The sequence below is a fragment of the Protomyctophum parallelum genome (assembly GCF_964188405.1).
Source record: "Protomyctophum parallelum genome assembly, chromosome: 15".
NCBI lineage: Eukaryota > Metazoa > Chordata > Actinopteri > Myctophiformes > Myctophidae > Protomyctophum > Protomyctophum parallelum.
In genome coordinates, this window is record NC_139710.1 from 19,568,156 (window position 1) to 19,681,097 (window position 112,942).

A 112,942-nucleotide genomic window follows, 5' to 3' on the forward strand; every position below is an offset into this window, starting at 1 on the left:
GTTTACTATTAATTTCACTGTTCTCCAACAGAGGACCCGCAAATTGATGCTGACAAATGTATTCTGCTGCCAAATGTATTTGGCAGCAGACCCTTATCTGAAAAGATATTGTGCCATGGACCGACATAAGAGATTTGTTAAAGATGGAGTGCCGTGATTTTTTTCCACCCTAAAACATGAACATCAGGTCTTATTGTTATATAAGGAGGTATAATGTTTTCAAAATGTTGTTTTTATGTGGGCACGCCCACCAGTTCATTAAGTATGCCTGGTTTGCCTGGTGGGTGGTGATGGGTGGTGATCCACCTGAACTGAAGCTGCACCCACAGCTGTAGTTGTATGATAAAGGGGGAGGGGCTGATAATGTGATGTCACTATAGTATTACTGTTTATTTCATTGGCCTGTTTGACTGTCAAGGGTTCATCCTCCAGGAAGAAACCCTAAATACAAAGTTAATACACCATTGCACATAAAAACAACTCCAGGGTGTCTAAGGAAGTACTGTCACCTCATTGACTCATGCATGAAAAAAATTGTGGCACACCATCTTTAAGATATTTTTTCAAAATGTTTCAAAAGAAATTGCAGATCTACAGGCTCACAAGGCGTCACATCAAAACGCGTTGTCAGCTTGTAAATTTGTACAATTGAAATAATGAAATTATAAAATAGGGTTAAACCATTCTTCTTTTAGCTGAAACCCCCTCAAGGACCTGCGGTGGTCCCTGGACCGTACTTTGAGAACTACTGCTTTAGTTCACATAGAAGTTTGCCTCAAATGGCTGTTTCTATGAAATCCAAAGTAGCTGCACATTCTGCATTTGACCTTATGCTCCTCCAATCTTCTTTCCTTTGGCTCCACCCTTCCTCTTTCTTTTTGCTTACACTTTATTAATGTGCACTGTCAGGAATCTAGAAGAGGTTATTTGGTGTCCTGAAATACACTTAACTTTCCAATTTACACTTCAGTGTGCATTTTGTTGTCTCATATTTGGTTGTGTTAATCATCTGATGAGTGTGTATTGTGTTGGCTTTGAGGCACCTGGCTTAACCCTCAGGGCCAAATCCATCTCATCATCGCTCGTTGAAATACCACGAGCAGGTGACCACGGCTGTTGCCAGGGATACTGCCACTCAAATCTCACATCTGTGTCTTATGACTTACACAAAGACAAACACAGAGGTTGTAATCGCACTATGGCCATCTTTCTGTTTTCATTACAGTGGTAAATTATTAGAATCATCTTGTTTCTGTAACCAATATACAGCAATGCGTGCACACACACGCACACACACACACACACACACACACAGTTTCTTTGACACTAGTCTGAGGGCCTTGGCTGAAGCCCTAGTGTGACGAGGGAACAAACACTGTCCTATTTACTGTCTGTTCCAAACAGGCAGGATTCAGCCTTGACAGGGTTCCCACGCGTCCTGGAAAACCTGGACAAATTCTTATGTGGTTTTCCAGTCATTGAAATTATAGACATTTTTTAAATAACCCAAAGGTCCTAGAAAACAACTAATTACATGTTGTGTTCAACAAACTAAAGGGATTTTCTATTACTGGTCAGAGGAAATGGTGTCCTTTCAACTGATAGGTTTAGCAATTAGCACTCATCCAAAATATTATGCAGCATTTTATTTTTTATTATTATTTAATATTATGTAATGTATAATAATTATATACTGGTAGGTCACATAAAATGACCTGGAAACATGATTTATTGGAAACAGTCAGTCGAGACGGAAGGTAACCCAATATCAGTCACATACACAGTGCCTGTTTGTAGACGGATAAATAAAACGGTTATTGCACAAAGGCACCACGTGGCATGGTGGCGGGTTCTTGTTAATGACAACAGTGACTGTGTCACACCGTCATTTAGCAGTATCACCATGGCAACGCAGTGCGCAATGAGAGCCAGGGCAGAAAAGGGAGATTGATGGATAAAAAAAATAATAAAGCAGACAGGACGGAAAGAAATATATAACACCTGTTGCCATCTCCCAGATGAAAATAAGTAGTGGTGGGGACGGAACTATCATTCACTAGTGATGAGTCAGAGTCATGTGGATGAACAGAACAGATCCATGTGTCGTGTGTGTGTGTGTGTGTGTGTGTGTGTGTGTGTGCGCGTGTGTGTCTGTCGATATCTTCTTAGCGACGATTATTATTATATCGATTTGATCCTTTTAGAGTTTAATTTTGGAGACGATCGTTTCGTTTTTAATATCAACAAATCGACGTGAAGAAATTCAAATTGATAAAAAAAAATTTAAACTGATTTGTTTAACCACTTACACCCTTTATTTATTTTTTTAATTGCTGAAATAGACAATATACAAGCTTCCAACACGATGAATCGTGATGTGACGCATCGTCCGCTTGTTGTTCGGCTTTTTCCGAAAAATTGCAAACAAATAATCTTTGTAATCGCTATAAATCGATTAGTTCGGTTATAACTGTTGCACCCTTATAACGTATGGGGCTACAACAGTTAAACCAACTAATCGATTTACTTATAGGCTATAAATAAGCAATGACTGGAGTTCAAAGGTCTTTAGAAGCGAGGGCTGATGTAAAGAGTGAGGGCAAACGTGCTGCTTGTGTGTTCTTCTGATTCTGATGAGTCATGACACACACACACATCCATTGTGTTCCAGGACAGGAACGTGTATGTGCAAAATGTGTGCACAGGTGGCACAGCACTCCACTTGTCTTCTACACTAATATTTTCATCTACCGGTAGTTTAATTGTCAATATTTTTGCCATAGTTTTAGTCATTATTGCTTAGTTTTTATTTTGTTTTCATCTGTGAAAATAGTTCCTGTTCCTGTTTTGTTTTCTCAGTTCATACCAACTCGTGACTTTCCATTACAATTTCCACTGCTTGGCCACACCATGTTTCATTATTACGTTCCTCTTGTTTTTCCATTCATACTTACCAATTCAAACAAACTTTCTTTGATGTTAGCTCTATATATCTGGTTGTGTTTTTAAAATGCACTGTGAATGGTATTCAAATGGGCGGGGGACTGATGCTAAGCAGCATACACTCATATTTATGCCCCACAAGTGCTGACACCTAGTGGTTTTAAAGCAGTATGTCTCCATCCTACAGCTTTTCTCAGACTAGGCCACGTGTCTATAGTATTCATGTGATTATGAGGGCTGGTAATGTGTTATTTCTCATAAAGCGTTTTCTTTGCTGGTTTCCAGGTTGCCGCTCTTCCAGGCCAGTGCTTTTGCTTTTCTGGCCCCAGCCAGGGCCATTCTGTCTCTAGACAAATGGAAGTGTAATGATACAGGTAAATAATTATTCTCTTGCTGTCTCTGTCTCTGTCTCACTTTCACACAAACTGTCTCACACCAACATAGTTCCTACTCGTCTCACACAGCTGAACAGAGATCTTCGCCTACTGAAACATAATGTTATTTATATATTAAATATTACAGCGATGAGAACAGCCGCTGACAAACTTACGACCACTGCTACCGCCCTAAAGGCTTTTACAATGATTCTGCAATGCAGTCATTTTGTTTTTTTATCTCCAAATTGTTTATACCCATTTAATATGCAAAAAATCCCCAGAGGTTTAGGCAGGTTTAGTCTCGTTACTCAAAGCTAACTTACGGTAAGTAGCCATCATGTCAGCCAGTTCATTAAGAGTTACATACAGTATCTGTAACTCTTAAGTAAACATTGTAATACATGAATCACATTTTTGTGCTCATCGTCTTTTTTCTCTCCTTATCTTGAAAATTTCTCCTGCGACCAGCGGTTCCGCTATTTAACAGCACAGAACTCATGAATACAGAGCACATCTGGCACCCCAGGATACGAGAGGTAAGGAAAGGAATCACTGAGAGAAGAGAATGTTTAATGCCGAATTCAGCAATCAGCAATAAAGTTCTTTCTACTAAATGTGTGTGTACAAAACATCCGAAACATCCATTTCACCTTTGTGTGTTACACTGTACACCTAGTTCAGAACACACCAAGCCTCATGGTTAGTTGCCACTTTGTCTCGCTACAAAGTAACATCTGAAAATAAAACATAAACCTTTTTTTCATGAGTTCACCAGACAAATCTGCTATCTTGCACCACACAATTGTGATTGGTTTTCACTTCAATCAGGGCCCAGAGGCATGTTTTTTTTCATTTTTTTTACACAGACTAATCTTCCGCTTTCTCAGAATGTGGATAATAGAATACCGATGTTGGTATTGTTGACTTTGACTTAATAATCACAACGTTTATTCCCTTTAACTCACTTTTATTCAAAGTGAACGGACAGTAGCAAAACAACACCAGTTCCCTCCATATTCACATCTGAACACAGGAGATTGATTGAGTTTTTAATTAGCCTGGCACGCTGAGAGACAGAGACCCTTAGTGTCTAGGAGGCGAGTCCATTTTGAGGAACAAACAACAAACCACCCGACAACAAATCTGCTGAAGGCAATCGTAAAGGAAAGCAGAGCTGAATGAGTCACAGGGCATGTGCACGGTTAGGTCACAGGGCATGCGTGCACAGCAACCTCACATGACTGGCTTCTGTCGTCTGGTACCGCTGCAGGCGTGTGTGCAAAGTGTGACAAGAGACGTTAACTCACATTAACCTTTTCTTGTGGCCGTGTGTCAGCCAGTCGGGTAACTGTTCTGACGCATGTGCGAGACCGTAACCGAATCAGACCAAATCGAATTGAGGGACAGAACACTAATGGATAGAGGGCTGGAGGGTTAAGATGTACAGAGAGGTTAAAAATACAGAGCATTTAAAGAGTGGAAAAGAGCCATGCTTATCTTGAATTTAATTGTGCTTGACAGATTTCCAATCAAGTGTAACTGAAAGATTTGCTCTGGTAACTATTTAGGCCAATCTCCTCCTTAAATGAAATCAAATATATAATCAACAATTTGGTTACAGTCATGGGTGTAAAGAGATGACAACTGTGTATGCATCCTTGTGTCTTTCTGTTTTCATGTGGTTGAAGAGTGCGGGGGGCCGGGGGGCTCTTAAAACCCATAGCACGTCATCGTCAAGCGACCGCAAGTGTGTGTTTGCAGTTCATTCTTGTTTTTTGCTGAATCAATTGAGCAATATATGATCCTTATGTGCCTTCTCTCCGTGGCTCTGTTCTATCGCTACAGATCCAGGGGGCTATCATTGTGTCGTCTACGATTGAGGTGTGCATCGGACTGCTGGGCCTGCCGGGGCTCCTGCTGAAGTACATTGGACCCCTGACCATCACCCCCACTGTGGCCCTCATCGGCCTGTCCGGCTTCCAGGCTGCAGGCGAGAGGGCCGGAAAACACTGGGGCATCGCTATGCTGTGAGTATGTCATCATGAGGCACAACCAAACACTTTTGTTGTTTTGTGTCGCATGAAAAGCTGTGAAATCCATGAGGTAGAGCCTCAACCTGTTATACTTTGATTGTAGTCATTTTTCCACGCTGAAAATAGCCGATCTACAAGCTCACAGTCACAACGCATCATATCATGATTTGACGCGTTCTGAGCGGACTGCTCGTGCGACCAAGTACAAATCATGCAGTGTTCTTCTCCACCATGCTCCCTCTGGGGGAGCAGCGTAATAGCCTCTGATTTTCTCCCTCCCCGGCAGTAAAACTAAACTGATTGGCTGAGGTACCTCTTGGGCTCTTTGTCAGATCTATGGATGAATTAACTGAAATCCCCCCCAGTAATAGTAGGGAATTATTGCAAAGCCATGAGTATTACAGACACAGTTATAACCAAGTTTTGACTGGCAGGAAAATGTGTTTAGATTTAGATTAGATTACAAAGGTGTTTCATTATTTGTTTCCTCATCCTCATTTCTGAGTGATTGTTTCTGCTCTTTCACTACACACCTTACCTGAACCTCGGTTTAAAATACTCATTTATTACCTGCTTTTTATTATTATTTTAAATGTCAGTTAAAGGCAGTGGCTAACAGAAAGGTGTTTTACTGTAGCTTTGGTTTAAAATAATTGAGTTGTAGCAGACCTTTTATTCCAGATATGTGCTCTTCACAACCATAGACTGTAAAAAAAAATATGGACAAAGCGTTCTCCGGGTCTGAGATGGACGTAAAATGAAGCCTGTCAGTCCTTGAATTGTAAATCGCCATCTTTCTAGATCCGTTTGGGCCCAGCTGAGCCATTGGCTGGCCCAGACAACGAGGCGGGACCACCTTCTTCTTCTTTGTTGGTTTTTATTTTGACTCGAGTGGGTGGGGGATCCCGTTCATAGACTGTAACGGCAGCCACGCCCCTCAGATGCGACTTTATGGTCATTTCTTTAATAAATTGGACCATAATTTTCCAAAAAGAATATTATGACATTAGAAATGAGACTTTAAACTAGTGACTGGAAGCAGAAAGTATTCATGACCATGTTTATTAAGGTAATACAGTCTAGGTGAAGTTGGGCCCAAATACATGGATCTCTATGGAGCTATGGGGTTTTTTGAGCCCAATGACAGCGCCACAACAGGCCATTATATGAATTTTCAGGAAATCCCGATTTTCTTAGTGGCTTCACAAAATATCTGTCTGACTGCCCCCCTGTTCACAACGCAGATCTGTCCCCGGTGAGCGATGGTTCATGATATAGAAAGATAATGTCTCACCAAATGTACTTTGGCCCTAAACCAGTCAGTGCTTAACCAACAGTGGTATTTTGAAATAAATGTTTTGATTGACCGGGAGCCAGTGTAAAGTCTAAGAACAATGAGACCTGAGAAATGTTTGCATTGAGTGATTCCTTTTTAGCCACTGACTGAATGTCTCTCTTCTCTGTAGGACTATCTTTTTGGTGCTGCTATTTTCCCAGTATGCCAGAGACGTCCAGTTGCCCCTTCCAGTCTATAAGGCCAAAAAGGATGGAAAAAAAGGATGGACCTCTTATAGGCTACAGCTGTTCAAGATGTTTCCTGTAAGTGCACAAGTTCAGCCTTCAGTCAGATCAGATGTATAGTATATCTTGCTCCCTCCCTTCCTCTTCACAAACTATTCTTTTTTGTTTCTGAGCACTGCTTGTTTTCTCATCTAATTTTTTAATAATTCAACTTCTGGTGCTATTATAATTATGTCTTTCATTCCCCCCATGAGCTTAGATTTACCCCCTGCCCGATTATTTGCTACCTGCCGGATTGTATAAATCTTTAAGTCTTTTTTCTGCCCCCTGCTGGTGATATACTAAATAACAGGCACTACATTTACACAAAAGGTTAAGTCACATTGCCAGGTTATGCCCATGTGTTCTGAAAAGGTATCCTGTTGAAAAAACACTATCAGCGATGGCCCCTACAACTGGTGTTACACCCCTTGTCTGCAATTAAAGCAGTGGCTCTCAATCTCAACGAGAACACAACAAACCTAGCGTAGCGACAATGAAAACGGTACAAATATTCATTTTTAGCCACATGTGCAAACAACCATGTCTTATTTCTCTCTTCCAGATCATCATGGCTATCCTGGTTTCATGGGGTTTGTGTTTCATTTTCACTGTGACCAACATCTTCCCACCAGAGAAGGATAAATACGGTTACTATGCCCGCACGGACGCACGCCCGGGCATCTTAGCAGCTGCACCATGGTTCAAGGTCCCTTATCCCTGTAAGTCTGTCGGGGTGTTATGTCTCCTCTCCATCCTCTTATGTCTACGCATCTGACTATTTTGGTTTGTGTCAAGTCATGAGCCTGCAAGCAAAATAATGTCAGTGTTTGACATTGCATGTATCTCATGTCCCTCAATTTAGCTTTGGAACTAGGGTCAGGGCTGACATGGAACAAACATTTGGCCCTGGCATTTAATGCCTTGATTTGCCACTACAGATGTGTAAAGAAAGTGGCACACTTAACATTATTTATTCTTATTTATAAATCTTTCAGCATACTTGTATTCATTGATGTACAAGATTGCATGTAGGTTAAACTCCATCTGCTTCCTTGTCAGGCCAGAGATAATATTTCATGCATGTGATGGAGCACATTTCTTGCCAAATGTCTTGTACACCTGCCATGTTTTACTAAAAAAATAATATACATTATATATACAGTGTGTGTGTGTGTGTGTATATATACAGTATATATACACACACACACACACACACACACAACAACAACACATCACATAGAAACCACAGAGTGGCCGTGCTGGTGTGGTCAGAATCACACCTCCTGTGGCTCAACCTGTGGGTCGGGACCCCTGAGTTAGGTTTTTTTTCTTCTTTTTTTTTAAGCAGATTCTGTCTCTTTATCTGTACAGTTCAGTGGGGTGTCCCAACGGTTACAGCTGCAGGGGTGATTGGCATGATGAGTGCGGTGGTTGCGAGCATCATTGAGTCTATTGGAGATTATTATGCCTGTGCACGTCTCTCCTGTGCCCCTCCACCCCCGGTCCATGCAATCAACAGGTAAGTGACAAGTGTACATTTGATCTCTCCTTTGTCCTTGCCGTATTCCTTAACTTGAGTTTTAAGCAGTGTTGTCCCTGAACGCGTTCAACAAACCTGTTTGTATTTTGGGTGAACTGAACGTACTGTATTTCTGCCTGATGAATGTTATTGAGAACTCGTTCATTTCTGGCGTCTGTGAACGTCGCTCTATCACAGTTCACTTCATTCAAGAGTGTAAGATTTCCATATAGCATTCCAGGCGAAAACGCAACGTAAACAGGCCTTAATATGTAGTAGAAAACCCACCAAGTCCGCCTAAAATGAATGAATCTCTGCCGTGCACTTCTCTGGAGCGCGCTTACTGTCTATGGGAGCGCGCAACTCACAACTGGAAGATGATTCTAATGCTGCCGCTGATGCATGCAGATACAGAACATGTCCCTACCCCAAAAACACAGAGGTGAACTTGTTGTTGTTTGATTAAACATAATGTGCCATGGTGCCACCGCTTGTTATTTTTGCATCGAGGACCGCTGTCTGTACATAAATCGCCTCGGGCCAAACAAAACACATTTCCCTCCCACACCACAGTGAAGCCTGATTTATTCTTCAAATCATCGTACAATGTGTTGCATGCTGAAAATAGCTGATCCACAAGCTCACAATGCGTCACGTCCTTGACTAGTTGTGAGCTTGTGGATCAGCTATTTTCAGCATGTGGAAATATGCAGGCTGTGAGTGAGAGTCAGTGATACGTTCAGAAATCTTTGCCACAATAAAAGCATACGAGTTTCACAAGTTGGGGCTTCGTTTTCACATTTTTCCATATAAAGACAGAAGCAAAGTGGAAAAGGATTACGCATTCGGTGGCATTTCACATTGCAAAACGGTGCAGAAACAAAATGTAAAAGAAAAATGTATTAATTAATTTGGATAATGCCTGGACATATTGTAAAAGATGTAACTTTATAAATATTATTTGGATAATGGTAATGGACATTATTGAATGAATGAATGAATGAAACTTTGACAGCCGTAGCCAGTAGATGACAAACAACAATTAAAAACATACAAAACGGTTACAAAAAAAATACATTGGTTCATAAAACTCTAAAACTCTCGTAAAAAAACAAACAAACAAAAGATCTATAGGAGGCACTCATACCAATGTTTCCACATCAAAGAGCGGTATCTAACAGTGCTAAACCTAGGATTAGTCAACACCTTAATCACGTTATGCGATTATTGGACGGACAATAGGAATAATATGTAATAATCATTTAGACATTAGCTTGCAGCAACGAATCGGTACAAAAAATAAAAGAATACAAATAAACTAGTTAATTTTTAGAACCATGAACTTTAGTTCCAAATTTTTAATGAACTATGACGACTGTGAATGATCATAACATGCCGACGGACTATTTTTCTGATTTTTGTCATTGAAAGCTGCAAATACTTCAGCGTATGCGCTAAAATAAAACAATCTCGGCAGTGTAGAATATTTGATTAAATAGCGGGTAACGCGTGTTTCGCAGTAGAACTGTTAAAGATCTTTATTTATTTATCTTTATATTGGCACCCTTTTTGTGGTCTATTTTGCTTGTGTCCCTAGGGGCATATTTGTGGAGGGCATCTCCTGTGTGCTGGACGGCCTGTTTGGGACAGGAAACGGTTCCACCTCTTCCAGTCCTAATATCGGCGTGCTGGGAATCACAAAGGTAATGCATCGTACGACACATTTACAACACACCTCAACTCGCCTCATAATTATCACTGCCTCCACCATTCCCCCGTTTCCTTGACAACCTCCTGTTGGTCTCTGATTGGCTTTTCCAGGTGGGCAGCAGACGCGTGATCCAGTATGGGGCGGCCATGATGCTGCTGCTTGGGCTTGTGGGGAAATTCAGCGCACTGTTTGCCTCTCTGCCCGACCCCGTCCTAGGTGCACTGTTCTGTACCTTGTTCGGCATGATCACGGCCGTGGGGCTGTCCAACCTGCAGTTCGTGGACCTCAACTCATCTCGGAATCTCTTCGTCCTTGGCTTCTCCATCTTCTTTGGCCTTGTGCTGCCAAGCTACCTCAAAGAGAATCCGCTGGTCACCGGTGAGCGGAGGCGAGCACGTCGATCTGAATAAAAATGTCTGCTCTTAACCACATGAACCCTAACATTCCTTTTCTGGTCATGTCGTAATAGGCGAACATTTGTCGAAAATGGCAGATCTACAACTTAAGCTCACCACACATAGTGAGCATGTATCGTATAGAGCCCTGGCGGGTCAACAATAGGGATGCACCGATCCGATACTCGTATCGGAGATCGGCGCCGATCCAGGCTAAAATTCTAGATCGGGTATCGGATCGGTGGCCGATCCATTATCCGATCCGATCCGATAATTATGTGTAATTACAGTATGAAAACAACTCTACCTCCTCTGTGACACAGTAGTGTAGTATTGACAGTATAACATGTGGAATGCAGCCAGGCTAGCCTGCGCACACATTAACCTGGTCTAATTGTTGCAGTTATTTAATAAATAATTCAGTGCATTTATATCTGTGTTTGTTACATTTTGTTTTACAAAGTTGGGAAAGTAATGTTTAAGTCAAGCCTTGATGTTGCCTTACACAAAATAATGATTCCAGACTCCACACAGTGAGGCATACAGCTTAATAGGTTATTACGTTTCTTTGTGGGGGGTATCGGATCGGTACTCTGTATCGGCAGATACTGGACCCCCATGTATCGAAATCGGTATCGAATGCCAAAAAGCCGGATCGGTGCATCCCTAGTCAACAACATACAGTATGGATGAAGTAGTTAACGGTACACAAGAGCTTTCAATCTACTGCTAATGGCTAACTCCTTCGTCCAATCGCTCAGGTATCGTTGAGATAGACCAGGTGCTGAACGTGCTGATGACCACTGCCATGTTCGTTGGTGGATCTGTTGCATTCATTCTGGACAACACCATCCCGGGTAAGTCTTTCAGTCTGCTCTTCACCGCCATGAAGAGCAGCCATGCAATTATTAAGATGTGCATGGGGGCCTTAACTCACCACTGATACAATCGGCACCAACTTTCTTGTGCACACTACCAATATGCCAAGGAAGTAAATTCTCAAATCTTTCAGATTTTGTGAATATTTATTTTTCTTCTGTGATATTTCACATTTTGTGAATTCATAATCTCAGACTGTTCGTCATCATTGTACACAGGGAAGTCATTCTGTTATTTCTTTATTTTAGTTGAAGGGTGACAATCATTACAGAGCAACTGAAATATATGAATACACTGTTATTAACAAACATTATTATAATGATAAAGGTTAAATTCATGAAGAACGTTGTTGGAAATGCATCTTTAACAATTTAATTCATTAACTAACTTTTAATCTGGATTTTCTGAAACATCCAAGTAAATTAATGGGAAATTCACTTGCAGAAACGGAGCTGTTCTAAAAGTGGGCATTAACTTTTTAGCTCTATTGCTCTGGGAACTCAACCCAAGTACCCAACTACCCAAAAATTTGAGTGCGACTGTTCTTGCCAAACCTGCCCACAGCAGGATGTTTGGTCAATGCATTTGCAATGAGAGAAACGTATTTTTCTGCCCGAGCGGAAATATAATCTTTATATGCGCGATTGGAGCGTCTGTGCAGGGCAGTGAGAACAGCTGCATTCATTTATAACATGGAGCGCAAGAAAACCAGTGTTCGTGCATGGACTCTTTGCGCTTATGCTTGCGTGCCTGGTGGCTTTCAAGCTTTACAGCTCAAACCGCCGTGCCATCATAGCTAATGTTCCCCTTGGCCCTCAACCCGCCCTTCACAGGTACTCCAGAAGAGCGTGGCATCAAGAAGCTGAAGCTCGGTATCGGGGGGCCCAGTGCTGCCGAGCTGGAGGGGATGAGATCCTACGACTTGCCGTTCGGCATGGACTTTATCCGTAGACACAGAGTCTTCCAGTACCTCCCCATCAGCCCCACCTTCACAGGCTACCAGTGGGGGGCATTACGGGGGGCCTGTGCCAGACGGATGGCACATGCGGAAACGGGGAAAGAGGGCGGTGGAACAGGAGCGGAGGGAGAGAGCGGGGTATAATAGACAGTCAGGAGGCTGGGGAGCAAACAGAGTAGTACAGAAGAGAAGTAGGGCGGAGTTTGGAAGGAGTGTAGTAATGAAGGTTTTTTGTGGATTCTATGGAAGCAATATGATGTGCCAACCCCCCGATCATGTGTTTGTCAAGATTTAGCCTCCGTTCGGTCTGCCTTTGTCATTTCTATCCATGCTGTCATGAGCATGCTATGGCAATCCACAGCATGCTTTTAATTATGCCATCATTAACTCACAAGGTCAGATCTTGGTCAGGTGTGTGTTTGCGCGCGTGTGTGTGTGTGTGCAAGAATTCATAGAGCTCTCCATGTCTGGGTTGTGCATATATTTGCTTGCACATTGTCCCTTAATACACATGAGCAGATGATGCTAAAAGGCTCAATGCGATGACTGTAACATTTTGTAGAATCAGTTATAATCGTACAGCCAGTGACTAAGCCCTTTACAAAGAACCCATACTGCCCAAGGCGGTTGTTAGGAAGTATAATCTCCTGTAAAAAGGAGATTTGACAATGCAAGTTTGGGATTATGCTAAATTGAATTGCTCACTGTTTTTATAACCACATCAGAATTGTGCTCACACATGCAGACAATAATAGTCCCTACACTTGCAGCTAAACTTTTTGACAGATTTCTTTTTTTATATATTAAACTTCAATGCATAGCTGAATTAATAGAGAGGCCGTCTAGGAATGCCTAGTCAATGTGTCTCTGAGCAAGACACTTGACCCCTAACTACTCCCCTTGCACTGTATTAGTAGCGCCAACTGCTCCTAAGTCCTAGTTAGGACGGGTAAAGGCAGAGCACAAATTCTACGGTATGTACACTGCAAGTACAGTGACAAACGAAATACCCCAAAGGAGTGGGGAGTCCTGGGGACCAAATAAATATACGAAAAGATTAAAATAACGTTTAACTTTAAATCTACCAAGCAAGTAAATGACCAAGCAAGTAAATATTAACAAACGCATGAACTGAACTTAATTTTATATTTTAAGCCCTGTCAAAAACGAAGCCAATCTGTAAGCTCACAACGCAGCATGTCACATTGTGAACTTGTACTGTAGATAAGCAATTTATTTTAAATGGTTGAATTTTTGCCCCAAAATAGCCAGGTTGAAAGTGACAGACACATCGGCCACGTACTATTATTGGTTATTGCCAATACCGATGTTGTCAAAAGGTAAAATGTCTGATATATGAGCCAAACCGATATCGGTTAGGCTCTAGCCATAATGCACGTAAACTGGCTTGGTCATGCTAATGCAATGCAAAATGATTGTTATTCCTGCCAGGAGGCCAGAGTGGCCCAAGGCGAGGGTTTATATTTTTGCTCCTGTGAGTTTGTCCGTCTGTCTGGCTGTCTCTGAACAGCTAATCTCCGGCACTGTTGGACTGATCAGCATGAAGCTTTGCACGCACACTCCCAGGAGACTATGGAAGAACCTCTGACCCACATTTTTGAAATTGGTGGTGCTATAACAGGGCCATTCACGTTTTGGCCTATAACTCTTGAACCGTTACAAACATTTACAATGATGCATACCTTATAGTATTCTAAGTGCTGGTCATAATGCATTATATGCTCGATGGAACAGAACAAACTACCATACAGTACTTAGTTGGTTATAAAGCGTCTTATACAGTAATATATAACTCACTAAGTATGGTACTGTACTTACAATGTGCTGGTCATCTTATAATGCCTTATAATGCGTGATGACCAGCACTTATAATACTTCATAAAACTTGTGTTATGTAACGAGTGTTATGAAGCCTTACAACGCTCATGCATTTTAATGTGTGTTCTTCTTCAAATCACATATTTTGCTACAACTTCAACAATCGGTACACATTATCTCTGAAGTCAGATTCTTCATATTCCATTAAGATTGACTATAATTGTCTTTTAAAGTTTGCGGAAGGGGCCCATTGGTCCCAGTAGCTGGCACCCCAGATGTTTCAAATACACCTCATGGTGGCGCTATAACAGCTAGCCCTGGGTAGGCAACACACTCAGAGGTGTCCACTTTTCTAGTTGTAATTTATTGTCATTGTCATTATGTGGCACAAGTTAACTTGAAAATGTCACTCCACTGCTCACTCCATTTGGCCTTTGGCAAAATTCGCAGACGTGTTGAAATACAAAATGACCATTATGTTCTTTCTCTAGGAGAGGAAATACCTGCAAGCAGAGCAAAGGACAAGGGACTGATCCGCTCCAGTCCCTTGTTTTCTAAACGAGGAAGAGTGTTTGAGGAAGGCTCATACATAGTCTGTATTTACGGTGGTGGGGTGACCACCGAACTACAACATGACGTCACGAGCCGCGGTGAAGAGCAAACCACCGCCACCGCTCCAGCCCTTCTCTCTGTTTTTACTCACCACCGCTCAATGTTATTTCAGCTCCGGTGGTCAGCTCACCACCGGAGCGGTGGTCACCTCATCACCGAAAATCCAGACTATGAATAGGCCTTTAGTAATGGTTACAATATCCCATTTGAAAATGGACTTTCATTCATTTTTCTGGCCACAGTCCCTTGCATTATCTTATGCATGATCCACTAATGCCACCAAACCCCTCTCATGGACACATTCCCTCACATTCAATGCTTAAATGGGCATTAGAAGTATCTAGTCGCTTCAGCATGGATCAAAATGCCCTTGTTTTGCAACCCTAAATGTGCAATTACTGCAAACCTTTTGTAGAGTTTAGGTAACCTTTGTATTTCACTGATAACCTTAACCTTTTTGTCTGTATGCTTTATTTGTGTAGGCAAGGACCTCTATAATATTATGTAGGCACATGCATAATGTTAGTTTTAACAGGTTTAGAATGGCCAGTGCAATGCCTTAGGCGTGTTAAGATATCATTATTACTGCTTGGAATGGGAGATTGGTACCCACTATCCAGTGCACAAACAAGTGACCCTGCAAAAGCATTTTTTTGCTTTTTGACCGTTGCCACCTCAGACAGGTTAGACAATATCTATCATCCTGTCTACATGTGACTGCCCCACGGTTCTGTAGTCCATAATGTCAGCCCCGCTCTCTGAATTAACGGATCTGTAGTCCTGTCCATAACGTCCGCTCCGCTCTCTGAATTAACGGTTCTGTAGTCCATAACGTCCGCTCCGCTCTCTGAATTAACGGTTCTGTAGTCCATAATGTCCGCTCCGCTCTCTGAATTAACGGTTCTGTAGTCCATAACGTCCGCTCCGCTCTCTGAATTAACGGTTCTGTAATCCATAACGTCCACTCCGCTCTCTGAATTAACGATTACGAGTTCACTTCTGCTCCGCTCTACAGGACATGCAACATGATTGATTGCACTGTAATCCTTAAGGCTCTTTAATAATATCTGAGAGAAAGTGCTCCTCATGAACACTAAATTCTATGGCTGCATGGATGTGGTGTAAGACAGTGGTGTAAGTTTAAATAAATCGACATTCTATCTTGGGTTGGATTAGGAGGGGGTATTTAAACCTGTAAAAGTAGTGATGGAAGATATTTGTGTGTGTGTGTGTGTGTGTATATATATATACACACACACACACACACACACACATATACACACACACACACACACTGACACACATACACACATGGCTCACAGACTGTACAATGTATTGTCTTGCATCTCCTGATTATAACTATAGATTATCAGTATGATGATTGTCTCTGATGTCATAGTAATGTTTAAGTGTTGACAATCCCTCCCATCCATTTCTCCTGTTCTCTGGCATCTTAATCCTCACCACTTGGCCTTGTGCCCCTCAAATCTGCAGTTCATCTATGTGGCGCTTTTACTATTAATAATTGTTACTACTATCCATGCCTCCTGCCATCTTGGGCCTGGTCTAGCGTCATTTGGCAGGTTAGAAAGCCTTGGGTCTCTGGCTGTGAGTGTCGGCATGACCTTACCCCAGACCCTGGGTTGAGATTAACCCAGGATTTGTCCCAAATTGTGTTGAGAAGTGGAACATTTCAAATTATAGCCTTTAGTTTAAAAAGAAACATTAGGTCAACAACTGCTAAAGAATTTAGAATATAATCCGTCAAACTGAGATCTTTGCAAAACCAAAATGCTAAAGGCTGTTTTCTTTCTCTTCTGTTATTGTGCTGTTTTTTGTGCTTAATTTGTGTTTGCTCTTGATCACTGTTACACCAAAAAGAAAAAACTAATAGGTTGACGGCAAATGTCATGACATTGCCCAGGTTCATTTGAAATCTTCAAGACTTTTATCTTTTTGGTAGAATTATTTATTTATTTATGAGAACGTTTTTGCTGAATGAAGATTATTTGAAGCACATTAATGTGCCTCTTGTACAACAATACAGTGGATATTTATCATATGTTTAGAGTTAACTTGTGCTGCCCTGTAAAAGATGCCATGAGAGTTCTGCCCTGCATTTGAGCTACATAACCTGGCTAAGAGATGAGTGGCTAGCAAGTAGGCTACTGTAACTTGACCTCAGTCTGCAGGGGGGCATACACATTCTTCTGAAGATAGCATCTAACAGTGTTTGATGCTTACAGTTCATTCCATATCATATCGGCAGATTTTTTTATTTTATTTTTATGAAACACTTTTGAACTGGGCCGTTTTAGTAAGATTCCAGTGTCAAGACATTTATACAGGTATCCTAAGTACTGTTTTTATATTTGTGGTAAATAGTATGCCAGAGCGTATCAAGGACAGTAGTTACCATATTTCCATATGTAATGTTACGGTTTAGTGAACGTCATCAGCCTTTCATGCCAGAATCAGAACCTATGATCAAACGTAAAATTAAATTAAAAAAAATAGGAAACTCAATCAAATCAATTTGTCGTTTGATACAATTTCTTGGGTCTTAATGATTCTGAGAAAAAAACAGCAACTACATAATCTACAATGCTCATCGTTCTGTAGAGATGATATTACAATCCCAACATTAACTGTCATCAGGATTCCTGACCGGGTGCATATTATACCGTAGAAGCAGTGTTAATGAGGAGTGATTGGTACAGCGGGGGTGTTAATTGCCACACTGTAAGTGATGAGGAAGTGTTCCTGTGTGTTCATAGCCCATGCTGTCTCCTCTTGGGTCGGGACAACATGGAACAGGGCCAGAGGGCTTTTAAGCCTAGTTTACACTATAGCCACGTCACTCACCAAAAATAACTGATTTTCAACTGCAAAACTTGACAACTTTCTGATTTCTGACGAATGAGGTGGCTGTACATAGTGTACAATGGACTATAAATTTGCTACCGTGCTTGGTAGGAGTGCTTTGCCGATTCTGGCAGCTTTCGGTGAAGTATTTGTCTACATGCACATATGAAACACACAGATGCACATTCCTTCATCCATTTCTGTGACATCATCTAACAAACGGATATTATTAGTTTTTGGCCCCAATACATGCTTCCTCACTAGTAACCTCCATCTCTACCCGCCTCCCCATCCCACTGCTTCAGTGCAGACATTGCTGTAATCTTACCTTGTTTATTGTATGTGTTTTATTTTTTTATTCGTTTCGTTTCTGCTATTGAAAATCTTGATGTTGAGGTTTCTGTAGGCGCTGTAAGTGTTAATTTATACTGGTTTGTGCGCCAAAAATAGCAGATCTACAAGCCTACCATGCGTCACATCGTGATGTGTTGTGATCTTGTATATCATTATTTTCAGTGTGCAACTAAGTATAAATCAAGCTTATATCACTGGTTGGCCTTCTTTTTGAGAGCCTCTTGGTTTTGCTGGCAGGCTGAATGAAATTGAGTTACTGAAGACTGATGTTCTATATCAGTGGCTCAACAGAGTTTTACTTTAAATTTTAAGCTTTACTACCTCAACTGACGGAGAGAAGCAATGATCTCCAAACTACAATGAAGATGGCGCCCATCTAGTGTCCAATCCTGTGCGCCTTCTGCTTGAAATAATTGTATAGACATCAGTCAACCAATAGGTGTCCTACCTGACACTATGGTCTACAAGACTACATTTATCAATGGAAGAGTAGGGAGACCACCTCCCACTACCAATGTGCTGCAGTTACTGTATATTGAACTTTACTATACAGATTTATTAAAATGTTTTAATCATTAAAATAAGTTCCAGATTGTAGCTTTAACTCTACACCTTCAATTTGTGGCACCTTGTGGCACATTATCTTTCAGGAGATGCAGACAGTAGTTGACATTATGTCCCTTAATCCATTAAGACCTGAGGCTGATATCTACAAATGCCTTCTAAATCAGTAGTTGTCACACTTAAAAGATTTTTCTAAAATGTTCAAAAATAGCAGATGTACAAGGTTATATATTTGCTATTTTTGAATAGCCAACGCTAAAATCTAAAATGACACCGACGCTTTACTGGTTTTAATGGGTTAAATAATTGAAACTACATAACATTGCTTTGATAGTGACAGATTCTCCTCTTCAGCCTGTGCTGTGCAAAGCTATAAAGATGGGAATTAAGAAGGTGGCCAAAAAGTGTATTACACAAAGAAATAAATCCCTTTCTGTTATTTTGAAGGGGACACTACCTGAAGAATAATACTTTTATCTATTAAAGTGTTTTAAAATTTCAATGTTTTTTTTTGTTTGTTTTTTATACATCATTTTCATGTTTTACAGACAAATGTTTGTAAGAAATCATAAATTTTAATCTGAAATCATGCTGCAAGGCACACCATTTTGTTACACTTATTTTAAAAGAAACGGTAAATGCATTTTGTTTCTACTTCCAATCTGTAGTTGGTGGAGCACCTTAGTTTGCTAGAATGTTTCATATTGTATTTTTCTAACATTGCTTTCTGTTCATGTTAACACAGTATCAAAACAAAATAAAATAAAAATGTGGAGAAACTTTTAACAGATGTAAAAACTACATAAATGTATAATGAATTGAGTACAGTGTGCAAATAATTCTGGACCAGGCATTGTGTATACTTATAGTAGCAACAAAATGTTATATTGTTCCTAAAACTATTTAATAAGATGTTACAGAATGAATACAGTCTTTTGTCTTTATTGATTGTCGTCAATGTCTCATCCCGGGTACGTGCACTGGCATATTAGTCGAAGTGGGAACATAAGAACAAGGAGAAATAGTCCGATTTGAAAAACTAACTATGCATTTCTTGCACTATAGCCCTGTTTCATTATTTATTTTTAAGCTCTGTCACTTTCTGTCTGTTCATCCTTTCCTATTTCACTTTCTTTTTTACTTTCTTTCAATCTGTTCTTGGAAAAGAGATTAGATCTCTGGTAACACAGACTGATACACACACACACCCCTTCCCTTCCATTATCACTACTGTAAGTAATGTAGTTAAACCAGGCTATTATCCTACTTTCCTTCACTATAGCACAACCACGGGTGCACAATTGTTTTTGGTATTTGTCATAATAAACAAATGTAATAATATGCTTTATACCTGCCATGTATGTATGTATTTTGTTATAGTTCTTCTATTTATAGTGACTCATGGGAATAGACTAAGTGACAACCAGGAATAGTTTGGTGACCACCGGAGAGACGGGTGGCAGCCGGAAATTAGACGGCACCCGGGAGCAGTATGGGTTAGCGCCCCAGCCTGTGTCTTCCGTGAGGAAGAAGCCCAACAAACCCACGGTGAGGCCTTTAGGAGGGCCATGCAAGCCTCAAGCGGAGCCTGCGGCACCACCAAGGGCAAGGTGGAGCCTGCGGAACCGTTGCGGCTTGAGAATCCACCATTCCTGAATGAAGTGCCTGGTGCTGGGAGTCTGGTGCAACGCACAGGGCCTGACCTGGTGAGAGCAGGAGTGGACCTGGTGGTGAGACGTAGGAGGGGCCCGGACAGGTGTCAACCCACAGAGCCTAGTCCTTCCATGTGCCAGAATGGTACCTCCCAGTCCCGGCAGAGTAGTTCAGGAGGAACGGATTGTGTGGCCCTGGTTTTTCCCTAATGGGACTTATCGAGGGTAGCTACTGGGACGTAAGTCGGGACTTGATCACTCCCGGCTGGGTCACCTGAGTGATGGGTATGATGTTGCGAGACCCGAAACCCTGATGACCTTGGGATACATCACTGAGGATACGTCCCAGGTGCATCCATTTATGTATGTATTTTGTTATACCATCATCTTTCTGTTCCCACATTATGGTAGTGAAAATTTGCATTTTTTGGGGGCATATTTACGTATGGTGACTAACTAATTAATTATTTATTTAAAAAAATAACTTCATATATAGGCCTACTGTGTACACACACACACAGAGAGAGGGAGACAGACGCGTTGTCACAATTCATTGGTCCGAGACCTTCTCAGTCGAGTGCTCAGCGGCTGGGGTGAGTATCAGCATCTCCAAATCTGAGGCCATGGTTTACAGCAGGAAACCGATGGATTTGCATGAGATCTCTGGGTCTTGACTCTTCTTTTTTTTTTTAAATAACTTTTTATTGAGTTTTTACGTTTTCACATAGATGAATCATGAAAGGTATAAATTATAAGCACAATACTATAAAACAGACAAGAAAAACAAAAAGCACAGAAACAAGACAAACAAACAAAAAAAAGAAAATGGCGAGCAGCACATACCGTACACAATAGTCAGTATAGGCCTATTCATTTAGGAAAGAAAAAAAATAATATATATAAATACAAATATATATACACACATATATATATATATACATACACAAGATAACACAACACACATGGGCTTATCAAAAGGCAAATTGCAAGAGTACAGCTGGGGCTCTCCAATCCAATGAATCACTTCCTTTATAAATCACAGTAGATAGATCCCTGGGCAAGTAATCTACAGCGGCTGCCATATATTCATAAAGTTATTTTCTCTCTCTTTTAATTTGGCACTGAGCCTTTCCATTGGAAGTACTCTGTAGATTTCTCTATACCACTGAGTCACTGATGGAGGTTTTTCGTGAATCCAATTAAACAAAATGCATTTTCTAGCTACACAGAGAAGCTATATCAAGTAGCTTAGCCCTTTTAGGATCTAGCACCCCAAATTCGGATGGCAGCCCTAATAAAAATTGCCCAGGATCTTTACAGATCGTAGACTTCATTATTGAACTCAATTATTTTGTCACACAAGACCAGAACCTGGCTATCTTGGGACATTCCCAGAAACAGTGTATATATGTACCAACCGCTTTTTTGCATTTAATGCACAATGGGGACCTGCTACTGGGATCGATTTTATTCAAAATTTCAGGTGTTCTGTGTTGTCTATGGAGTATCCGATACTGCATCTCTTTGAACCTGTTACTTAAAAAGTAGACTGAGAAGATTTAATGCATTCCGACCAACAATCTTCATCATAGCCTACTCAGTTTGAAAGTCCCTTTCCCATTTTCTAGCCACATTATCGATATTGTGTTTGTCATAACTCAGAAAAGTATCATAAAAATATGATATCAACCCTTTCTTTTTAGTATAATGCATAATAGAGTCCTCCATGGGTCCGAGACTAGGCAAGTCTACTACTAACTAGTCTACTGACTCAAAGTAACATAACAGTGCTGAAAATGATGGTTCTACACGGCCAAAGGCCTTCCACAAGGGGCCAGTAGAGCTGCATGTAGGAACTAATGAGGATCAGATTCAGAGCCATTGACTTATACAAAGTTGCGCCATTGAGGGGGCAGAAAACTGCGCTCGAGGGCGGATTCATGCAGCCTGGACTGGAGAGGGACAAGCTGGAGTTTGACATATATTGTTTTCAACGAGGGCGGCGCAATTATCAGCAATTTTAGGAACGCATGCGTGCAACATTGATTGATTGATTGAAATATTTATTAACAGTTTGTAGAATTACAGTACATTTCATTCAAGCACAAACTCAATACAAAGACTGTTAACTGTGAGTGGACGACCCAATTAAGCATTACACTTGTTTACATTTACAACAGGGTCCACATTGTTCAATTCATCAAAACATTTAGAGACATACAAATAGACACTTCTATGTAGTTAAAGAACAGAACAGGAATTCATCATATAGGAAGCAAAAAGGGAAAAGATACATATATATACAGTGAGGGGAAAAGGGGGGTGGGGGTGGGGGGATTCAGATTTTACAGAGGCCAGTTTCAAATTGCAGCCATCCGTAGGTGCCCTTTGAGAGCGGTTTTGAAGGAGTCAAGGGATTCACATGTCTTAATGACTGTTGGTAGGGCGTTCCACATTTTGGTGGCATAGGAGCGAAAAGAATGTAGTCCCTTGTTTGTGCCGAATCTGGGTTGTACATGGTTTGTTGCACTCCCTCTGGTGTTGTGGGTGTGGACTTCGTTTACATTAAGGAAGTATTTAGACAGGTACTGTACATGGGTATCTTAATGGTGTATCGAATCTTGTGGACCAGACCCATTGCAAGATGCTGTACTCCCAGCCTGTCAAAGTGGGCAGGGGTGAGGTGGGTTCGGGGGGGTGAGGCCAAGTAGGAGCCTGACCAGTTTGTTTTGGGAGGTCTGGAGCCTTGTTTTAAGGGCCTTTGAGGTGCTGTGGTACCAAGAGGTGGATGCATAGTCAAAGAAACCTTGTACGAGGGCTCCTGTTAAGGTCTTCAAGGTGTTTTTGTTGACCAGTGAGGAGATCCTGTAAAGGAATCTTGTTATTTGACAAGCTGTTTTAAAGTATTTGCAACTGAATGGCTGGAAATGGAAATTTAGAGTTTACATAGCCTGCATAGTGCATGCATAAACTTCCCTAATGATTATATCTGGTTTCAGTATTTATTTATGATGCATTTTCTCTATTATTAATAAGCCGGTTATTGTAGCGGTCAATTTGTATTGGTGGTGGGGAGGGGGGCGGGGAGGGGGTCACAAGACGCGAAACATAATTTATGATGGCCAAAGCATTTTCTTGGGTACCGACCTTAGAGTATATATACTCTAGTATTCCATTACCATTACCCATTTAGTTGGCCAGTGTAGTGTTCTATTATGTATATGTGTGTGCAACTGTGCATGACCGGGGGTCTCATTGTTTTCGGGTCTCCCAGTTATTCATCTTCAGCACCCAGTCAGCACGAACAAAGGCGCGTCAGGTCGTGAGCTGATTGGTTGCCGTTGGGCCAGACGCCAACGAGGTCCGCTAGAACAGATGGGGTCCTCCTCCGACGGTAATGTTGTACATCCCACAGTGTGCGCACCACTGATTGTCTTCGACTCCGACAACAGCAGAAGTAGCCAGTTGACCGTAGTGTACGTTGTACAGTCAACACGCGTGCTCCACAAACGAGCCTGATCAGACAACATCATTAAACTCGACAAGAATCGCCGACTCCCAAGACAGAAGCGGCGGCTTCGTAAGTAGTCTGTTATTCCAGATCTCAATTCGATATAAACAGGCTAAATCTCTGAAATAATTAATCACTGCCATTATGTTCAGTTTCGATTCACTAATATAATAGATTGTATCGGGGTAGTTATCGTGGTTGATTGCGCGATAAACTGATATCATCAAGATCCTTGCGTTGCACAAATGGAATTTAATGGCACAAATGAATAAAAAGCATGATCCACATGCTCACGTACGTTTACACGAAGGAATTCAGGGTTTGTCTAAAATAAACTAGCCTACTCTCTGTGAAAGCGTGTGGGCTGCAGTTGTCTATGTAATGTGAGTGACTGTATAAAGAAGAGTCTGAACAGATTGCATAACAGTAGGATTCTTCTTGTCTACTCAGACACACAAGGGAGTACTTTATGGTCATAACCTTCTGTTAAACTTAAAGGCGGTAAACTGCCAAGCAGAAGGGACACATTTTCCACTCCAAAGTCAGGAGAGAATTCATAATGTAGTGGTCTTAATTTTAATCATTAATATGAGGTACAGTTTCAGCCTGATGTAGAGAAGCTGGGAGACAGATTTAGACTGGAGATCAAGGCACATGCAGTTTTAATAACAACAAAACGGCCTAGGGGATAAAGTGAAAGCATGCACACTATTTGGCACAATTATTCCTAACGGAGTTGCTCGATCTCAGATGTTTTGTGGGGTTGCTATGACAATGATAACAATAGTGAGGCAGGCATAGAGGCTGAACAGAACATTGAAGCTGAAGAAAGGTGGGGGTGGAAAGCAGGCAGTGAAGGTTTGGACTTTATATTCCCCCCCCCACCCCAACCAAAGCAGTTCACAGAGGTTCAGAGGCAGAGAAGGCAAGGCAGAGAAATAAGTGTGCATGTGTGTGTCTAGGTCGACCAGATCAAAACTGTTCATTTGAGGGACAGAAGTATGTTGCTATTTATTGCCTTGATGTCATATTCAACCATAGGTCTATAATATTGCCTATCATTTTGTTTTTAAACCACTCTGGTGTCTCACATTTTGTTTTAAAATGCGAATTTTGGTCATGGGTGGTATGGCCAACTTGGTACTGTAACCTAAGGGATATGTCTCATGTTATTTTAACAGGCTTAAAAATACATCTAGCAGGAAAAGAGACAACGAGAGCTTTACAAGAGAAAGCCAACTATTAGGGGACTAGGCATTTGAACACTGATGCCTGCCTGTCACAAGGGTGATGCCTGAAAAGTCTTGGAAATGAGGGACTGTCCCACGCAAAGGGGGACATCTGGTCCACACAGTGTGTCTGAAAAAGACAGGGTGATGTGGGGGGAGGAAGTCGGGAAATTGTGGTCATGAGTTTTAATAGTGTGGTGCTCCAGTCTCTCACAAGTGAAGGAGAGAAAGGCCAACTGCAGACTGCAGAGAGAGATCACAGTCAATACGGGACATAAAAAGCAGCAGACAAAGGAGGAAATACAACTCCACAAAGAGGGGAGAAAAGAAGCAATTGGATACTAGGGAAGGAATAGTCTCGCATGAAACAAACAAGCAAAAGAGAGAGTGAACCCAAGAGAGAGTTTGTGGACTGGCTGCTGTAATGAGCTGCTGCAGGGGAATACAGGATAAATAATATTAGATCTATATTTGGACTCACTCCAGTCTAGAACATAGAACAGAGTCCTGGTCTCTCATGTTCTGGTGTACCGTTAGATCAACCCTGGCTCAGAATGTCCGCTAGTATAGGATGTTTTGATTTGGTTAAAATGTATCTACAGTACATGTCTGCTTGAAACTATAAACACTGTGACTGTGTCTACTAGAGGCAGCATGTCACTTCCACTGCACAGGATTTTAAAAGGTACTTTTGTTTAAGTGCCACAAACATTTTAAAGTGCTGATTTGAAACTATTTGCCTTGGTCCCTGAATAATTATTCCATGTTATGTGGTTCATGACCATTCCAGTCCTTATCAGATTATAGCATTTTATCAGGGATATAATGGAATTTTGGAGAGGATTAGAATTTTGTTGTCAAATGACACCTTATTTGACCCTTGCAACCCAGCTGTTCTGAATCTTGTGACCCGTTGCAACAAGACAGATACAACATTGTTTACATATGACAGGACTGTATTGGTCTCAGACCACAAGCACAACTCATTATCGAGTCTGCACCACTGACCTTGACCAAGACCATGGTATTAAAGACTAATGCATCTCATTGTCTCGGTCAATGATGCGTGTTTGTGGGCTTGACAGGCCCTAATATGGGCGCTGAAATATTGATAGAGCACAACACTGGGTGAGGCTGATTGGCGTTTAATATTTCATCTGGCCACAATTACAAAACTCATTAGTGTCGGAGATGAACGACCTGTGTTTATCAGCACTGTACGTTTAAGCCTGTCACAGCTTTCAGCGCGTCAGTGGGTTTTTGAATGTCTTTGTTTACAGCTGTACTGTGGAGAATAGAGCATGCATTGTTGAGGATGTTGTATGTAGGCGCTCTTAGGCGTTTATACTGTTGGAGGAAGTCACAGAGAGGGACCACATGGGGTTGCATCTGCGTCTTTGCCCGGGTCTGTTGGGGTTTGCTTGCATGTGCATTTGTAAAGTGTTGTTCCAATTGAGGAAGTCAGTCAGTTTCCTGTGTGAAACTGTGAATGACTCAGTAAAGGAGGAAGTGATTAACGGAAGGGGAGCTCTTCCTTTAAACACAGCGGCTCATTAAGTCTGCTAGTTGTATGGAAAAGCCCTTGAATCTGTTAAGAGTCAAACTGTGGATGATACTGTATACTGCAGCTGCATTTATACTGGCGGATACTAACGTCTGGCTCTCAACATCTCTCATCTCTTTATTCTTTCTTTACCTCTCTACACATCTGGTTCTCCTCTCACCAGTGGCCGACCAAGACCAACCACACAGTCTTCATTACGGTAAGCTTTTAAAGATTCTTGAAACAAGGCCACACACATACTGTACATATTTACAGTATGCAGATTCAGTTCATTTCCCTCATTCCTTCAGCTGCGGTCTCATTGAGGCATTGTGAAAGTGGGTGCAAAGTGAAGTGTAATGGTGTTTTGAATAGGTGTACATAGGCTAGCCCAAAGATTGAAGTTTTATAAGTGTATGTGTGGCCTGGTGTTTGACATTTCTTAACTACTGTATGGTTAACTCAGATAAATGTTTGAGCAACTGAAAGGCTTTGGCCCATGTGCTTTGCACCTGTTCCTTCCCTTCCGGAAGATCTCTCTCTCTCTCACAAACACAGACAGACACACACACACTAAGGTTGGGCGATATGCCAATTTTTTTCAACCGCCAATCGTCTGACCAATATTCGCCGATTGACGATGTATTCGTGTCATAAAAGTAGAGTGAGAACAGCTCACTGCAGGTCGCAAAAAAGCCAGATCTACAAGCTCTCAAGGCGCCGCGTCCTGCCTGTTTTCGCAGCTCCGTTCGCTAGGCGTTGAGAGCTTGTAGATCAGTCTGTTTCTGCAGACTGCAGCGCAGCCAGGGTAACTTGCTCCCTTCCCTCCCCGGTCCGGTCGTCGGAGGCTCGGAGCGGAGCACTGAGCAGCGGAGCCGACAAGCTGCTGCAGCCGGGCTGATCCACGCAGGCTCTCAAGGCGTCGCGTCCTGCCTGTTTTTGCAGTGCCGTTCGCTACGCGTTGAGAGCTTGTAGATCTGTCTATTTTTGCAGCGCTGGTGTCGGGGTCCGTTCACGTTGTCAATAAAAATAACTTAGATTACAGGCGGAGATGAAGTTCAATCAGTGGGTTGCACCAGTATTGGCTACACGCTAAGCTAAGCGCTAAGCTAATGAATGATCCCCGTGCCTATACACTAACACTAGTAGACAGTTTTTTTTATTTTCCCCCCCGCCACTCACGGGTGGCGCATTGGGATTGTGATGAGACACGAGACAGCAGTGTGCATTCTGTTGTGACTGTATATTATTAAACTGCATGGGTCTGGACTCCGGAGCTTAAACAACATGTAGGCTACAGCCTCCCTCAGCTCCCAGCCAGGCTGCCGTAAGTGCCGTGCGGCGGTGCCCGAGGCTGGCTGCTGACAGTGCTGAGTGCGGGGAGTCGGGACTGTGGGAGCATACCATTATAACGGGAGGAGGTGATTTCCACCCGGCCGCTGTTACTACTTTGCTGGGCCAAATTGATCCACATGTTGCTCACACTTTACAGGTTATCTAGGCTAAATCGTCCCGAGAAATCGCCTAATAAAAATATTCGGCGATTGGATTCGTATATTCGCGATTGACGATGTATTCGTATCGTCACCCAACCCTAACACACACACACACATACACACATTCTCCATGGATACACAAGTGTGACTGTGTGTGTGTGGAGACAAGGAGAGGGTTCAAGAAAAAAGGAAGTAAGTGTAAGAAGAGGAAGAGAGTGCCATGGAGAGCAGCTGTCTTGTTCCATCACAACCGAAATGACTCTGACTGAGACTTTTGCAAGCAATGATTATCCACCTCCTTCCTCGGGTTGGATAAGCATTTCTAACCACTGTGTTCTATCTACTCTACCAGGCAGTGAATTGCGTTCCCCTGGTGTCTCGTCTAAAATAGTCCCAGATTAGAGGAGTGATAATGAGAATGGAGAGATGTGGGTTGGTTAAGTGTGTGTGTGAAGTAATAGTAGAGTGGTGGTTGTCTTCAGTGTGACAGAGCAAGATGTGTAGACGACAGAAGCAGTATACTATATACAATATGATCTCTTATCCTCTGATAACGTAACTTTCCACTTCTCTGGAAGCCCACTGGTCTCGGGCTCCCTCTCAGTGTACTGTACACGGCAAAATCCGAATTGTTAATTGAGGTTGGAGCACACACTCAGAGTTCTGAGGATCAACACATTTTACTGTGGTGATGCCCTCGGACGCATACTCACCGGTCATGAGGAGTCATGGGACTCCAACTCACCACCACTCTCTCTCTCTCTGTTGTCCCTTTGTCTCTCAGCCGCTTCTCTCTCATGCTGTCTGAAAATGGATGACGTGCAGGATGGGGTTCAGATCGGAGAGAACAAGTTCATCAGCAAGTAAGGAGAAGGCCTACGCACAGAACTGGCACACACACAGACCCACGAGACCTACTGTACATGTACAAAATGCAGACAAAAATTGTACTATACTGTAATATATGCCTAGCTCTGCACAAAATATGTCTTGTGTGTTGTGCTGTCCATGTATGTTAGTGCTGCATACACAGTCAAATTCTTCAGTGTTAATTAATTCATCTGTAACTGAATTGGTTACATGTGTACACTCTCTGAGTTAAAGGTTGTATTATTATTTTTTTTCCAACCAAAGTTCATGTCTTTAGTTTGTTATTAGAGAAAGTAGTGTTAATTTCTTTCTTCCATTTGCTGCTTTCTTTCATTTTAGCTATTTTTGCCGCAGGGGGCATTCGAACAAGTGGCTAAGTATGTATTTTCTTTGCAAAGGTTTACAGTGGTTTCTTTATTATTTACTATAGTCCTACTAGGCCCCAGGAAATTTCATCTGGCCACAAAAGATCACGGGAATATAATAATAAATAAATCGCCGTAAAACTTTGTAAAAAATACAAGCCACTTGTTCGAATGCCCCCGCCCCCCTATCAAAAATAGCTAAAATCGCTAAAACGAAAGAAAGGAGCAATCAAAACAAAATAATTACACATTTACTTTCTCTAATATCAACCTAAAATATGAACCTAGATTGAAAACAAACAAACAAAGTTGTCCTTTAAAGTAACACTCTTTTGAGACATGAATTGTTGCACACATGCTCAACTCAATGTGATTAATGTGTTTTATAGTTTATAATGTGTATCCCATGCACTCCACCACACACTATCAGAGGGATTCAGACTTCTCCCCAGTATACATCTTACACAATTAAATAACCATAGACCTTTAACAGTTTGACTGTTTTTTACGATTAACCCGCATTTTAATCAACCCCCCTTCACTGCCGAGATTGTTGTATTACCTTTAGAGCATACGCTGAATTATTTGGGCTTTTAATCCGCGAAAATCCATCAAAAAAAGCTCCCGTGGTTTGTTATGATCTGTGTGTAGCATCCACCATCTTGGTGCACGCGGAAGACGCACACAAGATTGGTTTCAATGAGGCGTTGCACCCAATGCATTTCCATTGGCCTCAATTTCCCAGAAGCCCTAGCAGCCCACAGCATGTGACGATTTCCGGTTTCGTCATCACAGCGAAGGCATCCGGTCTCATACTCCGCGACGAAGACGGATTTTCTTTTGATTCATTACATTACGGCGGATTAAACACATAAAACAAAAGGCGGGTATGTCCGATCCGGCAGCGACATTAACCTGGAGTAATCCATTCAAGGCACGGAAACTGTTAAGGGCCCATTTCACTGTGCTTACTAATAAGCACAGAAATTCTGATGTCTGATCCCGACCAGTGGTTCTCAAGCTGATTGATTGGAACTGTTATTAACAGACATTTGTAGAATGGGTACAGTTCAAAGTCACCAAGATGACCTGCCCAGAAAGGTTGAAAGTAGTAAAAATAAATCGTGTCACCTCGGATGCATAACTGCCGATTCAGATGTCTGAAAAAAAAATCAAATAATGTCTGATGTATCGGTCAGATCAATATATGGGTTGGGCATTACTAATAAAGCTGTTTCAGTGTGAGCACTGGGTACTAGTGTGAGGTAGAGAAAGGACTATTCCTTCACCCTTAAAATCTTCACATTAACAAATCTCTGTCTCCAGGTCAACTGTCCTTACACACCTGAAGACATACAACCTCTACTATGACGGACAGAACCTGCAGCTGAGGCACAGAGAAGTGGGTATAAAGGGTGATTTATACTTCATGAAAATAGTTTTTTTCGGTTAAATTAGGTTTAATACATTTGTGTGGGTTTTGGGTGGCCAGCATGTGTTTGGATGATGGAAGGGTGAATATACAGTGTGCGCGTGTGCGTGTGTTACTATGAAAAGTCGGAAAGCTTTATCCTCATGTCCATTTTGGCCATCTTTCATTCACCCTCATCCTTCATAACATGCCCCAACAGCACTGTCTCTTTAGCAATTCAACCATCCCCATTGGGGGTAATAACTGTGTGTGTGCACTGTGCACGCACATAAATGCATAGCTGAGCCTCTTTCTATACATATGCCCACTCACAATACGTGCATGTATGTACGCACGTGTGTCTGTGTGTATTGATCAAAGCTCTGTTCCATAACAGGAAGAGGGGGAGTTGATTGTTGAGGGCTTGCTCAACATCTCCTGGGGCCTACGTCGGCCAATAAGGCTTCAGATGCAGGATGACCATGAACGAATCCGTCCGCCTCCATCCTCCACCTCCTGGCACTCTGGCTGTGCTCTGGACTGTCAGGGGTAAGGAGCTGTCTCCAGTTACACCCCACTTACCGGAAATACTTTAGAGAAGCGTAGTGGGTCAATGAGCGCAGCAATAGATCAAGTGGGGACTGACAAGAACTTATTATAAAGCCAAATATCTTTTGTTGTAATCTTGACATTATATCATTGTGTAGCGGTTTTAACACCAAAAAGAGAATTTAAGTAACCGAAGCACTGCAGATGTCCAAAGTGTTTACTTTACTGAACTACTGATGATAATCCATGTCAGGTCTCAGTTTGTGTTTTGTCCTGAGGGTAGCACTATCCATATCTGTTTCAACGGGCTCAAGTCTAGTCTCCCTAGACTAATAGGCAGGGGCGTCATTTAACCACAAATTCAGTTATTTTATGCATACTTAGTTTCTCCACGTCTGAGAATGTTTTGCACACACTAATCTAATTCTTTATCAGTATGTCTCTAACACATGTCTATAACATGTGTGTATGTAACACACATGTTATAGACATGATTTCTTGTCTGCAGCCGTACATTCATTAGCCACTTTCAACCTGGTGTACCTATGTTGGGCATGTCATAATAGGAGACAAAGATGTGCCTTTTTTTTAATAGCCAAAATAGTGTGATGCGTTGTGAGCTTGTACGTCTTCTATTTTCACTATTCTATTTAAATAGGGCTTAAATGGTACCTCAGTTCTTCCCCCTAAAATTAAGCCTAGTAGGCCTAATGGGTATGCAGTTTGACTGGTTGAAAGCCGATATGTCATTCTCTTTGAGAGAATAGGCACATTCTGTCATTTCTGTGTTGGAATGACCTAAATCCAAGGTTACCATTGGGGGTTTGAGATGTTTTTTTTTGTTTTTCATTTTTTTTAGTACTTGTTTACATGTGCTCAGCTTTGTCAGTTTAGGTTTTGTTCTCCTTGCTTTTGCTTTTCCAAGTTCACCCAATAACACAGAGGGGCAACAGCAGACACAGCAAAACATTCCCACGGTGGAAGTGACAGCAGAGGACAATGCAGTGGAGGAAGATGAGACAGAAGGTGGGTTTGTAGGCTGGGCTATATGAACAAAATAAAACAATTCTAAACATTCTATCGATATCGTAATAATAAGAAACAGGACAACCAGGTGCTCACAGGAGATAAGTTTCAATGGTGTTCACAGGATCAAACAGGGTCAAAATCCAAAGTAAAAAAGAAGGAAAAGCCTTTATATTATTACAAGGCAACTAACTGCCTTGTATTAATCAGGGCAGAATAAATATGACAGACAGACAAACTCTTTACATTTTGCTAAAATATGTGAGAACACCTAAGTAATTAGACAATTAGCTAAAATATGTGAGAACACCTAAGTAATTAGACAATTAGCAAGTGTCCAAATACACGTGGCGGCACTTTAGATGGTACTGTAATTACATAAGCACAATCAATCATTCAGCAAGACTAAGCTGCAGTCTTTCTTGCCTTTCCTCCATTTTTACTCCTGAGTGCCCGGATCGTTAGTTTTTTTTCTCATAATATCCCAAAACCCTGATGATATCTAGTCTCATGTCACAATATCTATACATAATCCTATCCTTATATATTCAAATTGGTTAATGGGAGGACCACAAAGGTTTTATCTAAACAGATTTTATGTGTGACCATATTTAACATGACTGATTTTATTGTATTTGTTTCTGTTGTACAGAGGACTATGAGAGCTCTGCCCAACTCCTGAGGACAAAGAGTGATGCTGGGGTTCTGAGGCGGGGCCAGCGGCGATCACCTAGCGACCAGAGGAGGATACGGCGACATCGATTCTCCATCAATGGACACTTCTATAACCATAAGGTGATACAACCACACACATACACAGAACGACATATAACCATAAGGTGATACAACCACACACATACACAGAACGACAAAACATATGTGTTACTGTATGTCTATGACATAATATCTACTACTGTACACAATACATCCTTTTCTCCCCAGCATTTCACTGAAGTTGTACATAACACTAACAATGTCCCGCTCCCTCAGACAGCAGTGTTCACTCCTGCCTACGGCTCTGTGACTAACGTTCGGATAAACAGCGACATGACCACGCCTCAGGTGCTACGAGTCCTCCTCAACAAGTTCAAGATAGAGAACAGCCCGGATGACTTCGCCCTCTACCTTGTTCATACGAGTGGAGGTGAGTGTTTATTTTAGGTAGCGTTTGTCAGAGCACTCGGACAAACGTCTACCGGTAATCTTCGTCTATAGCAGGGGTCTTCAAAGTTTTTCAGGCCAAGGACCCCTTATTTGAGAGATTGATGAAGCATGGACCCCGACTACACCACTACCCCCCTCCCCCACTACCTATACAATTGTGTTGCAGAAGAGTACAGAGACCTTTGTCTCTGTACTTGGTCTGCTCTTTTTTCCTTCTACATCAAATGTATTGGACAAAAATAGCTGATCTACAAGCACACAAAGAGAGTGCAGAGTGACACGTTGTGTGCTTGTAGAGTATGTGTACAAGCATCAAAACCAGTGTACAGAAACAAGGACTGGTGTAATATGGTCTCTCTGAACTGGTTAACTATACTCCACCTAGGAGCCTACAGGAATAAGTCAAGTAAGTCTAGAACTGCTTAACAGTCCCACAGTTGCTATAGAAGGACACAGCTTTTTTTAACTGGGTTACTGTAATGTTATAGTGACTAAATAACAACATTCATGGCCTTTTTACAAAGGTCTGCAGATGATGTTAACTTGTTTGTTATGTTGTGTTCATGTCTGTCCATATTTTAGAGCGTGTGAAACTGAAGCGTAGTGACTATCCTCTGGTACTGAGGGTGATGCATGGTCCGTGTGAGCAGGTCTGCAGGGTCTTTCTCATGGAACCGGACCTGGGAGAAGAAGTCACATATGATGTAGGTTTTTCCATGAAGTGCCAGCGACTTGACCCCGATTGCACAGATTATATGAAACAAAATAGTTTGAGAGTTGTCATGACATGTCCCCTTAACTTCCACCAGGTGGCACAATACATCAAATTTGAGATGCCTGTCCTGCAGAGTTTCATTACCAAGTTGAAGGAGGAGGAGGACCGGGAGGTGCAGAAACTCAAGAGAAGGTACAACTGCTGCAGAGTGCACTCCCTTGGCTGTGCAGTGGTGGAAGAAGTTGTCAGATTGATTTGTACTACTTGAAATAACAGTCACAAGAACAAATCCTGTATTCAAATTTGTTCTTGAGTAAAAGTACAAAAGTATGGCCATCAAAATATATTAGAGTACCAAAGTAGAAATACGGCCCATTTCACGATCATATTGTAATAATACATTCATGTGAAAATCACTTAAATATTGCAGCTGGTAAAATGTATTACTTTATGTGCTGCTGGGTAGCTTAAAGTGCCACTTCAAATCCCCTTTTTGTGATGTTGATGACATAATGCAAAATTATGTGGCATTGTTTTGTTTTTTTTATTTTGTCTTTAACTTGATTTTAAATCCTGTGATATCACAGGATTAAATTTAAATGTCAGTTCTTCAGCTCCAGTCAGACCAGCTCCATGCCCAGCCCAGAGAGTGTCTCCAAGTCAAACTACACACAATTTAGTTCAGCCCCTAGTACCAGCACCTCCTCGGTGAAGGGCACAGACACTCCCACAATAACTTGAGAAGATATGTAAACCAACTTGCATCGTTCCAAGTAGGCCAGTGCCCAACAGGCACCACTTCATAATTAATCGGTTAAAGGACCACTTCACCACTTTTCAACCTACCTGTATCTTCATATAATAGGTCCTCGCTAATAATCATGATAAAATGGCACAATCTTTTTCTACTCAATCTGTGTCTCATAGGAGGGCTGTGGGCAGTTCAGAAACCCGTCCACCAGTGACATTTATTTAACAAAAATGTTAGATGTTTATTATCGAGAGAACGATGGCTTCCATTTTCGCATTGCAACTTTTCAGGAATAGAAAGCCTGCCGTTTCTATTAGCTTGGATTCCCCATCGATGATGTCACTGGTGGACAGGTTTCTGAACAAATAATCATAGTGGAGCTTGTAGATCTATTATTTTCAGTGTGCGAGATGACGCACATCCAAGTATAACTCAAGCTCTGGTCCGAATCTGAGTTTGTTGTCCAACTCACACACATCTCTCCATTTGTCTCCATGTGTTTACACAGGTATACATACCTGCGATGTATCATTGAGAAGGAGCTCCGCCGTCTTCCAGAGGCCACAACCTGTATGTAATCTGAGAGGATTCCTTCTTTTAATATCCTGACTCGGCTCACTACCCGCAAATGTTCAGAGAGACCCACGTTCACCTCAGAACACCTACAAAGTGAGACTGACCAAGGGTCACCTACTGTACAAGGAAGCAATGTATGCATTCCAATGAACATTTCTTCCGGCTTTTGAATGTCTTTCTCCTCGTGGGTCTTCTGTTATCCTCACCATTTAGCCATATATTTTAACATGAAGACTAATGTATGCTTTGTCAGACAACGATAATAATAACAACTAAATAATTGAAAATCTATTAATCTGGTCAAGCTACACGGGTTGCATGACAAAATATAAATTAGGCTTGATTATTATATATTATATATTGTCTATCAGTGGAGATGGACAATAATCAAGCCTACTTCATATTTTGTCATGCACCCTGATGTAACAAGCACAACCACAAACTTTAGAATTGTTTTCATGTTATTAATAATAATAACCTCTAGCAATAATGGTACCATGATGGCTAAGCTGAAATTCATTCCTGGCACTTTTTAAAGATTTCATATGGGTTTGTATGGAGTACTGGTTCTGATCCGCTCTGTTTAAGCACAGTCCTGTTTGCCTGTTTGTCTGCCTCTCTCAACAAACACAAACATATATGGTGTATACATTCTTTCACTCTCAGCTCATTGCATGGCTCCAGACAAACGTTTTAGTTGGTTGCACAGGTGCACGTAACCTTTTCAAATGGGTGCACCAGTATATCATTTAGGTGCACCCACACATACACACACATAGACTGACCTGCTGAATGTAAGGTGCACTGGTGTGACAAAAGAAAATGGTTGCACTGGACAGATCTTTGGGTGCATGGACTCTGGAGCCCTGCATTGATCTACTCAGTCATTCCTGCATTTCGTTTCAGTCCATTATTGAACCGCCAGAATACATTTTTATGGGGCGTGGCTAGCGATTCAGGGTCTGGAACCAGGCACAGGAACCACACCCCAAAATGTGATGACTGACGACCTACTTATTGTACGCCATCCATACAGTATCATTTGGTTTTGGTGAAGTGCCTGTCTCTCAGCATTGTCCCAGGTAAAAACTATGATAACAAAATATTGTGAAGCTATTTTTGTGTTTAAAAATGAATTCAATGGGAATTATCAGGGAAGTAGCTAGATGGCCATGCTATACATCAGTGTGGTTTTAACCCTGGACCAAGAATGTGGAGGAAAACCTTACAGATTGGCCATGGCCTGGCACATTCCACCGTTGGATGGTTTTGATAGGATGATTTAGGCTTCTTGCACTACAGCAAAAAGAACGATTTTACATTAAAAGAAAAAAAGATTCTTATCGTTTGCTTCACATCAGACGGGCTTCCCGTCGTTGGAAAACTTGTTTGCTCCCGCAGTTAAAGGAATTGAATGGAGCCTAGATATTTTGTTGATGGATACATTTAGTGCAGTGGTCATTTAAGGCTGTGTGGACTGACTGAAGATATGAACATTTGTTGTTCCTGTCAATTCCTTCATACTTAAGCCTGATCTATACCTCAGTGTGAGCTGGTGTCACACGTCAGAAATAGCTGCTCTAAAAGTGATTTGAGCTTGTAGAGCGGCTGGCTATTTTTTGTGTGCGCTACGCGGCGCATAACAAAGTGTAAGTCAAGCCTAGGTCGTAACAATTATGTCTGTGCTCAGATTTCCTTCCTGTGGACATTCAAAATTCTGGATTTGAGTTCAAGTCAAATAGAGAATGAAGCACAAAGCAGATACAAGAAAGAGGGTAGTCCCAAAAGATTGTGAATAAGTTGATGAATCATCAATCATTATACAATGATGGAATGTTGTGTGTACAGGAGAGTATATAAGTCTCTGTACAATTCCATGTGTCTGTCCAGTAGTTCTGACATGCATAATTGATAATACTTTCACAGAACACAGTGTAGTGTTTTCAGAAATGGCACAGCAGTTGAGTGTTCATGAAGTTGAATGTGTGTGTATTCTTTTAGCGAGCATGTCGCCTGCTTATGTATTTCCTGATGGCAGCGTTTTTGTATCTTTTAATTCACAAAAAAAACAAAACGCATCTTGAATGAGTTTTTGTCTCTCTTGATGTCAAGCACAAAGTAATTTTTTTTTGGAAAATGTAGCTTTTTTATGATAATTATTATTTAATAAAAATGTATCATCAGAAAAGCTGTTTAGTTTTTTTTTTAAGCTTGTCCCACCTCCCCTAGCATCTGAGCCGTTGGGCAAAGACTGCATTATCACTGTTATGTAATAGCACTTTATCTTGGTTGTTTCATTTTATATAATACCACAGCGTATGTACCGGTAGACAGATGGATAGCATATAGTACCAGACATTGCATTCAATATTTTTTTATTTTATATATTTTTTATTTTTAAATAATCACAGCTTTGAGATAATTTTTGTGTTTTACCTACCGTAATTTAGTGGGAAAGGGCTTTAAATAATACATCCAATTAGAATCTGACCAAGAAAAGAACACCCAGAGCTGTTTATGCTTTCTTGTGGGTGGGACAATGGCTTACAGAACAGAAAGGATGACCGTTACTGTTGACAGCCAATGAGGCAGGCTGAGACGGAGTGATCCCCTACCTGAATGAGATGCAGGTTAAGAGGCTGTCCCTGAATCATACTTTCTTCAGACCGTCAGATAAATCAGTGCTGCTCATACGCTGTCCACTTGACTCTGCCCCGGTGAAAGACAAACAACATCACAATCATCTGGATCACATCACTTTACCAGTCCAGCCAACAGGTAAAATGTGTTGTTGTGATTTAAATTGGTATAGGTGTCTTTTAAGCTTTGTAAACCAAACAGATTTAACAAATAACGGAAATATAACATAACATGACATATATAGGATATATATTTTTGTTAATGGTGGAAATAATTTTGGAAATGTATGAATACTTCTTTACCATGGAAACGATAACGCTCATGCAAAATTATTGCAATCATCTCAAGTAGGCCTAATTGTTGATTAAATGATTATGTAATAATTGTTACTCTCCATGTCACATGAACGATTCCTTCTTTCGATGAGATTTGCCATATCAAATTATTGATTGTATAACTCACACTTGTCTTGTGCATATACATTACACTATAAAGTATATATAGCTGTGATTTCATGTAATGTTCTTTTAAATACAGTTGGCATTCACTTTGTCTATTGCTGAGCCCCATAGAACCCATTCCTTACAGTACAATTAATTTAACTGTAAAGGTTCATCTTTTTTATATTAATTGTCAGTTAAATTTACATTGAGGATTATATTGTGTAGAAAGTTAGAAACAAGACAATTTATTGATGGTGTGGAGACAGACATACATTTCGGGTGTTCCAAATTCCATGAAATAAATGTATTTAATGAACTTTTTCTGAACGAGTCTGAACAAAAATCTAATCTGTGACAAGACCCATGGGATTACAGCCAAACTAAGTGACCCGGTATAATTATAGCTTGAGGCGCCTTGTAAAAGGTCATGGATTACATTGTGTACACAGTGCAATGACGTTAGTGAAGATGATGTCACACCACTTGTTGATGATTTACAGTAATTTATCTGTCATGACAATTGGCACTAATTTTCTTTTAGAACAGATTTAGACCGATTTGATGTAGCATTAAACATAGGGAAAGGAAAAGCTGTCATGATGACTTTTGTTCTGGGGATCAGAACATTTTGTTTGTCTATCAGTTTTGGTCCAAATGGCGCTAGGGTGGTTAAGAGATGGGTCAAATGCGGAGAACAAATGTCACTGCTGTAGCGTGTGTAACAAATCGTACGACTTTGACTTTATTATTTATATAATCACATTTCAACGTATTCATATTGACCACTTTTATTTGCAACGGTAGCCTATGTATACATCCAACAGCACTGCACTCCACTGCAGCATATTCAGAACCAGATTAACCCAGTGCAAATCCCAATTATGAGCCTTGGGAGATTATGAAAGCTATCTGATCCTGTGACAGCCATTGGGTCAGATTGTATCGAGGTTGTGTAAGATGTGTGTCATAAAGATGGATTAGGAGTAACACAGTGTGCTCCTTTTCTCTCAATTTGCAGGCAGAGTAAAAATACCACATAATCAGCCACACAGGGCTAAATCCATGATGCGATCATCTGGGTCAGTTTGTGTTTCTGTGCACTAAACATAAGTGCCTCAGTACTGAATTATATAGTACCTAATTCTATGACCGACACCTTTCACCGAATGGTGACATTGAATCAATTATGTAAGGTCTGTATCTCTAAAACATAGGCTACAGAGAGCAGCAGACAACTCTCCTGTGAGCCAAAGGATTTTGAACAGCTCCTTACAGCATTGCTACTCTTGTCGTTACAGGGGAATAAACCATGAAGAAACTAGTGCTCACAGTGATGACATGCCTGCTGCTCCTTGCCACTCACGTTCCCACCTCTGAGGCGGCGAGGGGAGGCTTCGGTCGAGGTGGTGGCGGATTCGGCCGCGGAGGTAGCAGCCGCGGTTGGGGTGGTGGTGGTGGAAGCTACAGGCCGGCACCTGTCCAGACCAGGGGTGCCAGCGCGGGGAGTGTCGCTGGGGCAGCCGCAGCAGGAGCCATGGGGGGAACATTGCTTGGTTCTGCTCTGAGTCGTCCTAGCTATGGAGGCGGAATGTTTGGAGGAGGCGGAGGATACGGAGGAGGATACGGTGGTGGCTATGGAGGGTACGGTGGCGGCTATGGAGGGTACGGTGGCGGGTATGGCCAACGTGGTGGGTATGGCAGGCCTGGTTACGAGCCAGAGGGGTCTGGAGACTATGGATATTACAGGAGCGCATCGAGCGGTCCCATTTATAACAGCATCGTCGTCGTCATTGGTTCCCTGATGTCTGTCCTGATGGGCCACTGGATGGCAATCTTGTAGGGGGCACATGCAGGCTCCCAGAGACAAGCACCCTCAGATTGTGAACACAGCTGCACCTTGGCCAATAATGACCAATCATTTGATCTAAAAGAATGGTCCAGAAATGTGATCAAAAGAGATTCCCTGACTCAAAGTGATGCTTATGTAAATTCCACAAGATCCACTGAATGAGAAGGAGAGGCGAGGAAGCGGAATGTAGCGCGTCTTACAGCACATCAATGTTACACCATTTCCCTGTTCTCATGTGTAGCACAGATACGATATGCTCTGTAGATCTGTCTGAGTTATGTTGACTGACTTTAAAGGTAGGGTAAGAGATGTTTTTGTTCAAATAAGTATTAATAGCTCTATATTCTGATAGTACTCATTGTTGCTAAAGTATGTAAAAAATAAAAAATACATTATTTATAGGGCACCTTTCACAGACAAGCGATTGACTAGTTTAAAACATAAAAACAGCAATATAAAGCATAAAACAAATGAATAAAATAAGCAGTCGAACATGCAATAATTAAATTATATCCCAATAAGAATGGGACAGGACCGTCAAATCATGTCTCTCCAGCTCTTTTTTTCAACTTCAGGTCGGGATACCAATATTATCCAAACAGGAGAGAGAACTCACACATGACAAGTGACTTACCCTACCTTTAATCCTCTGGTGTCTGGGATTTTGTTTTATAATGTAATTTTGGGTCATGGGTGGAATGGCGGACTACTTGAGGAATAACTGTTTACACTTTAATACTAATAGAGTATGTTCCCTTCTGAGACTGTGTACTTCATGTCATTTTTACATTTTTTTATATCACTGTTGGTACTAGAACTCAGATGATGAGGTAAAAGAAGATGACATGACAAACATGAATATACTTATTAGAATTATACTGTAAATGCAACTGCATTAGTTGTGAAGACTGACATTGAGTAACATTCTGGCTTTTTTATGGAGGTATGTCTACTTCTAAGAAGCAAGTACTAGATTCAAATCAGCCATACCGTTTTTGTGGTAATGCCATTCTGTCAGTATGTTTCATCTAAACATTTAGATACATTGTGATGTCACTATGATATAGCTATATGAAAGTATGAACAACCAGTGAATGTCAGGTTTGATACATTACAAATTGCTACATAAAGAAGTATTACAACATTGTTATAAAATATAAAATAAAAACATACTAAAAATACTGTTTTTGCTTCATGAAGTTTTTCCAGGAAGGATTATATTGCCCAGGTTCTTTGCAATTGTCACGATATGCCTCTACACAGACGTAGCTGAGGTCCAGCTACTGTACATCTGTCTCTTTATCTGTCTCTAGCCACATTTCCTTCAACTACCCAAATCTGCTATCCTCCACTTATCCACCAGATGTCCCCAGACCTTCCCTTCATATCCACCATATCTTTGCACACCTGTTACCACTTTCCTTCTCACCCACCTGAGCTTTCCCACCATGTTTTCCACACCTGAGCTTCATGCTTTAATATTCATACCATGAAGGTCATTTCCCCTGTTCACTGCCAGATTGTGTAAGTAATGTTACTTGGTGTTTGACTTGACTTTCTAGCCTCTGTATTTCATGTGTTTCTGATTTGAGTCCCGTTCTGATGGTTCTGTCTGCTTGGTCTGTGTTCTGACCTTATGTCTGCCCTTGTCCTGTGACAGGAAAGAGTCACTCTCTGAGTCTTAACCATGGCATAGCCTCCACTCATAACAGTTATTTCAAGTTCTCCAGCTGTAAAGTGACCAAGGATAATGTTAATGTTGCACACCGTAGAGGAGATCTGGATGGGATATAATTTATTACTGATTATTATTCAAAGTCATGCAGGCCAAAGAGAACTTCCCAAGGGAAAGGAAGGGACACATGTATGCAAGCACCTGACGAAGCCAAACGGCGAAACGCGTTGTGCAATAAAAAATGATGCATAAATAATCTGTCATTTAGTGGTTGCTCTAAACAAACATTAAGTCCATAGACTTAGCTGGCAAACAAGTTACGTCATAAGTGTTCTAAACAAACATTAATGTTTTGTCTTGTGACGGCCCTGCCCCCTCTGCCTCACTGTAAGCTAGAGGGAAGCCTCTGTATGGCAGAGTGGAGCAGGCTCACCTGAGGTGGGTGTGGCTTAGAGGACTATATAGGGAGCTCTCCTGGCTGCAGCTCACTCTTCTCTCTGTCCTCCCTGCAACCAGGGCTGCCACCTGGCTCAAGGGCCTAACCCACCTTTTGTTAAGTTATGTTTACAGGTATACATTTTTCTTACAACTGATGTTTTTTTTCTTTTTTTTTCTTCACAACCTCAGCTGTTACATACTTTCACAGGATATATAAATTATACACTCATACACACAAACAACTTCACATACATTTACAAGTATTAAAAAAAAAAAAAAAAAACTAAATAAATAAATAAAATAAAATACAGGTATATAGCGAGACAAAAACGACAGAGCGTCGACTACAATGGGAGGTAAACAATACTGAGAACAGACATGACGAGATGGAGGAAGGCGTATGGGCACACCAGAAGGTCTGAAGAGAAGTGTATTTGTTGACTTGTTACTTGGGGTTCCGAAACCTGCTACCTCATTAGTAGAGGCAGTACAGGACTCCACCTTTTACTAAATATGTTTGGTTGAAGCCTCAGGGCATATGTAATTTGTTCCATATGGTAGATGTCCCATATTTTTTCCACCCACATACTATATGTTGGTGGGGCTGGTTTTACCCATTTAATTGTAATGCATTTGATGGCTGCTGTAAGCAGCACATGCAATAAATATATTTTGGCTCTACTCTCCAGACCTTCCGGTATCATTCCCAACAACATTACTATGGGATCCTCTGGGATGTTTTGACCAAAAACTTATTTTAGTGCTTCAGAAACCTCTCTCCAGAATGGTCTCAATTTGGGGCATGTCCAAAATATATGAGTATGATTCCCAATATGTGCTCCGCAGTCCCTCCAGCATCTATTTGAGTGATTTGGGCCCATTTTGGCCACTATTTGAGGCGTTCTGAAAAATCTAGATATTACTTTCCATTTAAATTCTCTCCAAGTATTCGAGTTGGTTACCAGATGCGCTTCACTACATACCTCTTCCCATGTATCCGTTGTTACTTCTATACCTAATTCAGCCTCCCATTTCTCTTTTATATACAGTGTATTATTCGGGCAAAGGTCCAAGAAGACTTGGTAGAATTCTTTGATTACCTTGCCAGCACCAAATTCTAATTTGAGCAACAACTCCTCAATAGGTCATGGCTCTCTCCCAGTCCTTATGTTTTGTTAGAAAGTCTCTCAGTTGCAGATATCTGAAAAGACTTGTCCTTGGGAGCCCGAATTCAGTCTGTATCTGTTCGAATGATTTAAGACCATCCTTATTAACTAATTGGTGTATGCTAGTAAGGCCGAATTCCGTCCAATTCCTGAATCCTACATCCAATTGAGCTGGTATGAACTCCTTCATGTAACCAATATGTGTTAGCGAGGAGATCTGTTTACGTAGTCCAAATGAAGTTTTTATTTTTCTCCATATTTTTAAGTAACTCTAGTCCACTCACTCACTCATTTGGATCTCTTTCAGTGGGGTATCTAGGAAAGGCACAACGTGAAGCGGTTGCGAACAGAGGCTTTTTTCAATATTTAACCATCTAGTATCCTCAGTTTCCTGGAGCATAGTGTCTCAGATTTGGGAGTTTCAGTCCTCCATCCTCCTTAGATAACTGTTTAAGTTATGTTTTGAACCAGTTAATACAACATGTACACACCACTCTCCATACATCCATACACTGCACACATTGCTGATAACTGATATCCTCACATCCGACACTTCATTATTTTGCTATGCTTTATTTACTTTAATATAATAAATATAATTACAAAACGTTATACTCTTGTGTGGACTCCCTGTTTTTGCCATGCATCCCCTAGTGCATGACAGTCTGACTGCTAATAATGTTTGTAGCAGTTTGAACCTCAACACAGTAAGGTAAACAGCTTACTGTTCTCTGTCATATTACTCACTGTTGATTCATTGTTGTTTTTTCCTCCAATGCCCAGTTTGGGTGTACCCCATAGGGATGATTTGATAGGCTGAGCACGGAGTGCAGTACCACTGAACTGAGGATAAAAGTGAGGAGTGCGGACAATCTATATCATTCGAACGATCAGACACTTCCTCATCCGCTGGAAGCTGAGCCATTGGCTGGAAGGAGCGCCGTGGCTTGCTATTGGGTGAGTTAATTGTAGAGGGGGCGAGGATTTACTATTCTGTGCCTATCGGGTCGCAACTCGGACAGGGCTGAGTCGGCTCAAGCAAACTTCGCAACGTTCGACATGGCAGCTTGCTCGCTTTAGCTCGCTCGGTGGTGTCTCTCGTGGCTCAAGTTCGGATGTTGGGCCCGGTGGGTAGATGCGTGCAGGGTTAAAGGACCACTTCACCACTTTTCAACCTATCTTCATATAATAGCTCCTCACTAATAATCATGATAAAATGGCACGATTTCTTTCTACTCAGTCTGTGTCTCATAAGAGGGCTTTGGGCAGTTTAGAAACCGTCTTCCAGAGACATCATTAGGCAGATTATTTTTTAAACAAGATTTTTTTACAACAATGTTTAGATTTTCAGTATCGTGAGAACGATGGCTTCCATTTTCGCTTTTCAGGAATAGAAAGCCTGCAGTTTTTATTAGCTTGTATTCCCCATCGATGATGTCACTGGAAGACGGTTTCTGAACTGCCCACAGCCCTCCTATGAGACACAGAGTAGAAAAGAATTGCGCCATATTTTCATGATTATTAGTGAGGACCTATGAAGATAGGTTGAAAAGTGGTGAAGTGGTCCTTTAACAATGAGAGGAATTACGAAGGTAGCCTACAAAGGATGCTTTGTTGTATTGACCCTGGCACTTTCCAAGATGTTTCGAGGTGACTATACTCAACTGTCTACTGCTGTCTGCTGCCATCACGCCTAAGTGTGCACTCTTTCTGTATATGTGCTGTTTGGCTGCTAGGAATAGCAGCATCTGGTTAATCCAGCTGAGTTGGGGGGGGGGGGGGGGGCATTGTACTGCTACAACTGCTGCTGAAAGACTGGGCTGACCTATAGCCACAGACTGAGGCAGAATAACACTGATCAAATCCACGGAAATAATCCCATAGGAGAACAGAGCATGGCCAGTGTCTACCAGAGGCTCTGTGCCACTCCTAGCAACTCCACCTTACTGGTTTGCTTGTCCGAACACGCAATTTAATTCTTACTTGGATGACAACAAACCTTGAAGACGGAAACTTGACTATTATCCTATACTGCAATCAAATTTTAACCCAGGCAATAAAAATGTTTCAAAATAAAGTACTATTCATGTTGTTACACTGCTTTTAGTGAATTTAAATTGCAAGATTTATATCCTACAAGGGACTTGAAAACCAATCATAGATAGATAGAAGCAAAACTTCTACTGCTTCTGTAAGACAGAAAGCCCATTTGGACAGATATTACACTTTGAGTTTCATGAAGCTCAAAGCCACCAGTAATGAGTGACCACAGGCTCTACATGTCAATAGAAAAAGGAAGACCACGTCCCAAGCCTCTTCTCTTTCTATTCACAAAAAAGCTATGGATTGGCACTTTAAGCAATTAGATGTAAGTAAGTAAAGTTTATTTGTAGAGCACCTTTCACAGACAATCACAGTCACAAAGTGCTTTAACAACAATAAAAGTAAAACAAGTCAATAATAATCAATAAAGAGTCAATAATAAAGTAAGACAAAAATAGAATAAAAATAAAACAATCAACATTTAACCAAGCCAGTGAAATTGAACAAGGAAGTCAAATAGGGCTATGCAAAGGCCTGTCTAAAAAGGTGAGTTTTTAACAGACCTTTAAAGATGTCCACAGAGGCCACAGTTCTTAAGTGGAAGGGGAGCTCATTCCATAGCCTAGGGCCCTAGGTTGAGAGGAACAACCAGCAAGGCCTGGGATGAGGTTCTCAGAGACCTTCTGGGCACATACAGTTGGAGCAGGTCAGACGGAAGGAGGTGCCTGCCTGGCCATGGTAGGGCTCTGTGTGTCATGACAATTAACTGGGAGCCAGTGTAAGGATCTCCTGGACCGGGTCAGCTCAGCTGTATTCTGGACCAGTTGCAGGCAGTCTTAACGAAGCTATAGAGTCGGGCTTAAAGTTCTCAGTCCTGGGGACTGATTTCAGTCCTGAGGATCTCATAGGGGTCATTTAATGAGATCAGTGCAGATTTGCAAAATAATCATTTTCAGTCTTGGGATTGTTTTTGGCTTTAAGCCGAGTGTGGTGTTCTCGTGCAGTGTAGAGAACTGTCACTAAACACCGAGTTAAACCGTAGCCAATGAAGACAGAGACTAAGTAAGATTTGACCATTTACTGTTGCTCTTCCTCATGACACAACAATACAAACATTCAGGGTTTGTTCTTAATTGACATCAAAAAGAAAGCAGGTGAGTAGCTAAATGACCTACACACACCAAGGTAATTCGCAGGATGCCCTACACCTGTGCACTCTAGACTACTATGCTCTGCAAACAGCAGCAAACATTGTTAAATAAATAACTTTCCTCTTACAAATAAACATGTACACAAATTCACAAAGTTATACAGAAAGTTAACTGAAATCAACACAACAACTTACGGCATTGCCTCTAAAATGCTTCCAAGTGGGTTAGATGGGATTCTAGGCTCACAGCTCTGAACAGCCTGTGATCTCTGTGCACGACTGCTGCATGAAAATGGTGCTGACATGAAGTGACTCATTAAATACAAAGAGTTTTCAAAATAAAAGCACTGGTAACCGCCTTCAAAATAAAGTACTCAAAGCCCTTCTAAGGTAAACAGAAATTCAACCACGTAGCCTACCAAGAATTAATATACAGAGAAATAGAACATTTGCCTTAAAGGCAACACACCCAGGTAAAAAGATAAATACAATAATCAAGATGTAATGACACACAAAATTAGTGAATAATCATTTCCAACTCTAGGATGAAATAACTGATCTTAGTTTGACAATGTTACGAAGGTGATAAAAACAAGTCTGAGACACAGAATTAACGTGCTTATGTAAAAGCATTGACTGTTTATTTTGTTTCTGGGGTTAGAGCATATGTTCTGTTTCAATGACCAAAGGCGTCAGCAACGTTTGCAACAACCCTACTTGAGGCAACAGTTAAAACTTCTGTTATGTCTGGATTAAATTGCAAAAGGTTGCTGGCCATCCACTTCCTGATGGCAGAAATACATTTGTGCAGTTATGCATCTTGCATCTTGTATGGTTTGAAAAACAATAATTGGATATGGTCAGCATAGCAATGATAAGACAATTCATGCTTATAATGGGGCATAAATGGGGCATAAGTATAAAGGGCAAACAGGAGTTTACTTAGCACAGAACGCTGTGGAACTCAGAGGAGTAGGGACCAACGGCCACGAGAAGATCCTGTCTGATAAATAGGAATGAAACCAATCTAGATGAAAGGCATTAGTCAATCTCCTCAAATACGGTGGGCTGGACTCTTGAAATCAGATCTGGGAATGCTCGCCATGCTCGCCATGCTCGCCATGCTAGGATCTAACAAGGAATTGGTGTCATTCATCTTGAACAGTAAATTCATGTCTCTGCCTTTGAGATTATTCTCTTGCTGCTGGCTAATTAACTCTTCTAATAATGACTTGAGTTTTCCCCTATCTTGTGGTTCTTCTGCGGACTCTCTCTATTTCTGTAGGAAATCATCATCCTCATTAGAATCCAGGCTATCCTGCACAGAAGCCTGTGATGAGCTCATATCCTGGATTTCGCTACACTCACTGGGATTCTGAGACCCTGGCGTATTGGAGGCCTCGGTCAGCCCTCTCTCTTCTAGCTCTTTGAGACGGCGTCTCTCCTCGTGTTTAGCGTGGATGGGTTTCAAGGCATCGATAGCATCTTGCATTCTCTTCCATTTTTGCATTTGCCATGACTCCTTCTCTTTGCGCTCGGCGTCCCGACCACCTGCGGCCCATGCCTCTGCACATGCTCTATCTACAGGGAGCACCGGAAGGTTATCAAGGAACTTGAGCTGTTTGATATGTACAGTCATCGTCTTCCTGTAGTTGGGGATGTTTTTCACCATGTCATTTCCCATCAGATTTAATACTCGCAACTGTGGCATGCACATAAACACAGACAAAATGTCTGGGTCCTTCAAAGAGTTGTGGGACAAGTCAAGATCACTGATGGAGGGACAATGTATCAAGTGTTCCACATCCGCCTTCATCTCAAGCTTATTGTGGGCAATACGCAGAGTATTCAGCTCAGGGAGGCAGGAGAGGTTCTCTATGGTTTGTATGAAATTGTTGTCAACATTCAGTGTGTAAAGTTTTCTCAGATTTTCAAGGTTTTCTAGCTTGGATATAAGGTTCTGATGCAGGAACAAGCTACGGAGCTCAGTCTGAGCCTGCAGGTTCTCAATGAGTCGCAGGCCATTGCTCTGCAGCCAAAGACATTTCAGTCCTGTATACTCATCTAAGTTCTCTATTTGGTCGAAACCTTTGAAGTGCAAGTATAATGTGTCATTCAGGTAAGGTGTCCTATAAAGTTTGTTTTTCTCGCAATGGTCCTTCAGAAATTCCTTGGTCATTCTTGGCCATGTATCTTTTATTCTTTTGCTGATACCTGAATTGTTTCTGTTGACTCCTGCCGTGGTCTGGTGTTTCTTGTTAATTGTGTCCTCTCTATCTATGGAAGGTGAATTGTTTACTACCTCGGCATCCCCAGCTTCAAGCAGTTGTTGACTTTCAGTTATACTGTTTCGTTGTAAATGGTCTGGGTTGACTCCTGTTGTGATCACCAGATTCATTGTGGCGTCCTTTCCATCTTCAGAAGAATTCTTTACATCCTCAGCATCTCTAGCATCAAGCAGTTGTTCAGGTGCCATTGTATTGTCCTGGTCTCTGTTGACCCTTCCCGTGTTTCACTATTTACATAATAGTTAAATCAGCTGTCTAAAGCACTTTATAGCTGTCTTTGTTGAGTCATCATTTGACATCATTCTTGCCCATATATGGAGGCCCAAATATCTCATTTTGACTGTTTGTATAATAATAATAATATCTCAAACTTATATAGTGCTTTTCTGAGTACCCAAAGACGCTTTACATGGGGGGGCTTTACAGAGGTAACAACACAAATAAAAACAGCTTTATTAGGGAAAAAAATAATAAACACTAAAAGCTATAAAAACATTAAAAGACAGTGAAAAGGGTTAGCTTAGTTCATTTGCACACAATGATAAAGATATACAGTTGAAAAAATATTGCAAAAATAATATAAATGTGCAGGTGCCATAAGAAACCCAAATGGCGTTATATTATACGATAAGTAAAGAAATAATAAATACATTTGCATCCTTGGCCTACTGGAACTTCAAACTGTTTGCGAGATTAAACAAGAGAGTGGAGAGAAAGAAAGAAAGAAAGAACACGAGAACAAGCCCTTAGTCTTCTCTGGTTAAATTTGGAATTCGCCTCCAGGCATCAATGTATCGGTATAGAAAAATGTCATGATGAATGAAAATGAAGATGCATGTGCCTGATTGTGTCTGATCTCACATGTAAAAATAATTTCTCAGACTGCACTGCTGCTACTGAATGAAAACAAGTTTCAACGTTCTTTTAACATTCTTAGATATTTTCAGAAAGCAGATCTGCATGAAACTTTGTGCGCATACTCCTGGTAAGTCTGTCCTCAAAATTGGCCTGAAGCTTATGAAGTCAGCCAGTACCATGTTTTCCCAATCTTACGGAAAGCAGTACTGCAGATGCAGACAGGCTTTGACAGGCTCCAAAATTTTCATCTGTAGCTCTCTTTGGATACGATACTGTGAAAATGGTTTTCTCCACCTGGGCTCGACCCATTTCGACCTATGCAGGAATATCCTGACAAACATGGAACCTCTTCTCAGAGCTAGCGGAGGGTGAGGATCCAAACGAGGCTAATAGGCTATAGGCCCATATTTGCCAGACAATATTTTCTACTATGTCTAAACCTCACACAAATCAGTACTCTCTGGAGTCATGTGATCAAGATGTATCAATAAGGGCGCCCCTCACTTCACACAGGTGTGATGTATGTTTCTTACTATGAATGACTTGCCTGCATGGGTTGCAAACCAGGCCTGGAGTGCACTTTTCTGGTTCTTTTTCCTTTATAATTATTTCTCCATGCAATTGCAGTGGCAGATAAGAATCTTCAATGTAATCATTGATTATTATTCATTATAAAGACACTCAAATCAATCTCAGACACTCACCCAGTGGTTTGCTCACATTTCAGCAGTCAAAGCAGTGTGCATTAATTACGAAAACATCATCCTACTCACTCCATGGAAGTGGAAGTGATGACAATCTGTCACGCATGCTTCATATAATAACCTCGAAAAACTAGTGTTGCCATAAGTGCCGTGGTGTCACGTGTAGTCCTTCATAAATATGCTATGTTTTGGTATCACAAGTGTGAACCCCCCCCCCCCCCACACACACACACACACACACACACACTTACAGCGAAGGTGGTTTCAGTTACTTCTCTGAAACAAGAGTTACACGGTCCTAAAGTAATTGTGAAACAAAATAAATGTACTTTTATTTATTTATGTATTTTTAAAAGCATATACTCTTGAATACTTTTTTATTTTCTTACTTGAGTAACATTTTGACAGAGCTACTTTTACTTGTAGTGGAGTAAATTTGACCAGGTCATATTTGTACTACTGGGGTTGAGTACTCTGTCCTCCTCTGCCCTCGTCCACTCCTCTACTCACCCATCTCATCTCACATAAATAATAACCCAAGTTAAAAGCCTAAACAAAACAAGAAGTAATAGTATTCAGCTCACCCCAAAAATGTTAACGGGCAAAATATTATCTTGGTAGAATTTTATAGTAATTTCCAAATCATTGCACAGCAAAAACATCAAATTTGTTTATTGCACAAATAAGCCAAGAAAAGCACATAGTGGATTAAGAAGTTTATTAAACAAGCCAAGCTTTAGGCAAGGGAAAGGGGCAAGTCTGATGTAAGAAGTTACAGGGCTGATTTTAAGGGATCTTGAATTTACATTTCTGAATGTAAAAGCAAACTAAATAAATTCTGTGGAATGCAAACAAGTCCATTCTTTACATGGGATATACTCAAATACATTAAAGCTTTAGACAATTAGAAACATAACGCATAACAACATAAAACACAGTTCAGTTCATAGAACCAGCATGTATTCCATGATATAAAAATTTGATCTTGACATCCAACCCATCAACCAGAACCTCGGGTAAGAATACAAGAAGATCCAGGTCAGTTTAACATCTGCACATTAGAAGCCTTACATAAGAGCACTTACAGAACAATTTACAATCAGGCGAGAGAGTTTACATCCACTTGGAGTGGATATACATACTGTGTGTGTGGGTGTGTGTGTGCATGTGTGTACACAAATATTCCGTTTTTAGATATGCAGTAATGGTAAATGGACAGTATAAGCACATTCTACTAACAATACAGCAGAGTCAAAGGTCAATGGCTGTAATGATGCTATATTTGGTGAGAACAATGACAATGGTTTCTGTGAAGTTGCATCATTCTTCATCAGATCATCTACCAATACATAAAATGAGTATTAAATAATTAACCTGGATTTGCAATTTGCATTTCTTCATGCCTTATACTGATTAAGTGACAATAATCCAGTTATCGGTTGAAAGCTACAGTAAAATATGTATGTTGCATCATCATAGACAATTTACACTTATAGAATTGGTAGTATTAGTAATATTATTATAATTGAAGGTACAGTATGAAAGCAGTTATGTTAACATATTGGCAGGCTATGTAAGCCATAGTAAGAGTTACAGTATTTTGATCGTTCATGAATTAACCATTCACGATTCATTGTTTTTCAGCTCATTGACTACATAGTTCTCCACTGCCATTGCCTCACTGACTGATGCATTGTTACCCTGCAGTTCTGTTTTATTTACACAGAGCATCGCCAGGCTGCACCTTTATAAACCCCACAGGTGCACCGTGCAAGCTAACTTTGACTGCCCTCTCCCACTGACATAAACAGAGAGGCAGGGAAGAGAGAGAACAATCTCCCAACTTTTAATCAAATATTAATATTAATCAATTAAACAAAACAAAGACTGGCCTTATCAAATGAATAATAATTCATTATTCTATATTTCTATAATCAACATAGCCATATATTTAATCATTGATAGTACTGCTTATTTTTTCTAGATGCTGTGTTTTTATCAGCCAGAGATTGGCACACGTTCTCACACAAGCTTCAGTGTTTAGACTAGACTCTAGTCTAAACACTGAAGTCACTCTAGTCACTAGAGTGACGCTCTAACAAATCCAGAGAGGATCTTGTTGTATCCTTTTCACAGAAAATCAGTTATCTAAATGTGATTTAAAGGGCCTATTTCCCCCATGGTCATGAAAAACTTCCAGCATTTCAGTGCAGTTCATGGGCTCTTTCTCTTCCAGGAAAGGGAACTGGCAGTGAAGGGCTTATGATTGGGCAGCTCACTGATCTAACTTAATTCTCAATTTAAATTTGGGGGGTTGCAATGGAGTCTGCCAGCTTTGTTGTGTCAGCCATGCACGTGCAGAGGCTACAATGCCTACATCTGGTGTAATAAACAATATAACAAACAAAAAAAGGAAAACTATATAACCACACATAATATAAAGTGTCCCAATGAGTGTGAACATACACAACCTGTTCTTTACTCTCGCCATTGTTGTGCTACTCTCGGAATAATGAAATAATCATTGTATGCACTGCAGTCTACATCCACCACCACCTACCCCACCCCGTTCACTTCATTGTCACTCCTCATCCATGCATCTGTTTTCGCTGTCTCACAACCCCATCCCTCCTCCAACGCCTCTTGTGTTTGTCTCAGTGCAACATCAGCATGTTGCTGTTCAGCAGCATCAGCACAGTGCTGGAGACCACAGTCAGAAGACCAAGGTGGCTTGTCCCCGGGCGCGGTGCCGCTCCCATGGGTCCTGGTACGTTCCTCTCCATGTATTTCTCAGAGTACACCATGTAGAGCTCCACACACCTCCTGGCCTTCAGTTGCTCAATCAGCACAGGGTAGCCGATCTCCACAATGCTGACTGTGTCTTCGTCATCATCATCGCTGACGTCTACTGAAGCCGGGGGCAGAGGCTTTACGCCAGGCCCCATTGCTGGTTGGGGGGTTATCGGTGCAGGGGTCAGGGGCTTATCCGTTGTGGAGCTGTTACTCTCTGATGTGTTGTTGCCATTAATCTCTGATGTGTTGTTGCCAACACTGTTGTCTGAGTCTGAGGCACCGATAGCAGTCGTTGTAGTGGTGGTAGTGGTAGTGGTGGTGGTGGTGGTGGTGGGTTCACTTTTCCTTTGTGGACTTTCTCCGGGTAGCAGATCTGTCCTCTTCATGCATGTTTCCATGTACTTGTCATATTTTACAGGGGGTGAGACAAATTTATAGTCCCTGCTGTAGTCGTTCTCGTCAGTGGACCTGGTGCCATATCGTTTGTACATGTAGTGGTTATAGTAATGCTCCTCTTCATGGCTGTTGAAGTGGAATGGTGGACGAGGGAACCTTCCCAGTCCATAGCCCAATGCCATCCCTGCCACAACCCCTGTTCCAGCTGCCAGCAATGCAGTGCGCCCAAACCCTCTGGATTGCTGAGAGGGATTATAACCCATCCCATGAACTGAGCGGGAAAATGGAGAACCACCAGCGTAACCATGACCCCCATATCCATAGCTGCCTCCATAGCCAGGGCTCATGATTTGGTTGTTGGGGTTGCGGTTCATGTATCCACCACCATAACCACCATATCCATGGCCTCCAGGATATGCAGCTCCACCACCATATCCACCATAGCCACCAGCTGGGTATTGGTTAGGGTAATATCCTCCTTGATTGGGGTATCCTGCTCTGCCTGGTTGATTTGGGTACCCACCTCCTGCTGGGTAGCCACCTTGGTTGGGGTATCCTCCTGCTGGGTAACCCCCTCGGTTAGGGTATCCTCCAGCGGGGTAGCCCCCTTGGTTGGGGTATCCTCCAGCGGGGTATCCCCCTTGGTTGGGGTATCCTCCAGCGGGGTAGCCCCCTTGGTTGGGGTATCCTCCAGCAGGGTTGCGCCCTTGGTTGGGGTAACCACCAGCGGGGTTGCCCCCTTGGTTGGGGTATCCTGCTGGAGGGGGCTGTTTGGGATAGGTAGATCCTTGGTTGGTTCGACTGGTGCCACGGTTGGAGTTGGAGGAGGAGCCTCCACCGCGGTTAGAGGTCTTCCCAAAGCCTCCTTTACCTCCCTTTGCCAGGGAGAAATGGGTGTGGCTCAAAAGCAAAGATAGGCACAGCACAGCTACTGTAGACAACTTCATTTTGCACTGCAGAGAGAAAACCTGGGAGGAGAGGGGATACAATATAAGATACCAATACTTGTGTACAGCCAGTTCATGTAGCTCATGTAAAGAAGTTTAAACCCAGTCCACACCAATGCAACTAGTTGCATAAATTACAGTGGTCTGGACTGACCAGTTGCAGACCATTTGGGGGTAATGGTTGCAAGTGTGGACTGGCCTTTAGGAGCAAGCATTTAATGTCCTGTAGTTCAGTGCTTCCCAAACTTTTCAATATCAAGGACCCCCAAATTGACACTAATTAGCCCTGCGGACCCCCATTTGAAAAGATATGCCAGGGAGCCCCATAAGAGAAGATTTTTACGGCTCTAGCAGTGATTCTCAACCCGTTTAATTTCAAGGACCCCCAGTTTCACATGCATTAGTCTACAGTCTACAGACATGCAGACTGTACAAATTGAACCAAATGGACCTGTAAGGGTTATATCCTCTAATAAAATTGCCCAAAAAGTATGATGGAAAAATCTGACAACAGGTGCACCGTGAAACGATACCCGGAGAGGCATGCGTTCCCAATAGGCCTTGTTCGGGCATCATTCCCATGCAAGGGGCATCAGCCTATAGCTTAAATATACCATTAACAGTAAACCTGAACAATGGACATAAGTCTCATAATATGAGCTACAGAGAAATGACGACTCATGCATGCAGCATGGGTATAGCTAAATAATGTACAGTATATGGCCTTGGTTTAACATCTGTGTTTTAGGCACATTTTCAGGGTGGAAATGACCAGCATAGTATAGGCTATAGTACCTCTTTACAGCATCAATAATTTAATATATAAACCTTAGTCACGTTCTCTGACATTATGTGCCAGGCAGGGAGTGATCAGAACTGTCACGGGGCCATATCTTTATAAATCACTTAATCTGCTGAAAAACACATCCACAGTAATTCATTAACACTATACTGGGAATGCCACAGGCCATCTATTGTAGGACCACTGGTGCAGCATAATGCCTGCAGCTTGCATACGGTAATTGGGGGCAGACAGCAGGCAATGCTGTTCTGTAGCCTATGTTGTCATAGCCTTCCAGTTGAGTCTGTTCATCAGACAAACCACGACGCACAAATACATTTATAATAATTTTACATCTAAACGACACTATAGGTCCCGTAGGACTACCCGTCCTATATAAAATAGGCTTCCTCTTTCAAAATGGCGCTATAGCCTACAGTATAATTCACAAGACACAACCATGTGCAAATGTACACTCATTTGTGTTCTGATTTGATTGTGTGAATAACGTTATATGTATGTTATATAGCCTATATATTGACGATATATTCTATAGCTATGGGCGATTTCTCTATGAAAGTGTGAAGCATCAAGCATGTGTGAGCACTTCAAAGAAAACAATTATTTTGTCAGCATATAGGTACGTAGTATACTAATAATAGCCTATAATAATAATAAATATGGGTATTGTTTTTCTCTAGGTAGCACTACTAGCACAGATAAAACACAAGAAAAGCCTGCATCCCTCGGGATTTAATAATGGGGGGTCGAGGAATCGTGTGGCGCAATGGTTTGGGCGTCTGTCCGTGTAACGGTCTGGTCTATTTCTGAAAGCACCTGCTCCTTTTAATCATGTTGATGTCGGAGACCACAAACACAACTATAGAATATGTTACGACCAACCTGTCAACAACAAACCACATGCAAAGATGAGTTTTCTTACCTTGTGTCCGGTGCAAAGTGCAGGTTGTTGTTAATTGTCTCCCCCGGCCTCCTCCGCCCTGTTGTGAACTGACCGCCTCACTGAATTAAACATCAAAGCAGCAGAGAGGGCGGAGCTTCATTCACAATTCCCAGACCCAGCAGATGACGTCATACGTTCTTGTGGAAATTGATATGTTGTTTAGGGTTTATAGTTGTGGAAAAACGTTTAAAATATAAGATATACAGCTTTATCATATGGTCCACAGACATTTGTTTGACATGGGGGGACAGATTATAGCTACATGCCACACTTTTTAGCTGGCTAATTGTTATTGTCTTACAATGAGTCTATTAAAAGATGTAATCTGATTTTTATAAGAGCAGTGAGGAGGTTTCAGGTTTGTTTTCGGTGTAGGTCTGACGTGTGGTATGCCCCCAGCAACACGGGTCAGAGTGGAAAGTCACGTGGGAACTGGGAACACTACAAGAGTAGAGTTTTAATTAGCCTGGCTGAGTGTCAAGAATGGTGACACAGAAGAACAGTTTGTGGAAGGCCTGGCTATATATATATATAGACGGCAGGCCTACGGGATTACAGTTGCACAGTCACAAGATGTGATGATGCCATATTTTTTAAATCGCCATTAGTCATTTTGTAAGCTAAAATATATTTTCCCTAACAAAGTTAAAATAAAATGGCATGACCAGATCAGATCCGAAGATAAACATCATTCATCATGAATAAATTGAGTATGGAAGACCCCAATTTAAGATAGCAGACCTGTACTGAACTGTACTTTCCTGTGCTTTTTGTGCAAAATCTCAACTACTGTTGAATTATGACGCCATCTGCTGGTCACAAATATAAAAAAGGCCATACAGTGGAGACAATCTAGTCATAACTGGGTCATTACAAAGGTTCAACCATAGAGTATATATCTTAAAAATGATTAAAAAAAAACATATATATATATACTCTAAGGGTTCAACACGGATCGTATATATTTTCGTTAGGAACCATAGCTAAACTAATATGCCATCATCAGTCACACTACGGTAGTCGAGATCAGAACACACTAAAGCATAAGGAGTCTCAGATCAGTAAATCTTGAATGGACTATAGTTGTATTGATTGGCTGCCTACATAGAAGATGTATTGTTCTTGTTGACATGTAAATACAGGCCACAATAGTAAAAGGGTTCATGTGAATTATTTTAATCTCCCAAATACTCATTTGACATGGTACAATGCATTATCTTAATACAGGCCAATGAGTTATCTGACTGCAACACATTTTTAAATGGAAATAAGATACAAACTGTTTACAGCCTATCACTCCCACTAGTGCGGATAAAACAATATTGTTCAATGGCCTATGCAATACACGGCATCAGTGATCAAATGGGCAGGGTGAGAAAACCGTCAACCAGATTAACTCAGAGCAACACACAAACAGGATGCCTTTCTCAGTCTGACTATAGTTATTGTGAACAAAAAAACTGTTGTAAATTGAGCATTTACCCCTCCCTACCAAGACACCAACTTCCTGACTCAGTCTGTTGCTTAGCCTATAGATTGATTTAGAATAGATTCTACACAACGCTTTGAGGGGAGACTTGGCTAGATTTGGTAGCAGAGCAGCACACAATGAGCTAATATACTGTCACCGTTTACATGTTTCTGTTCTCAGAACCCCTCTCTCCCTCGCACTATACATAGAAAATGTGACTTCTGCCAATGACGATCATGGTAGAGGAATCGAGGATAGACAAGGGTGGGATTCCATAGAACAGAAACCGGTCAAAGTGCATCCATGCAACTAGGCGCCATTGACATGTTGCCATGAAAGCCAATGTGCACTGCACACAATTCTCAAACCAAGCATAAAATGAAATTGCAGAATGTGCAACCAATATACAAAAAAAATTGCAATAAAACCAAAGCCTTTTACCCTTCATTTTAAAAAATGCCCATACTTTGACACCCATGTTCATGAGGCGCCATTGGGCAAGGTCATATGGGAGGAAATGTCTTTTTTATAATCTGGTGCCAATGGATGCTATGGTTAGTCTGATGAAAGGGGGGGGGGGATTATGTAAAATAGTTCTGATAAGGCATTTTCAAACACACACACACCACACACGCAAGCATACAGTACGTTTTTGTGGTAAACCTTCAATTGACAACCGTCAAAGCCAACGCTTCATTAAACAGGGTAGATTGGCCTTTCACTCATTATATCAGCTCTTCAAGATCCATATTACAAAATATTATACAAACTTAAAAAAAAAAAACTTTAAAACTTTGTAACTGTCATTAGTGGCCTCAGCATTTAAATGCTACTCCAATAAATTATTAGACAATTCTAATTACATATTCATGAATTGAGCTTAAACAAAGGGCATGGGAACCATCCAGTAGCAGTCAAGTAACGCCAAATATCTTTTTCTTCCAATGTTCAATTACCACAAATCAAAGGGAGTAGCATCGTCGTGTTAAAAGACAATATATACACTGTATATTCAGATACAAAAAAAAAATAGGCAAATTGTACACAGATTGTCGGTTCAGTTTCTTACCGGTGGAGGCACATCACTGCAGACTCTCACAAGGACTAAGGAGTGAACTCTCTTACAATCAAAATAATTAACCCGTGTTTGCTCGCCATTTACAGCTTCTAGTGCTTACACAATGCCACTTCATTCATTGCAAATAAGCCAGTCCAGATCAGTAGGTCATCGGAATGAGAGGTTTCTGTAGTTTTGTTGTTGTGGATAACTTGAGATTACAGTGCAGTCCCAACAATCAATCAGAAAAACATCTCATCAGCTACCACTAATCTGAACTAACACTTTTAACGATGAAACAATCAGAACAAATAAAAACTGAAAAGGTTTAAGTTCATAGAACTTTTGCTTAGTTTTAGAGAACGTAATGGAGTTGCATAGCAAACTGTACAAAGCAGCTGCTGCTGTAATGTCAGACACTGAGATTTCTTTACAGGGTATTTACAAATATACAAGAGCAGATTTTGGAGATGGTCTCTAGAGTCTAGACCACAGGGGACGCCATCCACACAGTTAACGAGACTGGGCCATCTCCTCACGGACATTAAATCAGTTGCATCCCACAGCCAGACAATATACTGTCCACCTGTACTGGTACAGTGGCAACTGAATGGAGTGCATGAATTAGGAAAGCATGGTGGGTGAAGAAAGCATATGTGGTCAAACTGGCAGTAAAACATCTTCTGGGGGGTTTACTACAGGACAATGGAGAGCAGGGGAGAAGAGTCCTGGACCACAGGTCCACATGGCATCTGGACTCAGACATGCCACCCGTGTTGTGGGACACCACATTTTAAGCCAGGCCAAGCCACAAGCCTTCCATCACTCCGGCCTAGAGGATTAGAAGATGTTTAAAAAGGCTGTGAGAGAAAGCTCTAACAGTGGATAGCCATGGACAATAACGGTGGAAAGCCATGACGTTGTCCACAGGTGGTAGCCTAGCGTGTCTGATGCCTCGACACCCCCTTGTGACACTAGGTGCCACGGCCAAGTCCGTCTTCCATCCAGTCCAGACCCCTGCCACACTTTAGACACCATTGGCACTCATCTTGCTCTTCTGAGCCACATCTGTTGCTGCCTTGGCCTGTGGAAGTAATGACAGTTTAGTTTAGCAGCAGTCTTTTTAGATCTCTTAAACTGAATGTTGTCAAATACAGTAGTACAGGACTTGTAATAACGATATAAACATGAAATAAATAAAACAAGACATAACCTACTTTGGTTGCCGTATAACCTATACAGTTTCTAATTTCAATATATGGTTTTCAATTTCACACATCATTTCCTTTATAAATATCAACTGATATTATTTAGACATATAAAGTATGTTATATGTTGGACAAAAAAAAAGTAGTGCCTTCAATTTCAACATGGGTATTTAACCAGTTAAACCTTATATACTTCATTGATGTGTCTGTATTTGGCCCCCTCTAACATTTGGCAGGATATGCTTTGACGTCAAGTATACTCTCTGTGGGAATTGAACCTGATCTCAGGAACGTTACAAGCTAATGTTGTGACACAGTGAGTTTCATCACAGTTTTGGATGTTATTCGAAGCTTAGGGGGCATGCCCTGCCCCCTTTCTGGCAGAAAGTCCCCAGAGGATACTGTACTATTTTCTGCAATGAAGCAGGGAAGAACAGATCCAGTAGGTGGTGACATTAGCTCCATGTCTGGTCTGAATTTCTCAACGGCTAGCAGCAGTAACACCAAAGGGTTCATACTGAGCTGAATGAATTGTCCAGCAGCAGAAACAAACTGATTAGAATCCCTGCCTTGGATCCAATTTCATAATGTCAGACTTACCTGAAGGACTTCAGCAGGAGACAGAGGTTTGTCTGACAGCACAGGGGCCTTGTCTCTCACCTCCTCTACCTTGGACAGACAAATAGACAGAAATATTTAATAAAACTAAAGAGCCATGTGGAACTTTGGAAATGTTGCTGTGTATTTGTGTGGTACATCAAAGGAGTGTACTTACCGGTCTGTCTTTGATGACCACCGCAGGGTCGGCCAGTCTGTCACTGGAGGCAGAGGTCGCTTCTGTATTCTCCACAGGAGGAGGGTTAGATTTCTACAAAAACAGAAGATTGTCAATACAATATGGCAGTCTGATAGTTTCAGGATATGTACCATTACCAACACAAAAGTCTCTAAAGCAGCCTTTATTATTGTCATATTATTCAGGGTACAAATAAGAGGCCATTTGGCTGAGCCAGGAACAATGAAAGGAGTGGAGATTTTCAGAGTATGACTTATGGGTTTACCGAGCTGGCCAGAACATACCGTACTCGACATCTGTGACCTGCATACCATCTACTCATCGGCCCGGAAGCGACACTGGACTTTCATGTGCACTGCTCTGATTCTCTAATTTGTACATTAATGGGACTGCAGAACAGCCTCAGCTTACTAGATGTAACTAGGCTGTACATGTTGACTTTTTCTGAGAGTATGTGTGCAACGAACCTCTAGTTTAGGTACAGGGGGGATGATAGGGATGATAGGTTTAGGTTTGAGGTCCGTCAGGAACATGGCCCTGGAGAGCAGCAGCAGGGAGGGAGGCACATTCTCCTTCAGATGAAGTTCCAGCCACTACCAGGAGAGAACCACAGAAGCCACTTGAGATCACTGCTTTTGGTTATTACACATCTTGCACCACATTGAATCCGAAGTAACACATTTACATCTGTTATCATTCTCTTTGAGCTACTCATACATGCAATAAAAACATAATTTTCAAAGTTTTATGAAAAAAAGGCTAATTGAATACATCAACGAACTTAACACTACGGAACTGATGTTCCGATGCTGTATTTACTGCGGTGACCAAATCTACAAAGTGACCAAGTGTGCCCAGGTACATTGCTGCTGAGTTGCTGCTGTGTTATTCAATGTGTACTCAATGTGTAGATGAAACAGGTAGGGTTAAATAGCACAGGGAATTGGTTACCATTAAGAATTAATGGTAACCAATCTTCCATTTACGGCAATTCCATTTCCATTTACGGCACAGAGCAGGAATTGTGGGGAGAGAGAAGGGGAGTGGAAATGGTAAAAAAGACGCTTCACTATGACATAATTAAACAATCCAATTAATATTGTTCTTGTGTAAACTTTCTTTATAAGTGTCAGCAACAGTTTGTAGCTTCATGTCACTGGCTTGTAGCCTGTTGCTTTGTCACCTATAGTGTGAATTCAGCATAAAGCCTAACCTGCTGCAACTGCTTTTGTAGCTGCTCGGTGGTGAGACCCAGAGACCTCATCCCTCGACTACGGCATGCTGCCTGCAGCTCTGTCACACTCATGGCCGCCACACCCTCTCCTATGATCATCTGTACAGACAGGGTGGAAATAGAATCACATACAGTTTAGGACAATAGCTGTGAGGAGTGAAATACACGAAGAAGATAAAGGAAAACACGTAAAACTGGACGTTCTGATAACTGAAACAAATTTACACGTTGTTTGGTAGAAGCATGCAAACATAGGGCGTCGTCTTTATTGCAGCTTGAGCAGGTTGCAATAGAAAGTTTAACACCAGTGTGGGTGGTTCTCCACCCTGTGCACTTCCTCATTTGAACACAACTCTGTGCAGCGTTTCACTACCTCCATCATCTCCCCATGACCCCAGAAACACACCACCACAACCATAACCATTATTTTATCAGCCAAATGTTGTTTCTGAATTGCAGTTAAAGATAGTTTTGATAAAAGTGCCAAAACTGCTGAAAAACATGCTGACTCTACGTACTGCATGTTGGTAACTTGTCCACAGATGCCATGTATGTTATTGTTATTTAGTGTTATTGTTATCGGTATCTTAGTTTGTAGCACTTTGTTGTTTTCTTGGCAATCTACTCAACCGTTCATCCCACCTCCAATCCTGCCCACTGTAAATAAGAGCGTCTTCTAAATACCTCAATTGTATATATATATTTTTTTGACATACCTATATAGAACTCTTCATACTGTTCATTGGAATAAGATAAAGATAAGCCCTTATTGAACCCCGGGTGGAAATTCAAGTGTCATAGTACCAACAGCAGTAAAGCTGACACTTTGCACAACCAAGTATAAATCACCCATAGAGTAAAACACAGAAACAGGTAAGAGTCAATAGTTAATAAAACAATTTGAGGACATCAACACGGCCCCAAATCTCACCTCATCGTCCGCCTTGATAGTTCTCAGCTGCATCATCAGCTGAAAGCGAAGCAGGTTGTTGGTGCCAATGGGCTGCAGCTCCAGCAGCTTGCACAGAGCCACCAGCTGGGGGCGCTCCAGGTGCTCCAACGTCAGCTCATCCTCAAAAAGCTTGGAGAACTTGACGATGTCCTTGGTGGTAGGCTGTTCCCCGGTGTGACGCACCTGAGCAACACACAATGAGACGGCTTTGATTGGATGCGGTTTAAAGGGGAGTTCCACAGTGGGTTTTTTTAACTGAATTATGATGATAAATGTATGTATGAACCACTGTTAGTAGCGAAAATATTCAATATATATAGGGCACCATGGCTTTAAGAAGGTAGGCGAGCTCAAACCGGTTAGAGAGAGAGTGACAATACTTTGTGGAGTTATCTCTACAACAGATGTAAACAAAAAATATTTTTCGCACGATTTTAGAGATTTAGCGTTTGACCGACTTTTTGGGGGGTTTTCGCGCGTGATCAATGGTCATGGATTATGGTCATCATATTACAGTAAGAAAACGGGTTGTCCGGAACTCCCCTTTAATTAGACAAAGTGTCATCATGGACTCAGCTGTGTGGAAGCACCGGAAACAAAGACGCCGGCGTGAGTTAGCTGCTTTAGCAGACAGTTTGAGGGTCCAATGGAGTTAAGAGGTTTTGTCCGAAACGTTTTAAAGTTTTACTACTTTCCATTGGTTCAACAGTACTGATTTATGCAGAAAAATAATTGAGTTAGGTGCAGTGGCGGTTGGAAGGTCCCACGGGCCCCGAGGCGAGATTGACAGCCCGGGCCCTACTCTAGTACGTGCAGCCAAGCAGCCCAGGTTAAACCCTCTATTTCCTGCCTGTGCTGTGAAGGGGCCTTCACAATAAAGCGTCACCCTTTACCTCCCAATGAACTACATTTTACACTGCTTATTATTGACAGGAAATGTAGTCTTAGTCGCGGTAATGTAACAGCGTGTTTGTGGGAGAGAGGGCCAGAGAGTGAGAGAGAGAAAGTATACAGTTTAATACTACGCATCGGAGCAGCCGGCCGGGCCCCCCCACCCCCGCGGGCCCTGAGGCGCTGCCTCGCCTGCCTCGCCTATATCTCCGCGCCTGGTTAGGTGGTTTCCTCCCAACAGCAACGATATTTGACCTTTGAATCTCTGCCTGAGCAGAGCAACTGTTAGCTCTGGCACAGGCAGCAGGTTAATAAATGGCTGAGTGATAAGCAACAACACAGAGAGGCATCTGAGAAAAATGAATTTCTTTTACAGTGTTTCACAAAGGGAACCGTTTCCTGGTAGACACTACTAGTGACTAGCTAGTTAATGATCCAGGCAATATCATAGAGCTACAGTGCAAAACATTCTGGTTTTACCTTCTGTACGTATGTAGAGAAGCGCTGCGTCTCGTCCTCCGTCTTTGCCTTGTTCCTGCGGGCCATCTCTGCGATGGTCTCCTGGAGAAACTTGGCCAGTTCCAGTTTTGCGGCAAGACCCTTCTTTTGCTTCTCCTCCTGCAGAGAGCGAGGCAGGTTGAGCTCAGAATTAAACTTCTGACATTGTGAGAAGATAAAGAGTGTAGGAAAGTCTATATAGTCACTGCCAGGGCCCTCTCCTGCACCATTATTCTGCCTCAATGATGGAATGGAAGATTTATTGGTTGTAGTGTGGACCTATTAACTCATATTAAAAAGGTAGGGTAAGTCAGTGTTTCCCAACCTTTTTTGTGCCAGGGCACACTTTTCATAGCCAAAAAATCCCAGGTGGGGGTTATATATATATATATATATATATATATTACTTTTTCCACACACACACACGCGCTCTCTCTCTTGTGTTGTCTCACTCGTCTGCCGTTACTTCTCGACATGGGTTCAGCTGTATGTAGCCTGACCTAAGCAGAGACATTTCTGGCCTAGATGGGAGGGTCGCGCCTCAGAAAAGCGCGCACCCTGATTGGATCTCATCGATCTGTCCGTCACCCCCGGCCCCTCCTCTCCCCCCTAGTGCAGCGCTACGTCACATCATTTAGAGCGACACCCACCCGGAAGGGTTGACTCCCACTTTTAGACTGGTTCAGCCCACAGCTTTTTCCAGGCTTTCATCTTTCGCGCAGACGAAATGAAAGCCTGGGTATCGAGGCTAAGCTGTATGTAGCTCCACCCAGGCGATTTGTAAGCCCATCACTGCCGCTTTTGCAACACAGTGTCGGTTTGTAAAAGACAACAGCAAAAAGCAGGCTGGAACGCACAGAGGCAAGCAGTGTTTTTTTTTATACAGTACGTGCCAGGAGAGTAGGTGATCTCCTCATGTAAACAAAGTCATATATTAGCATTTCTATGGCCGAGGGTCGTTAGGCTGGTGGGGATGGGCAACAACAACCTCAGGCAGCCCAGTATCTATTGCCCAGTGTCTATTATCTATCGCGGGAGAGTCTGGGTTATTTTTCTTCCTGTAAATAAAAACGTCTGGGTTCCGAGGCTACTTTTGTTCAAATCAAATGACACACACCTGGCCATTTCAAACGGCACACTAAAGTGCTGCGGCACACAGGTTGGGAATCACTGGGGTAAGTGATATTGTTTGGTTAAAACCAAAAGTTTTTTGTTAAAAAGGTTAAAGCACTATATTGTGATAGTACTCATTGCTATAATGTGTTTGTTAAGTAACAGGGGTCTTCCCGGAAGGTCTCTTACGATCTTTAATAAACAGGAAATACAATTTCAGGTGGGTGGCCAATCTTCTGCCAATGAGGAAAAAGTATCCATTCATCAGCTTAAAATTCATAGTGTTCCAGGTCCAATTGTTTAATCTGTATGCTGTGTGAGTACTCTCTCCTTAAAGGACAACTTTAGTTTTTTTCAACCAAGGTTCATGTTTTAGTTTGTTTGTTATTAGAGAAAGTAAAAGATGAGTGTTCATTTTGTTTTTCATTTAATGCTTTCTTTCGTTTTAGCGATTTTGGCTATTTTTGACAGGGGGCGGGGGAATTCGAACATGGGCCTAAATAGAGATTTTCTTTACAACATTTGACGGCGATTTCTTTATTATTATTTACTATAGTCCTACTAGACCTCAGGAAATTAAAAGATCACAGGATCTACTGAATGTGAAGGGAGTACTTGGGGGATCATGCCATACTGTGTGTTGTAGGCTCAATATTTTGTCACCTCCCCCTTGACATTTAATAGATCCCGTGATCTTTTGTGGCCAGATGTAATTTTATGGGGTCTAGTAGGACTATAGTAAATAAAAATAAAAAAATAAAAAATTGAATGCCCCCACCTAAACGAAAGAAAATATAAAGCAATTTAACACTTATTTTAACTAATAAATCGTGGTAGAGGGGTTTCTTATTTTTCTCATAGCAAAATAAGAAAAAACACAATGTGACAATATTGACAACATTGCGAAATGACCATGACGTTACAAAACAAGTCACCAGTGCTCTTTTCATCTTGTGTCTGAAAGGCCAGACACCTCTGTTGTCCAGCAGCACGTGGGCATATCTGGGAGTCACTCAGCCATGTTCCTAGAGCGACCAGGGAACATCAGATCTGACAGAACTAATGAACCTAACAGAAAAGAACCATCTGCTTCTACTGGAGTGGATTTAACCCTTTACAGGGGAGGGACAGTATGGGTTGGAGTGAGGTTGAAAATCCCTAAAATGGTTATCTCTTGTCAAAGTGAAGAAATACAATGCAGTACATAGAATGTGATATGAAATTTGAGGTATAGAAATGGTAAATCATATCAAGGCGTATTGTTACAATGGTAGCAATACAATACTGTATTGTAGGATATCTTGAACACATGAGAATTTGATATGACAAGGCAATGTTTTCCTAATCATTATTTGTGTTACGATAACATTGTCACAAGCGACTGTCCCAAATGGCTGTGAGTGACCAACTGTTTGCATCAGCCAGCTATGACTGGTACATCGCCCCTCACCCCATCTGATGTTATGTAAGCAGGGGATAGACTTGAGCCATGAAGTCAGTCATGCTTCAGTCTGACTCAGAGAGTATATGTAAACATGAAGTCAGTCATGCTTCAGGGCTCAGTCTGACAGTCTGAATAGAGTATATGTAAACATGCCTTTTTGGACTCTGTCTCGAAGGTGGAGGGCAGCATCTCTGGGAAGAGCTTGAGGAAGACGGGGAGCAGGAACTCCATGAAAGGAACGATGATGAACAGCGTGAAGGGCACAAGACGGAAGAGGTCAGCACAGGTCCTCATAAGCTAAAGAGAGAGTTGGAAAGAAACAGCCATGAGTATCATCGGTCAACAGATCACAACAAGTAGCTGGCATCAGGGTGCCAGGATTACTGGTCCAGTGAAGTTTCAGTTTCCTCGTGGAAAGCAAGACTTAATGTGAGCCATTTGTGAAATCTTGCCAATCCTGTCAAAATGACAGGCTTTGGCGCTGTATTTGTATATCAGCGGCAGTGTGCTGTAGCACTGTTAGCCTCCTAAAATAGCCCAAATACAACTCTGTCGTGGCAGTCAGTCATAAAGCTTGGGTGGTGCATGCAGGTGTGCCTGTGTTTCTCAATTGTTGTCATACAGTAAATTAATCTAATTTCCGCTACCAATTGAAATTTAGCAATGGCATGTCTGTTAGCAAAGAAATGTATACAGCTACAGTTCAGGCAGACAACTCACAAATAGATTTACCAATATTTAGTACAGAATGAGTAACAAGTGTGCATATGATATTTGACTTGGCGTTCGGCTCTGCTGGATTTCTCCCTGCTCGGCACGATTAATCAACAACATAAAACATAAAGAGCAGGGAGATAGATATACAATAACCCCCCCATGGGGAGCATAAATAGCAGAGCCCACCGGTGGTGCTGGGGTGGTGGTGGGAGAAAACATCACATACAACCGGGAACCATGAGCAGAGGAAGGCAGGAAGAGCATGGAGTCTAGTGAGCTTAAGTAGCCTGCCCAATTGGTCAGCTGACTGCCGCATCGGCGAATGACGTGTGAGACTTGCGCAGTTATACGCCCACATAGTAATGCAGCATCATAACCCCTTGAGTATAGAATGAGCCTTTGAGCATGGCATGAACACCCTTGAGGTTGTCTGCCTGAACTAACTCCGCGGGCTGCGTCTAATTAGTCAAATCCAGGCTCATTATTCATGTTTTTTTTATAGCAAAATGTTGAAATACAATTTAAAATGTTAAGACAACCTTTTAATTAAAATCTATGTGATAATAAAATACATAAGCCCTTATAAGAAAATAAGGGCTACAAAATGTAATACCTGAATTGACAACATAATAGGATAACAGTTGTTTAAATAGGTAACAGACAGTCTCCACTATGGTCCCACCAACCACCAGAGACTTTCACTTTAATCACCAGAAAGCCTACCTGAGAGTTGCCTAGTTACAATGACCTATTTCATGCTTTGTGAACACAACTGAAACCAGCTCAGCTGACCACATCAGCTGATTTGACTTTCAGAACAAGCTCCTGGTACTGAACATCACTGTAATCAGAGACAACAGTTACGCTATTATTTAGCCACTCTACTACTGTATATTCAGCTGTCTTTATTCTGGGAGTGGGGGGGGGGGGGGGAATAATAGTGTCCATTGCTGAAAGAAGAATCTAAATTCCCATTTTTGATCACTCCATGTAAACACACACAACCTAGGTGGTCATTGTCGGGAGATAATTCACCGACAGGGGGTTTAACCCCCCTGAAGGTGAATACAATAACCACCTAGGCAGACATTATCCCTTACAAAACTAAAACAAAGGAAAACAGTCTTGACTGTCTTAAAAAAAAGCTCAAATATATTTGATCTGAAAAAGAATTATTGTTCACTTGCAATTGTTGAATTCCATATTCCTGATTGTTACAATATCTGTTACTTACTACCAGTTACCTAACATTATAGTATGTCTGCACTTTCCTCATTGTTTGTACTGCTTTTGTTTACACTTGTGTTCCCAAGCGAAATGTTATTCAGTTCAGTGCACCCATACTTTGGGTGGGCAATAAAGTTTGAACTGTCACAACATAATAAACTGAATGAGACTCACAAAAGATATCAATATGCTAGGCTATTATGTGCTGTGTCTGTGGGATTAACTAAAAGAAAAATATATATTAAATACACAATTTGAATTAAGAAAAAATAAAGGACACTTTGCTTTTTAGACTGAACAGGGTTTCAGGTGGCTGTTCATTGCATGCATGCTGTTGATAATCCCTTAGGAAACAAGTTGCATGTCAGAGAAAATACTTAATCTTACACCAATCCTTTCTGATAGAATAGAACTACAAAACAACTGTATGTACTTCACACAGTATATGTGGAACTGAATAAGCTACTGCATATACTAGCGTAGTAAACAACTGTTTACTGTTAACAAAAATGAAAGGTGACATAAAAGTCATCATAGCATGGTATACAGCACGATCTTAAACTCCACCCTGCAAGTGCATGGCACACTATTATTATATGCCTAAACCAACTCAGCTGCCAGGACTTCCCAAGTACATAATGTGCTACACCAGGAGTTTAATATAGGCAGAAAGGTCAGGTGCCATCAGCGGTGGCACAGTGACAGTAGGCTCTGTCGGAAATCAACACACCACCATACAAATACGTTTAGAAGGATTGCCATGCCATCCCGGACAGTAATCTGCCATGAAATGCATTCGGATTGATTTACTAACAATCACCTAGAGTAAATCAGTGACAAGACAGAATAACCAGCACAGCTGCTTCTACTAAACATCCTTCAACAATGGTAGTAGACTAGACTAGACAGTGACTCGCGATTATGCTGTGGCCTGAGGGCAGTATAAAGACAAGAGATAAGTAGAGGGCAGAAAAGAACAGAACATTTTCCAGGATAGCTTGCATTCCATTGACTTCCGAGCGTTGCATAACTGATCAACATGCTTGGGCCTGGCCTTGCTGCTGTGCTCACATAGTAGGAGGATGAGAAAAATCTACTTAGCCCTAACTAATTATGGTCAAATGCAACACAGCCCCCAGTTCTCTTACCCTTCTCCTCTCCCTGCGCGTGAGAATTTGTCCATGCAAGAGCCTCCATCCCATCCTGCCGGCAATCTTGGTGTCGATGCCCAGAAGCCGAAAGCCATTGTAGTAGTGTTTCAGCTCATCCACAATCCTCACATATATAGATTTTTTCACCACTGCCCACTTCTGAGCTGGAGGCAGTGGTGCTGCCGCAGCAGGTGGTGGGGTGGGAGCTGATGGAGGTTGAGTGGGGGTCGAAGGGGTGACGGGTTCTTTCTTTGACCCCTTAGGGTCATCCTGGGCTGCAGTGGCAGATGCTTCTTTTGTGTCCTGGAACCAAACGGTTGAGTTGTGTAACGACCTGGCTAGCAAGGTGGAGCTGCGAGTCCGACAGGTGGGGGTCCTGAGGCAATGGTGGGGGTGACTGATGTGTGAGATCCTGGCTGTGTATAGGGAGGATAAATGGCCGGTATGTTCTATGTGTAGGTAGGCTTTGGAAGAGAGAGACGACCAGCTGTGTTTCTTGGACAGCAAATACGATCCCCTGTTGACAGTGAAAAGAAAAATGGCATTACTTAACAATGTGAGGTGAGGTTGCAATAAGATGTCTAATATGTAAAAACAACTGGCCACAAGCTAGTCATAGTCACTGATCATCTACAATTCTACATCTCTGGTGAAGACTCTGAAACTTGAGTTCCACAAGCTAGTACCTAAACTATACACCTGAGGGTTATGAATATGATTCTAAGTGTGCCCCCTACTGGCAATAAATACTTTCTTTTTGCACACACACATCTTGCATCAATACATGGCATGCCTGTCAGTAGTTGTCAGTTGTGTAGAAAGGATAATGCTAGTCTTTAACTACACCCATCTGTCTCCCAGTGATTGGACAATGCAAAGTAAAAAACAAGCAGTTAATCTTATTTCAGTAAAGTAACCTAGTCTTTCAGTCTTTGTGAGACTGATTTTTAAACAGTTGCTGAGATGCAAAAAAGCTACCTTGAAATGTCACTGGTCACTGACCACAAAATACACTGTACCACTAAGCAAGTATTAAGTATCTGGTCTCACTGGATGAGTTAATATTTGTGACTCAGTGACTGTGTTTAGTTATTGGGAGTACGGTATTCTTCAATGCGGTTCCAGTGATGTCTACCTCTGTCAATACAATAAAGTATATGTAACTGCTGACACAATCTCTTACCTGCATCTTGTGACAGCCAGAAGTACCTGGGCATTAAAAACTGCCATAGCAGAGGCAGAGTGAGGTATCCTGTTAAAGCACAAATCACACAGCATTGTTACATAAAAAATTACATGCGAGTACGCTTGATTTAACAGCAATCTGACAGGTGTTTGTTTTGGTCGGTCGGTATGGCAGAGGTGAGACATGCGTCATGATGCGTGGTGAGCTCCTCCAACCAAACGTTACATCACCACACAAGTTACATCGCCTATCTTGTTGTCACGTGGCCGTCAACGTAAACAGGCAAATGTCATTAACGATCCCATCGCCGTCTGTTTATAAGTAACCTACCGTGGCAACGCGGGCCGCTTAACTTTAAATCCTAGTTTATTGTCATACAACAATACAAATTCAATAACATTTTACAATACATTAATAAGTTCGGTCGGGAGATTCTCGTAAAAGATTCGTTTTAGAGTCACTCTATAAATCCAGATGTTGTCATGTTTGGAAATTATTCTTCACTGGTCGAACGTCTGTCACCGACTCACCGGGGGAATAATTAACGTTTGAATTGTATTTTCGATTTAAACGTCAGCAAACCGCAGCAGGCTAGGTTAGCTAAAGAAAACTGAAATATTTTTGCCTTTGATTATGAAAGATCACGTGTCAACGAGCTTCATCATACATTTAGATGTCTAATCTCTGACATCAGGGGATATGAATGAACTCTGGCTGAGCGTGCACTGGATGTCAGAGGCAGGATATTGTTATAATTTTAGCTACTGTAGCTACATTACCTACATTATTATGACAGATCATACTCCAACAGCCACTTCAAGGCAAAAAACGTACCCTATGTGCCCTAGCATAGCCGGTTAGCAGCTCGTAGCTAGCGCAGCGGAAAATGGCAGTCTGGTGACGACGGAACCTACCTCCAGCGTCAATGTCCAAACTATGGCTGCTGCTGACTGGGCGTAGCAAGAAGAAGGCTTCTCGGTGAAAATTAGCAAAATAATCCATTCAAAGCAATCAGTCGATTAATGTTGCGCGACGAAAAACACAAAGGGCGGCCACGAATACGATCATAGTCGAACCCATTTTACAAAGCGTTTTCCTTGTGGTTTTTGTGTGCTTTTTAAAAAGACGGTTCTAGAAGCGTCGGGGTGGGTGCCATTCGGTGCAGCTCAGACTGCACTGAAAGGTCACACTCACACCGTCACAGTGAACATGCGTGGATGTTGTTGGCGCACAGAGCACGAGGGGTGGGCTTACGTCGGCCGCGTCGGGTTGCAGGAACCAATCACAGACTAGAACTCACCTCCAACCTGCCAATCACAGCCCAGAACACAACATACTGCATCCGTGTTTCTGCTCCGCGGTACGACGGTGTCGATCGTCAAAAGAACAGATCTCTAAAAAGCCATGATTGAAGTAACGCGTTGATGACTTTTAGATCTATTTTAGCTTTGGTCCATAGATCTATCTAAAATAATTAAGATATCCTTTTGCCCACTGCCCAGAGAAATACCATCCTCTTATTGCAATGTCATAGGCTCATAGCGATTAATCATCTTTCTAAAGGTTGATTGCAATGTTCACGATCACATGCCATGCCAGTAATAACATTTCCTTCAGCACATTTATATCTTTCGATTGTTTTTTGGACAGCCCTGATTTCTTATTGCATTATAGCAAGGCGCTTGCAGATGAATCACCTTATTATTGTATATATTAATACTTGTTTTGTTTATTGTTTACAATAATGTGTTCATGATAACGATGAGCTAAAAACCCACCCGTTATGGTGGATCTGATGAAGAAGACCCCCTCCACCTACAGTCCAATCGGGTGCTTGTGATTTGGCGCTGAGCGGAGTACAAGGCCCCGTAGCAGGGGAGCAGCAGCTAGGGTGCTTTTGTTAGCTGGAGGAAGAGAAAGCTAGATTATGTTTAAATAGACTAGTACAGAATCAGAGGCAGATATAGATATAGCATATAGATAGATAGGGGCGAGAGTTTGCACATTCCTCTCCTGGATCAAGAATACAAGATTCTACCAAAATGCTCCTCTAGCTTTAGCTCCTGCAGATTGAGGAAGAGGCAGGAATGGGATTGGGTAGCGATCAGTTACGTTAACCCCCCCACCCCCATCTATTCAGAATAGCGTTAAAACGAAGAGGCCTGCGGTCAATAATCTGCGATCTTTATTTTTTATTTTATTTTTTTTACAATTTTTACAGATTGCACGCGGAAACGTATCCTGGTGTATGTGTTTAGAATGGGACACACTGAAGGTATTGACATTTTGTTCCACAGCATCTTTACTGTGCTCCGTTTTGCTTTCTCTCTAGAGATAAGCGTGTTTACCGTTGTATTGCTGCATGTACACTAGTGAATGGCCGCGTAGTCGTTGCTTGTTTTTTTTTTACATTTTGATTTCCTTCAAAAGCATTGATGGTGTTATAATCACGCTAGACAAATTTGATTTAAAGGGATAAAGGCAGCCATATTGTCAATGTAGCATAGCTAATGTTAGCTGTCTTTTCATCTTGTTTCCTGCCTTATATACATCGCAAATCTGCAACATGTCGCCATGTGCCAGTATCAAGAACATAACATCTTTATACATGTTTTAAAGAAGAAGATATATTTTTTATATATATATTGTATAAGAACTGGTAGCTATTGGCTAGCTACCAGTTCCAGTGAAATATTTTTGTCTGCGCAGTCATTTTCCAAACGTAACAACACGTAAAATGTGTGTCAATGCTTGTAACAGTGAAGCTATGACTATATCCAAAACGCACGAAGATGGTGCATAGGTTGACACCATGGATGTTTACATCGTCGTGTGGAAGGAAGGCAGCCTGCTGCCCCTGGGTCTGTTCAGTAGCATTGTGATCAAAGGACTATGGTATTGACATGGTATTTAACGTTTAACGCGGATTTGAATGGGTCTCACGGAAGAATTCTGACACAACTCAAAGAATTCCAAAGACCAAAGCATCTACTCAGCTGTTTTGTTGATATATATCGATAGAATATTTGTGGAAAAATAAGATAATTGACTCAATATTGTATGATGCTATATTATCCTCCCAGCAGCAAATTTGAGTCCTGAGAACTGATTGAATTATTTTTTTAACAGTGTGCAAATAGTACACTGGTATGAATATACAATTATGCTAAAAGGACAAGGGCTTGTTTGCATTGTTTCCAGTGTATTCAATTAATCAAGTAATATGTTTATATGATATGATATTAGTAATATGATATGAGATATCATTAGGTCTTTAGAAAATGATAGATCCTGTTGCTCCCAATTTTGAGTAGATATCTAATTGACAGCTCTTTGAGGCACAAATTACTGATTGGCACATTGTCAGTGTTCTTACATGTTCAATGCCAAGTAATAACATGAGACCACAGTTGTTTCCTATGGACTGAGGAGAATAGCACATCCTAGGCAAGGCATTTCAACAACAAGGTAATGCAATGTGCTCTAGTCTACACAGAATGTCATCAAACAATTAAGGAAACACAATTATAAAATTATGAAATTACAAGGATGCATAAAACAAACAAAACAACAGTTACAGTTCCGATTAAGAGAAAAGACAAATAACTCAATCAAAGGCAGTGGCAAACAGAAAAGTATTTTTAAAGTTGTGTTTTAAAATAAATAAGAATAGTATTAGCAGACATGCAGTTTCCTGGGAGTTTGTTCCAGATAAGTGGTGGATAAAAACCTAATGCTCAGCTTTCAATGAGTTGTCTTACCTTTAATATTTTTTGATATTTTATATTTTAACAAATTAAGATATTTGCTTGCCTTGATTTATAGAAATATATACAGTAGAATAGATTATACAGAGTTGACATCTTTCATGTTGGAGTATGGTGCTTTTGTTTTCAGTCAGTTGTTTATCACTCATCCTGCAGGTCCAGCCAGAGAAAAACACAGTTAAGGATGCAGGAGCACAACAATGGATTTCTCCTTCTCTTTCATGCAAGGGATCATGGGAAATACAATTCAGCAACCCCCTCAGCTCATTGACTCAGCCAACATCCGGCAGGAGGGCACCTACGACACCGGTAGTGATCCGGGTGAGGATGGAGGGCCCTCCTACGATGCTGCTCTGGATGCAGAGTTCTCGTACCCGCCCTCTGCCTCGGAGGACATGCCCCATGTCTCCAATGGTTACCCTCCGGGCCTGGGCCTCTATGAGCCTCAGACCAAGTTCTCCATGTACTCTCAGTACCCCAACGGCTCCGCCAATGGCTACGGCACCATTCGGAGTTACGGAGACCACGGCCTCATGCCAGGAGAGAGCACAGTGCTGAGAGGCCCAGGGCTCCAGGACAGGCCCCTGTCGCCTGTGTCCCCTCCCCTCCCCTCGCACCACCCACACCTCCACCATCACCCTCTTCACCACCATGCACACCACTACCACTCAAACCCACCTCATCTACAGCCTCATCCGCATGCGCACCCACACATTCACCCTCAAAGCCCTCCGCCAATGTCCTCCCTTGCCCAAACACCACACATTATGACCCATACACTTCCACCACCTCCCCCGTTACTCCTGCCCTCCTCCAGCCCTCCCCCTTCATTATTGGACAGTACCCCCTCTTCTCAGCCAGCTCATGCCCCATCCACTGTGCCCAGCAGTGTGCTGAAGAAAACCAGCTCTCCGGAAATTAAGCTCAAGATCATAAAGACCTACCAGAATGGCAAAGAGCTTTTTGAATCTGCTCTATGTGGCGATTTGCTACAGGAGATGCAGGTAGTGTGAGCATGTCCAAGTTACAATTATAGATGATTAAATGAGTGAAATCATCATTGAGAAGTACAGATGGTTGATGTAACTGCTCACATCACAATTTTCTTTTTTAAATCCTCAACAGGAGTCTCAAAGGACAGATACGCAGGTACAGCGCAGACATGAGAGGAAGAAGGAGAAGAGGAAAAAGAGTGTGCGATTGCAAGGGCAGGCCCAAAAACAGGGTCTGGATCTGGGACAGTCACAGGGAAGTCCCAGTCCCACGGACCAGGCAGAGGACACCAGCATCCAGCCTCAACGCAGAGAACTACCTGTGGCTCAGACGGAGACGGCTCAGAAAGAGACTCCTCAGAAAACTGTTATCAAAGCTGAGCCAAAGACACCAAAGGCAAGAGAAGCTTTGACTCCCTTCTATGTGCTTGTCAACTACCAGATAAAGAACTCACACTTGTGTACTGTGAAGTGAGCGGTACCTTTATCATAATGATCATAAAGGGGTTTAAAAAAAAAGAAAAGAATATGCAGTTATTCATCATTGGTGGGGGACACCTTTACTATCTAGTTAGTTTGTTTTACAGGATCATAGTCATGACGTTCTTAACTCTCCCCTTTAGGTCTCAAAGGTTCATCACCCTTCAGTGATCCAGGAGACAGGCTTCTGTAAGGAGTTTGTGATCGGAGATCTGGTGTGGTCCAAGGTGGGCACATTCCCTTGGTGGCCCTGCATGATTTCCTCAGACCCCCAGATGAAAGTCCACACACGTATCAACACCAGAGGTAACGGTCTGCATGCATACGATGCATACAAAACCATGTGGAGAGATACCATACATTACCATACATGATAACATACAATCATGCTACATGTGACATTTTGATCTTTATCGATATCGTCAGGATAAAAGTAATAGACTAGGTAGTGACAGCTCTATATGTGAATAGAGGTGGCATGATATACATCTTTTAGCCTTGTTTCAGATAAACTAAATTGACTGAAATGTTCATACAGGTCAGAGATAAATGAACACTGCATGTAAAGTGTGTTTACCTGATTTTCTCTCTGGTCTTTTTAGGTCATCGGGAGTATCATGTCCAGTTCTTTGGCAGTGTGGCTGAGCGAGCATGGATCCACGAGAAGAGGATCGTCATGTACCAGGGAGAACACCAGTTTGAGGAGTTGCAAACTGAGACAATACGCAAGACTTCAAACCTTGCTGAAAAACACAAGGTGTATATACCATCACTTAATAGCAGATTAGGAATATCATATTTTGGGCAGGCATGAAGAACTCTATTGCAAATTGTTACATCTCACACCTTTAAGAATACCCATGCTATAGGGTTTATTAACATAAAAACATGTTGCTGCTCAACAGTCGAAATGTTACAGAAAACGGAAAGCTTTTCCCATGTCAAGGTTGCTGCATACTACACAGGAACAACCAATGTCAGTTTGGTTCAACTGACATGACCGAAATAATTAGATTGTGGATACGGGTGGCCGGCCTTAGAGATATAGTGAGACTGAGAAGTTCAGTCATACATGAGAGACTCGGAGTAGAATCTGCTTGACTTGGAAAAGAAGGTGGTTCTGGCATCTAGTACAGATGTCTCCCGAGCGTCTCACTAGGGAGGTCCTTGCTGTACGTCCCACTGGGAAGAAATCCTGTAGCAGACCACGGACCAGATGGGAGGATTATATCTCCACACTGGCCTGGGAACGCCTCAGGATCCCCCAAGAGTTGCTAATATTGCTCTGGAAAGGGAAGATTGGAAATATCAGTTGAAGATGGATGGATGGAAAGTTATTTGTAAAATTAGCTGCAGAGTTTCTATCACAAATGAAATAAAGAGCAGTGCTATTTAGCAGAACAACATTCAAGTGACCAAACTAAAAGTGAACTAGACAACCACAACACAAAATGTCACAATGCAGTCAACCAATACATACAAATATTGTTTACCAAGTAGCAACCCACTGGTGACCCAGCAACAGTGAAGTGCAGGTCCCACCACACAAACTAGTCACGCACCACGTTCCTGCACATCCAAGTTTGTCCCTGCACATCCAAGTTTGTTTGAGCTACAGTACACAAAACAAAGTGACTAAACAAAATATAAAATGGTACAAAAAAGAACCAAGTTGCTCTGGATGTAAACTGTACAGAAAGAGAGACACCAGAGATACAACCATCTAACACACTGAAGCATTCAACCAAAAAAGAAGAAAAAGTGGCAAGCCCTTCAAATCTGCCCGATGCCTTCCTAATTAGGGTGCTTCAAGACAAAAGCACTAACAAACAGCAACAACTAGAGCTCTGCGCAGGACTCTTTTCTTAATCCCACTCCTATCTTCTGCATGCCTACCCACGGCCGCAATGATTTATTTTGACCGCCTGTTCCCAACCGCAGGTATTTAAATAACGAAAATAATTTATTTTATTTGTATAGCACTTTTCCAAACATAGTTACAAAGTGCTTTACAGGACGAGGTAACAGAGCAACATGATAAACATTAGACATAAACAACAAAATGTGAATTTAAAGTGATAAAATAGCACAATAACCACAAAAAAAAGTACAGTACAGATATAAACCACAAAATCCCGCTCCTGATGCAGGGCTCAAGCAACAACCACACGTGATCTAATACAAGACATTCACCAACACTATTGTGTGTGTATTGCGTGCTTTCTACCCCAGCTGCAGAAACCCATCCCTCAGAAAGAGCGTGCCCAGTGGGAGGTGGGCGTGGGCCATGCCGAGGATGCTTTCCTGATGACACGGCAAGAACGCATTGACAACTACACCTTCATCTATGTCGACCCAGACCCCAATGAGCCCCCACCCACCAAGAAGACGGGCAGTCGGACTGACAGACGTGTTCCGGCGGCCCGGCAGCAGCGCTCCAGCAGCAGCAGCTCAGCGGGCAAGAAGGAAAATGCCACGGTTGTGTCACCAAACAGAGAACAGCAGCCACGTAGACAGCTGCCCAGGAGGCAGTGCAGCATCCCCAATGCCAACGACCCCGCTCATCCCCAGGGCCCGGATGGCGAGAAGAACCAGAGGGGAGACACCGGCCGTGCTAGCTCCCCAAGCCAGGAAGCCGACTCGGAGTCGGGGGGACGGCAGGAGTCTCCGCCCCCGGTCAGGGCCTGGAAAACGGCGGCAGCCAGAAAGCTGCTGCCTCTCTCCATCACCATGAAAAAGCTGAACGTGGAGATCACCAAGTGTGACTGGCCTCTCCTGCAGAAAAGAGCTGCCCCCTCGCCGAAAAGGGAAAAAGAGGAGGAGAGGACAGAGAGGGTGGAGGGAGAGACCAAGCAGCCCGACCTAGGGTACTGCTCACCTGAGGTAGGTGTGAGCCAAGCCAGGCTCTGGTTGATGTTTCAAGATGGTGTTGGACACCATGTACACATTGATACGCAACAGCATTGATATAATTGTGGTCTTTACTCTTTGTTTTTACACAGCAGGAATGTGGAGTTAAACCTGAGCCCAGCCCAGAGGAAGAGGAAGATGGAGACGAAGCTGAGGCTGAGGAGGAAGGGGAGGAGAGGAGAGGTTCCCCAGCCAGTCGCCGAAGCGAGGAGGGAGGCACACAGCCTACCTCCTCTCCTGGCTCTCACCACAGCAGTTCGCCAAGTACGGAACATGCAGGCATATGGCATGGTGGACTGTTGAACGTTAGACTTGTCGATGGAGCAAATTATCAGCTTAATGAGACCACAGCCTTTCTCTTCTCACACACATGCATGCTCTTTGTTTTCAGGTTCTCAGGAGAGGAAACAGCAGCGGCGGTCGGTCAGGAGCAGGTCTGAGTCAGAGAGAGGCAATGACCCCGTCCCTAAGAAGAAAACCAAAAAGGAGCAGGTACTGCTAACACCTTGAAGGTCATCAGGCTAATCTGATACAATATTGGAAATAAATGACATTTTGTTGGGGCAAATGCTGCACTTTCACTTTGTGACACTGAAATCACCCTAAAAACTCTCTAACCTGGTGCAATCTCATCACAGGCTGAGATGGCTCCTGAGACAATGCTGAGGACGGGCTCACAGAAAGGTGATTGTTCAAAGATCATTGTTCTTCTAACTACTATGTATTTACATACTTCACTGACCGGGATCTACAAGCTCACAACACGTCACATTGCAACATGTTGTGAGCTTGTGTAGATGGTGAATGTTTGCCTATTTTAACTGAATGTTTATGACATGCTCAGAATAGGGACAATAGGGTTCATATGGTTAGTTTATCTTGCACATCTCTCAGGTAGCACCTCTGTACACAGTAAAAACCCGGGGTGCTAATTTACTGATATTAATGTATTTATAGTAATATAATAATTTATAATGACAAATTCTAAGTATAATAAATGTTATACTGTGTATTGTTATCTCGGAAATGTGCATCATTGTATTATTTTGTCATCCTTTGAATAATGATTAGGGGCCAGTGAGATCTCGGATGCGTGCAAGCCACTAAAGAAGCGGAGTAGGGCATCGACAGATGTGGAGATGGCTTCATCTCAGTACAGAGATACCTCCGACTCTGACTCCAGGGGCCTAAACGATTCCCAGGTGGGTTTGGCAAAATAAACCACAGCACCGCAAATGCAGACGCATGAACTTTCTCCATGTCTCACACAATCAAACAAGCGTGTCTTCTATGGAAGCATATTAGCCATATAGCTTTTAGATGGGTGCCTATGTTTTAAGATTAGGGCATTTGAAGTGGTCAATCTAGAGATAGTTAAAGCCTCAATCTGTGATTTCTTCGCCTGGCTGACAGTATGTAGAACAGGAAGAACAATATTACTAAAACATAATTGTAAATGTGTTAATTGTTTAGGAAACAGCTCTAGTATTGGGGGGCTCCATTTTCACAAATCGCACATTTTGTTGTGAGATTGTATGTAACACTGTTTCACAAATCGCACATTTTGTTGTGAGATTGTATTTAGCTTTAATCCATTCTCTCTCTCTCTCTCTCTCTCTCTCTCTCTCTATCGTGTCCAGGGTTTATTTGGGAAGAGTCTGGATAGCCCTGCAGCAGCAGACGCTGATGCCTCAGACACTCAGTCAGTGGACTCCAGTCTGTCTCGTCAGGGCAGCAGCACTGGCAAGAGAGACACCGTATGCCAGGTGACCGCTGCACAATGTCACATTGTCATCCTCCCATTAATGATTATACACATACTGTATGTATACGCATGTTTCTATGAGATTTTGATTGTTGTGTGTGTGCTTGTGTAGATCTGTGAGGTGTATGGTGACGGTTTGGTCGTGTGTGAAGGCGACTGCAGCAGGCAGTTTCACCTTGAGTGTCTGGGCATGGCGTCTCTTCCCGATGGCAAGTTCACTTGTCTGGAGTGTAAGAACGGTGAGACATGATGATGGGACCCTCGAAATATCCTCACTCCTCCCCCCAACAGCACATATTCACAATGCAACAATTGATCTGGCAGTTTTAGATGTAGAATTCTACTGTGTGGCTCTATTTAGCTCTCTATTTCTCTCTCCCCATAGGTAATCATTCTTGTTTTAGCTGTAAAGCTTCAGGAAAGGAGGTGACTCGCTGCTCTGTGGTAGGATGTGGCTGTTTCTACCATGAGGACTGTGTGCGTAAACTCCCGGGCACCACTAGCAGTCCGTGTGGGGGGTTTTGCTGCCCGCAGCACAGCTGCTCTACCTGTTGCTTGGAGAAAGACCTGCAGCGTGCCAGTAAAGGTGAGCATGAGTGCTGCCTTATAGACATGGCTCAGGGAATGTGTCGTGCGACATCTAGTGACTAAATGTTATCTACACCACTTTTAAAACGGTCTTGTCGTTATTTGAATTTGGTTCTTTCATCTCTGTCCCCAGGGCGCATGATGCGCTGCATCCGCTGCCCTGTGGCCTATCACACAGGTGACAGCTGTGTGGCAGCGGGCAGCATGGCACTCACACCTCACATCATCATCTGCAGCAACCACAGCAGCACCAAGCGGAATGGCCTCCAGTCCTCACCCATCAACGTGGGATGGTGCTTCCTCTGTGCCAGAGGTGAGCTTGCGTCGTCCCACACTGCACTAACTCTCTCCCAACAGGGCCAATTCAGAACCGTAACGTAGTCCTGTTGTGTTTTTTCATTTCTCTTTTTTTATTTTTATGATTCAGTAAACCTTATGATGGATGAAAAACAGAGACTTGAGTGGTTCAGATGTTTTGTTTATTATACTCCTATAGCTTTCATGTTTAGCGTTGTTGGCCTTGAGTAGAGCCAGACCTGATTTTATCCACTTTCAACCTGGTGTCCCTATTTTGAAATGTTTCAAAAATGATTTAAAGAGGCCTTAAGTGGACAATTTACTTTTTTGAAGTTCAGTTTATGTGTTTAGTTGCTTCTTCAACGATTATCGGTCAAAACCTTGGTAATCTGTGGTCTAGGACTCTCCAAATTTGGTATCAGCATCGGACCTAAAAATCTGGTCAGGCTCTATTCCCAAGTACCAGCAGTGCTCTGAAATATGATATTGAAATATGATATTTGTTCTTTGTCATGTTACTAATGTTAATGAAGGATGAACAGGTCTGTTACACTGCACTTCATATTTACAAATGTACTGTCTGGTGATGATGACCAGTAGAAGATGCAGTACTTAAGGAGAATTCCATTTTCTTACCGTACGTTATTATAGACGTTATTATATCCAATAATGAGTGGTAGGGGTGAAAAATTACATAACTTCAAACAGAGCCCAGCAGAGCTCAGAGCATGCGTGCTGGGTCATAGGCTTGTTCGCCTTTTTACAGAAGCCCCTTAGGGACAAAACACTGTGCATCGTATCTGGTCATTATGAAAGACAGATGTGTGGGGGGAAAAATACATTTCAAGCGATCAAAAAAGCGATTTAGCGTATTACCTAGGGCGCACGGTCGGAGCTCCAGTGGGCTCTGTTTGGAGTTATGTCATTTTTCACCTCTACCAATCGTTATTGGATATAATAACATTGGATTAAGGTAAGAAAATGGTAAATCCGGAATAATCCTTTAACAAAATTTGACTAGTAAGTGCCAAGTCATCACAACATAGATTATTGCTTTGGAATGTCGGACCATTTATCAGTAAGTTGAGTGCACTGTATCAGCCCAGGACAAGCCTTTTTTCATTTCTACTTGTGTTTTTTCTCTGTGTTCTAACAATGTGTGTGTGTGTGTGTGTGTGTGTGTGTGTGTGTGTGTGTGTGTGTGTGTGTGTGTGTGTGTGTGTGTGTGCGTGTGCGTGTGCGTGTGCGTGTGCGTGTGTGCGCGTGCGCACATGGGTGTGTGGGTGTGTGTCTGTGTGAGTGCATGCGTGCGAGCAAGCGTGTGTGTATGTGTGTGTTCTCTCTCTCTCTCTTGTGAAACCACGGTTATGTTAGTTTGATTGCGGCTCACTCCCGTCTCTTCCTGTGTGTCTTGTGTAGGGCTGTTAGTGCAGGACCTTACTGACACCATATTAAGTTCATATGCCTTTAAGTCCCACTACCTTCTGACTGAGTCAAATCGTGCTGAGTTGAAATTACCTATGATTCCCTCTTCTTCGTCAGCTACCAAAAAGAATGTGGGGAAAGGTAACTGAACCATTTCTTCATCTTCTCTGCCTCGTTGGCGTGTGTCTGTGCTTGTGCCTGCTCCCAGTTATTTTTTTCTCTCTCTCATTTGACTTCCCTCCTTATCGCATCTTTCATTCGGAAGCCTTGAAGTGCTAAGTGAATTAACTGGTTGTTTTGCTGCAGTTAATTGTAGAGCGACGCACAAATAACCCTATGCAGATGATGTGATTAGACGGGCCTACACTTCACATCAAGCTGCTCCTCACATGGTTGTGAATCAGCCATACTTAGACCTTGTACTAAGTATGTACTATACTCAGAATTGGATTAACATTTAAGTAGAAACTCTTCTGGGCTAGTTGCACAGTCATCACACTGACTGTATTTTCCATTTGGGAGCGTTTGATTGGAGAGGTAGGCTGCGATAACTACACTGCACCCATGTGTGTGTAGTTATCAAAAGTGAAATAACTCTATCATCTGTTGTACTGTATGTGGGGCTTATTGCTGCCAGAGGCATGCCGCATCTTTGCTTCAGCACTTTGGGCTTTGATTTCGCTCATCCTGGGCTCTGACAGGCCATGCTCAAGCTCTCCTCTGTTTTGCTGACTGTGACATTTTTCAACTCCATTCCTTCAAATGTGGACCTGCCTTGGATGGAATTCACTTTTTCTTATATTCTCTTTTTAGGCAGTTTTTGCTTATATTTGTGGATAAGGGAGATACAAGAAATTAAGGACAGAGGGTGAATGTGTTAATATGTTTGGCATACCATCTGGTCATATACGTGCGTCCTGAATCCAGGCGCTCGTAAATACCAACAATGTCGGGTTCCTACCTTTTTCTTTTTTGTGAACATTTCATGGTACTGTATTCTCGCTCGTCAGTTCTTAAAATAAGAATCAAAAGTATAATTGACAAGTGAAGTTTTTGTTTGAAACATGATTTCATTCCATGCAAGCTGGTCTTTGCAGGATGTGGAGCTAGAACAGTTTGCTATGATAGCAGGACTGCATGTCAGCCTTTTTGCCATGGGCCGTTTCTGCTGCATGTTTTGATTGTAGATAGGCCCTGGTTCTGTACCCTGAATCTGATTATTGGACGTGCCAACTAAGACCGTGGTTGAAATTACAACCGATATGTCTTGATCAATCAGGGGTTCCCAATCTTCCATATAAGTACTACCTGTAAAAAGTGACAAAATAATGTTTTGTTTCCTTAAAGGGTAGAAATCAAACTTGACGTTGATAAATAGGTGTGGTCAAGCTGTGTGTATATTATACAAGTTGCTGTATTAGCGAAAATCTCTTGGCCATTGGAGTTCATTTTAAATGAAATATGAATATTCTAATTATTCTCTACTATGGCTCCGATTCGAGGTTCTAATGCTAATTTGGAAAACCCCAACTTGACAAGTTGATTATTGCCTGTAGAAGTTGCTTTGAAGTTCCTAGAAGTACAATATTATGCATAACCGAGGTGCGTCTGCAAATAAGATTCAGAGTATGGCCAGGTTTTAAGGTGCATCATCTAACTACATACTGCTTCTTTTTCTGCACACTCATTTCTTATGTCACAAACATCCACACCTATGCAGGAGGCAAGTTGCTGTGCTGTGACTCATGCCCTGCCTCATATCACCCGGAGTGTCTGGAGATGGAAATGCCAGAGGGGGCATGGTCCTGTGGTGACTGCAGGGCAGGAAGGAAGCCTCACTACAAACAAATAGTCTGGGTCAAACTGGGAAACTACAGGTGAGCAGGTGTCCAGAATGCAACATTTACACATCTTTTCATCTTCTGCTTTGTTCTTCCCACACTCATGCTCACTGCCTACCCTTTCCTGTCTACGCCCCTTTCCTTAATGACTTAACTACCTAAAAAAAAGTGAGCGACACCCACAGCCACAATACTAGAGGGCATTGTCATAGAAAGGTGGACGCCTCATTTGCTGCTGCAATTCATTGGAGCGACATGTATAAAACTGAGGGCGGAAGTGCCCCGTTATATGGCGCATCCCCGGCGTCGAGTCACGTGACTCACGTCGCTTCCTAGTTCCTTTCATTACTTTCCAAGACCAACGCGGAAGCTTGCCCTCAATTTGCCCCAGAGCCGAAGGAGGCCTTTCTATGTCTATGCTAGAGGGAGTGTGAACAACGGTATGGTACCACCCACTTTTATTCTCCTTCTAATCTAGAGCACTGCCACAGAAAATCCACTTTTCAGCAGGTCAACGGGAGAGGAAATTATCGCTCCTCCCGTAGTCAAGTGACTACCCCTACCTCTTTATAGCCCCCTTCCTTTTTTCCCAACCTACAGTATACACACGTCCTTTTTGAGGGGCGCTAGCCCCTTCTATATTAAGCTATTAGTGTAGACTTTCATCTAACACAAACATTAAAATTCCCATTGACAATGAATGGAGAATGTACATCATATACAGTATGTGGACAAGCAAATCGACACGTTACGTCATGATGATGTACGGTGATAAGAGTGCCCCTCACTTCTTTTTGAGTGACACTCTCTAGTGCAGCCGCTCCAATGCACAGCTTTGTGTGTGTGTGTGTGTGTGTATGTATGTATGTATGTATGTATGTATGTCTGTCTTTCTGTCTGTCCGTCCCTTTGAGCACGGAATGTCCGTTTGAGCACAAAATGTCCATGATGTCATGTTGTTGACATCATCAGACGTCATCATTTGGATAAAAGGCACCGCTCACTTCACACGAGTGTAATTTTTTGTGATGATTTGAAATTTGTTGTTATTTTTCATGTCATGATTATGAATTGAATACCCTAAAACTGAATGTAAATAAGACCGCAAGGACTTTTCTTTTCTCTGTGATATCCTTTTAGACTATGGGCTTCATCTTGCCCCTTATCCCTAAACTTATTTGCCATTTTTTACTATTTTAAAACATTTAAAAATTGTTTAACTAGCCAATCTACATCGACACGTTGTTAGCTTGTAGATCGGCTATTTTAACCATTTTAAAATGTTTTAAAATAGTAAAAAATGGCAAATAAGTGTAGGGATAAGGGGTAAGGGGTGGTGCGAGATTTTCAGAAATGTAAACGGTACAGAGTACAGTCAAACATTTAGCCCTATGGCTAAGTGTTTGACTGTACTCTGTACTGTTTACATTTCTGATTAATAAAGAATTCAATCAATCAATCAATGAAATGTCTGGGTGCCTTTTTTCTCACAGGTGGTGGCCAGCAGAGATCTGCAACCCTCGCCTGGTGCCGTCCAACATCCAGAGTCTCCGCCATGACATTGGCGACTTCCCCGTCTTCTTCTTTGGTTCACATGACTACTATTGGATCAACCAAGGCCGCGTCTTCCCCTATGTGGAGAACGACAAGAACTTTGCCACTGGCCAGATCAACATCAACAAAACCTTCAAGAAAGGTATTTATTTTGCATCGGTCAAAAGAGAGTTATTTCCCATCTATTTCTGATTTAGTGGTGGAACATAGCTGATGAATGTGTGTTTGAGAGAGGTGTGCTACTGTGTTCCAGCTCTAGAGGATGGATGTGTGTTTGAGAGAGGTGTGCTACTGTGTTCCAGCTCTAGAGGAACATAGCTGATGAATATGTGTTTGAGAGAGGTATGCTACTGTGTTCCAGCTCTAGAGGATGAATATGTGTTTGAGAGAGGTATGCTACTGTGTTCCAGCTCTAGAGGAACATAGCTGATGAATTAAGCAATATTACACTCGAGGGTGTGGTTTAACGTGATTATTGCCATGAAGTGGTAATAATCACGTTAAACCACACCCTCGAGTGTAATATTGCAATTATGCAACAGTTACCCTTAAAACTAAGAAACTCGCTGAAAAAATATTTTTTTTTAATGACAGATGTAGTCACTACGACCACAAATGTCCCAAGAAACTAGCTAGCCTAGCCACGAGTTTGCTAGCGCTCTGGGAAAACAGAGCTGCTAAATTCTTTGTTTTGATTAGGTGGTGAATGGGGCTGGTTTGATCCACGGCTAGAAGGCTGTTTCAACCAATCAGATTGCTTCCTCGAAACGACCTGTGGTATAATGTGTGTTTGAGAGAGGTGTGCTACTGTGTTCCAGCTCTAGAGGAGGCAGCCCGGAGGTTCCAGGAGCTCAAGGCTCAGAGGGAGAGCAGGGAGGCACTGGAGCAGGAACGTAATTCACGCAAACCACCGCCGTACAAAATCATCAAGGTAATACCACCTTAATGTCATACATGGTAGAATGCCTCCACTCTCCAACCTTTTCGTGCTAAGTAACAAACTTTGACTCAACACTTATAATAACACACAGTATGTACCTTACGAATAATCCATCCTTCAAGTTCATCAAGATAATATTGCCTTAAAGATGTGGTGAAATGAAAAATACCTTGGGTTGGGCTGCGTGAGTGGCAGGCTACATACACAAACACTGGCCTCTTCTTCTGATTTCCGTCTTTAAGATGGTACTCCGTACAAACAAGCCAGCAAACTCATCATGACATTGGAACATTCTATGGTCATACTGCAAACCAATGATTCAGGGATTTTCTATGGATGTGGATGTTGTGCCTTTTTTTACAGTCCAATAAACCAGTGGGGAAAGTGCAGGTGCATGTAGCTGACCTTGCAGAGATCCCTCGATGCAACTGCAAATCAACAGACGAGCATCCTTGCAACCTTGAGTCCCAGTGTCTCAATCGCATGCTGCAGTACGAGTGCCATCCACAGGTCTGTGTTGCTCATTGTCCAACTAAAGCTAGCTCCTCCGACGTTGGCACGGTGGAGTCTGTTTCTGTTGTAGAGGGTGCTGTGCCATCGGGTCTGGACTTGAAGGATAGCATTGAGCACTGACTGAACATGCTTAGTTGGGTACTGACAGGTAGAGCCCGTCGATAGACACTGACTGAACATGCTCAGTTGGGTACTGACAGGTAGAGCCGTGGGGTGGTAAAAACGGGGGAGAGGGGGGGATTAAGGCGCCGTAGAGTAGACCTCTTTTCTGCTACTGGTGCAGAAGCAAGCCTAAATAAACCAGAAACATTGCCCATCGCACATTTGAACTAGATACCATATTCTCAATTCTGATACTAATTGAACTCCAAACCAAAGCAGTAGGCTACTACGACGTGTTTTTTTGTTTTTTAGTGTTTATTATTACAGTATGACTGCTTGATGATATTTATGCTGTCCTTACAGGTATGTCCAGCAGGAGATAGCTGTGAGAACCAGTGTTTCTCCAAGCGTCTCTATGCAGAGACTGAGGTGATAAAGACAGAGGGCCGTGGCTGGGGCCTCCGGACCAACCAGGCCCTCAGGAAGGTGAGTGTCGGGGTCAGTCAGAACTCACCGCTCCAGTATGCCTTGATGCCTTCTGTCAGGGAGTTGTTTTTGTTTTTTTTGTTTTTTTTTTCAAATGTGCTTTTCTTGCAGGGCGACTTTGTGACAGAGTATGTGGGAGAGGTAATAGACACAGAGGAGACTCAGCAGCGGATCAAACGTGCTCATGAGAACCACGTGACCAACTTCTACATGCTTACTCTCACTAAGGTAACACGACAATGCATAATGAAGAGATGTCCTAATTAAAGCCTTGTTTCTGGAGATCTGGAATACTGTTTGGGTTTTATTTTTTTCGTTTAACCCATTTTGACCTGAGATCAGATTCTAAAAATGTCTTACCTACCAGTTTTCTGAAAAAGTTTTCTGAAAAAGTATGTTTCTATGTCAGTCGATTTTTCAAAAATAGCAGACCTACAAGCTCATAGCGTGTCAATAGCTAAAGCATAACATAATGCTAACCCCAAAATGGGTTAACTGGGCGCTAATTGATATGTTGGACAACACCAGAGTTTGATGATTGGCTAAATGTATTTAACTCTCTTCTAACATCAAAAAACCTTTCCTCTCAGGATCGTGTAATAGATGCAGGACCCAAAGGAAACTCTTCTCGGTTTATAAATCATAGCTGCAGCCCCAACTGTGAGACCCAGAAATGGACAGTCAACGGAGACGTTCGCATAGGATTCTTCACCCTCTGCGACATCGATGCCGGTCGGTTTGACATGCACATGCAACTCACTCAGCAATATTATTTCACAAGCTCCTTTTATCCCTCTTTTCTTATGCATGTACACATTCAATGGCAGATAAGTCTTTATTTTTATGCAGAAGTCATCTCTCATCTCCCACAGGCTCAGAGCTGACGTTCAACTACAATCTGCACTGTGTGGGCAACAGGAGAGCGTCTTGCCACTGCGGGGCGGACAACTGCTCTGGGTTCTTGGGGGTGCAGCCGACGGTGGGGAAAGCTTCGTTCACTGTTGATTTTAATTAACACCAGACTTTTGATTGACCTTTGAAAGAAACATGTTTTTCTTTCTTCTTTTGACCTAATTTTATTCTTTTTCCCAGAGTGCCGTGGTGATGGAGAAGGAGGAGAAGGCCAGGAACGCCAAGCTGAGGCCTAAGAAGAGGAAGCTGCGTCCGGAAGGCAAACACACACACGAGTACTTCTGCTTCTGCTGTGGCGAGGGTGGGGAGCTGGTGATGTGTGATAAGAAGGAGTGTCCCAAAGCGTACCACCTGCTGTGTCTCAACCTCACCAAGCCTCCCTACGGTATGGACAAAACGCACTTGCCTTGTGTGTGGTTTGCATGCATGCATGGAAGCTTTTGGCAGAATGTGTTCAGGCATCTGGTTATAAAATGTATGTTTGTATAAATGTCCTGTATTGCTCTTGAATTAAGTCAAGGAACAGTCAACTGCAATAGTCTAGTCTCCTAGTCTCTTACTGATACTGATTTAGACATCTAAATTCAACATTTAAAACTGTGAGCAAACAATTAAGAAATTAAAAGAATAGCTGCATTGTAAACCAATGCAAAGACTTCATAGCGACCCTTCATATTGGGATAGTGATAATATTTGTTTTTAAAGCAAGAAATGATGTTTCAATGTCAAACACATTACTGCTGTTTTGAATCTGACGCAAGGTAAATGGCAAAGCTCTTCAAATGGAGGGCTTTGGTAATAATAGTTTATGTTTAAAAAGACAGTGGACTAGCAAAACATAAAACACATCACCCTAATTGAATGAAGGGGATGCATTTTATCCACAAAAATGGCATCTATCCCTGTATCCAAATAATATACCCTTTGTCTCTTGGTTGGAAGGCCGTTGGGAATGCCCATGGCATGACTGCAGTGTGTGCGGCGCCCCTGCCGTTTCTCCCTGTGACTTCTGCCCCCGCTCCTTCTGCCGGGACCATGAAGCGGGAGTCCTCACGCCCTCCTCCCTGGATGGTCGCCTCTGCTGCTCCAATCACAACCCCCTCAGTCCCCTGGGCTCCAATGCCAACTCCACCCGGCCGTCCAGCCCCAGCCTGAGCCCTGGCAGGGTCAAAGAGGAGCCTGACGGGGAGTCCTCCCAGCTAGCTTGAGAGTACCTCACCTCAACACACCCAACCCCCACCGACCCCCAACCCCGCCCCCTGTCATAGTGCTCACCTGTTGGCGAGAGCCTGATTTCCTGAGCAGCTCGCTATGAGGAGAACTACGGTGCTTTTCTCGACGAATACTGATAAAATCCAGAGCTGCATAACTGAGACACACATGTGATCGCACATTTGTCTGGAGTGCCAGCAGGAGGCTAATGAGTCATCATGTTCCCGTTGCCTCTGTGTGTTACCACACACACCATGGTCGCAGCGCTCTCTGCAGTCGAAAAGCCCAAACCAGCCACCTCCATTGTGGGTTGTTTTTCTTTGTTGTTGTTTTTATTTTACACTTTGTGTAAAATAGTGTATTATCTTGTGTGTCGCCGGCACTTTTGAAAGAACTCATCGAGGGAGGTAGAGGGGGAACGGCAGAATAACTCCCCCACCCCACCCCGACCTCTGCGCCATGCTGCTCATCTCTTTGTTTACTTGATGTGAGTTGCGGTTACTCCTGGGGCGAACATCTTCGGCTCACACACAAGATGGCTCTACTGCACAGCGACATGGCAGAGCCAACACCCCCACCCCCAAAACACCACACACATGCACACACGCACACACTCACACACACACACACACACACACACACACACACACACACACACACACACACAGCGATCGACACTCCAGACGTGAACTGTCATTCTATTTATCTTAACAAACAGGAGCAGGGGAAAGGACAGATTTGTGCAATTGTTTTTCTTTCAGGATCACACTACATTCCAACCTTACTTAGACATGGTTTTAATATACTTATGAGTAAAGATGATGAATATAATTATATACAGTATCTATGTTTGTTAATGTTTACAGACAGATTATCTCTCACTTCATCTCAGTGAGTGGTGTATTACATTTCTTTAGGTGTTAAACATTACACAAACCTTGTGAATATAGTCCGATTAAGGTGAATTATAATGGTATATAGTAATGGTATGACATTACAGACGTCCTTGTGATTTTGTTTTGTTTAGTTTTTTCATATCGCCGTTCTCACTTGCCACTGTGTACATACGTAATTGGCCCCATTATATTGTAAAGTAGCCTACTAAAGAATAGGAGGGATTGAGAGGTGAAGCGAATCAGCGATGATGACAACCTGCAGCCTTGTCACGTTGATTGCTCCAACGAGATTGAAATGCTGAACGCATTTTATTCTTTTTTATTTCATTTTTTCACAAGTGTACAAATACATTTTGTTGACTTGAAGGGTCTGACAATTTCTGTTCGCTTTTTTCTCTGCAGTTGTTAACTAGATAAGCACTTGAAGAGTCCCCGGTTCATGATTACTGGTGCTGTCTGAAGTATTGTTATGAGCCTTAAGGGATCACCTCAGTATAGCGTGATTTATACTTTGTGGTGAACTGGACTCGCAAACAAAAAATAGATGATATACAAGCTCACAAACTGTTTCACAACGATAATGAGCTTGTAGATCTTCTATTTCCGGTACGCAGCACAGCGCACAGTCAAGTAGAAATCAACCATACGACTCTGGCTGTAAGAACTGCTGCAAAGATGCAGTTTCATTTCAGTACTGTGAGCGCCAATGTTTCCTTTTCTTCCTTTTTATTTCTTTTTTTTTTGCCAAATCTTTCTGAAAGACTTTCATGCGGCTTATCACTACCCAATTTAGGTAGGTCTTACATATACAGAAATGTATATACAAGAAACCTATGGCAAGTATAAATGTTTAAAAAAAAATACCTCTTCTCTGTAGTAATGTTGAAATTTAAACTGTTGTAACTTGCTCTTGGTCAAAAATCCAACCATTGTGAGCGCTTGACATAGTTCTGGGGCATAGTTATGTCCTAAATGCTGTTTGTTTTTCACTCAAATTGGAATGACTGCCAACCTAGCTATAGCCTCTTCTTCCATTTAGTTAACTCCTGTGTCGTCCAAGGTACAAGAACACCGTTACAACCTTGTTCTGTTTTCATTCTTTCTCAGTGCAGTGACTGATCTCGAGGGCATCCTCATGGTTAGGTTTTATATAAAGTAGGACACATACCGTTATACAGCACTCCAGTATAATGTAAAAAATAATGTTACACACTTATGTACAGTGTTTTTAAACCCTCATCTGTCAAAGCCAATGTTTTTTGTATTTATTGCACCATATTTTATACCAGTCCATTTTCAGTTTCAAACACCAGTAGAGGATGGTCTCTCCATCTGCGGTGAAATGGACATAAAAAAGTATGGGGAGTTTATGTGTATGTATAGTCATTGAATATTTTTATTTGATTGTTTTCCCCTTTTGTGTATGTGTAATGATTCCACATTTGGTAACAGCAGCTGGTCATATATTAAGCCACCTTATCTTGACTTTCTGTATTGGTGTTAAAGCACCATAATGCAATATTGGGCTGTCCTCGAGTAAAGAACTTATTAGTCAAGTAGTATAGTTATAGAATTTGTTGTTTAATACATTTGTTTATTTAATCAAATCAGTAAAACTTCTGATGTCTACATGCAGTAGGACCTCTTTAAATCTAATACGTGCATACCAGTGATCTTCCACAAAATAACTTCAGCATGGGATAAAATAGCATACCGTATTCGATTAATCAACAATTAACAAAGTCTTGGTTGACTAAGACCAAATCCACTAAGTGAATGACAATTAGAATGTACCAAACTCAAAAGATAACATTTCCTCTGTGTGCAAATCTACTTGACAAAATAATGAATTCTGATGAGATGGCAGCCCTAATGCAATCCAATATTTCCATATATTGCCATTACTTTCAGGTTTTGTGCTATAATATATGTGCATGGACACATGAGATAATTCAAGAAAATATTTGTAATCATGCCATAGTCTATGCTTTTGATAACTATTTGTTTTCTCTGTCTATAAAGACTCCTTTGGTGATTGGTAGTCATACCAATTAAATACCAGGATTAAATGATGCCAATCTCTTCAAATCAATTAAGACTTTTCCTAATGCATACATGACTTATAGGACAAATAAGAAAACAACAATTGACTCTTTTGATTTATATTCTTTATAAGACTAGATTTTTCTCTTAAATTTGCCAAATTTACATTCAAGATGAGCAGTATTTTGTTTCATACTTAACACAGCTCATTGTCACCTCGGTGCATTATTAAAGCACTTTTTTGGTATTTGAATGAACAGTGTGAGTTAAACTTGAATTTCCTTTTATTTGACATTCTTTATTTTGTATTTATTCTATTAATTTTGATACAACAGATTCATATGTTCACAATTATTAGACTTTAGCGATTGGTTGAGTGAGGTTAATATATCTGTGATTTAGAAATTAGATCATATGTCTTCAATCTGACTAACTGGTCTCCAAGCCTTGTCCAAATGCACGCAAAGGTGAGCACTGTTTTTTTTGTTTTCTTTTTCCAATAAGAGATTATTCAAAGAGGAGTCAGTGGTTATACTCTTTTTCTTATCAGGTGGAGAGTATACATTTGTCAGTTTAATTAAATACAAATGTGTTTAATTTCCTGCTTAAATCTTTATTCTTTTTATTTTTCTGTTGCAAAGAGATTCTGCATAAACAGCCTGTATTTTTGTTTCGACCCGGTGAACATGTTGATGATAAACAACAGTATTATGCCTCATTTTTCTGTCACTGTGTGCAGCATGATTACATTTACTTAAAATTGGTTCTGCATTATACTGTTTATTGTTTTTTGATTATTGCTCAGTAGCCATGCTTTTGAGAAGACTGCATGGTGGCTCTCATTTAAGGGATGCTAACAAGCAGAAATATTTTTCTAAATGTCCAGAATTTTGCAGATTTTTTTATGCCCAAAACTGACTGACCCCCTAACCAACCCAAACCCCAACCCATCCACCCCTCAAATGTGTGAACACAACAGTATTTCTCAGTTCACTGTGATTACTTTTTTTTTCTCTGTGCAGTGTTGCTGTCATTTTTTATTGTCATGCTGTCAGAACAGCATTGGAAATTAAACAACATTGGTTTCATAAGCACTCATCTCTTTTTATATGTAGTGAAATTGCTTACAGTTATTTGCAATCCAACTGGGGTCATATCTCTGTGTTGCTTCGATTAAAACGTGGATGAACACAAAATGCCATGTTGACAATGATTACTGTTCAACCTGTGTTATTGCATATTGTTGAAGACTTGTAAATAGTTTGCATTGAACTTGCATAGGATCATGTTACTGTGGCGTGCTATTGCCTGTACAATTCTGCTTCTAAATGTGTGTGACTGTTGGGACAACACTCTTTTTGTAGTACATGACTGTCTTTTTATTTGAGACTATTGATTCTGTCCTTTTTTCATTCTAAAGTTGAGTTGAAGGAGTTCAGACATGCCTGAAGTTTGACTTTAATAAAGCTGTACTCTGTCTCAGTGGAAATGTCCCGGTCTTGCTCAATTAATTTAAAACTATTCTTTGAATTTGGGTAAATTGCAAAAGATGGGGTAGAATAGATGGTGACCAGTAGATGGCGACTGTACAACATGACTGACGTGGCCATTTGATGCAGAGTCGGATTGGGAAATATGATTAATTTGTAGTGTAGCCATCCGCTGTTGTTTCCATGCTTATTCATGTTAACGTTACTGCAGCGCTTAATTAATATAATGACTACATGTTTGATATTATTTTAATCCATAGACTAGACTATTAGACTAGATTTGAGTAGGGGTCCAGGAAGCTACCTGCTTCCACGCAGCGTGTGTGGTGCGTTTTTTTCAGTAGGCGTGTCACAATTTTTTTTTTGTTATTTTTAAATATACAGTATTATTTCACAAAGAATAAGGAGAATGAATGGGAAGTTATGATAAGAGCAAAAAGCGGATTGTCGTTGTCATAATGCTGAAGCGGTAAATATATTTGGGCAGGACAGCAGGAAACGGGAAAATAAGGAATGTATTGATATAATAAACAGACATAATCTATCTATGGATATAAATGTGAACAGATAGAAGTGTAGTTGCATGGCATGGGTGGACAAGAAGCGATTTGTAGCATTCATTGCTATGGTCTTAAGTTAACTCTTAAGTTAATTAGACTGCTGTTGAAATATATGTGTGATATATTAAATATTAGAGTGTGATAAGTCTGAAATAATTGACACTGTCTGGTGGATATAACAAATATTTAAGGTATTATTATTATTATTGTTATTATTATTGTGTATGCTCTTATTGTGGAAATCTTTAACCAGAAGTGGCTCGGCTGTTTGAAGTGCTTTCACGGACTTGCTTCGGCTTGCTCCGTGGCATCATCCCACTGTTCTGTGACTGTATGTCCTGTCCTCTTCAAACACGGTAGTATAGTTGCAGGAATGCTACAAATGGAGTGATTGATGTGTAGGCCTGATCCACGTTATCATCACCAATATGTGACTACGTGGAGGCAGATAAAGGACATTATTTAAGGTTAGTAATAAATAACGTACATGCCATACGCATAGGGGATGCTTAAATACAGTCCCAGACCAGATGTCTAGCAAGCTTGACAGATGTTGCTAAAGACAGTAGCATAGCTGACTTGAGTTTGAGATGCTTTTGTTTTAGTAACTAACGTACCCGGTAATTGAATACGTTAAATAAGGCGAGGCCTATCATGCTTGATGTGTTTTTGCTGGCAGGCCAGAAATTACATTGTTTCACTTTATGCATCTAAGTCGCTAATAGCGACTTTAGATGCATAAAGTGAAACAATGCGACTCGCTATTATATACTCGCTATGGTGTCACTGTGTGTATGAGCAGGTGCTTTGCTTAATGCAGAGATGACAGCATGCTGTGGTCTAGGTGTGTCAGGTATTATGTTGTTCTAGTAAGGTGAAGGTGCAGCACAGAAGCACATGTAGGCTAATGTATTTTTCTTAACCACACCTTTTAGGAAGGGGTTCTCTAGAATGAAGAACATGTTGGCTGTTGACTGAAGTGCACTTTAAGAAATAAAATGAAGAGGAAGCTCCTACGTGGGTTCCTCTCTGAGGTATCCATCCGAATGGTGCTTTTGATTGTGTTCCTGTGAGTATGCCTTTTGTTAGATGTTTATGTTCTAATGATTCCGTTATTAAAAATGGATTGTGTTGTTCCATTTGTAGTAACAAATGGTCTGTGTGTGTGTGTGTGTGTGTGTGTGTGTGTGTGTGTGTGTGTGTGTGTGTGTGTGTGTGTGTGTGTGTGTGTGTGTGTGTGTGTGTGTGTGTGTGTGTGTGTGTGTGTGTGCGTACTGTATGTATGTATGTGTAACACAGTGTAACAGAGCAGCTTCCTCCATTCAACCGTGAAATCCAGGCAGAGGAGGTGTGGTTGTATAAGTTCCATCGTGTGGAAAGGGACCATGTACCTACCTCTCTTATGTTTGTGAGTATTATACACTTGTGAGGTTTCTTGATATAAATATCCTCCTGCTGGTTTCTCTTGTAAAACATGAAAAGTCTATGAACATTTATTGGTGCAAATGTAACGCCTGGGATGCAAACAAAGGTCTCCCGTGTAGAAGGCTCAAATCTTGTCCACTAGACGAAGGGGGACGAAAGGGACTTTCATATAGCCTGGGGGAGATATTCTGCTTTTATAGGTCATCAGACTGAGGCTGTGAGCCACTCTGCTACACAAACACAAACAAGCCATTTATTGAGATAGGTTTGAGTGGGTTCATCTGTCCTCTCTTCCAGTTCTCTTTTTGAGAGGCGATTGCCCCTCCTATGTCCAGCTTTTGGTGCGTGTAACCCAAATTTAAACCACAAACATTAAATGTCATTGACAATTTTTATGTTTGTTTAAACACAAACATTGCATGACACAAACATTGATGACAAAGAAAGACTGAGCGCCCCTCATTCACACGGGGGTGTGATTTTTAAAATACATGGGCAAGAATGTAATGGGTATTGTAATTTTGTTGGTATATATTCCTTTTGTGTACTTGATTGGTTTATTTTTTAACTGTTTTTAAGTGTTACGTATTTTTAGTAAAATCTCCTGTGGACAGGTGGTGAAAATTAGCAATTGTGTGAACACACTGTAAGCAATACATCTGCTGGTTGTACAATTATGCAATGTGATTGTGATGTCCATATACAAAAAAAGAAAAGTGATTATTTGTGTGAACTGCAAATCACACTTCATGAGTTTTAGAGAAAGAAACCTGAAAAATTAGTCTGCACACTAATCACCAATAAACCTTTATCGTGGCATCCATATTGACAAATAGTAGGGTAATCCTAGGGCTGCACAATACAGTATATTGTTTCAGCTTCGTCATTTTATGTACAAATGTGCAATAGTGAGATTGCTAAGGATGCAATGTAATTAAGGCAAATTTAACCTGTATTGTACTGTATACCTGTATGAGTAGTGAGAAATAAACCTTCTTGATTCTTCTTTTCTATTGATTGACGGCTGGTTAAAGTTCACCATTGTTGAACTCTATTGATGGCTAGAAGACTATTTTTCAGGTATTCTCTCAAAACCTCATCACTGGATGTGATTTGTAGTTGACACAATCCCTTTTTCAGCTGATATATTTTAAAAGATAACTCTCTAACTTAATGTTTATTTTCTATTTGTCTTTGCACCAGAGTGTGGCGTGTTTCACCCCTCTGATAGTAATCATGATGTTCACCCTCCTGAAGAGGGTCGAGAGAGGAGACCTCAAGGAAGCATCCCTAGGTAAGGATCATCAATGGTTTACGGAAATTGTATTAAACTGGAAATAAAGGCACCATTAAGGCATACAGTAAGAAGGGAAGGATGACCACGAGTCTGAGATTGATAAAGTTGTATTCTCGGTCTTCCTCTCACCTACAGCTGTGACTCTGACTCTGGTTTTGAATGGTGTTTTCACCAACGCCATCAAGCTGGTCGTTGGCAGGTGAGTTCATTCTGGAGCATGCATGTGTGTAATCTATAAATCTACTATGTAAGCAGTTGTCTTGCACCAGCGCACCACAAAATTCAGTATCATGATGGAATGTCCCTGTCCCAGGCCACGACCAGACTTCTTTTACCGATGTTTCCCAGACGGTCAGATGAACCTGGAGATGCACTGCAGCGGTGACCCAGATGTCGTCATGGAAGGAAGGAAGAGTTTCCCCAGTGGACACTCCTCCTGTAAGAGAGTTCCCTGTCCCTGTTCGCATATTAACAGTCACAAAGGAAACGATATGGTATTTAGTGTGTGTTTTTGTTTTTAAAGGGCATAGAGTAGCCTAATAGTTTCAAATGCAAATACGGTGCACGGTGGCACAGTTGGTAGTGCTGTCGCCTCACAGCTAGAAGGTCCTGGGTTCGATTCCCGCTGGGGACGCTGTGGGCACTGGCGGCGTGTTCCCTCCTCCGCGTCATCAGTGCCCATACCCGAGGCGGGGGTTGGCGATAGGGCCTTTCTGTGTGGAGTTTGCATGTTTTTCCCGTGTCCCCTAGGATAGATACCCTCACAAAAACATGCCGTAATCCTGGTCTCTAAAACTACCTCCCCCTGGCCAGCCGGGGCGCCTGATGGAGGGGAAAGGAACTGGTCGGAATAACGTGTCCCTTCCACGCGCTACGTCCGGCCGGGGAAATTCCCCTCTGTCAGGTGAAAAGAAGCAGCATGGACTCCTCATGCATAGAAGGAGGCATGAGGTCAGTCCGCTGCCCCCCCAGGTTGGCAGAGGAAGTGTAGTGCCCAGGATTACATTAGATAATTGGCACTGGGTGAAAAGAAAAACTGGGTTACAAAATTGTGGGATAAAAACTTTAATAAAAAAAATAAAAATAAATGCAAATAAGTATTTTCAGTGCTTCTCATGGGTCTCATTCTGTCTCTTTCCCCAGTTGCCTTTGCTGGGTTGGGTTTCACAGCGCTGTATGTGGGAGGTAAACTGCGGTGCTTCAGTCCAGGGGGCCAAGGCAGGGCATGGCGGCTGTGTGTCTTCCTCACCCCGATACTAATCGCATCCATGATAGCCCTCTCCAGAACCTGTGACTACAAGCACCACTGGCAAGGTGTGAGCCTAAACATTTAAAATAATGTATTGTAAAAAAGGGTAGTGCAATAAATAAAAATATGATATTAGTCTTAAATATTCTAATCATAGCATATGATGCATATTACACATGCATGAAATAAAAAGAGGTCTAGGTCCATCTTCCAGCTAGGCACAAAGAATAAAACCAGGTAATGTCCCCATGCTCAGATGAATAATGATATGATTGTTCTGTTCTCTCTCTCCTCCATGCAGATGTTTTGGTAGGATCTCTGCTGGGATTTGCATTCGCTTGGTTGTGTTACAGACAGCACTATCCACCGCTACAGGACCCCGACTGCAACAGGCCTCTACGTCATAGAGAGACAGTACCCGCTGCACAGGAACGCAAATTGGCCAACTCCAATTACATCTTGCCCCTGTAGAAAGCACTGTAACTGGACAACGTTGCCGTTTTTGTGAAATTTGTAATAGGCCAATTTTCCCACACACTTACTGTACAGAACTTCAGATATACACAACTGCTAATCAGCTCAACAAAACACTAGACAAATAGCCCACTGCCTTTTGTGTTCTTACTAACTTCTTGTATAACAGTTCCTTAACCAAAGGCACTGCTTGAGAGTTTCTCCAAGTTTTATCTGTTCTTGAAGACCAGGGTAGAAATTGTAGATCTGATGTCTTGATGTTTCTTTTCCTTTTCATCTTGAAATGATTGATTGAGATGAGTTTTTCTGCAGACTACCGTATTCTAAATACAATCCCGTCTTTGTTTGCCCTTGCAATTGCATCATATAGAAAACATCTTGGGCACTTGCCACTCCTGTCTAGTGCTTTAAATATCTGTCTTCCTAAGCACATGAATGTCACCATATTTCCATTAACAGATTTTGGAATATCACTTTTTGCAAAGCCTTCAGTGTTTGGTTTTTACACCAACATCAACTAGGCTGCAAATTGGGTAATACTGTAAAGTGGTAGTCTCAGGCTTTGGCCTGGTTCTGTTACTGCGACCTAGATCCTTCTCCTTACCTATTCAAGCCCTTTTGAAGTGCTGACTATTAGCACTTTTCCACTGTATTGTACCAGCTGCATAATATCAGGTGGTTGGGGGTAAGACATCATCCAGTAGGCAGGAGTAGATTGATAGGAGCTGAAATGGAATCAGACCCTTCTGTTGAAACTGTGTGGGGTTGGTCTGACTTTAAAGGCCTAACCCCTCCTGGTATGTGGTGCTAACTTTCCACTGTTTCTGCTGCTGAGGTTTTATATCCTGTTCGTAGAAAAAAATATATTCTCAGCACTTACAGGGGAGGGTTCATTGTTTCTGCTATTTATGTCTCGGGATGTTTGTGTGCTGTTTCTTACTGTCAACAGATTGATGGACAGACAAGCCACAGATCAGATGATAGTTTGGTTTGTTGTTCTTTGTTTCCCTTTTTGTCCGGGTCTTTCTTTTTTCCGGATGGTCTTACACAGGAACTTAAAAAAGCAGCCATTGTATTGATCCACATGAAGCCTTTGGATCAAAGCACTTTGTTCATTGCTGTGAATTGAGCAGAAGCAATCGGATCACATAATTTTAGACCAAATGGTTTGGCAGAAACAACAGACTACTTTGTGCCTTTGTTTATTGCATTGCGCAGTGGTCCTCTGTTAACCAATTGACCATATTTACACTGATCATGGTGGGGAATATTTTCTTGATTTTTTTTACACTTTTACAGTATGTTCTAGAAATTACTTGGGTCTGTATCTTAGCTCATGATTGTTTTGCTATTGATGTGAAGCGTTGCCATTTCAATATGTCTAGGTTATGTTTAAAATTTGACATGCTGCCTTTTATCATTTACCTCAAATGTTTTTCAGTTCTTTCTCTAGATTTAAATGTGTATTTGATGGGTACAAAATGTTTCCAGTTAAGGGGATAAAGCCACAACTTATAACCAAGTGAGCGGCAGTTGGGAAACTGAATTAGAAACAATATTTTACTGATCATTGAGACCAATATTTTATGTCAGTTTCCTTTTGTAGATCTTATTTGTGGGATAATGCACAAGTCATTAAAAGTGCTATATTTAATTTATTTGCGTTTTGGGCATAACGGAATTAGCTTGATTTTGATTATTTATGTGTACAAACAATATTTCACAATTGTGGGTAGATGCTATACCCCACTGCTCTGAGTAAATACTGTAAATGATGTCATCATGCATGCTCCACTGGTAAAGTATACTATACTCTTATTAGGTCATCATGCCTGACCTTGGTATCTACAGGCCCTAAAGCAACTCCTTATTTCTCTGGTGTGATTTTATTTTTTTCTATATATCTTTCTTTCAGATGAAGGTAGGGTTTCTAAGATCCCAAATGAATCATGATTTCTTTCAGATTTGCTACTGTGGTCAGGGATTTTTAAAATTTTAAGCTAGTGCGTTGTCATGCTGATTACCATAGCTTAATTGTTGGACACTTATGCCTGATTTTTACATGGTTGCTCCCCGTGTCACGCACCAAAATAAATCGACAAGTTCACAGTGTTTTGCACTGCAACACGTGAGCTTGTAGATCGTCTATTTTGGGTGTGCAACAGCAGCGTGCAACTAACTAAAACAACCTTAGCCTAAACACCTGCTCCTGTGGACACAGTATCCTGATTGTACATGTGATGCTTTTCATGAAACTTGTTGTTTCTAAATAAACTTCTCAAATCTTTGCATAGTCAGTTTGCTTATTATGAACCCTAATATGGCTTATCATGATCATATAGCATGTGGTATATGAAATAGTTTTTTGTTTAAAAAGCTAATCTTATAAAACAATATAGGCCTACCAGGTTTCCTGCTCATTCACCGAACTGTAATCATGTTTGCCCTGTAGACCTTTTGCTATAATTTCGAATTGAATTGTATAGAGGAAATCTTCATACAATTAAATATTAATCTTCAGAAGTATAGAATATAAAGAGGTCTGCAAGGCAATACCCAAGTGTACGAAAATGCATTGCAGCTTAATTTAATTAATTAAACGCTAATAACTTCTGGCTGATATCAACTTAATTATGTTCATTTGGGGAGCAAAGTTGCCTGCCAGGCAGACTGGCAGAGCCACTATAGTGGTTCTCAAAGGGCTTCAGGGGTCCTTCTTGAAGGGGTTCCAGGGGCGGGGGCCGGGGCCCCCATCAAAAGGACTTAATGCAGCATCACAATAAGTTTAACCACTTTTATTTTACCCTATTTTCTAAATATGCATATTCAGAAATAGCTGATCTAAGCTCATGGCACAAGCTGAGCTTGTAGATCAGCTCTTTTGGAAAAATCTTGGAAACGTATGTAAACTGATTCTGGATCGGTTTGAGTGGAGGCTGAACAACCCGGTCTTCGGGGGTTGTCTTTACAACAAGTAGCCAATCAGACGCTATCTGTACTTGCCCCACCAGCTCTGATTGGTTGGATGTGACGTATGGTTTTGGCGGCACATTTCTAACAAGGAAGAAAGACAGCAAAGGCTCTGACAACACTGTTATTATTTAGCGAAATATTTTTCGCTCTATGGTGTTTTATGTTTTTTTCCACCGTCTTGAAGTCTTTTAAATATACATTATCACATTGCGGATATAATGTTTGTTACGGACATAAGAAAGGAGTTTTACGATGTTGTCGCCAACCAGGTGCGAGTTATTGTTTATGCTAAGTTAGCTAATGCAAGTTATTTAGAAATGCGTATAATACACTGACAAAGTACGTTTCTTTCCCCTGAAACATTACAGAGAGTCGCCCTTCTGGTTTCATCAGACATCGATGCTCTTTGTGCCTGTAAAATACTGCAGGTAAAGTATAGAGTTAAATTATTCATCTTGTACACTTGTTTACAGTAGGCCTACTATCTATCTAGTGGTGGGTTGGAGCTCTGATGATTGTTGTTAACTTGTTAATAAACTGCCACAATGTAGCTGTCTTGTCTTGGAGATTTTAAATGTATTCATTGTCAGTAAAAAAAGAAATCTGTATTAAACTGACCTTGTTTACTCTTCGTTAGGCACTTTTCCACTGTGACCAGATCCAATACACGCTGGTACCAGTTACAGGCTGGCAAGACTTGGGCACTGCTTTTCTTGAACACAAGGAGCAGGTAATTGGTGTTTTGTGAACAAAACAGCGAATGGACTTTAGTAAAAATAACTAATGTAATGTGGCTGATGATCAGAAAGAGCTGTTGATTGTTCAATCTCACTGAAAATTATTTTTGCAATGCATACTTGTTTGTTTATGGCTGCACCTCATCAATGTATACTTAGTTTGTAAACCTGACTTATTTTGTTTTTGTAGTTTCGTTTTTTTGTTCTGATCAACTGTGGGGCCAACGTTGACCTCCTGGAGACACTCTTGCCAGATGAAGACTCCATCTTCTTCATTTGTGACACCCATCGGCCTGTGGATGTGGTCAATGTCTACAATGACAATCAGGTGGGATAGCAAAGTTATTTTTTCTTTTGCATTTCTATAGCGCTTTTCTACAAAGCAATGTACAGTGTGTGCTACATTCAACCATTCAGAATAAGATAATGTAACGCACATCCTCCGGTCTTGGTGCTGAGCCAAACTGTTAAACAGATAACATAGACAAAAGTAGGGGCTCGCAATTCACTTTGTATGCTCCAGACAATTTTTATTCACGAACACAGCAGGCAGGAAATACGTATAGACCAGTATAGGTCTTTCTCAAGTATCCATTCACAGACACAACAATGTTGGAGGTAACATGCAAGGCAGGCACCAACCCGCTCATGTGATGAGTGTCTTTCTCAAGGACACCAACACCAATCTTAGAACCCATCGTCAAAAAAATAAGAAAAAACAGCGCCCTCTTTTCCTTGAATTTGACGGAGTCAACAGTCTGTCTCGACTCGAGAGACTACTTCAACACTAAGCCAGTGCCAAGTAGAGAGCCAGCTGCTCTACAGTACCTCCCAACTAATTTTCTTCTATCGATTTCTGAAAACCTTCAAATTCTTATTCATAAATAAAACAAACATATATTATGTTGCTAGATGTATAGCAATAACTAATTTGTAGTTGGCACAAGGTATCAATGCGAATAATTGAGAAGCTTTTTAAAAACAATATACATATTTTAAATATCAATCGACCTTCATGAAAAAACATTATTCTTTTTAATAATCGACTAAATCGATTAGTAGTATTCTATACTTGGTCCTACAACAGTGTTGTCGATTTCCCCCAAAAAATCTCTTTCTCTTCTACTAAAGAGCCACTGCTGTACATCTTTTTCTTTTTTTTCTATAACACATTTCAAACAAACTAATACTTATCAAAGTGCTTTACAATTTAGAACCAATTATGAAAGGGTGTAAATTAAAGTTAAAGTATGGTAAAGTTAAAAAAATATGCCCAACCATATCATTTTTCAGTATTAAATGAAATTGAGACGGATTGCATTTTATCCTGGTTGTGTTGATTCCTTGTATTGACCTCCTGAGTAGATATTACCATTTCTTCCCTCCTTTGTCTTGTGTTCTAGTACACTTATGTCCTGTTATCACAAAACCGATCTTACTGTGTCGTGTTAAGCCTCACAAAAAGCCTTGGAATCCCATGTCAGCAGGTATGGTATGTTAACATGTACAAATCTATCTTGTCTTTCCTTCCCACAGATCAAGCTTCTGATCAAACAGGATGATGACCTGGGTGTGCCCTCCTACGATGACATCTTCCGCGATGAAGATGAAGAGGGAGATGACTCTGGGAATGAAAGTGACGAGAGCACAGAGCCTTCTGGGAAGCGCAGGAGATTTGAAGACGTGCGTGTTAATAGTTTTTGAGGGGCACACGTTTTCATTCGTGTGTATGAGAACGGAATGTGACGATTTGATTGGCTGATGTATGATCTGATTTGATTGGCTGATGTTCACACGAGTGATTTTTATATTCATACTCGCAAAACACTGATCTGCTGTAAGTACAGTGATGCTAACTAGCGGCTGTATCATTTGCCATCATGTCATTTTAGGGAGCAGTGGAAAGGAGGATTGAACGGCAGCGGGCGAAGAGAGAATGGGAGGCACGCAGGTAATATATATTCTCTTAGGAGGAGGAGGTAACAAATGTTCATAAAGCACAGTGCAGACGTTAATGTTAACTTCCGTGCTCATTTCACAGACGTGAGATCTTGTTTGACTATGAACAGTATGAATACCATGGTACCTCTGTGAGTATATATTAATTTATTTTTGTTCACCCTTTCTATTAGCTTTATTATAGGCTAATGTCTCTAAGAAACCCAATTGTTTAAAATCTATTTGTTTTTAAATGCATTCCTCTTGTCAGGCTGCAATGGTGATATTTGAGCTGGCCTGGGTGTTGACTAAAGATACCAAGGATATGCTGTGGTAAGCTATTGCTGTATTGTATTTGTGGCTTTAAAAGAAGCATTAAAATATCTGAACTGTATACATGTGAGACATTGCCTTAATTGTGCACTATTATGATTGTTTTTATAATTTTGATGCACAGCAGTGTGGAATCTGAGACAAATTGTTTTGGTGTTTTGCAGGTGGGCTATCATTGGCCTGGCAGACCAGTGGGTTCATGATAAAATCACAAAGTAAGTAATATGCCAAGTATAATAATGTTTACCATTTCCAAATGTAGTTATATACATAAACAAATTATACTAACTTCTCTGTCATCTTATTGTAGCAATATCATTTTCACATTTTATATTTTGGAGGAATGCAGTCACACACTTGCTATGCTAAATAAATCTTGTTATAAAGCTACCAATGTTTTGACGAAAGTTGTGAATTGCAATATACATAGCGCATGATTTTATCTGGACACCCATGTCAACATGCTGTCTGTCCCTCATCTATGTCAGCATGAAGTATGTGACAGACATCGCCACCCTGCAGCGTCACGTCTCCCGTCACAACCACAGGAACGAGGACGAGGAGAACTCCCTCTCCATCGACTGCATGAGGATCTCTTTTGAATACGAGTATCCTGGATACACTAGCATGACATAACATTTTACCCTGGTCCAACACTTCACTGTTCACATGTTGTAACAATCATTGGTGCCCATTATGTGGTTGCGTCCTCTCCCCCTCTCTTGGTGTTTTTCTTTAACTGTGGCATCCCAGTCTTCGTCTGACGCTCTACCAGCACTGGTCTCTTTATGAGAGTATTTATAACTCTAGCTACACGTCCTGCAACTTCAAACTGTGGTCTCTGACTGGACAGAAGAAACTCCAGGAGTTCCTAGCAGACATGGGGTGAGTCCTAGGATTCATCTAAAAGGATAGGTATTGTATGGAGCCAGACTGCATAAACACTGACAGTATTTCAGTCATCAGCAGGTTGTATTGATTTGATGCGATAAGGATTCAATGTTTATGGAGCAGGAGTTAAGCATTGCCTTCTCTGCCACGGAACCTGAATTAAATAATAGAAATAACCTGACCTGCTGAATTGGATGTTGGGACAATATGCTGTGTTTCTCACTAGCACTTGAATGTTTTGTTATCTCTTCTCAGTTTGCCATTGAAGCAGGTCCGTCAGAAATTCAACTCCATGGACATGTCAATCAAAGAGAACTTGAGGGATGTTATAGAGGAGTCTTCTAATAAATTTGGGTATGGTCATAGATACATTTACAAAAGAAATGACAGTCAAACTGCTTTTTAAATAATACATTTACAGTATTTACTTCTAAGTGAAGGTTGTTGCAATTCCCATTGTATGTGTCACACCCACGCAACAGTATGAAGGACATCCGTATCCAGACGTTTGGTGTTCACTTTGGCTTTAAGAACCGTTTCCTGGCCAGTGATGTTGTGCATGCTGCCACTGCCTTGCTTGAGAACACAGAGAAAGATGAGTGCGCCAGCGACAACTTCATAAAGGCTCTCGACTGCCTTTCCAGGTATCTTTCACAGGAATTCGAGTCACACAACCTTTTCCCCTATTAGTGTTTATTAGTGAGGGTGATTGTACTGCTTGTCACAAAAAATGCATAAAACATGTTTTGCAGGAGGGAAGAGAAATTGACTAAAATTGTGTAAATTCGATTTTCACATAGTGTAGTATCAGCAAAATATGATTATTTATCTGAAGTCAAACTTTTTTCTCCCTGTCTCGCCATGCAGGAGTAACCTGGAGCGGTTACACTTGGGCATTAACATGGCCAAAAAGAAGCTGATGGCCATCCAACAGACGTTGGCCAGTTGCATTTGTACCAATCTCATCGTGTCCCAGGGACCATTCCTCTACTGCTACCTCATGGAGGTCAGTGCATGTCTGTGTTACAATTGTATGTGTATCCTGTGACTTACTGCCTTATACACACTCTGCAAACTCTTAATCCTTTCCTCCATTATATACATATAGGGCACCCCAGATGTGAAGTTGTTTTCCAAACCCATGGCCTTAACTCTGCTCAGCAAGTACCTCCTGTCAGCTTTTGTCCGTTCTGTGAGTTTCCCGAGGCGCATCGCCATCCAAACACTGAGAGGAAGTTGCTCTGCTTGTGAGCGCAGTTGTTAAATTCTTAATTTCTTCCTCTCCTCAATCAGACGAGGAACAAGCGCTGTAGGCTGCTGCCCCTGATCATGGCTGCTCCCTTGGATGTGGAAAAGGGCACGGTCATCATCCTGGGCATCCCTCCAGAGTCTGAGACCTCTGACAAGAAGAAGTAAGGCTCCTCTGAGTTGAGCTGCATGACTTCTCTCTCTCTCTCTCTCTACATATATATGTTATATATATATATATATATATATATATATATATTTTTTTTTTTTAATTATGTGCATCTATTTTATATGCATTTGATGACTGAAGTGTTTCCCTTTTTACTAGTTTCTTTGGCCGGGCGTTTGAGAAAGCTGCGGAGAGCACCAGCTCCAGAACACTCCATGACCACTTTGATACATCCGGTATGTTTCAAGCAAAGTCTCAAACTGATAGCTGTCATAATGTTGCTTTGATTCATTGATTCATTAACTGAATACTTTATTAATAACAGGTTTGATTGAGTGAGTCCTGGGGGGATCTTTCCAATGTGCTCCATTGATTTTCTTCACATTGGCCTCTAGATGGCAGCCCTTAATTGCATTCATTTAAACTTCAGACCTCTGAAACAATCACTACTGAGTATTCATGTGATAACTGTCACAGTGTATAATTAAGTGCTGTTGTAAAATTTGTAGCTGTCAGTTTTTCTATTGATGGCTATGATTTCAATTCTAAACATTTAAAATGTACATTGGACATGCAGTACTTCCTCGATGAGGCCTCGATGTGGATTCATATTGAATGTTGATATATAACAGATTTCCCCCAGACTGCCTATCGATATTCAAGTGATTCAGATGAATAGTAGTATACTGTATGTATTTGTAATAAACCTCTCCCAATGATGTCTTATTACAGTAACTTATGGTAAGGCCGACATGCCACTGATATGACGGGTAATTTTAGTCATACACTTCTGTTCTGACCCATTTTCTTGCTCTTCAGTAATTGAACTGAAGACTGAGGACAGGACCAAGTTTCTGGATGCAATGATCACCCTCTTGTCATGAGCATTCGTCACGCTCAGTGGGCACAAGGGCAGGCCGCTGGAAGCGCTGCTGAATTGTACCTTACAACACAATGACATCTGGCCAGGAAACATCAGGAGTGTGATTGCGATCACCCTTAGTGCCAAATGAGGTAGAAGTCACCATTATTCAGTATCTGATCCTGATAATTGGACTATATTCTGTATCAGTGCGTGGTTTACTTTTTATGAAATGTGTCAATATATCCTTTATCATGCGTGTGGTATTTTTATTTGTCATCAGATTTATGTGTATATTGTACAGTGATGTGTAAATGTAGTGTTTTAAATGTTTACTTTTGCTTTTAAAATGCTTGTGATGCCTTTTTTCTTTTCTGTGCAAGTGATGTTTGACAAATACCCTTTTACATGTTTAATAAATCATTTTAACAGCACATTGAATTGCTTTTATTATCTTTATCATATTATGGATATTGTTAGGTGAACGTGAGAACACAACCCAAATCACCTCTGGTAATGGTAGGTATGAATTGGATCACAAATCGCCATTACACTTGAAAAATGCTTACTATTTACAGTGTCATAAATTGATGCAAGTTATCAAACAGCTTAAGTTGCATTACAATTCACCTTTAGCAAAGCCCCGCCCTCTCCCACTTGGACACTTTCCAACCAGGCTCATTCATTCAAATGTAAATATGGATTTTACACATTAAATACTGGTTCATTTTTGGAACCAGACCTTTAAAATCTCTTCCAAATCTGTCAACAAGGCCTGCCGTATGCACTGGAAAAATATGTGTGACATTTCTTTTTTTTAAAACAATGTTTTATCGTATAGAAAAACTTGGTGGAGAGGTTAGTCTAAACCATGTTATGCTTATCTGTGATTGGACCATAGCAGTTTAGGGAGGGGCTTAGCAAGGGCCTTTCTAGGCCTCACCTCTCCCTGTGTTTTAGGATCCAAGATGGCCGCAGCACCAGGAGGGGGTGGCCTTACTGGGCTGCGTTCACAAATTCAAGACACCTGTCTTGCGTTTGTCTTGTGTCTGTTTAATGGCCACTCCAATGCATTTCCAATGTAACCCATGGTTTGACCAAACATTTTGTTTGATGGGGGAGGGGGGCAGAATACATCCATCAAAGCTGTGTCTGACACAAGGCAAGTGTCTTGAATGCAGCCCAGTAAGGTCATATGTCGACCCCGCCCGCTCACCTCTGCCCCACCCGCTCCTGGTGCTGTGGCCATCTTGGATCCTAAAACACAGGGAGAGAGGTGGGGCTGAGAAAGGCCTAGCTAGGCTCAGATGTCTACAGTTTGATGAGTATAACATCTTCCTACAAGCTCACACAACAGATATAGAGCAAAGGTGAGGCCAGTGACCTTGGCCCACACAGGGAAATATAGGCCAGGCTTCCTGGTGGTGATTTGGTCAGGGTCCATTGCATGACTTGGAAGGGTGGGGTCCAGTCTCCTCTCAGTGGGGCAATTAAGCTCCTTATCACTCTTGGATCAGGATTTGGTCATGAACCTCGTAGCAGAGGGTGTTTGGGTTGTTCACAGGAAAGGCTGGACTTTGTCCCCAACAGTGCCAGAAGCTGCATCGTGCAGAAGCAGCAAGCTAATTGGGATGTGTGTTATTGTCACCAGTGAGGCGGTGCGTGCGTCAAACATCATGTAATTGCTTTGTGTATGAATGTGTGTGACTCCACACTTCCCCTGGGTAGACTATTTGGAAGCAGCTCACATTGCAGGATTGTAATATTTATAAACAGGACGGTCTTAGCCATACTGTATAAGAAACGGCACCATGTTAGTTAGGATATGGAGCACTTAGCATCAGATCTACCAAATGACTATGTGTGCATAATGCACAGTGTGTGTATCAATTACAGCAAGACTGCTTATTTACTCAACATCATTACCACAGGATGACCATCATCAGATTACTCTCTCTAACACACACAGGAACTCATGCTGTGACAGGCTGGATCATCAATTCTAAAGAACATCTGAGGTATCTACTGGCAATACTGACCATCTATTCTAAAGAACATCTGAGGTATCTACTGGCAATACTGAATTACTTTGACTGCCGTCACATTCATATTACAACCCTATAACTCCTGGGATCTGCTTTCTAGTATGCCTTTTAACTATCCAAGCCCTACTCGCACTTGTCTTCATTTGGGACTGAATTCAGGTGGTTACAGGTAACCACCTAAAAAGTTGAAAGAAACCCCACAAAGATCATTTATCAAAAACATTTATTTAATAATGTTTTAGCCCTCCTATTTCAGTTGATTATCCTGTTATGAGTTCTCTCTTCTGATTGGATGAAGTTGGTATCTCAACCTTACTAGAGGGAAGGAGAGGGTAAAAACAGTGAAAACAACCATTGCTTTTGCGTCTTATTATAGGCTGCTAATTAGCATAATACAGGCATAGAATAATAAAACGGGATGCGTCAATATTAATAAAAAAAAGAGATTGTTGCGTTTGTGTACCCCTGCTCTATAGCAATGATTGCTATCATAATTAGTGCTATTTTACACTTATTTTAACGGGAAGACCTCTGCACACTCAACTTATTATAATGACAACATGGTGCGTCGGCGACAAAGCAGCTGACTGCAGAGGGAGTGAGACCCGAAGACCCGCACACTGTCACTTGCTGGTTCAAGAGCTTTTCATTTAATGTCAAATGCAACGTTTCTGTCTTTCGACTTTCCTCAGGCATCTGACCCTAACCTAACCTAACCCATGCCTGAGGAAGGTCGAAAGACCGAAACATTGACATTTGACAAGCTCTTGAACCAGCAAGTGACAGTGTGCGGGTCTCCCTCCCTCTCTACACTTATTTTAACAAAAGCATGAATCCACCTGTTTTGTTTTTTCCATCGCTGTCTTTTTTCCTCGCCCTTCAATCAATCTGCCCTCCATCCCCCACTCTCTCCCACCTCTGGCAAAGTGGGCCCACCAGCCTTTCCGCTGCTCTGCATCTGGGGAATGTGGCACGCAC

The 112,942-nt window shown here is 41.6% G+C and overlaps 9 protein-coding genes across 14 annotated transcripts in view; 6 read left to right on the plus strand and 3 right to left on the minus strand.

Annotated features, from left to right (window-relative positions):
- Positions 1–14,784, plus strand: part of slc23a2 (solute carrier family 23 member 2) — a 46,877-nt gene extending 32,093 nt beyond the window's left edge. For both annotated transcript variants that reach the window (XM_083785035.1, XM_083785036.1), the window contains 10 exons: positions 3,229–3,317; positions 3,789–3,856; positions 5,166–5,347; positions 6,820–6,952; positions 7,479–7,635; positions 8,288–8,435; positions 10,033–10,138; positions 10,257–10,524; positions 11,303–11,398; positions 12,254–14,784. In XM_083785035.1, coding sequence (XP_083641161.1) covers positions 3,229–3,317; positions 3,789–3,856; positions 5,166–5,347; positions 6,820–6,952; positions 7,479–7,635; positions 8,288–8,435; positions 10,033–10,138; positions 10,257–10,524; positions 11,303–11,398; positions 12,254–12,522 — 1,516 coding nt within the window. In that variant the 3' untranslated portion in view covers positions 12,523–14,784. The remainder of the gene's footprint in view (positions 1–3,228; positions 3,318–3,788; positions 3,857–5,165; positions 5,348–6,819; positions 6,953–7,478; positions 7,636–8,287; positions 8,436–10,032; positions 10,139–10,256; positions 10,525–11,302; positions 11,399–12,253) is intronic.
- Positions 14,785–26,286: 11,502 nt separating this feature from the next.
- On the plus strand, positions 26,287–37,658 carry rassf2b (Ras association domain family member 2b). Its single transcript, XM_083784535.1, has 10 exons — positions 26,287–26,767; positions 28,828–28,906; positions 30,605–30,680; positions 31,087–31,238; positions 32,164–32,264; positions 32,917–33,059; positions 33,255–33,408; positions 34,011–34,132; positions 34,238–34,335; positions 35,403–37,658. Exons 1-10 carry the CDS (start codon positions 26,575–26,577, stop codon positions 35,470–35,472), a joined length of 1,188 nt encoding a protein of 395 aa, XP_083640661.1. The 5' UTR covers positions 26,287–26,574; the 3' UTR covers positions 35,473–37,658.
- Positions 35,450–41,534, plus strand: sprn2 (shadow of prion protein 2). Its single transcript, XM_083784536.1, has 3 exons — positions 35,450–35,464; positions 38,136–38,248; positions 39,852–41,534. Exon 3 carries the CDS (start codon positions 39,863–39,865, stop codon positions 40,391–40,393), a length of 531 nt encoding a protein of 176 aa, XP_083640662.1. The 5' UTR covers positions 35,450–35,464; positions 38,136–38,248; positions 39,852–39,862; the 3' UTR covers positions 40,394–41,534.
- A 6,613-nt stretch (positions 41,535–48,147) lies between these two features.
- On the minus strand, positions 48,148–49,053 carry LOC310871714 (dynein axonemal assembly factor 1-like; the record flags this gene model as incomplete). Its single annotated transcript, XM_083783354.1, has 1 exon — positions 48,148–49,053. One exon carries the CDS (start codon positions 49,051–49,053, stop codon positions 48,148–48,150), a length of 906 nt encoding a protein of 301 aa, XP_083639480.1.
- A 2,372-nt stretch (positions 49,054–51,425) lies between these two features.
- LOC310871584 (uncharacterized protein) lies at positions 51,426–56,704 on the minus strand. 2 transcript variants are annotated; one of them, XM_083783191.1, is made up of 2 exons: positions 56,585–56,704; positions 51,426–54,881 (listed from the first exon to the last, which is right to left on the minus strand). In XM_083783191.1, exon 2 carries the CDS (start codon positions 54,858–54,860, stop codon positions 53,379–53,381), a length of 1,482 nt encoding a protein of 493 aa, XP_083639317.1. In that variant the 5' UTR covers positions 54,861–54,881; positions 56,585–56,704; the 3' UTR covers positions 51,426–53,378. The 2 variants fall into 2 exon arrangements, with proteins under 2 accessions (XP_083639317.1, XP_083639318.1); XM_083783192.1 differs by having other exon boundaries at positions 51,426–54,866; positions 56,585–56,658.
- Positions 56,705–57,760: 1,056 nt separating this feature from the next.
- letm2 (leucine zipper-EF-hand containing transmembrane protein 2) lies at positions 57,761–72,739 on the minus strand. Its single transcript, XM_083783153.1, has 11 exons — positions 72,465–72,739; positions 71,548–71,616; positions 70,362–70,881; positions 67,423–67,566; positions 64,695–64,832; positions 63,303–63,506; positions 62,351–62,470; positions 61,605–61,730; positions 61,117–61,209; positions 60,942–61,010; positions 57,761–60,217 (listed from the first exon to the last, which is right to left on the minus strand). Exons 2-11 carry the CDS (start codon positions 71,592–71,594, stop codon positions 60,161–60,163), a joined length of 1,518 nt encoding a protein of 505 aa, XP_083639279.1. The 5' UTR covers positions 71,595–71,616; positions 72,465–72,739; the 3' UTR covers positions 57,761–60,160.
- A 680-nt stretch (positions 72,740–73,419) lies between these two features.
- nsd3 (nuclear receptor binding SET domain protein 3) lies at positions 73,420–95,765 on the plus strand. Of its 4 annotated transcripts, none has more exons than XM_083783911.1 (25): positions 73,420–73,825; positions 75,474–76,321; positions 76,443–76,706; positions 76,933–77,095; positions 77,392–77,546; positions 79,022–79,672; positions 79,792–79,963; positions 80,091–80,191; positions 80,338–80,383; positions 80,771–80,901; positions 81,340–81,465; positions 81,577–81,703; positions 81,850–82,050; positions 82,186–82,365; positions 83,769–83,915; positions 85,495–85,651; positions 87,109–87,311; positions 87,988–88,100; positions 88,473–88,619; positions 89,088–89,210; positions 89,322–89,438; positions 89,801–89,942; positions 90,083–90,189; positions 90,303–90,507; positions 91,065–95,765. In XM_083783911.1, the coding sequence occupies exons 2-25, from the start codon at positions 75,518–75,520 to the stop codon at positions 91,328–91,330; spliced, it is 4,848 nt and encodes a 1,615-aa protein (XP_083640037.1). In that variant the 5' UTR covers positions 73,420–73,825; positions 75,474–75,517; the 3' UTR covers positions 91,331–95,765. The 4 variants fall into 4 exon arrangements, with proteins under 4 accessions (XP_083640037.1, XP_083640039.1, XP_083640038.1 ...); XM_083783913.1 differs by having other exon boundaries at positions 83,892–83,915; XM_083783912.1 differs by having other exon boundaries at positions 79,795–79,963.
- An 888-nt stretch (positions 95,766–96,653) lies between these two features.
- On the plus strand, positions 96,654–103,055 carry plpp5 (phospholipid phosphatase 5). The gene is made up of 8 exons (XM_083785004.1): positions 96,654–96,790; positions 97,259–97,392; positions 97,623–97,731; positions 98,952–99,042; positions 99,181–99,244; positions 99,359–99,483; positions 100,189–100,359; positions 100,596–103,055. The coding sequence occupies exons 2-8, from the start codon at positions 97,322–97,324 to the stop codon at positions 100,763–100,765; spliced, it is 801 nt and encodes a 266-aa protein (XP_083641130.1). The 5' UTR covers positions 96,654–96,790; positions 97,259–97,321; the 3' UTR covers positions 100,766–103,055.
- A 792-nt stretch (positions 103,056–103,847) lies between these two features.
- On the plus strand, positions 103,848–110,272 carry cdc45 (CDC45 cell division cycle 45 homolog). The gene is made up of 18 exons (XM_083783184.1): positions 103,848–104,010; positions 104,110–104,169; positions 104,379–104,471; positions 104,669–104,806; positions 106,015–106,161; positions 106,371–106,429; positions 106,520–106,568; positions 106,688–106,749; positions 106,914–106,964; positions 107,238–107,357; positions 107,503–107,634; positions 107,896–107,994; positions 108,123–108,284; positions 108,508–108,646; positions 108,749–108,832; positions 108,934–109,052; positions 109,217–109,293; positions 109,877–110,272. Exons 1-18 carry the CDS (start codon positions 103,960–103,962, stop codon positions 109,939–109,941), a joined length of 1,707 nt encoding a protein of 568 aa, XP_083639310.1. The 5' UTR covers positions 103,848–103,959; the 3' UTR covers positions 109,942–110,272.
- The last annotated feature ends 2,670 nt before the right edge of the window (positions 110,273–112,942 follow it).

Excerpts from the sequence above, each read along its gene's own strand:
- rassf2b (XM_083784535.1), top strand. The coding sequence starts at position 26,575 with ATGGAAAAGCCCTTGAATCTGTTAAGAGTCAAACTGTGGATGATACTG. Across the intron at positions 34,133-34,237 it reads GAGAAGAAGTCACATATGAT|GTGGCACAATACATCAAATT; the intron begins GTAGGTTTTTCC and ends AACTTCCACCAG. Across the intron at positions 34,336-35,402 it reads GTGCAGAAACTCAAGAGAAG|GTATACATACCTGCGATGTA; the intron begins GTACAACTGCTG and ends GTGTTTACACAG.
- sprn2 (XM_083784536.1), top strand. The coding sequence starts at position 39,863 with ATGAAGAAACTAGTGCTCACAGTGATGACATGCCTGCTGCTCCTTGCC.
- LOC310871584 (XM_083783191.1), bottom strand. The coding sequence starts at position 54,860 with ATGAAGTTGTCTACAGTAGCTGTGCTGTGCCTATCTTTGCTTTTGAGC.
- letm2 (XM_083783153.1), bottom strand. The coding sequence starts at position 71,594 with ATGGCAGTTTTTAATGCCCAGGTACTTCTGGCTGTCACAAGATGCAG. Across the intron at positions 67,567-70,361 it reads CGCGCAGGGAGAGGAGAAGG|CTTATGAGGACCTGTGCTGA; the intron begins GTAAGAGAACTG and ends CTCTCTCTTTAG. Across the intron at positions 61,731-62,350 it reads TACAAAAGCAGTTGCAGCAG|TGGCTGGAACTTCATCTGAA; the intron begins GTTAGGCTTTAT and ends CTCTCCTGGTAG.
- nsd3 (XM_083783911.1), top strand. The coding sequence starts at position 75,518 with ATGGATTTCTCCTTCTCTTTCATGCAAGGGATCATGGGAAATACAATT. Across the intron at positions 77,547-79,021 it reads ACCTTGCTGAAAAACACAAG|CTGCAGAAACCCATCCCTCA; the intron begins GTGTATATACCA and ends TTTCTACCCCAG. Across the intron at positions 80,902-81,339 it reads GGGGCCTAAACGATTCCCAG|GGTTTATTTGGGAAGAGTCT; the intron begins GTGGGTTTGGCA and ends TATCGTGTCCAG.
- plpp5 (XM_083785004.1), top strand. The coding sequence starts at position 97,322 with ATGAAGAGGAAGCTCCTACGTGGGTTCCTCTCTGAGGTATCCATCCGA. Across the intron at positions 99,043-99,180 it reads CCTCAAGGAAGCATCCCTAG|CTGTGACTCTGACTCTGGTT; the intron begins GTAAGGATCATC and ends TCTCACCTACAG. Across the intron at positions 99,245-99,358 it reads ATCAAGCTGGTCGTTGGCAG|GCCACGACCAGACTTCTTTT; the intron begins GTGAGTTCATTC and ends TCCCTGTCCCAG.
- cdc45 (XM_083783184.1), top strand. The coding sequence starts at position 103,960 with ATGTTTGTTACGGACATAAGAAAGGAGTTTTACGATGTTGTCGCCAAC. Across the intron at positions 107,358-107,502 it reads AGGATCTCTTTTGAATACGA|TCTTCGTCTGACGCTCTACC; the intron begins GTATCCTGGATA and ends GTGGCATCCCAG. Across the intron at positions 108,285-108,507 it reads GCTCTCGACTGCCTTTCCAG|GAGTAACCTGGAGCGGTTAC; the intron begins GTATCTTTCACA and ends CTCGCCATGCAG.